This window comes from Lampetra fluviatilis, chromosome 46 (genome assembly GCF_964198595.1).
Source record: "Lampetra fluviatilis chromosome 46, kcLamFluv1.1, whole genome shotgun sequence".
NCBI classification, from domain to species: Eukaryota; Metazoa; Chordata; class Hyperoartia; order Petromyzontiformes; family Petromyzontidae; genus Lampetra; species Lampetra fluviatilis.
Genome location: NC_136320.1, coordinates 5539768 through 5661663, shown reverse-complemented (window position 1 = coordinate 5661663; position 121896 = coordinate 5539768). Strand labels below are relative to the sequence as shown.

At 48.0% G+C, this 121896-nt stretch overlaps 1 protein-coding gene across 1 annotated transcript; it reads left to right on the top strand.

The window, feature by feature from the left end:
• Nucleotides 1-10378: 10378 nt before the first annotated feature.
• LOC144947716 (transitional endoplasmic reticulum ATPase) lies at nucleotides 10379-81855 on the top strand. Its single transcript, XM_078877028.1, has 18 exons — nucleotides 10379-10498; nucleotides 28898-29003; nucleotides 30119-30291; nucleotides 32163-32305; nucleotides 32967-33097; nucleotides 34424-34555; nucleotides 35030-35132; nucleotides 35461-35594; nucleotides 37056-37191; nucleotides 37933-38045; nucleotides 46043-46207; nucleotides 57224-57346; nucleotides 59500-59712; nucleotides 64036-64214; nucleotides 65119-65248; nucleotides 73963-74121; nucleotides 75935-76089; nucleotides 79750-81855. The coding sequence occupies exons 1-18, from the start codon at nucleotides 10485-10487 to the stop codon at nucleotides 79856-79858; spliced, it is 2418 nt and encodes an 805-aa protein (XP_078733154.1). The 5' UTR covers nucleotides 10379-10484; the 3' UTR covers nucleotides 79859-81855.
• Nucleotides 81856-121896: the final 40041 nt, after the last annotated feature.

Sequence of the window (121896 nt, the reverse complement as noted above, 5' to 3'; positions counted from 1 at the left end):
TGGATATAACACGTTTGGCAATGGTGATTTAATCATAGAGTCGGTGCAATGATGTTGGCAGTGATTCACATTATGTACATCATTACTGTGTTATATGGATTATACGATGCCCTGGAGATGTAAGACACCCCCCCAACTATCGATCTTACATACAGGGAGGGGTGCGGTCGTGGTGAGTCTCGATAGATCGCAAGAGGCGGCAGTGGCTTGGGGAGGCTTTGGTCCAGCAGTGGATTGACCATGGCTGATGGCGAGGTCTATAAAGTAGAAATGCTCTTGTGTTTAATAAGCAACTGGAAAACATTGATATGTTTGAGACCACAGTATCGATTGTAAAAAAATCTGCCATTCTCAATCCACTTCTATATAATCCGAGTATTCTGAATCATCTCTGGTTTTTATATATATAGTAGATTGCTAATCTCCCCCTCTCTGCTACTGTCACCCGGTATTGCTGAGTTTTGAAAAAGCGAGCAGTGGGGGGTTTTGGACCAAAAATGTTACGACATTTTCCCCAAAGTCACAATTTACAAGAATTCTTGACTGGGATTCGTATTACTTTGCCCGAAGCCACAGCCAGGCCGTTATTCGACGTTTATTCAATGCACGACGAGTTTACTGATATTTACGTTCAGATAAAGAGCGTGATTTTTGTAGAAGTAGTTGTAGTAATAATAGTATTAATAAAAAACAAACTGAAATTCTGTCTTGATTCAGGCAAGCCTCACAGTGTCTCAAGACCGGTTTCCAGGACGGTGCTCTAGCAGCGTGTAGAATCTAACACAATATCAGCAGACACTCCGTCTCCCTACATGCGTTCCTCCACAAAGACAACCAAAGTACTCCATACGCAGTCCGTCAGCACCACGGCCTTCTGGGAGCAGATCACTTTCACAGCATTGATTCAGTTTTTCGGATATCAGCAGTAAATCATTTTTGTCGAGTGTGGTTTATATGTTTTAAGATTTTCAGCTGAGGTTGAAAGATTTCGTTCACTTTGGCTGCAGGTCAATCCGCAATTGGGTATCACAATAAATATCATGAAAATAGTCCAATGTGAACAAAACTTGAAGATATTGTTTGAAAGTCAGCAAAATAGAGTATAAGGTTGTTCAAAACTTAAAACGCCTTTTCCGTGATAGGAAGTGATTGGATTTCGCATCGCGAATTAAAAACTTCTGAAGACAAACGCATACTGAAAAGCATCGCATAATCCCTGCGTATGCATGGGTTTTCCTAACTTGTTTAAAGTTGGGTTTGTGTTAAAGGAAACCAGAGAAGATGACGGGCTCGTGAAAGGAAAATGTTGATTAAAAGATACTTCACATTTATATTATGATCAGAAGTTAATTTTAGAAAGATGATTCTCTTATAATGAATAACTATATCGATTTGACTGCCATGCGATGAGCATTACCCTGCAGCTGGGTGTGTGGGAAGGTGCATCTCATAGCGTGACGATTAAAATGTCACTTGAAGGGATCTCAGAAACAGCTTGGTGCTTTATCCTGGCTTGCCAAGGATAACACGATACAGCAAAGTGCAGTCCGATATCATCTGTCCCTTCTGTACAGAAGAAGGGAAAGCGTGTTGCCCCCTCACACGCGTGCTCTGGTTTCCTACCACATGTACACGCGCTCTTTCATTGGCTGAAAACGTGTTCATATATATGGGGGACTGCAGAACTTGGGCAATCATTGGCTCTGGCTCCTTGCCGTCTGGCTGCTGCCTTCTCTCTCGTCTGTAGTTCCTCGACGATTGTGAGAGATGCAATGCGCATGAACGACAATGCGATATAAAACTAAGCTAAATATAATGTCCTTCCCCCACACTTCCGATTATCACGGTTGGCTACGTACGGTGCGAAAAAAGTTCAACATGCATACATACAAGTACGTTACATGTTAAATGTATATCCTGTTTGTCAATCGATTGCCAGATGAGGGCCTTTCCCACGCTGCACGCAATGAGGGTTATTTGACGACACTTGCCCTCTACTGCCCACAAGGCCGTCTTCACACGTTGTGGTGGTCGCCCATCCAAGCCACTGTCCAAGCTCAACTCGTTGAGTCCCCGTACGAGGTGCAATGCGATGTGGATTGTGTGCAGTCTACACTCGGCTGCATCTGAAGACACTCGCCACAAAGTAAGACGTGCAGAGAGCACGGGGGAGGGAGCGGAACACGCCCGAGATCTCGTCCACCGCAGAGATGGAGCGGTGAAATCGGCTCCCGTGCAGGAGTGTAGATTTGATTCGATCGATCGCAGGACTCTGAGGGATGAAGAGACGGCACGGGGAGGAGGCTTTAAGCCGGTAGCGGATGTACAATCCATCAAGTACCTGCACCACACAAGGTGATTTCATTGCTCCATCTCTACGCTCAATGTGCTGTTGGGCGCGTTCCATGCCTTAGCTGCCATTCCGTCACTAGCCTTGATCATTGGCTATTCCCCCATATCGCCAAGACCTGTTCTGCCCAATGCCACTTATTTAAAGTTTATCTTCCCATGTTATGGCATGATGTTTGATGCTATGTTTGATTTTCTAACATACGTTGTCAATTAAACCATATATTATTGATAATCCACGTGCTATTTTTTCTGTTTATATGTTAAAATATTTTTTTATAAAACTGGTAAAAATTACTCACCAACTGTTTCCTATATCTCCTCATGAACAAACCAGACCCTGCAGTGGTGTTCATAGCCCCATTGGCTGTGTCTTATATAATAATAACAACAATAATAAGTATTTAGGGAAATATGTCTGAGAAAATTAATTTTGCACGATTGATTTTCATAAACGATTCACCTCGTAAAAATATATGGCAACCGTAATTGACTCTCACTTGGATTACATATGGATACTGAATATATTGGGAATTACATAACTTATTAGAGAACTTGATTAATAAAATTAATCTTTCACCAACTCGCGCTGACCAGCGTGGTTGAAGTATGGTCAAACAACCCCCAAGAACGACACGACGTGGGGAGGCCTTCATCCAGCAGTGGATTGAGATGGTTGTTTTAGAGTATTTGGCGTGACCCTGCGCTCTGCTGGTAGCGGGTGAGCAGTACAGGCTTCGGAAAATCTAGACCGACATGCACATGACACCTTAGCAGGATAATGCAGTAATGCAATGTGTTAATTATTGCTCGATTTATCTAATTATTTAGCAAATGGATAGCATCGCCAATGACGATTTTTATTCCTAAATATAACAGATCATTTCGGGCCGATTTAAACGAGGGGTTAGCATGCGCACATATCACATGGATATCGTGTGGTGGTTCAAACGAGCAATGAACCAACAACTCATCACCACTGGCGATCTCCAACCAGTGCTGGAATTTACACATTCCTATGACTCAGACCAGTTAATCCACTGGACGACCACCATTTACTTCCCACATGGCGGTTACTGATTTTATCTCCCCCTGGAGGGATGATGGACTGACTTGACACCCTGATCAGTGTCAGTGCCACACTATCAATGTCCTTGAGGCACACATCTTCACTATCCCTGTCGATTGGGTCTCGCGTAGCACAGCAACCTCTGTGCGATCCAACACCACCACAGCACCAACATTCCTGGCATGCATCACCACGCCGCCGATGACTCCTGCAGTCGTTTAAGCAGGAAAAGGATCTTCAGGAATGAGGTCCGGAGTGGCATTGACTCAATAGGCCTGAACGTTAAACATCCTGTATATTTCAACTGTCGCGGGAAATATGAGCCATTTGTGAATTCGTGAGTCATGCGGCCAAACATCTGGATTCATTCCTTTTCTTCAAAGTTCCTTCCACCCATTCAAGAATATTCTTTTCAATTCCTACACCAACTGTGGCATGGCATCAAAACGGTGGCGCTTTAGTAGTGGTAAGAAAAACAATCGGCGATTTCCTGCTCCGACAATCAACGGGGCAGGGATAAAGCAAATTTACGACCGCTGTTCAACTTCCACACAGCGGAACTCATTTTAACAATGCCGAAGGGATGATATAATCACTCAAAAACACTGTGACCTTGAAAGGAATAGTATATAAAAGTGTATAATGTTTACAATAGCCAACTTTTCAGGCCATGGCCCTTTTCAACAGCACGTAAAGAGGCCAGAGATAGAATGGGGAATGAGAGTCGGGGACTGCATTATGCACCGTGGGGCCTGATGAAAATTTAATTGTACATTTATTTTCCGGATTAAGTTATTAATCAGCAATTGATTATTTACACAAATACAGTAGACTCTTGAACACATTCCTGCGGAGGGAGCTGGTAGGAACGTTGGGTTGCTTGGTCAATGGCCAGGGTCAACGGCGGCGTGGTGTATTCCGCAAATATGCCCGACTGTGAGGGCGGGCACAAGCCGGCGTGAGTAGGTTAAACGTTGAGTTTTATAAGGGCACCACGGGGTGACCAGCCCCTCCCCACCCAGCCCCACCCCTCCCCTCCCCACCCAGCCCCACCCTCCCCACCCATCCCCTCCCCACCCAGCCCCACCCTCCCCACCCATCCCCTCCCCACCCAGCCCCTCCCTCCCTCCTCACCCAGCCCCTCCCCACCCTCCCCTCTCCACCCAGCCCCACCCCTCTCATTTTTGTATGCACGACGGACGGACACAATAATCCCTTGTGGGCTGGTGTAACCAGGAGGTTCCTACCAGTATTATCCGCTCTGATGACTGGGTTAACAGCTGCGGATAATTCAACATTCTGGATAATCAAAAAATATTTATTTTCCGCGGATCTCTATATATAAAACCACCAATATAGGTATACATTACGTTTAAGTTAAGTTTGTTAATGAGCAAAACTAAAATTTGCAGTAAAGAATCGACCGATCGATGCGCTTGCTCAGAGATAACACTTCCCTGCTCCCGTGCAGAAGACGCGGCCCACGAAGTGGATAACCGTAGAGCCACGCCAATGAACATCAATCTAACTCCGCCCAGTGTTGCAAAGATATGCAATTACGGCATTGCAGGGGCGATCACGTGGACTTTGGAAATAACCGGAGGACATATTGTTGGGTTTAAGCACGTCACTTGTGATGCACATTTCCAAAAACTGTTTTTAGATTATTAATTTGGGCTTAAGGGAAAATCCACGAGTTATTCATTTATGTCAAAATCTCAGGTGTGCGGTTAATCCGCAAATCGGATAAACCGTACGCAGATAATCGAGTCTACGGTAGTAGCCATTGAGTAACAGACAAATAAAAAATATATTACGAAATGAACTTCATTCATATTCGAAGTAAATTTATAAAATGTTTCTGGCACATTGCATTATGGGTTGCCCTGTTGTATTGAGGTCATACTCCACTTAGTGATACATTCCTGTGTATAATTACGAGAAGGCATGAACAGGATAAACTAAACTAAGCTATTTTATTAACCAGGTAACGCCCACTGATCTATTCGCTCTTTTTCAGAGGGGAACTTGCCACACAAGATAGCTCATGGAAGTGGCTTGTGATTACATTTGAGAATGTATAGCAGCAGCCAAATAATCTAAATGCATGTTTGTAAATCTGGAGAGCAAAACCAGAGGATCTGGATTAAAATATATGCCACCACGAGGAGATAGAACACACAGACTCCAAATACTTTCTACAGGCATCGTCAGGGTCGGGATCCAACCCACGGCGCTCCACTCGCTCCTCCGCCCTCCGTTGTTTCTGGAGGGCGACTGCCTCCAACTGCCCAGCAGCAGCAGCGTCCTTCACGAGCCTCCTCCTCCACAGAGGCCGATCTTGACACCGCTGGTACTTCTAGATTTGGTACTAGTCGTCGGCAAGTCCACTCAGCTCCACATCCTCCCGTACCGCATCAGTCCATCTCTTCTCCAGCCCATGCCGTGCCCGTTTAGCCCCCTCTCTGCGGCCAAACAGAAGCTGCTTGGGCATGCGACGACTGGGCATGCGGGCTACGTGACCCAGCCAACGCAGCCTTGCCTGCTGGAAACGCCAAAAACATATTCCTGCGGAGGGAGCTGGTAGGAACGTTGGGTTGCTCGGTCAATGGCTAGGGTCAACGGCGGCGTGGTGTATTCCGCAAATATGCCCGACTGTGAGGGCGGGCACAAGCCGGCGTGAGTAGGTTAAACGTTGAGTTTTATAAGGGCACCACGGGGTGACCAGCCCCTCCCCACCCAGCCCCACCCCACCCAGCCCCTCCCCACCCACCTAGCCCCTCCCCACCCAGCCCATCCCTCCCCACCCAGCCCCTCCCTGTACGACGGACAGAATAATCCCCTGTGGGCTGGTGTAACCAGGAGGTTCCTACCAGTATAAGCCCGATGTCTATAGATGCACAGACATACGCACATACATAGACTATCTACGATTGATTGATAGTGACATTACCACAACAGCTGTACCAGCCTATGTGCACTTTAGAGTCACGCGACAGCCCCGGGTGTTATGGATTTACTGAGGTGACTGGGAGTAGTTGCACCGCCGGTTTTCTCCGCTGTGTCCACGTGCTTGCCATAAGTGTTAAAGCCACAAGGCGCTCTGTGTGCAGTGTGTCACTCCACCGCCACCTATTGTTGTGGAGAGGCAGTTCAGAGGTCTCTTTATAGAGAGCGATCTTTATTGGCACCACTGGTGCCAGTCATTACCAAGTCCAATCAGCTCCCAGTCCTACCAGAGGCAAAACTAAAATAAACTTTCGAAGAGGGAGGGTACTGGAATTTCAAGCCTTTAAAATAAGGCTCTACTTTAAATTGATCTGGTAAATATCAATGAAATACCAATTTTCGGGGTCTCACAGGGCGAGGGGCGATAAACATTGCCACCCGTCCCCCCGGACTCGCCACTGATTCCTTCTGTAATCATATCAGCTCCTCTCTTCTGCAGCCCATGCTGCTGTGCCCGTTTAGCCACCTCTGTCCGGCCAAACAGAAGCTGCTTGGGCATGCGGTGGCTGGGCATGCGGTGGCTGGGCATGCGGTGGCTGGGCATGCGGTGGCTGGGCATGCGGTGGCTGGGCATGCGGTGGCTGGGCATGCGGTGGCTGGGCATGCGGTGGCTGGGCATGCGGTGGCTGGGCATGCGGTGGCTGGGCATGCGGTGGCTGGGCATGCGGTGGCTGGGCATGCGGTGGCTGGGCATGCGGGCTACGTGACCCAGCCAACGCAGCTTCGTCCGCCGGAGCAGCTAACCCATGGGTCTATGTCCAGATCTTTTCAGGATCATTGACCATCACCTCTTTTTCCGTTCTGCTCAAGCCAACTTACTTTTCTTAACAGTTCATGTCTCTAGTTTGCATCTGTTCTCCGATCCCGTGATTGTAATTGAGATCGGTACTGTATAGCATCTGTACCGTCAAAGGACGCCCGTGAAATAGTCTAACAGCTCATTGGACCCTTCCTGCAGAAATCAAAACTAAATCTCAATCCACGCGTTCCTCCGTTTCGCCGTCTAATTCAAGAGTGGACTGTCCCATGCACTCTTCAGATTGTGTTCCAAGTTTGTTTGTGTTTTCTGATTTCATTTGGATTCTGTTCCTATAATTGCCCGAGCTATACGTATTATTTTACGATGTGTTTACCAGGTGTGTTCCTTGAATACGGTATCTTCACTTGTTTCGCTGTTTGTCTTGGCAAGTTTCATGCAATTGTTGTTTGTGCTTGTGTTAGTTTGAACATTTCCCTCCCTGCAATGTATTTTAACTTTCATGACTGCCCACGGGTTTGGGCTGTGGTTGTCCTTATACAAGACCTGCTTAGCTCAGTGGGCCTTACAAGCTCGAATAAAGTCTTGAGTTTAAGTCTTGTATAATTGGCACCATGTGTATTCTAAGCCTTACAGATTGTAAAGTTGTCCGAGGCTTGGGAATTACTTTTGTTGCAATCATTTATTTTGAGCACAAGAAATGAAATACTTCAACCATTTCCTGTAGTTATTTTCCATCAGTTGTTTGGCTTGTCAGCAGCACAATTAGTGGTGAATAATACTGGGTGCTTCAAAATTGTTGACACTTCCGTACAACTATCGTTTTTAATGGAAAAATAACGGATAATACACTGTAACATAACAAATCTATGTTAATATCTTTCAAAAGTCAGTCTCCACTTGTTTGCCATCCTTGTCAACGCATGCCTGGAATCTTCTCCAGGTGGTCTCCAGAGCCCGGAGGAGTATTCATTGTGGTATTGTTGCAAATTCTCAGAAGTGTGAACATTTTTTTGAAGCACCCTGTATTTTCTCCAAATATTTGCATTTCAAAAAAAATCCAATTGAAATCGGCGACATCGTGTTGACTATTCAGGTTAGCAAATGGGCTTGGACATGACCCGAGGGGTGTCCTTTGGGTACGGTGAATGACCGCCCCGGTATTTAGAGTTTGGAGCCGTCGGGGTCCCACAGCGTGGGATTTGCCCCAGGCCCCGTACCCCACTATGGACGGCCCTGGACATAACTTTAATTAGACTGCAGGAGAAATCCGATGAGCTATGAAGCTCTTTTTCATAGATGTCAAGTATGGGCGGGTCAGCAAGTTACAACAGCAAACACTACAAAACACGGCACACAACACGAAATGAGTGCAATAGAGAAAATGGTAAGCAAGTTACGCAATATCAATAAACGATACATCATAGAAGCCATTTATGGAGATTGGATAAGGCAGCAAAAACGAAACAGTCCCAGACCACAGCAAGAGAACACCCAGCGTCGCGAGACGGGATGAAGGCCACAATGGTCGAGGTTGGTTTCAGAATGAGAGCCAAAGGTGGGAATACAACCACAGGCCGTCCACCGCAGTGATGGGGCGATTAAGATCAAACTTAATTTGGAGCTTTCGTGACTGCAGGAATTTCTCTTTGGTTCTTTCGGTAAAGTCACGTATAAAGTGTCTTGGTGGCGGCAGTGACAGATGGCAACGGCTTGGGGAAGCCTTAATCATGCTCAAGAGCATGCTATATGGTACAACCTTGTTTTGACAAATCCGCCCACCCCCACCTTAATACATTAGACCCATGTCTTGTTCAATACTATTTTAAATGTAATCTGATTTAAGTAGTTTATTAAGCTTTGAGACATTTGATTGCCAGTGATCATCAGCAGCCATGGTCAATCTACTGCTGAATAAATGTTTCCCGAAGCCTTCACCGTCTCTCGCAGTCCAACAATGCCACGACCCATCTCACACAAAAAACCATCAACACATTCGTCAACACCGATGCGTGGCCTCAAACCGAAACAAATATACACCAACGACGTTTCGGGCCATGTCCCTTCTCCATAGCACACACACATATAAAGGCCAGAGAAGATAGATGTGTTTGGAGACTTTACACTCAACCCACTGAGCTTTTTAGCTCTTTTTCAGAAGCGACCCGGTCACAGATGATAGCTCAACGCAGTGGCTTATCATGTGGAAATGTACAGCGGCCAAATACTCTCAACACGATGCTAAGTGGAGAGACAACCCGGAAGACCCGGGAATAAATCCACGCGACCACGGGGAGAGAGAAACTCGCGACCACGGGGGGAGAGAAACTCGCGACCACGGGGAGAGAGAAACTCGCGACCACGTGGGGAGAGAAACTCGCGACCACGGGGGGAGAGAAACTCGCGACCACGTGGGGAGAGAAACTCGCGACCACGGGGGGAGAGAAACTCGCGACCACGTGGGGAGAGAAACTCGCGACCACGGGGGGAGAGAAACTCGCAAACTCCACATCCACATCAGCGGCAGCAGGCGTCAGGGTCGGAGCCCACGACCTCCCGTATACCTGGCGAGGTAGTCAACATCTCGCCACCGTGGCGCTCCACCAACAGGGGTGGGATTACATAAAAGATAGTTCTATGATGATCTCATCGCGTTGTCTGATCTCCTCGCTCCATCTCCGCCCTCGGCTGCCATTTCGTGAGCCTCGTCCATCGGCCATTTTCTCGCTCCCGGCCGTGACGTCGCTGGCCGCCGCGTGTGCACCACCCAGCAGCGGATAGACCACGGCCGGCCGTGCCATTGATCACGCACGTAGAATCGATTCGTTATTGATTATAGGAGATGTGGTGGATCGCATCAGCTTAGATTCGCGAATCGATTCTTTGTAGTTTTGAATCGTTAAACAACAATCGTTGGCTCTATCTCCCTCATTGCGTAATGGCGTCAGGGCCAACGTGACGACGTCACGACCGCGCGCGGGTGCCGAGGCGTGACCCGGGTTGACGTTGCGTCGTGACGTCACGCCGCGACGTGCACGTGCTGTGCGACGCGACGTCGTGACGTCACGCCCGCTCGCCCAAGCAATTCCCGGCCGTACGCCGTGACGTCACGGCTCGACGAGGAGACGTAAGGACTCGCGTTTGACGCAGATGGGCGCGGCGCGTCGTTACGTCACACCCCTCGGTGACGTCATCGCGCTTCCCGCCCTCCGCCATCGCCGCCGTCGTCGAGCCTCTCGCAGACGGAGCTCGATTCGTGCGATCCACTTCTTAATCACTCGACGTCTCTTCGTGCTCGTCATGGCCTCGGCAGAGTAAGTGTCTCTCTTTCTATCGGGGTTCTAAGTAAATAGCAACATCGCGCGCTGTCGTTTTTTAAAAATTGCGGGGCCCCGGTTTCGTTGTTGAGGCGAGGCAAAGGGACGAGGGCCCCCTGCGAGGCCTGCGCTCGCCTGGACGTGGTCAGGCCCAGGGCGCGAACCCGGGGCCTTGCGCGGGCCGCGAAGCCTCCCTCCATCCCTCCATCCCTCCCCGTGTTCTCCCCGCGCATGTCTCGTGTCTTGCTCGTTTACGATTTCCTCTTCGACTCTCGTCGTTTTTCTGATAATTTCCGTCGTGTTTTAATCCGCGCCGCCCGTATATTTGCACCAAATACCTGAGCTGCCGACTCGTTGGGCCGCGCGAGTTTTGCCTCGTCATGAGAATTCAGGACCGGGAACCCCCCAGCGAACTGGGAACCCCCCAGGATCGTAAATCCACGGGGTTTAGGAGCCACAATCCCCGGGGCGAGTCCCCGTGGCCCCGTCCCTGAGGCCCCGTGATTTGGGACCCGGTATCCAGATAAATCCCGTTGACCCGGGTCCCCCACTTGTAGGCCCAGGTTTCAAAGCGAAAGCGCGAACCCTAGACACCCATGGAGAGCCCAAGACCCCTCGAGTTTCCCCTTTAATAAGAGTCCAAGAGCTAACCTGGGAGCTGTCACCCCTCCCACCCGGGGTTTAGAGGTCCTCGTTTTATTCGAGTGCAAATGGCGGAAATGGCCGCGCTTTTTGCTCGAACAATAAGTGGAGACGCAGTACTGATCACCGGTTGTCTGTTTAACCGTCGATCGTTCATCTATCTCTTTGTATATACCATATGTATATTACAGGTTATATGGGCATGAATTTAAGATTGAAGCTGTGCAAATAATGTAAACATGGATCAATGTTCCCGTGAATTCTAGTGAAATTGAATGGGTTCTGTTATTAGTCTTGCAGTACTGGAGTTGTAATTTATCTCTGTCCAGCTACATGCAGAGGGATCTTTATAACTGGAGTTGTAATTGATCTCTGTCCAGCTACATGCAGAGGGATCTTTATAACAAAGCCAGAACACATTCGGATAAAAATCTATTTCACGTGTGACTTGGGGGGCATACACTACAGTATTAAATACTCATCACAGTCGTGTTCTAAACGAGTGAGTCCATTTCACTTCATACGGGGCAGTTCTGCCATAAGAGGCCCTCTTGGGCTTTGTAATTGGAGTTTTTTTCCTCGTTTTCCGGATACTCTTGGGCCACGTAGGCAATGCCTGTGTGCCTCTGACCGCCTCCGCAACATTGTTTCTTCCTTGGTTAGCATGTATTGTGTGTGTGCATGCGCGTATAGTACGGTGAGCGTAATTGCGTAGTAAAGTACCTCGAAAAAGTGAAGCATTGTCATATGGAAACTGCGCGGGTTAATGGATTTTTGTGATGGTGGTGTCTGGTGCTTTCCAGTGCACTTGATGCGTTCCTTGGACCCAATATAACTGGTTTTATAGTTTCATTACCAGTTCTGCCTGTACGCTTTTAATCTATGGGGACTCGAATGATGTGCTCATATTTCAGAACATTTCCATAAGGATTTTTTGTTTAGTAAATCTTTATAATTGTTAATATTGTATCTCAGTGGATTTGGATTTCCATACATTAAAGTGCCTGTGAAAACTGTCCAACATATGGAAAAGGGATTGATTCTGATTTGTCATTGAATAAGCTCAACCTTGGAAGTGGTGCATTAGAAGCTATTTTTTGCATTGTGTGTTTTGAGTATTCGTAAGCGTCAAAAACTTGTTTGGAATATTTGTTTTATAATTCGTATTTAGTTTAATATAATAAGATTACTTTGGCTTTGGTTTTTCACCAATAAAGATTAATTGTTACCATTGTCCTTTATCTAAACCATTGAAGACAATTGGTTTGTGGCTTTTTGTTTATGACAACTGCTGTTAATGGTATATATCGGAACCAATGTGTCTGAAACATTGCATTGCATTTATGAGAAACATTTGACACACAATTAAATCTTTACAAACAGCACCACGTGCCCCGGGGTAGCTTCTCTGTTTGCCATTTAATATTGTATAGTTCAATTACCGGGCACTAATGTAATGTCAGTGTTGAGTGATATCCAAATCGGTTTGTGGCCTACCCTTCACCAACCCGCATTGACCAGCGTGATGTGGTGAAGTATGGTCAAAAAAACCTCGACGACCAACACGTTGTGGGGAGGCCTTAATTCAGTTCATGACCGATGAACTATTTTTTTATAGTCGGTTACTTCCTAGATGCATCGTTCCTTTGTATACCAGAGTAAATTTGTAATAATGGGTGATGTTCATGTAATGTTGCAATTGATGAACGTGTTGCAGAAACAATGTTGGCTTTTCTCAATACTGACCCTTTCCTTACAAGCCTCAATTTGATTTGACAGCATGACCTGCACGCCCAGCAACGAGTCCCATACGCCGGGCCGCGTTAAACATTCCAAATGTTGGGATTACTTTACAATGATGGAGGGAAGAAAGCAAGTGCAGTGCAAGACCTGTCTGCTGACGCTCACCTATCACAAGTCTACCACCATGATGAACAAACACCTGAACAGAAAGCATCCCAACATGTTGTCGCTGGAGGACAGCCATCGCGACACTACCGATGTCCGGTAAGAAAGCACTCCTGCACTCACGAGTTCATTATCTTTGATCGTGCGCGTTTTGATACTGCCAACCTCTCTGATGACGCACCTGCCATCTCTGATGATGCACCTGCCAGGGCTCGGGTTTTAGATCGTGTTTTAAAGTGGTCACCACTTGCATAATCAAATTAGGCCTCATGCATTGTTAAATTGTGTTTATCTAATTAAAACCTAGGCATTCAATTTGCAATTCTAATGACTTGAAGTTTAAAACCTGGCTTTAGGCCAACTGAGGCCATCCTCTTTCTGTGAAGTTAACAGTAGTTGTCCTGTCATGAGATTAACCTCTATCATGGGGAATGTAGAATTAATGCGTGGCTTGGGGTTATCAACTGAGATGAGTGGCCCCCGCCATTTGACTTTTTCACTTTTTGTATTTCTGCTACAACATTTTTTTAAAGGTGCTTATTTTTCAGCCATTCTATAACTTTAGCTGAACAGTAACTGTCATTTTAGAGGTTACTGCATTGTTGATCTACTTTTCGGATTTCATGCAGCAGTTTTATCACACTAAATGTGCCTGTAGATCGGAAGTGCAGAATGAGTAACTGTCTTGCCCGCTCTTAATTTCAGGATCAAAAAGGAGATTAAGCTGACCATCCCTAAGGTCCGAAGACGTCGCTGTGCCCAAGACCGGGCCCGGTCCATCACAGGCCTCCTGCTGCAGGTTATCGTGAAGGACCTCCGTCCACTGGATCTCGTGAATGGGGTGGCTTTCAGGGAGTTTCTTTCATTCTTGGAGCCCGGCTACTCTGTCCCCTCCGTGGTCTACTTTGAAAAGATGCTGGAAGAGAAGTATAGCGAGGTGAAGCAGCAGTGCATTGCCGAGCTCAAGAAGGCGTCGGGCTTGTCGCTGAGCTGCGACGTGTGGAACAGCGCTGCAGTTGACGCCTACATGTCCGTTTCGGTGCATTTTATCGACGAGGACTGGCAGCTGCGAAACTTCCTTCTGGAGAGCACCAACGTGCTGGAGAGCCACACACCCATTGTGATCCGCCAGTGGATTGAGGATGCGCTGCAGCGCTTCGAGGTGGAGCCCGCCAAGATCGTGTCGATGGTGCACGACACCGGCGAGAACATGTCAGCCGCCGCCAGGCTGCTGGAGGAGGCGTACAGCTGGAAGCCCGTGCAATGCGCGGCCCACAGCCTGCAGCTCATCGTCAAGGACCACGGCATCTCCAAGCTGCCGGCGCTGGACCGCGCGGTCGACGTAGCACGCCAGCTGGTGGAGTACTTCCGCAAGAGCGAGTTTGCTCTGAGCCAGCTGAGCGTGCGTGAGAAGGAGTACAACATCATTGAGTGCCCGCTGGTGGTGGACACGCCCTCACGCTGGAACACCACCTTCGACATGATTGACCGGCTGCTGGAGCTGCGCGTGCCCATCGCGGCCGTGCTGGGTGACATGGCAGTAATGCCGTCATGGCCGAGCGCGCCCATGGAACTGGTGATGCCCCAGCAGTGGGACATGCTCATGGAGCTGAAGACGCTGCTGGAGCCATTTGTGCACGCCACGGCCTTTCTGGGCTCTGAGACGCACGTGTCCGCCTCCACCGTTCCCGTCCTGGTCAAGGGGCTAATCCGCGCGCTGGAGGCCGTGCACTACACATTGGATGGCGTCGAGGTGGTGGACTCGCCCCACATCCAGCAGCTGAAAGAGCGCGTCAAGTGGCAGCTGGAGGAGCGCTGGAAGTTCCCGACGGCACCCCATGTCGACTTCTTACTGTACGCTGCGGCCCTTGACCCGCGCTTCCGCGGCCTCAAGTTCCTCTCGGGGCCGGACGCGGATGCCGTCAGAAGCCACGTCCTCGCCAAGGCCATTGACTTCAACCGCCAGGATCCGTCCGCCAACCGGGATCCGTCGGTCGTCAAGCCCACCATCATTCATGTGTCAGGCCTCGACCAGCTGTTCGCCGGATTCTCAGATTTCGCCGACGACATGGAGGTGGCGGTGGTGGGATCCAGCGACATCGAAGCGATCGTGTACAAGGAGGCGGAGCAGTACTTCAACGAGAAACAGACGCCGCGCGGGGTGAACCCACTCGTGTGGTGGCGAGACAACCAGAGCCGCCTGCCCTACCTCAGCCGTGTGGCAAAGCAGGTGCTTTGCCTGCCGGCTACGTCTTCACCGGCCGACAAGATTTTCTCGACCGCCGGACTGGACTTCATGCGACTGTGCACAAGCTTGCACCCCTCGCACCTCAACATGGTCATTTATCTGAACCGGAACATGAGGGAGTGCTCTGGACAGGACTGATGCGGTCGCTTGCATGCAGTAGAACCTCCAAACAGTGTGTGCTTTGTTTTTTTTCCAGATCATTGTATTTGTGTAAATAGTAAGTTGGCAAAGGGTTTTTAAGTTTATACCGAGTTTCCTGAATGTGTGTTTCGGGGGCCGGTACGGTAGTTGCAGAGTGGAGAGCAGTTAAATATACGCAGCTCAACAATATTTTTATATTTTAGTTTTTTTTAGGCCTGTGTAGCTTCCAAAGAAGGCATAATTATTGTGTAGATGTCTGAATACCAGTTCACTAATTGTGAATTCTGGCTTCTTCTAATACACTGGGCATTTGAATTGCATTAACTGACACATAACATCTGGGTTGCTGTGTGTTGACCTTTTAAACGGGCTGATCATAATTAAGGTTATGATGACTCAAAAACCACAGCATTGCAATTTAATTAGCATAAGTACTTTCATCCAAAGTGTGGCAACTTAAATTTGCTTCTGTTAATAGGAAACCGCTAATTCCACCCTGAAACAATGTAAAATTGTCTCTTAGATTGAGCACCAACATTTCCGCTTTTAACCTTCCCCATTACGCTGGTGCCCACTGATATAATATCTGCATGGCTCCCACAAGGCGCTGCGCACCATGCCGTGACTTGTAGTGCCAACTCCCAGCTTGCATACCATGTGTTGTGTAGTAAAACGTAAGATTGTCACACTTGAGCGATGTCACGAGAACGCTCTAAATAGTATTGGAAAGTTGCACGATTACAACGTTAAATTCCATTCGTAAAGTTGTTGGACATCTCATAATACACGGCCTAGTTATATATAATTTTAATATGTATAGCCTTAAAATAAATAATATGGTTTGGCAACTCTAATTGTAGAAAGATTCAAGTTGGATTTGTTAAGTGGAAAACATTACAAAATATTTCTGCATTCCCTGCCAAGTACACTTTTTGTATTGAACAATTTTTATTACAAAAAAGATCTGAAACCTCTTGTGAGTTTTAATTGCTAAGGCTGATCTTATTACCGCTTGATTATGTTTTTACGTATATGGTCCATTTCCTCTTACATTTAATGAGTTTGCTTGCGCAACTAGCTGGCTTCTCGGAAGCAACCTAGAAGCTAAAAGCCAGCAAGGGTAATTAGGCTCGTTAACAATAAATAGCTACGTAAAGATGGCATTTAAGAAAGCAACAAAAATTTGCATTCACATGCCAAACTACTTTGTAGCAGAGGTCGCAAACGGGTTTTGATAACTTACCCGTACCCGGCCGCACCAGGGTCGCAAACGGGTACCCGTACCCGGCCGTACCCGTACCCTACCCGTACCCGGCCGGGTACTGGTAGCCGGGTATCGGGTAGGGTACGGTTATCGGGTACCCGGTTGCGACCTCTGCTTTGTAGCATCTTTGGTAGCGATTTCTAGAAAATTGAAGACAAACTCCTAAATGCAAATTGAGTAAGGATTATGTACCTGATATAGTTATTGTAACGAACAGTAGCTCTGAAATGCAGAAAAATGTTGAAAAGCTTAACTAGGGCTCCAAACCAGGACTGAAGATAAATGTGCAAAACATAAGTACAACTGGAAAACAGTGGAATATTAGCATGATAGGTAACATACACTTTAAGTAATAAAGTTTGGGGCAGGACACGTCACTATTAGGATAATGATCAATGGTCTAAAGTAATGGAATGGCAGTCAAAAGAGAACATGCCTGTGACGATGACCTCTGCAGAGATGGAGTTATAAAATTGGCTCTTGTGCGGTTAAATAATTGAAATCTCGGGACCCTTTGAGATGACGACGGAATGGGTACATCCAGAAGTGGATTGATCGTGGCTGATGATGATTTGTAAATAATCCAGCCAGGTGATGCTCTAGTTAGAGGCCTCAACTATTGTTAGGTAATAAACATAATGGCCAAATTCATGGTCGTAACAGCCTGATTAATCATCCGGAATCTGTAAAATAACTGCTGAGGGTATCATGAATAGACTCGCCCCCACTATCAGATGTACCCACTGCGCCACACTCGCTGCGGCTGGAAGACGATATTAATTCTAATTGTTAGATTGTTTTTTATATTGTTGACGAGCTGTGAGAATGGGCTATGCCTGTGCTTTCTCTGGTCTTGCACAGGGCCACCATTTAGCTTTGGATCTTGCCCTATGGAACATGGCAAGTGGAAGCCACTTTATTCCAGGTAGTCACTTGAGAGCTTGTCCACTGGCCAGAGTGTGAGTTTTGTACATTATTTGTCATTTTGAGGTTCTACTATACTCATGTCCGTTGGTAAAAACAAAATACTGCCATCTGCTTTATTTTGAACTTTAAAGTTGCTATAATTTGAAGCTTTATGAATAAATTTCATATCTAGTATTACTAATGTAGCGGTAGGATTTTTAGGTACTAAACGTATTCAAGTGGCTAAGGAACTGTGCATGGTTGTAGTTTATATACTTTGCTTTCCATTTCGCTTTATAATTTTGTCTAATAAAATAGAAAAAAATGTCACGTGTCCTAACATTAAGCACACAATGTAGAGCACGTTGGTTTGTAAGAAAAGCGTACGTCTGCGGCAGGAGGATTAGTAGCACTGAGGTTAACCATGTTTTTCTCTCGACCAACTTCTTGGAAGGTTGTGGATGGATAACGTTTCCCACTCGGCTTTTGCAATCATTCTACCCTGGGTATAAATCACTTATCTTGTGTGGTTCTTCATCTATCTGTTTTTGTCTTGTGATAGACACGGACAGGCCTGAGTGTAATGATGACCAAAGTCACAATTTTTACGTCAACGAAGACAAATGTTGCTGTCTTGCAGATTTGCGGTGGCTGCAGGTGATCTCGCCTCTGTTCTCAGCATTCTTGGTCAGAATGTTGAGTCACAGAGACGGATTCTGTTGGCCTCGTGTTCCATGGTTTTCTTTGTTCTGTCCGAGTTGTTGGCGAGCCACCATACATTTCACACCCTTGTGTGCTTCTCGAGTTTTTATAAAGAAAGTGCGTTACTCGCAATTGGAGATCACGCCTTTGTTGAAGTGGATCAAATTGGCCCATCAGCTCTCCAGGGGCAGGTTAAATTGACTACTACTTTGCGTAATTTCAGAAGTGATCGGAATATTTGTCCTGTATGTATGTTAAACTTTTTTCGCACCGTATGTAGCCAACCATGCTAATCGGAGGTGTGGGTTATGGGATTGTTTAATTTCCATCTGCCTCCATTGCCACCGATGGTAATGAACACCCCATCCTTCCCTCATGAAGTGGGCAGACACCTTAACTATTTTTAACGTCTCTGTGTTTTTAGTTTCTATCGTGAAGCGAAACATTAAGATGTTCAGTTCCTTATAAAGCTGTCAGCTTGCGATGCTAAACAGACATCCATTTCAAACGACACGTGGCACCCCCTGAAAACATTGGAGAGTGATGCAGCATGTTTGCCAGAACCTACACTGTAGTATTACTCTGACGTAAACCGTACGAAGTGCAATGTGCAGAGGTTGGAGGTCAACTGCAACAGCGGCAAAATCCAGCAGAGGGAAGAGCGAGACGGAGCAATGGCAAGGTGTGGTGGTGGTTGCCCTGACAACAATAAGAGAAGCAATTTTAAGAATTTACATTGGAAATTCTAAGAAACACTTTGGGACTGACTGCACTGATACTCTTGGAATGGCATGGGCTGGTAGGGGTATAGTTGGTATTCTAGATGTGTGGTGTGTGTGCTTCGTGTGATGTTGGTAATCGATGGATGTATTGATCACTGGCAAGAGTCACCCACTTGCAATTTGGAGCATTTGATTTCTTGAGATCGATGCGCGTGTTTTTTTTCTCCTCCACCCACCGAAATTCATAGTGGGCAGCTGCTTGAGTTTGACCAGGTTTGTTTTAAGTGTCATTTACGTACGTGCACATTTCACATAACTAAATGGCGTGATTTTTATTCTAGCGTGTGTCATCAAGAAATTACACTAAAAAACATAGCTTTTTATATTGAAGATATGTATATGTGTCATGGGTTCTTCAACATTAACTTGAAGTGTTGTAAATGAAAACATCTTTCAGAGTTAGGTTGTGACACCACTGCATTGATGTATTAGAATAAGGGAGTGAGGCGGTTGTGACGTCAGTTTTTCTCATTTCTGACCCATACAACCCAAACTATAGACCATACTGCTGCCCTGAGGGAGTTCCGCGCTCTCTCCACTGCTGTGGTTGTTGGGGGGCGCCCCCCAACAACCTAGTAGACCATATAGTAAGCCACTGTCGTCTGTGCTCCCTCAATGGAGGAAGAGAAACTACTCCCCCTGAAATCCTCTCGTGGATAGCAGACCTCGACATTTATCTCCTGAGCATATTGCCATATGCAAGACTAGTAGAGTCGTGTTCGCACCGTGATTCTCATTTTCTGTATTTCCAATAATGAAGCTGCAAACTTTATGGATGCAAGATACAAGGGCCACATGTATATATCTGCAAGATAAAAGCTGTTTTCGTTTTGGTTCCATCTTAAATGATCAAAGGCAAATTAAATCTTTCTTGGAATTACCCAATTGAGGCCAACGATTTTCTCCCAGCCAGTACACCATTATTGTAATATATATCAGGAGTGTATATGGTGACATAGGTCAGGGACCATGATTAATACCTTTTGCCTTTTGATGGTGATGAACGTTGAGGCTAAGCACACCATGGATATCTGGTCAAAGAAAGAAGAAACTCATGGTGAGGTTGCTGTGGCAATACAATAGCTGTGATGGCCTCTTGACCTTGACATAACCTTGCATTGAGCGTTAAAGTAAAGTGACTTAATGGCACATTGGTGGTAGTGGTGAGAGTTTAATACAATTGTGCAGCAGCAACCTGTAAACTACTTTTCCAAATTAGTATTGTTTAAACTTTTAGTTAATAGTTCAAATGTATATCAAGCAAACTTGCTTTTTTACAGTATCCCTGGATGTGTTGTGCCTGTTTGTAAGTGTCATTGTGCAAGTGTACTTATGAATGTCCCGTTGCGTGTCCTTGTATCTGAATTTGTGTGTTCATGTTTGTCAGTGGGTGAGTACCACCTGCTTGTGTCAGTTTGTGTACTTGTCCAAACAGTCTAAGGCTATACGAGGGATCTTTGTCTTTTGTTGTCAACATCAGAGAAAAATGCCGCCAGAGTGTGATGCTGGCCAGTACAACCTGCCCTGTGTGCCGTGCTGGCCTTAAGTGCTCACTCACAGCACTTTGGCCCAACATTCTATGCAGGCCATACAGGGAGCTTTGTTGATTTTGTGGGTGTATTTTGAGTGCATGTGAGTGTCGGTCCTTGTGTTGGTGTTGATGTTTGTGTGCGTGCCTGAGCGAGTACCCACACTTCCTCGTTTTGTATGCAAGGCTTGTGCAGATTACAAGTTGCCAATGTTTCCTCATCCTGCCGACCCTCTCACATTTTTGCGGGGAGAAAAAAAATCTATGGCGCAATAACAGCAACGGCAGTTTTACAGTGTTGTACCGGTTTTTTGTAAAACAAAATCTTAGCCCCTTCCTTAAACTCAAAAGCTTTGTGCACGAACACGTGGGATTTTTGATTATCACAACTGATCTGTTGCTCCATATATTTAGCACTCAAAGCTTTGTAACATTGTTTTTTTTTATATGTGTGATTTGGTAGTTTGGAAATTATTGGATTGAGTCCGTTTTTCGCGAGTATTGATACCAATAAAGCTACCAATTTATCATCGGTTTAATGTCAAGTAAATTAATGAAACTGAAGTTCACTGAATGTTCAACTTGGATTTTGTACATGATATCACAGTTCAACTCTCTTCTATTAAACTCCCATAACCAATTTTCTTCTAGGATAAATGTGGAAATGAGTGTCACTTTCCGGTAGGTTTTCTGCGATGCGGTGAAACTAAGATTTATCGTTCGACATTCTGTGATAATCGTAACCTGTCTTGCAAAATATACCCTGAATTACAATGTGAATATAATTCAGTTATTTTAAATATTCTATTCCTGCCGACATACGAATTAAGAAACACAATTTAAGTTATAAATAAATAGCTATTTATCCATAAATAATGATTTTTAGAATGTTTGTGTAGCAATTAACAGCGTAGATTTTTTATGACTTCATACATTTGGTTGTCCTTATTAATAGTTGTGTAAACTGGCAGCATGTTTCTTACAGACAGTAAAGGTTCTAAGACCCCTGGCAGCCTCAATTAAGTGAACTTGTTGCGGACGTTTTACATCTTTATTCATACAAGAAGTGCAGAAAAGCACAACCATAATTTGAAATACAATTGCAAAGTTATTCGAAACTTACTATAATTGCCATCGTGAATTTCGATATCGTATCGCAGCAACCCTACTTCTAGGTGACTCCCCTTATCCACAGATAAGCACGGATAATAGGACGAGTTTTGCACTTCTGGGAGACAGCTGGCAGATGACTTGCCAATGGATAAGGGTTCAGCTATATTTTCCAATGAACCAACGAACGTGTGCTTGTGGGCCATGTAACATGTATATATCTGTACATTAAACTTTCGCATCGTACATAGCCAACCATGCTATTCGGAGGTACGGGGGAATGACAACTAAACAGGGAAGTATTCGGACGTTAGGACTTCAGACCCCAAGTCATGTACACATGTTTCTTATCATTTTGATCTCATTAATTTTTATTTTCTACTGTTCTCGTCTCTCATCTCTCACTAGTCTATCTCTTCATCTTGGTGAGCCACGTCTCTTTGTGGGCCACTGCTGGAGCCTCCGTGGCCACAAATGTGGCGTTTGGGGGGGTTGGGGCGGTGTCAGTCGCAGAACCATTAGATAACAAAAATGCTGCCACTTTCTGGATACTTGGCTTGTCTGGATAATAAGAAGAATTGGTTTGTGAATAGGGATATCTGCAGCTCGATCCTGGGGCAATGATCAATCGGAAGAGTGGATAATAGGGCAAAATGATTTAAACTATATAGTCAAACTATGAATTGTAACAACATTGTTATTCAGTTTAGGGGACCCATTATGCATGTTGCAACACTCGTTAAAAATAAAAAATAAAAATTTCTGTGAGTTAATTACAGGACTAAGCATTAAATACTCTTTGGTTCTTTTGGTAAAGTCACGTAGAAAATCAAATAATAGAATATGACGTTTCGGTTGCAACACAAGCAACCATCATCAGGTAAGAATGAATGATAAAACACACGGAAACAACACAGGCAGACATGCAGAGAGAGACGCAAAGACACCGAGTGGGACACCAAGGAAACGGACACGGAAACAATATCGGCAGAAAACATCCACTCATTTGTCCTCTGCAGTCCTCTCTCTGCCCCGGCCCCTCCTCCATCTCTCTATTTAAGGCACAGAGTCGTTGTCCTGTATGTCTTGGTGTGTCTTTGTGTGTGTCTCTCCGCATGTGTGTCTGCTTGTGGTGTTTCTGTGTCTGTGTTTTATCATTCATTCTTACCTGATGATGGTTGCTTGTGTTGCAACCGAAAAGTCTTATTCTATTATTTTATTTTCTACGTGACTTTACCGAAAGAACCAAAGAAAATGAAAAAAAAACTACGACGTTTCGATCGCAACACAAGCGTTCGTCATCAGGAAGAGAGGGTTAGCTTCTAAAGGCAAACTGCTTAGAAAGGTTTGAAATGGGTGTCGCGATCAAAACGTCATAGTTTTTTTGTTATTTTCTTTGAACCTACATGCGTGACTACCGAAAGACCCAAAGAATAGGACTAAACATTATTGTGAACCCAATTGCCGAGAAAACGTTGATCCGAGAGTAGTAAGCAGTTATTACACTTGAGAAACTGCCAAGTGGAATCATGTGGAGAGACCGTTGTAAGTAACCAGGGATTAGCAGCGAGGATTAGGGAGGGTGATGTGAAGTTCGCTGTGCGGCAGATCGGCAAGGAATAACGATCGGCCATTGCAAGAGGTGGTTGGTGGCTTTCCTCAATTAATTTAAAAAATAATTGATTTGGTAATTGACAGGAGTTGGTTATGGTCTTGTGCAGTTCTGAAGCAATTGTTAATGCACGTGCAGCATTGCGATGCTGCACTACTGTAGGGCGATGGCCATCAGCTAGAGGCACACGGTGAAGACACCAATGACAGTGACGCTTCGAAATGACATCTTACAGGGGAATAGTAAAATTGAACGATTGAAAGTGGACTTCCTGCTTATATAAGCATTGAGGCGCTGCTCTTCCATGTGATGGTTTAATTTTTCATCCCTGACACGCGACATGCAATAACTGCTGTGCTTAACAGTACGCTCGTAATAGTTGGCACCATGGTGGTGAGATGTAAACTACTTTTCAAGGTAAACATGAGACCGGGGGTTCAATCCCAACCCTGACACTTATATATTTGGAGTTTGCGTGTCTCCTTGTGGTGGTGTGGCTTTTTCTCCTGGTCCAGTTTTTACTTACACATTTAAAAACGTGTGTTTTATAGTATTTGGCTACAATAAATTTACACAAGCCACTTTGAGCTATTGTTTTTGGCCATGTTGTTTCTGATACAGCTATATAGCTCAGTGGGCCTTACCTGGTGAAATTAAAATAGTTTAGTTTTTTAATTTCCAGCCCTGAGCTAGTGGTGTAAATTCCACATTCCTATGGCGGGGGTGATTCTATACATGAAACCACTTTACGTCCCCACAGAGGAATGATCGATCTCCAGCAAGGATTTCAACTCGCAACCTTCCGATTGGGAAACTGCTGGCTGTATCGCTGATCCACCTGAACATGTGGGAAAACGTTAAATCGGAAATCATTGACTCTTACGCTTCATTTGGATTTTTTAAAAATTGGATGCTCTGCAGGAAAATGCTCAAATTGGCTGTTACACCGTGGGAATTAACACCACAACCGCAGGGCCACCACCGGAAACGAGCACCACCTTCGTGTTCATCTGTGCAGGGAGGTACTTGAATTTTTGTGAGTTTCATTATGTGGAACCTGGACTTTTAAATACATTTGCAGCGGTCAGAATGTTCTGGTGAAACATTGGCAAGAATCGGGCTGTGTGGCTCGCGGTGTGACCTGTCGAGAGGTGTGGAGCAATTTGAAAGTGACGACCTGATGAGAGTGATAGTTGCTACTATAAAGCTGCTATATAGAAAGGGGGTTTAAGGAAACCCAGAGGGGACATTGGCAGTGACACCATGACTGCAGCCATCCTTGGCTCATAAATCCTCTGATGCCCAGTTGTGTTTGGTTTTTCACCTTTCGCTTTGTTGGATTTAAAACCTCCACAGGCAGCGTACACATAGACATGCATTATAATATGCATACCAAAAGTTCACTCGAACAATGGTGTATTATCCATAGAATTACTTAACGAAAATATGTAATTAACAATATAACGTTTGTAAGTGATCACATTTTGGTTATAGATTGCTCTTCACAGTCATATTGCAATAAATACTATTGTACGATACTGCCCTCCCTTTTGAACAATGTTGCACACTGCATTTATCGACTGTTGCAGGTGTCCTATAACAAAACTGGCTTGTGCCGGAAGCTCGTTTGACACCATTTCATGATGTCATCACTTATATGTGACATAGCATGTGCATGTGACCGCTAATCTTTTGCTTTTTTCCACAGCTCTTGTATGTTTATATCGTCTAGCTCTCATCTACAGCTATCTTTTTTCTCATCTTGCTTTTATCTCACTAATCTGTATTTTTAATCGCATGGTTTACCTCACTAATCTCATCACGTCGCTAGCTATTGTTACCTCTCATCTCACTAATATTTCTCAGTGGGACAATTTGGTTTTAGCCCACCATACTCTTTGGTTCTTTCGGTAAAGTCACGTAAGTAGAAATAAAATAAAATAAACCAAATCACGACGTTTCGATCGTGATTTTACCGAAAGAACCAAAGAGTGGATTCCTGCAGTCACGAAAGCTTCAAATCAAGATTGTGGCCCTCCAGTAGAAGAATCCTCTATGGCAGCGCCTCTCTTCATGATTGCCCACAGCCCCACTATTTCTAGCTACTTATTTAGTTCTCAAAATAACCATTAGCATTTTTGTGAAGAGTAGAAGTAGCAAATTAATAAGCAGGCAATGGTACCTTCGCATATCCGTTTCGTCACTTAATCACAAAGTATTTTTCCGTGATTTCACACCGGTCAAAGTTTTTAACAATGCTGCTGAAATAATGCACTCCCAGAAGGCAATGTGGCTGATGCGTTGTGTAAGAAATATTTAGATTTTCTATGCGGAAAGACGGATACTTGAAGGAGGCCTATTGTCTGCTTGTGTTTGTTTCTTATTAATTTGCTTCGTTTCTGCTTTGTGTTTTAGTTTGTAATTCTTCCCCCCGGACCTCCGATTAGCACGGTTGGCTATGTGTGGCGTGAAATAAGTTCTACATACATACATTTCCATCATGATAAAAGACAAAGATCCCCCGTATAGCGAGTACCTACGAAGGCCGGCACTACACGAGTGGGTGGGTGGCCAGCACCACGCCCGACCATCATGATAACCCTACTATAGACAACTCCACGTGCATTGGATGATGACTTCATGAGAAAAAAAATATACATTTTTACACGTGCAACTCTTATTGCAATCCACTGCTGGATTAAGGGCCTAATCACATACAAATGATTAATGGGTGTTATTTATTACTCTAGATTCTTATGAAGTCATCATATATTTGTGTTTGGTGCTAACATGCAAATTATGACATAATTGATGCTAAGCACTGCAGATATTGCATGTGTACTGTGCTATGAATGCCAAATTAATACGTCACTGATGTGCTTAAGACATGGCAATGCACACATGCCAAAACCAATCATCTCTCAAATATGTCTCTTAAGGGTACACATCCATCTTTGTCAAGCTACTGCTGGATGAGTGCATTGTCCCTCTGTTGCCGATTATATAAGCACACAAAGGCATTAAAAAAAAATACAAGTTATTTTATTTAACATCACATCCTCATAAAAAACAAACTCCTTGTGCAGACAGGCGTGAGGCTGTGCCGTGCATCGGTATCGATCCGCGTGGTCGATGGAGCGATTTTTCTCGAGTCGATCGGCGACTTGGGTTGGTGTAAAACCGATGGTCCGTTTGACGTCACTGGGACTGATTGGAATTGGCCGCTGCTGCTGAGCAATCGATACCAGCTCTTGACGCAATACGACTGCTCCATAATGCGTGCGTTTGTATACAACGGCGCCAGGTGGCTCGGCGGTAGAGCGAGGGGCTCGCAAACGTTCAGTTGCGAGTTCAACTCCTGGTTCGGGGGGTTGGCGCAGCCCATCATCCCTTCAGGGTTGATAAAATCGCTACCGCTTTCTGGGGACGTCAAGAGTGGTGGCCTTGTGGATAGACACGCCCCTGCCATCAGAGATGAGCATCACCTCATTTGAGCAGGATAATGACTGTGATATGTACATGGTGATCCATTCATAGATAGTCCACAAAAATAATAGATGGAAGTAATAGTGAAAACAACAATATTCCAGAGCCTCTAAAATATCTCTCACAATCTCCATCGACTTATCGTGTCCTTTAACGCAGTACTCTATAGGGGAACGGTGGTGCAGTGGTTTGCCCATTGCTTTACAAAAGACATCGACCTGAGGTTGATTCCTGTCCCATGGCTGTCATTGCCAGCAAGTGGAGTCCGAAACCAGTCCTGGGCCTTCCTAAGTTTGAACTATGTGAGAACTCGGTCTAAATTTCAAGTGATTTGTCCTTCATTGAGAGGCTGATTTAGGATTGAAACATTGTTGGGGAGACAAAGGTAGCCAGGTATGTTGCTGGACACACCAATAACACCTTGTCTCAACAACCTATAAAGGCGTGTGCGTGAGTGTATCATACAGAATGTGGGGTATGACCATACCTGTGTTGCGAGTGGTGCTATTAATCGGCCACAGGTCCCTGACAGAAATCTCCAATCAGAACTCACAACATCACAAAGTGCCAACGAATGGCCCCCTGAAGATGACATCGCAAAACTACGAAAGGAATCTGCTTCAGTCGCCTTTCACACACTGGGTTGCTTACCTTTTTATATGTCCTGCTAAGACTTTACTATACGACAGTCAAACCCAACTTGCTCTAGAATGGGCGGTAGGGTGGCACACTGGTAACACTCGTGCCTCGGCAAGAAGGCCCTGGCTTTGATTTCCAACTCGGGCGCCTTTCTGCCAGGAGTTCATTTTTCCCCGTGATCTGCATTAGTGTCATCCATGTTCTCCAGTTCCTTCCCATCGCTAACAAAGCACGCAGTGCAACTGCTATTCGTCAAAACATCCCAATTATGAAAAATGACCTGCAAGTTATTCAATTGGGATTATACACAGCAACATTGCCCCCTCCTGCAAGAACTTGACAGGGCCCTCCTGAAACATCGGCACTTGGGAGACAAGGGTGGCCGGGCGTGATGCTGGCCTCCAATCCCCTTGTGTGCCGTGCTGTCCTTTGTAGGTACTAACAGCACTTGCCTCAACAATATTGTTAAAGGCTACATTGGGAATCTTTATCTTGTGTGAATGTGTGGATATTTGTATGTTAACGATTGAGTGTATGTGATTATGAGTTTGAGCGAGTGCATATGTGTGTGCGAGTTGTGCACGTGTATCTGTAAGAATGTGTCTTTGTGTGCATGATGACACGTGTTTGAGTATATGTATGTGAGAATCTGTGCAAGCTACTGTTAATGTATGACTGTCAGAGGTCGCAAACGGGTTTTGATTCCGTACCCGTACCCGGCCGCACCAGGGTCGCAAATGGGTACGCGGCCGGGTATGGGTACCCGTTCCCTACCCGTACCCTACCCGAAATGAGTGACAAACGGTTACTCACCAGTGACTCACGGCCTACCCGTACCCGGCCGCACCAGGGTCGCATACGGGTACCCGGTAGGGTACGGGTAGCCGGGTATCGGGTAGGGTATGGGTATTGGGTACCCGATTGCGACCTCTGATGACTGTTGACTGAGGGAGCGGTCGTGGAGCGGTCGTGTAGCAATTAGCGCTACGCTGCGCAATAAGCCCAGCGACCCGAGTTCGATTCCTGCTCACGGCCAACACCAGTGATGATCATCTGAACTGGTCCTGAGCCTCCCTTCGGTCAACTTTACTTCAAATGAGTACCTGGTGAAGTGTGTAAACATCGCTACTCGGAAGACAGGCAGCTGGGTGCTGGCCCCACCCCCTGATGTGCCGTGCCGGCCTTCATAGATGTTTGCTAACAGCACTTGCCGCAAATTTCTGCTCAGTCCTTGACTGTGTGAGGTGAGAGTGTATGTTAGTGTATATGCATAAAAATGGTATGTGAGAATATTTAGATGAGTGTAAGAGCTTGAGTGTATGCACGTGTGAGTTTGAGCGTGCGCTTTGTGAGGGAGCGAGTTTTGACGCTGGCCAGTAAATGCGAGTGCAAGTGGCTCACTCTCCTTGCTCATCTACGTCTCCGCAGTCCCAACGATGTGGCGACCGCGATCCTAAAGCAGAAGGCGCGACCCAACCGGCTGGTGGTGGATGAGGCGATCAACGAGGATAACAGCGTGGTGTCTCTCTCCCAGGTGTGTGCGTGCCTGCCTGTTCTCCTGCCATTGCCACCACCAGCACTGCTGACCGTGTCCGTTCAGTGCTCGCTGAGATGCATTGGTTGCTGAACGAATACATTATGAGGTCGCACTCATTACACACAAAGTGCTTGCCACAAATGAAATACGATACCTTGTTGATCTTGTCAAGGAGCATAAACCATCATGCAAATTTCTTGCAGCACTGGCCTTTGGCTGGCCATAAAACAAAGATGGTCACCGCATCGCGCGCTTTCAGATGCGCTGTTGCGGCCGTCTAGAACGCTCTTCCGATATTAATAAGCCACTGGAGCTATGAACTTTTAAATCTAGATTGAAAATTTCTTTAGAACTGCTATTTGTGTTTAGCTGTCCTTCCCCCGCACCTCCGATTAGCACGGTTGGCTACTTACGGTGTAAGTGAAGTTCAACATGCGTATGCATGTACTGGCATCGCCACTTACACCTCCACCACCCTCACTTGTTTTGCATCTGCGAGCCCAGCTCCTGGAGTAGCCTCTAGGGCAAGCACTCGTCGCTTCTGGCCCACTCAGGAAACGTTTGTAATTATTTAGTGCAATATGATTCGTCGCGTGTTGGAGTCGGCAGATTAACCCTTTCCTATTCCGAGATGACTGCAGTTTGAAGGGTGGGTGTCCCGTTGACTGTTGAATCTTGGAACGTGCAAGTGGTTCGGCATTAATTTTATTTAGTTGTACTCACCGCAGAGAACTGTAGCAACACGACCGCACTCTATGATAGCTGGCGCTAAACTGCCTCGCCATCCCGCATGACCTTGTGGGAGCCTCGGTACCGATAAAGTTATTTTATGACATTTTTTCTTCCGGTTCAGTTCTGATGACGTACACGAAATTGTAAGAAAAACTGACATGTACGTCATCGGAACAGGAAAGGTTGCAGTGTTGCAATGAAGCTACATCATGGCTTATCTCAAGTATAAACGTTATTAGCTGTGAATGCTGGACCGATGTGCGTGGTGTGCCTGCCGTGTGGCGCCTCGAGATGGGTTACCGCGTGGGAACCGCGGAATTTATATGAAGCGATTGATGATGTGTGGCGTGCTTGCGTGCTGTGACGTGGTGCAAAACCAGGTGAAGATGGACGAGCTGCAGCTGTTCCGTGGAGACACGGTGATGCTCAAGGGCAAGAAGCGCCGCGAGACGGTGTGCATCGTGCTCTCTGACGACACGTGCTCCGACGAGAAGATCCGCATGAACCGTGTCGTGCGCAACAACCTGCGCGTGCGCCTGGGCGACGTGGTCAGGTGAGTGGGGCGGGAGTGGGGGTGCCTTGCTTGCGTCCTCTTGTTTTACCTCCATTCCCACCGGCACATTTGAGCCAAGCCAGCGCGGGGACCCATCGCATTGTTTGCCGCCGGTCATTTGCGCCTGCAGAGTCATGATGCGTTCAATGCGTGCGATGTCAGTACGCTTGTGAGGACATGGCGTCACCGCGCTAGTTCGTGCGTCTCAGCCCGTCCGTTAAGTTATCGGTGCGGTTCGCTCCTGTAGTTGACAAAACAACCTGGCGACTCCCGAACCGTACCAGGCTGACTCGGCCATGGCCCCGCCACGGCTTAGTTGTACAGTCTAAAATTTTGTTTTTCCTCGTGTGCCGCTGGGCAGGAGTTGATGGACGTGGCTTGGCGGCATTGTTGGCCTGCATCACGCCGGACGTGAATTTGTTGGGGGTTTGCGGCCTTGTGGAGGTCGGAAGTCAGGGTGGCCGGCATTTTTCAAGAACCTTTCGGAGTAATCCATTTACAAAAAGTAGCCGATTTTATAATTTTGAGCTGATTAGTTGACTTGATCGTCTCGGCTCTAATCTCATCATCGTGATTTGTGATCGCTGCTGTTCCTTCCGTGAGGCGGCCACCCCTGGCGATGTGGAGACGGTCTATGCGATATGCACCCATCGCCGTCTGCAAGCGAAGTTATTCTTGTTGGTCACATGAAATCATTCATTGCATCTACAAATTGACTTTGGGCAATTGGCTCAAAGTCAGATTCCTTTTAAAAGTTTAGCCACACACACACACTGCCAGTTTTTTTTCTGCTCCATTTCCGTAGATGCATTAGAGAGTTAATGCGGTAAACTTAACTTCCCGGCACATTATTACAACATCAATCACTGACAGACAAGAGTGTTAAAATGTGCCGAGCAGTCTCTTTGTGTCACTTTTTGTCCGTGATTTTGTATTTTTCTTGGTGGTATTAAGGCAAACTATCTCCATAAGATGACCACTGTTGACTTCTCCCCTGAAAGTGAAACTTTTTTTATCGATGCTGCTGCTGCTACTGGGACTGAATAGCAGCCAAATCCCTGTTTGGAATTGCAATGAAACGCGGAAAGAGGAACACACGAGTCGGAGAACGAACACAAATTAAAGACGTCGTCTTGATGGGCGAGAAAAATGAATGGATTTGGGGCAACACACGTCGTTAGGAGGGGATTACGACCCATGGTCGAGGTTGGTGATTGAATGGCAGCCAAGGGAGCAAACGCAAACAAAAAAACATCACCGTGATGGTGGAGCCGATGGGTTCAGTTCCAAGTGCAGCAGTGAAATGGGATTGTGGTGTTGCAGGATTGCGAGAGGCCTTCATCCAGCAGTGGATAGCCAATTGATTCTGGTGTCCTGCTGGACATTTGTGAAAGAGCTTCATAGCTCATCGGATTCCTCCAGGATAAATAAAGAATCTGATGGAGGAATGATGAGGATTTGAACCCACGACCATTCCACCGAGTTGAGCATTCACTATATACCACAGTGTGTCACCCATTTGGACGAAATGACAAATCTTTCAACATTCAAGAAAAATGTCTTCTCTTTGTGCTAATGCCTCCTTGAACTTCACTCATTGTTTCCTCCACTTGTGTTGAGGACTGTACCACATTGGCTGTTTCTTATAATCTACACGGTATTCGGCCACAACACCTATCGTTCTACTTCATTCCTCGCACAACTCGACGTAAAAGGAAATAAAATGGAGACTCCATTCTCATACTACTATCTCATGGCCTCCTGAGTTGAATCGACAAATGCATGAGTGTAATCGAGCTGCCTTAGTAACTGCTGATGCTGTTTATCCTGCTGCGTTGCCCCGCCTTCCGTCCCCGGTGGTGTGCGTGCAGCATCCAGGCGTGTCCGGATGTGAAGTACGGCAAGCGCGTGCACGTGCTCCCGCTGGACGACACCGTGGAGGGCATCACGGGGAACCTGTTTGAGGTCTACCTCAAGCCGTACTTTCTGGAGGCGTACCGGCCAGTCCGCAAAGGTGCGCGCGGCCATGCTGAGCCGTCCGTCCACTCAACAGCGCCACACTGTGTACTCGCCATGGTTAGATCGGTCTACGAAACTAAACTATTTTTATTTGACCAGATAAGGCCCACTGAGCTATGTCGCTCTCCTTCAGAAGCGACCTGGCTATCACAAATGAAAGCTTAACGGAGTGGCTTATCACGTGGAAATATATAGCAGCCAAATACTCTAAGACGCATGTATCTAAATGGGAAGGAAATTACCAGAGGACCTGGATAAATATCCGCGACTACGGGTAGAGATGCATGCAAACTCCAAATATACAGGCGTCAGGGTCCGGGTCGGGATTGAATCCACGATCTGCCGTATACCAGGCGAGGTAATTAACATCTTGTCACCTTGGCACCCCTGATCGCAATTGTGATTTTTCGAAGCCGAATAACAACTCCTAACTTTTGGATCAGTGTTTCCATGGCAATAAAGTTTACGTTAAACTCTTCCTGCACCACGGCCTATGACAGGTGGAGCACCGCAAACGACGCTCGGCACAACCACACAACAAACACCAGAGAGCTGTACCACCGGGCACAACCGATGAAACCCGCGCGGTGTTCAATTGTTTGTTGTTCGTCGTCATTTGTCGTCGTCGGTTATAACTGCCTTGCGCTTTTGTGCAGGGGACATCTTCCTGGTGCGTGGCGGGATGCGCGCGGTGGAGTTCAAGGTGGTGGAGACCGACCCGAACCCCTTCTGTATCGTAGCGCCAGACACTGTGATCCACTGCGAGGGCGAGCCCATCAAGAGAGAGGTGACACCCCTCCCGCCTCCTCTGAAGTACACTGCTCCCGGTTGTTACCCCGACCTAGCCCGGATGCCCTCGTTCGTTCCCGAATGTTGGGGTGCATCACGCCTGGCTTTATCTGGACTGCAGCAGGCCATTGGAATGGTTGAGTTGAGATGAGATGTGATAGGTGTTTTTAGTTAATGAGGCATGTAAGGTCCTTGTAAATGCAAATCCTTATCTTTACTTGACTGAGTTGAGCTCTGTTTACCTGTGACTGCTGTTTTAGCCAACTCCTCCATACGGAATATCAGTCTGAGTGAATACCTTATACCTGTGTACTCAAACTCCAAACACTGAATTTCATTAAACATTGTCTACGCATACTGCAAATATACTCTCACAGATGGAGCGAATAATATCTGTCTGTGGTCCCAACACTGAATCCAAATGTGAGCTCAGTCTCGGCTGTACCACAAATACAAAATTCTTGACCATTGTGTAAATGCAAAAACGAAAAAGAGAAATAATGTAGAATAAGTAGTTATCTTTTTAATGTGTTCGGGAACATTTATGCGCATGCATTGTTTGTATAAATTGACCCACTTCCACGGAGAGTCACGGCACTCGTATGTCAGCGAGACCCCCTACAGTCGGTACTCGCGCAGTTAAACTAAACTATTGAAACTTTTATTTTACCAGGTGAGGCCCACCTGAGCTATATAGCTTTTTACAGAAGCGACCTGGCCACAAGTGATAGTCCAACGAGAAGTGGCTTATGTGGGCATTTATAGCAGCCAATACTCTAAACGCATGTTGATTCTAAACGTGAAGGGAAAACCCGGAGAGAAAAAAACCACCCCACCACGGGGAGAGAGAGCGAACATGCAAACTCCAGATTTTCAGGCGTCAGGGTCAGGATCGAACCCACGACCTGTATACCAGGTGAGGTAGCCAATATCTCGCCACTGCGGCGCTCCACTAACAAATGGGGGCTTGAAACATTACGCAATGAAATGCATTATTGTACGTTTCATTGTTCTGGAAAGTAGAGACACCACCAGCGTTTAGGCTACAGAGACACTGATCTGTAGTGACACGGCTGTAGCATGTGACAATAGCATTGCAGTGATGTCATCGAGCCAGTGATGGCATTGCAGTGATGTCATCGAGCCAGTGATGACATCACCGCGCGCACGCGTTGCATCTCCTCATCACTGCACAGCCACCCGCCACCCTCACCGCTCTGTCACGTAGCCAGCGGGACACGGTGGTGGCAGCAAGTGGGGGTGTCACTCGCGGGTTCGGAAGAGGCTGACATGCTCTTGTTGCCTGTTTTGCGTGACCAACCAGGACGAGGAGGAGGCATTGAACGAGGTCGGCTACGACGACATCGGCGGGTGCCGCCGCCAGCTCGCCATGATCAAGGAGATGGTGGAGTTGCCCCTGCGTCACCCGGCGCTCTTCAAGGCGATCGGCGTGAAGGTGCGCCCACTGCAAGCTCGGCCAGGCGTGATCTGTCTCGCTGTGTATTAACGCAGGTGCTTGCTAACAGCACTTGCCTCAACAGTCTGATGGAGGCTATACGTGGGATCTTTGTGTTTGTGTGTCACACACATGTCCGCCTAGCGGAGAGTGGTGGTGTTGCGGTCCGCGCGCTGCACTTGGAACCTGGCGACCAGAGTTCGATTCCCGCTCACGGCCAACAACCAGTGACGATTATCTGAATCGGTCCTGGGCCTCCCCTCGGTCGACTCGGCCTCAAATGAGTACCTGTTCCGATGTGTAATCATTGCCACTAGGGAGACGGAGGCGGCTGGGTGTGGTACTGGTCACCCCACCCACTTATGTACTGTGCTGGCCTTCATAGGTGCCTGCTAAAAGCACTTGTCCGAACAGTCTGTTAAAGTGATACCAGGCATCTGTGTCACAAATCTGCGTGTGTGTGTTTGGTAACAGCCCCCGCGTGGCATTCTGCTTTATGGACCCCCTGGCACCGGCAAAACCATGATCGCTCGTGCCGTGGCAAACGAGACTGGCGCCTTCTTCTTCCTCATCAACGGTGAGCACAGCAACTTCGTGACACGGTTAACTATCGATCATCCGTGGGTGGAATGTACCTGGGCTTTGTATTAACTGTGCTTCCCGGGAATTAAAAAAGTATACATTTTAAATTGCACACTGATGGAATTAAAACTGCACCTCACTCGTTGAGGCTCTTAAACGTGGTGCCCACATGATCGCGAATGTCGGCAACTAAATCGATTACTTTAACAAACGATAAATTCAGAGGGTGCAGTCTGCATCGTATCTATTAACTTGTTAATAGTTTCAATTTACAGTTGTCCCCATTTTGCCTTCTCCCCCCCCCCCGCCCATGGTGGCCCCAGGTCCCGAGATCATGAGCAAGCTGGCGGGCGAGTCGGAGAGCAACTTGCGCAAAGCGTTCGAGGAGGCCGAGAAGAACTCCCCGGCCATCATCTTCATCGACGAGCTTGACGCCATCGCACCAAAGAGGGAGAAGGTGAGACGATGGTGGAGTTCAGCGCAACGCGGAATGGGACCCGGTGGGGATCGTCGTTTATTATGGTCAGGGATTTTTTTTTTTTAAACTGGAATTTTCAAATCGTGCCGTTTTAGTGGCAAATCCTTGAAATCGCCGCTTAATTCCCATTGATTTCAGGGTCTGGCAATGACTGAATATGCAAATGACTGGGCGGTGGTGGCTACGCACACCTGCAATTCAGTACTGTGGAGGCAGCAAGGATTGGTGGATTGCCCAAATGTCATCAAATTTCCTTCCCCTGTGGGGGTTTTAGTCGCCACTCTGCCTTGGAGGAGGTGGCAGTACAGCAAGTGGATTAATCTCCCATCTGCTTTTATCTGTATGGGTAGCACGTTTCTGTTTTGCCAGTTAGCTAGATAGTTTTTTTTAGCAAAGGCCCTCCAGCCACGAACAGGAGATTTGTTGTTGGGGTGGAGAGGGATCCCAGCCAGCAGCCAGCCAGAAAACTTAATGCATAGATTATTTTTAATCGCAGTATGATTAAAGCGTCGCAGTTGACACTAAAATAGCGTGAAATTCAGTGGAGATTTATCTTCATTCAAATAACTGGGGATTCTCACGGCATTTCCAATAATTACCACCAGGTGGCAACAACTTTACCCTGTTAGACTACCATTCAAGTGAATGGAGATGTTATCGTGTCGGATTCAGTTGAAAGCTATACGGGGGAAGGGTTGTCTTTGTTGTGCATGCATTGCATCATTGTTAAATACATGTGCCTCTGCTTTGTACACGTGTATGCGCGTGTTTGTGTGCGTGCATGTGGTTGCGTCCATTGTATCGCATTAAAAGCGTCTTATGTTGTGGTTGCTCTACCGCGTGATTGTGTTTCCTGCGGGTGTTTTCATTTTGCTTGCGTTCCGTAAAGCTGAACGTCGTGCCATGTGCGCGTCAAATATCCGCGTTAAACACACAGGCGCATTTATTTTTTGCGTGCTTGCTGTGTTCATTGTGTGTATTGTGCTACGTGCGTGTTCTTATAATTTAATGTTGTGTTTTATGTTGTATGTATGTTGAATTTCTTTCTTTCGCACCGTATATGTAGCCAACCACGCTAATCGTAGGTAAGAGGGAAAGACAACAATCTAAACACAGTAGTTATAAAGAAATCCGTTTTCAATCGACATGATTTTAAAAGTGCATAGCACCAGAGGCTTCCTAATATCGTAAGGAAGAGTGTTCCAGACAGCTATGGAAGCGCATTTGAAAGCGCACGATGCGGTGACCGTCTTTGTTCGATTGTTAGCCAAAAGACGCTGCGTGGATGACCAGAGTTTTGGTGATTGTATATGGTCCTTGCCGCGTAACGTACCGCGCGTCGCTTGGTTAATCTCTACGCCTGCCTGAGCAATCATGCGAACGTTGGCGTTCGTTGCCCTGCCCGTGTATAATCGTGCTCGCGGTGTCGCTTGGCTGCAGACGCACGGCGAGGTGGAGCGCCGCATCGTCTCCCAGCTGCTCACGCTCATGGACGGCCTCAAGCAGCGCACGCACGTCATCGTCATGGCGGCCACCAACCGGCCCAACAGCATCGACCCCGCGCTGCGTCGATTCGGTGAGGAAATTCCCATCCGTCCGCCGTTTGGGGGGGAAATCTCTCAAAATAAACATTGCCAGGTACGGCTCATCGATGCGGGTTGGCAAGGTCCGTACGCTCCAGTGCCAGGTTTTTCTGGTTGCAGGCGACTCACCTGGCATGGGCGATTTGTGGGAAGTGACAGTACGGTGAGTGTATGGAACTGCCCTCCGATCCCAATGTCTGAATTATTTTTTTATGTATGACCTGTATGTGTGGTTGTGTGTGAGTGGAGCGGTGGTGTAGCAGTTAGCGCGCTGCGCTATGAACCCGATGATCCGAATTCAATTCTCGCTCACGGCCAACACCAGGGGCTCCCCGAGGTCAACTTTGTTGTGAAAAAATCGGCACTTGAGTGGGAAAGGCGGCTGGGTGTGGTGCTGGCCAAACCCCCACTCCCTCGAGTGCCGTTCCGGGCTTCATAGGCGCTCACCAACACCACTTGGTCCAACAGTTCGTTAAGGCTATACAGTGGGTCCCTTTGTCTCTTGTGTGAATACATTCGCAGGTATGTGCATGTGTACAATTATACCGACGTTATGAATCCTCTATTCAGAAATTTAAATATAATGGAATGTTATGCGGCCTACATAAAAGGAATGATTCGGGGTTGCCGAGCCTATTAGACTTTACACGGGCTATGGTAGTCACGGTGTGCTGTGCACATTTGTACGTTGGTGTGCGTCGTCTCAACGACTGGCTCCGTGCCCGTGACTCCAGGCCGCTTTGACCGAGAAGTGGACATCGGCATCCCGGACTCGACGGGACGACTGGAGATTCTGCAGATCCACACCAAGAACATGAAGCTCTCGTCGGATGTGGATCTTGAGCAGGTGATGCCTCCCACCTCGCACCTGGGGCCACGGTGGCGTCACCGAGACCCGTGACTCAACCTCAGAGTGATTTTAATGGGAAGCTCTTTGTGCAACCGCTGCGGAGTGAAGGGCTCGCAAACGGCTGGTCGGTCATGACCAGGGGTCGGCAACCCACGGCTCTGGAGCTGCATGTGACTCTTTCAAGAACTGCTTCGTGACGTTTTTTAAGGACCGCCGTATATTCACGTGCATTGCGACTCTTGAAATATTGAGTTTTTTACCGAATTCGAAAAAAATGTATCTTGTTATTTTGGTTGTCGACCCCTGGTGATGGTTGTTTTCACAGATGTCCAACTGGACATCTGTGAAAAAGAGCTTCATAGTTCACCGGGTTTCTCCACGATAAGTAAAGATTTTGTTTAAACCATACTTCACCACACTGATCAAATATATTTTGTGAAGGATGGGGTACACTCCAGAACCAGTTCAGATGTCGCTCCTGACTGGTGGCGTTAGCCATGGCTGGGAATCACATTGGGATCACCGGGCTCATAGCACAGCGCGTGCTACCTGCTGCACCACCGTTCTACCCTCACCGAGTTTTTTTTTCTGATGAAAGAGTTTTATAGCTAATCGGATTCCTCCAGTATGAAAAAACAATCTGATTCTTGCCACATACAAAAGACTGATGTAATGGAATTGGCCAAACAAGCCAATCCAGCACTGTCCTGAAAAGAAGTCTTGATGTTTGTTCTGGAAGGAGTGATTGTGTTGCACATGACAAACTGAAGTTAAGGTTGCTTGGGTGTGTCGCTGACCACCCCCCAACCTCCACCCCCCCCCCCCTTGTAGGTCAAGCTGGTCTTAATAAGCCCTCGCTAACAGCACTTGCCCCAATAGCCTGCTGAAGGCTACATGGGGGATCTTTGTCTTCGTTGTGCCGCATGCCTTGTATCACGTCAGCTTTGTTATGCACGTACGTGTTGCGTCTGTTGTGACCTTTTGTTGTGTTAAGTGCGTGCGTAATGGTGCGTATGTGCGCTCGTGTGTGTACATACGTGCGCTGTGTTGTGCCTGTGAGATGTACTTCATCTTTTCTATCGGCGCTGGACAGCGGAAGGCGTGGGAGGTTTGGTGGCGCCCCTCGGCGGAGTTTGAGTGGTGCCCAGCAGGGGGCAGCAGTTGATCAGCTGGAGTCGAGCGTTTTAACAATTTTTTCGTACCAATTAATGCCCAATGAGCTACGTAGCTCTCTTTTTCAAAAGTGACTTGGCCAAAAATGATAGCTCAACCAAAGTGGCTTATCACGTAGAAATGTATCGCAGCCATATACTCTGAAACGCATGTTGGGAGATTTCTGATCACTTATGAAAGGCAAAAAAACCTGTCAAGTCGTTGGCTGTGATTTGAGTGCAAATATTTTTCTGTACAGGTGTAACCGTCATGGCAGTCCCCCTGCCATCAAAATCCATCATCGTGATACGTGACTTCAAATCGAAATACCTCATCATCGCATCACCTAACTCCCATCAGAATACTTCACTCGCCACCACATCGCCTAATTTACCATCGCATCATGATACCCGACGTACCATCACATCACCTCCCTCATCATCGCATCAATATCACATCAATCCACATCACCTCCCTCGCCACAACATTACCGCACCCTTCCCGCTTCTCACCAGGATTTGTTATTCACGAATATCCACTTAGAAAATGATGTAAAGATGTGTATTGCAACAAACTGCATGGCTAGACTTATTGTTAATTCCACATTGCCAGGGCGGGGCCTAGTCTCACCATACAAACAGCCACTGTTTGCTACAAATTTGTACAAATTGTCTATGACAGGCCAAGTCTAACCGCGACCTGGATTTAAGCTCGCAACCTTGCAATTGTAAGTTGAGCCCTGTAACAGCTGAGATGTATCACAGTGCAAACAAAAAAAAATCAATCGATAATGGCAGACCTAAAAAAGAATTAACGACCGTAGTTGTTTGAGACGATTGTTAGGTAACGAGCGGCAGATATCTGGGACGTTTCCGGAATACCCGTGAATGCCATTACACGCTAGCGGTGCGCCCGTAAAACTGATTAAATTAAACGCCGAAAATGTGCCTTGACAGCTTAAGCGACCGGGGCTAATTGGCGTGTGACCGTGTGGTCCACCCATGTCGTTAACGCCAGCCACAGAACTGCCGTGTCGCTCTCGCGCGCGCGTGCACAATGCGAGGCGTAATTTTCCCGACTGCCTTGTAAAACAGCCTGACGTTTAGGGCCACCGTTAATGCCCAAGAAAATCACGGCCCTAATTTGCAGTGGGGGCCGGCAAGCCCGTCGCGAGGCCCCATCCTGACGCATTGATTACCACGCGATTGCCGTCATTATTGCAGCGTTCGCCGTGTGGCCGTTCTGCCGGTGCAACCATCGGGGGGGGTGGGGGAGGGGTCACTGCCGCTGCGGTATTTTGTCCTCCGCCGTGCAAGCCACCGTGAAGACAAAACGCCACCGCTCGGAGATTTAGTCGGTGTGCAGATAAGTCAGCGATACTCCCCAGCCCACGCTCGGCTGTCTTACGTGTCAAATCAAAGTCCATAAGTGTTTGTCTATTCAAGGGGAGCGATGGGGGCCCGGAATCTGGTCTATAGATTCTTGACACCCTTGCAAAACGACATGTTGCATCTCGGGGGATTTTCCTGGTGAAATATTTTGAGAAATAAATAAAGAAAATACCCCCCCCCTTTTTTTTTTACCATCCACATTTCTACGCTTCTCATTACCGCAGCCGCTATTGGCTTCGGGTAATGTTTGAGTTGACTGATCACACTTTGGTGATGAGATGGTTAAAGCCTGCCAGCCAGATCCGACATTTAGTCACACCAGGTCGGCTAAAATAATAAATTTAAATCGATGCTTTTAAAATAATAAAAAACATGGTAAATAGAAATAAAAAAATGTACATTCTATATACTTTAAAGTACATTATTTATATAAGATAGCATTTATAATAGTTTGTTCTCCCCCCGCACCTCCATTTAGCACGGTAGGCTACGTACACAATACATTGTGTGCAATTTGTAACATTTAGTTTTCTCCGTCTGATAAAGACCGCTTGTGTCGCGATCGAAATGTCGTGGTTTTTTGCTTTTATTTGAAATTTATTTTTAATTTAATTTTAATTTAGATTTTCTGTCTGTGACTTTACCGAAAGAACTAAGAATATGAATATTACTCAATTTGTAGAGGATGTCCTAGAAAAGTGACAGTGGAGGGGCAGTGGTTTAATTCGGAGGTTAGGGGGACCGACAGACATGAATCCAGTTTGTCAGTACACCGCACACAGCATGCTTGGGAGGTTGAGGAGAGTTAGATGAGTGGGAAGAGGTAGGCAGAGGGTGAGGTCAAGGAGGATCTTGAAGGGAGGGCGGGGGGTGCTTTCTTGAACTTGGGAGCTGTCAAACCATTGAGCAGCATATGCATTCACAACTTTCCATTCATGAGTCAAGCGCTGTAACCATAATTACTCCATAAAATCACGACCATGTGAATGTGATTGGAGTTCTCAAACCAGATGGTCGCGAGGTCCGAATGAGAAGGGAGGGGGGGAGGTACATCATAATATTAACCATCAGCGTTAGATTGGATCGGAGAATCCATCTGGTGAAGCCACTCGATGGCATTTGGGGGTTACCAGATAGATTCCATTTGTACCTCCTGTGAAAGTATGTACTGGGCAGTGGTCAGTGATGTAAGTGAATTTTACTTAATTTACAGAGGAAATTCATCGACTCAGACTCGTGCAGCCCATAGACTCGCACAGAATCCCACAGACAGGGATATCCATAGACTTGCAAAGAGACCCACAGACTTGCACAGAATCCCATAAAACTTGCATAGACCTATACATTTAAAGACCCATAGTCTCACAAAATCCTCCAGACTTACACGTGTACCACAGACTTGCACAGTCTATTACTATACGACACAATGCTATGCGAGTGATGGATTGAACTCCACGGCATTCATCGCTCGGCTTGGCTCTTCTCAATTCCCCACGTGTGGAGGAGGTGGGCGTGCCTCCCGTGCACGTAATCCCGACGTGGTTAAGCGCTGTCCAGTGTCTTGGAGGCACGGGATAGCCAGGTGGCTCCTTCATTTTGGCTCTTCAATTAAGCGTCTCGTTAGGGACGTTGCAGGTCGCCCGCATATCTCGGGCACCGGCTGTCGATGTCTTAGGGACCCGCTGTAGGAATGCGGAACTTCTGCCACCGGGCCTCCAAGGCCACGGCGGGCAGGGACGTTTGGCGCCCCAACATTCGTCTTGAGCGGCGAGATGTTTTGACTTTTTTGCGACTGTTGCGCCTTTTTTATTGCGCTATCCGGCAGCAGCACTGATGGCGAGACCTAACATGAACGTGCGCGCAGCCATCGGAGGTGGCCAACCGCGTACCCCTGATAAATGCGTCGGTGCTTGTGGCGCTTAATAGCCTCGAGATAGCAGGGGAGGCTGGGCTCTGTTAATTGCTTGCGAGGGCGGCTGCCCGACGCGGACACCGCGAGGCATTCCGATGCGAGCGGCCGTTTCTGCAAAGACACACGCCTTGCAGACTCGGCACGGTATTAACAGGCTGGATAGATTTATTGAGTCTATTGAACAGAAACAACTGCCCATCGGACAGAAACCAAACTACTGACTGTTTTCAAGAATTTAGCAATTGTCCACACGCGGATAGTTAATAACACGTGTGGTTATGTTACGTGGCTTTTTGGATTATTGCAAAAAGACAATATTACATTAGTGTTAACAGTTGGCTCGTGGAATACGCTCGTTTGCGAATGTGTGGGTTTTGTTGTAATTGTAAGTTTTCGTTTAGTTAGAAAAATTCACGCCACATCAAACGGATTGATTTTTTTTGCAAATAAAATTAATTCACCTTGTCCAGCTTAATTTGAAGAATTACCCAAACACAAGAAATATTGGCCCATGCGAATGTGATTAAGGGAAGACATTGATTTCCTTTATTTGATTTATAGGCCTCGTTAGATGTGGCCACCTTCCCCTTTAAGCGCGAGCTAATACCACGTGAAACGGTTTTGAGTTAGTCCCGCCTAAGATGTCTCCTTAAACAAATTGAATTGCGCAAGCACTCATGATTGCCAAGGGGGGGGAGTCTTGCCCAGCTTGCGTGGCGTTGCAGGCGATATTTTTGTGGCAAGAGATTGCCCTCGGAAATGAAGTGGTACCTATTTTATCACCCTTAGAGGGGATGGTTATGGGGCTGATTCTACCTCCGATTCAAGCGAGCAGACAACCGCTAATGCGGGAAAGTCTCGCCGAGTCTCGAGACTTTCAGGAGGACCGTGGGATTCGACCGAGCGGCCTTGTTTATGCTTTGCTCAGTCGAGGATTTGTGCTTCCTCCATTCACTTTGTGATGAGATTTTGTCTCATTACACCCAAACCTACAATTGTCATTCTCAGGGCTGGTATTAAGGCAAATTCAATAGAAAACCACATTTAACGTGGTTGCTTTTTTGTTGGTACGGTCATTGGTGACCAGGCTGGAATCATCGACTCGTTAAAACTCGACAAAGCGGTTCAATCGGCGGCTGCTTGAAACCAACTCCCCTCACTGTTCAGAGCCAGCCACAGGTGCCGGCTTCGCACTCTGACCTCTGAAGCGGCCGACCACCTCAACGCTATTCTTAACTCGCCCACTTTTTTTTACCTGGGTGGACAGTTGACAGAGTTGGTCAAGGTGGGCTGGGTGTTGCCCGCACCGTGATCGGGACAGCCCGCGCGGTGAGTTGCCTGTCTGGTGGAACGCCGCACCATTTTCTCGGATCGTGGGTGCAGCTCGAACTGCCGCTATCCGTTATGCCAGGTTGGCTGCTTCTTGACAGTAGCACTGTAGAGCGATCTGCTGTGGGCGGGGCGCGCGCGCCCTCTCCTATTTCCGATGATTGTTAATGGTTTATTCTCTCTCCGTCGCGGCTTTAGAACCAATCCCTCATTGCTTTCACCCCCCCCCCTTCCAGCCTGGAAAGGGCACCGCTGTGGACGTGTACCGTTTTCGAGGCCGTTACGTGCTTTGCGGCGGAGATTTCGATTGATTTGATTTTGATGAATGCGTAATTTTCTCCTGTCTGTTTAACGCCACCGTGGTTGTTCAGGAAGCGGTGCGACGTGCATGAAAAACGCTTTCCCTTTGAAATGCTTTCGGTTTTATATCCGTGCTGGTAAACATTGGCACCCGGGCGTGATGTTGGCCGCCCACACCCCTTCGTGTGCTGTGCCGGCCTTTGTCAGTGCTGCTCGCTGAAAGCACTTTCCTCAACAGTCTGTTACGGCTATATGGGGCGTCTTTGTCTTGGTGCCCATTACCGCATGCTCGTCTGTAAGAGTAACAGCACGCTTGCATCTGTCTATACCTATTAGGGTTATCAATCTCGTTTTTATTGTGAAACATAATCGCATGCAAACAAATAATTAGCGGTTTACCGCACGTATCTAAATGTCTAACAAGACGAATGAAAGGTTCAGGCCTGTGCATGAGTGTCTTTGTTTGTGGGGAGCAGTAGTGCAACAGTTAGCACGGTGTGCTACCAAGACGGCTCCCCCAGTTCGATTGCCGATCACGGCCAACACCAGTGACGATTATCTGAACTGGCCCTCCTTTAGGTCAACTCGGCCTCAAATGAGTACCTGGTACAGTGTGTAAACATTGCGACTGGGGAGACAAAGATGGCTGGGTATGGTGTTGACCACCCACTCCCTCGTGCGCCTGTGCTGGCCTAAATAGGTGCTCGCTAACAGCACTTGCCCCAAATCTGTCCAGGCTATGTTGGGGATCTTTGTGTGAATCTACCACGCCGTGACTGGCGAGCCCTGCCGCTGGTGCACTCTGATGGCTGCCGCTGGCCAATTGCTTTGGAACGTGCGGTTCCAACATTCTACCTGCCTATAATATAGGTTTTTGGGTCAGATCGCGTTATTTATAAATGTGTCGTAACCCTCCACCACCCGACACGGCCAAACAGTAAAAAATGTCACGTTTTTCAAAGGACAAAATAATTCACTTCTTTAGCCCACCGGTGTGCTGAAGAGAGAATCGACAGCATTTTGAAATTTGAGTACGACGTTTCGCTGATTATTACAATCAGCTTCATCTTTGAAAAACGTGACACATTTTTTACTGTTTGGCCGTGTCGGGTGGTGGAGGGTTACGACACATTTATAAATAACGTGATCTGACCCAAAAACCTATATTATGAATAATATTGGTTGCAAAAGCCTACGTGTTAAATTCTACCTGCCATTGTCACTAACATTTAACTGTGTTCCATTATCGATTCATTGACTTTTGTAATCTATAATCGACTTTTGAAAACGATAAAAAATAAATCGATTTACAGGTCATTATGCATGAATGTTGTGCCTCAATGTGTAGTGGTTGACCGAGTAGGGGGCATAGCTGGTGCATCTGCTGCCAGTCCTTTCAGTCAGCCAATTCATGGCACCTGGGTCTGTTCCGTGACCTCCTGTCAGCGAGCCTTCGACACTTCAAGTGACCTCGGTGCATCTAGCCCTGGCACAAGGCGCCGTGGTGATGTCACCTTCACTTGGTGGAAAATGGCGGATATTGGTTAGGACACTGCAATGAATCCAGTGATCCAAGTCGGATTCCTGCTTACAGCCAAACATCGGTGATGAATATCTGAAGCGGTCTTTGGTCTCCTCTTGGTCAACTCAGCCTGAAACATCGGGCACTGTTTAAGACGGAGTTGTTGGTCAGCATTAACAGCACTTTCCCCAACAGTCTGTTAAAGGCTTTATGGGGGGAATAAGTTTATCTTTATTTTTTATAATTAACCTTCGTGAGAAGGCATGACCACCACCACACGAGCCTGAGCATTTGCGACGAGCCTGCGTTGGTGTGCCCTGACTGTGTGCCCGTGTCTTTCTGTTGTCCCCGCCCGTGTGCGTGCGTGCGTGCCCGCATGCGTTGCCAGGTTGGGAATGAAACGCACGGCCACGTGGGTGCCGACTTGGCTGCGCTGTGCTCGGAGGCCGCCCTGCAGGCGATCCGCAAGAAGATGGACGTCATCGACCTCGAGGATGAAACCATTGACGCCGAGATCATGAACTCGCTCGCCGTAACCATGGACGACTTCCGGGTACGTGCAAACCCTTCACCCGCCCCCCCCCCCATGGAGTTTCCACTTCTGCCGGCTTGCTGCTGCAGGTGTGAAGATGAGCACTGCCCATCTACATTCGTATCTAGCAGGGAGATGTTTATTGGGTTCAACGTGCACGTTTTCCATAATAAAGGTTTTTGGGTTAGATCGCGTAATGTTCATGCGTGGACTTTGTGGACGCCGCAGATCACCGTCAACCCTCACAACACTGTTTTTGCAGAGCTCCACGCAGGAAAACAAATCTGGCCATTTGTGGAAACAGTCGTGTCTCCATCACTTATGCGGAACCACTTTCCCACGGCCGTATGGGGAGCACCAGTTGTATTGCATTCTCTGTATTATGAGGCACGCTTTGTATTTTTAAGAAAAAGTCTTGGATGCATTATGTATGTTTGTGGAACTCCATTCGCGCACTGTACCTAGCCAACCATGCTAATCGGAGGTACGGGGGAAGGACAACAAACTAAACACAAAAATCGGTTCGAAGAAATGAGTTTTCACTTTTTATTTAGAAGTGTATTACTCCATTGGCTTTCCTAATATTGGAAGGAAGAACGTTTCGAATGGCCGCAGAAGCACATCTGATTGCGTGAGATGTTCGATAGTTAGCCAAAATCAGTTGCAAGGATGACCGGAGTTTGCGTGATGGTTTATGCACCTTGAGATCAGCCAAGGTATTTGCACAACTTGATTAACACCAGGCAGAAATCTGGGGTGAGTGATTTTCCGGAGCGGATTATAATCCAGTGAATACGGTATTTGTATCAATATAAGAATCCCTACAGAGAGGCAAACTTGCTCATGAATTGTAGTGAAATTTTGCTTTTTTAATTGTATTATAAAATTCGCTGGTGATAGGTCTACACAGATAGTTAATGTAATCGACGCTGACAATACGTATCGAAAAAATGGTAAGTTGGGGGGGGGGGACAGTCTTTCCATGGAGTGATCACAGTTGACTTCCCACAATCTGGTGCTCGCTTTATGACCCTGTAAATAGGATGATGGTGGTGATGGTCTTTGACTTGGATCCTTCCAAGTTTCACGCCGGGTTTCTCTGACGGCGGACCAGCCTGGTTATAAGTTGCGCGCAGCTCACTTTTTTTATATTGGTGTGATTGACGGAGTTTTTTTTATATCAAAGCAACATTTTAAATAACAAGCCTAAATTCAAACAAGAAATGCAGCCCAGGACAAATAAACGATTTCTCTGCACGTCTGTTACGTAGCCATTTCATTAGCTTTCCACCTTCACAGGGAAATTTTAATGAGATATCTGCCATAATTTTATTTCACATAAACGTGTTTGAATGTGTTTTGCTAACGCCAAAATAATTCTCAGGAAATGTGTTTCTGGGAATTTGGTGGTTTCTGATATTTATGCATAATGTTGTTTTGTGAGGAGAGGGGGTGTGAGGGGTTTTTAATTCTGTTTCTTAAGCATAAAAAAAAAAGTTTTTACATTTTGTACCATTGCAAGAAAAACGTCGAAGAATCACATTTACGACGTGGAGGCTGTTGGTGCGTGTTTGGCTGCCTGCGTTTTAATCTCTTTACGCAGTCAAATGTTTTGGCATCTGTGCTACTGGCATTGGCGTGTTATCTCCCGTGCCTGCCTCCAAACAGGAATCTGCATTTCATGAAAGATTCATTTCATTGTGCGAACATCTACACCTCCACAGCCCTTTGTCAATCCACTGCTGGATCAGGACTCTTCCCAAGCCCATGTGTGTGGCTCATGGTGGGGGGGCGGAGTTATTTGACCATACATAGCTACATGAAAGTGAGGAGCAAAGACACAGGAGTACAGTACAAACATGTTTCTGCACTACTGTCTGCTGCCCGCAATGTAGCCCAACAAGCCCGTAACACCTGCTATGCACGGTGGTCACCCATCCGAGTATTATGGAGTCTCATCCTTGCTTGGCTTGCGAGATCCGGCGAGATCGAGCACGAGTGGATATCCACTCGCCATGCACGCCGGTCAGAACTCTTGACTCGCCATCGTTACGCAAGTCCAAGTCTCGGTTATGGGTCGGCTCGGCCAATTGTCTCTCTATGGTCGATAAGATAGGTACCCCCGCAGAGCGGGAGGCAACAGCGCATCTCCCATTGAGAGGCCGCCTCCTGCCCTGGCATTGTGGATTATTGAGTCGCGGCTCGGTCGGGCGTTGAGCACGGAAATGAGCGCGACTCCCAATGCTTGTTGGAGCGTGGAGGCAGTTGGCATGAACTCATGCAGGTGCCCCCCAGTTAAGAGCAGTGCGCAATGTGATGCTGCCCCCTGCCTCTTATTGTCGCGCTCTGTTTCTCCGTGTCTCGGTGTGTCGCTGTGTTGTTTCTCTCTCTTTTTCTCTGTTCGTACGCCATCTCCCTTGTCTCTGTGCCTTTGTGCTTTGTGTGCTTTGCTCTCTGTGACTATATTCTATATCCCTGTGTTGAGCTGTCATTCTGCTTCTCTCTCTCAATGTCTGTCTGTCCGTGTCTCGCTATCGAGACGCTTGTCTTGAGGCTCCCTCTACCATTCCTTTCAATCTTCCCAAAATCCCCCCCCCCACGAAAACGATTCATTCAGTCGCCTCGGACACGTGTTCTTGATGTTTTATGTGCAATAAATACGCAACAAAATAAGCAGGAAAGCGCATGTATTACGTTCTGCGTGGCTGCATCGCCCCAAGGGCAGATGTTGCCACCGAGATAAAACGTTCCATCTGCTCATAGGTGGATAGTAAAGCCCTGATGAAGTTCGTTGCAAGAATGGGTCATCACTGTAATTTGAAAGTTATCTTTCAATGTTGCAAATTACCCCTCAACAACGACAGCTTGCAGACGCTTGTGGTTCAAAGGAAATTGTATTTGTCACCACCAAATGACAAAAATTTAAATTTTTATAAGGTGCTATGCGCAGGTGTTCATTTCCTTATTTGTTTATTTAGCAAATATTTAACATCCTGTTAGAAACATTAACACAAGGGGAGAAGGGGTGTGGGGAAAGCTTTTCTTATATTTCAAAGAAACGAGCACAGAATGATTAGAAGTAGAGGAGAAAGACAAACACGAGCTGCCGATCCCATGAAATAATGAGACTCCGGCTTGGAAGAAGAAGGAAACGAGCTGTTTAAAATTGGAATTGTAAAATGAGCCGGTGGATATGGTCACTGATAGCTTTCTTCCTGGGGTTGCAGTCGTTGGTGTATGCCATTCGTTTTACTTTAACATTGAACGCCGCGTGGTTTTGGCAGGAAACGTCACACGAGCTCCGGTCATCCTGGCAGCGGCGGCTTTTGGCTGGCCATCGGAATAAAAGACGGTCACCGCATCGCACACTTATGTGCTTATGCGGCCGTCTAGAATGCTCTTCCTTCTGATATTAGGAAGCCACTGGAGCTATACATTTTAAAATCTGGATTGAAAACTAATTTCTGTAGAATTGCTTCTTGTGTTCGTTTGTGGTCTTTCCCCGCCCCTCCGATTCGCACTGGCTACGTATGGTTCGAAAGATGCTCCTCATATGTACGTTATTTACAGGAGAGCTTTAGAGTTGGCGTTCTGCAGGCCAGCAACGGCCAGTGTTCGCGATCAATGAAAGTGGTAAATGCGGCCGGCTATTGCAAACCGCACGCTATTTACGTAAGTTACATCCGCGCAGTCGCACGTGGACGCTGACCCAGGTTCATGTTTGGCAGCGTTCTGCAACAAGTTTTGGTGCTTTCTTCGGGATCGCGACGTTCATGTATATAAAACAATAACGGTGTCGCAACCCGCTTGTTGGCACGCCGCTAAAAAATAAAAGATTATCCTCTGATGGATTAGACTGATTCCGCGATGTCATGCGCTAGTTCCTCTATCAGGCGATGGTGCACATTGGCCGCACGCCAAGTACTGCCCTCCTAGCGGGATGCTGCCGTGGCAGTGTGTGATGGTTATCACAATGGACTTGCGAGGTCGCCGGTTCTATGCCATCTCCCGGCACGGAAATTGAAACGGTGCCAATGTTTTAGATGGCTCCACCAGTGTCCCCCAGAAGTGTAAATGGGTGCACCACAGTTAGTCGACCGACACGAGGTCGCGTCTTGAGGGGTAACTTGTGGGTACTCTCACCTCTTCCAAGACGTCTGGCAAGCGTGGAAGAGTAGGCCAAATACGTTTCAGATGTAGAGAGGGGCTTTCGAGAGTTTCCTCTATTGGGAATATTGCTTTTGCCTTGTAGCGGAGTCTTCGCCTCTCTCGCAGCGCCCTTGCGCGGATAATACATTCAACACGGAAACCGCTTCGGCAAATTACGGCAAATGTGCTGGCAAGACTGCTGAGCGGCGTTATTCACCGTCCCATAATGGACTTGTCGGTAGAATTTGCCGACCTAAACGCAAGGAAGTTGTGCGGGAAGGGGCGCTGGACCGGACGGGTAAATGCCGCCGAGAACGATGATGGAGTTGGCACTGGCACACCACCTGCCGCCTCGCGCAATAACGCGTTCATTATTGCACGTTATTAATTATTCTCCGAGCCGTTAGAGCGCTGTCGCGGTGTTGTTGGGGTGCGCACGCACACGGGCACACACGCGGCGTGCACACTCGTGCACACACGCGGCGTGCACACTCGTGCACACACGCGGCGTGCACACTCGTGCACACACACTGGCCCCAGTGCTCACTTCTCTTGGGCTGTGTGCATTCGAATGGCGAGCGGGTTGTGTGGAATAACTTATTTGTGGTTGTAATGTATGCCCCCTTTGTCAATCTGCTGCTGGATGAAGGTCTCCCCCACTTCGTTTTCATTCGTGGAGGTTGTTTGACTGCACCTCCGATTAGCCCCACTCCTCCGATTAGCACGCTTGGCTACGTCCAGTGCGAAAGAAGTTCAATGTACATACATGACCGTGCTTCACCACGCTGATCAGTGGGCGTTGATGAAAGCCGTGTCAGGGGAGGGGGTGGGAGGTTTCAGAACCGATTTGCATATAACTCAACACTTATGTTAACCGTGGCCCGTTATCGAATAAGCTACACTAAAACTAGAATTTTTATTTTACCAGGTAAGGCCCAATGATCTATATAGCTCGTTTTCAGAAGAGAGGCGTGCAACGATACGTTGGCTATTTGATCAAAATAAATTCTCACGATACACTCATTGCTTTTGTGTTTTCAGAGTCGATTAGCCATCGTCAGCCAAATTCAATCCACTGCAGGATAGAGGCCTCCCCGTGCTGCTGCCATGACATGTGGTGCTGCGCTGCCACAATCCATCTCACTCTTGGGCATCTCATCGCTGCAACTCTGCAGCGGTCGTCTTCTCAGGCCTATATTCTCCTTTGGTGCGATTCTGTAACTAAGCCCCTTCCATCAGCCATCATCCTTTACGGCAGTGGATCTTAACCTTTACTGCAGCCGTGCGCATGCTTTTTGGTTTTCAATCGTATTTTTTTAAATAATGTTAATAAATACATAGGTTTGATGAAACAAAGTAGTTGTACTTACGTGCCCGTGCTTAATTTGTGTTTCGATGATTTATCTTATGAAAAAATCTGGCATGTTTCGCACCCTCAGAAAAAGGGTATCTCGCACCAGATTAAGAACCACTGCTTGATGGGGATGTATCCTGGCCAAGCCTCTTACTTCCCTCTTTAAACAAAGCACAGAGTGGACTTGCCCATGTACATTACCATTTCTGGCATTTCTTGCCCCCAAATGTCTTTTACGATGTGCTCGTTATTTGTCACTCACTGTTAGACTAAAATGTCGAGCTTGTGTGCACCTGCACCTAACGTTTTCATATTACATCGGCACTTTTTTATTTGTGTGTATTTCGTTTACGGCCGTTAAATACCCCGTTTGCGAGTTCTGCGATAGTCCTCAAGCACCCTGTACCCCTTCTCTACAATACTGTAACTTGTTTGTCTCGCTTTGGTTGCTGCTGTGCTCGCGCGTCACGGATCTCGCTTTTAAAATAGGTGGCCAACTGGCAGCTTTCCTTCACAATAATCAATCATTTATGATTTACTCGCATTAAACAATAAAGTAAAATTTAGGCTAATGCAGCGAACAAAACTGGACGAGATGAGAAGTAGTTGAAACTTGCAAACTGAAGGGTAAAGAAATGGCACAACAGAGCAATTCTTAAATTGCAACACCGTATTGCCAACTGCGATCGTGCCCTCTACAGTACCGCCACTTACAACTTGGCGTAAAGTGGAGCTTGCTTGCCGACCTCGTAGGTACGATGGGCAAGTTAGCCCCATTTTAAGTCTGTGCCCACATCTATGACCCTTTGAGAAAGTACCTTTGGCAGGAGACTCGCATCTCTTCATTGCCTACACACAGATTTTTGCTGGCAGCTGGTGGTGGTTGTTTTGTTCAAAAACGGAAACAAAATTAATTCAGGCTCATTCCCATTTGAGACTATGCCAATGGCCTAATTGTGAGAGTAGTTGCCGTGGAATTATGATCCCACATTAAATGTCATCACATTGATTGTGCGGCCAGTACCGTAGACACAAATCGACAGCGCTTGCCATCTTCGTCGTGAAGACTGCTTCATCACCGTTATCGTCAGCCACAGTTAATCCACTGCCGGATTAAGGTGCGCCTCCTCCCCAAGCCGCCACACCGTCTCTTGCCATCCTGCGATGTCATAATCTCTGCCTCGTCATCATTCACGAAAAAAAAATAGACGCTTTGGCTAACATGTCTCTCCTCTCTCTGCCCTTCTTCAGAGCAAAGAGTAGCCAAAAAGATCGATTCACTTATGTTTAGAGACCACGCTTATCAGTTGGGTGCCCTGAAAAATGTCAGGGTATTAGAAGAAATTTGATGGGCTGATTTGCCATCTTGGCAAAATTTCTAAATCTCTTTGGAAATCTGCCCCGGCGTTGCGAATGGGGACACTTGTTCCAAAACAAAATATCAGGATCATGAGAATGGTAATCCACTGCTGGTGTAGGATTTGGCAGTATGTAGTTTCCGGGTTGAACCGATGTCCAATGTTCTGCTCCACATGCTGCTGGGAGCTTCTTTGGGACTTGAAATCGCAACGAACATCAGTGGCGAGTTTTGTCTGAAGCAGTCCTGGGGCTGCCCTCCCACTTGATTGATCCACGTTGACCAGAGTAGTGAAATATGGTAAAAGATCCCCCATGACTGACACGTTTTGAGGAATCCTTCATCCAGCAGTGGATTGATAAGTAGCTGTGAATTATAACTACTATTATTCCGTTTTAATAATACAAGTAATCAGGATCATGAGAATAGTGTGGACCAATCGGTGTCAAAGACAATGCATATATTATCAGAGTTTTTTTTGTTTGCATTCTGACCACAAGTATTGTGGTTAATACAGACATGATTCCTTGTAGAAGGTTTCAGTTTGGTGTTTTAACATCTTAACACCTGTTTTGTTGCCAGAAAAAAGGGGAAAACCTATTCTCATATTTTGGTACTGGCAAAGGAGGTCCCATGATGTAATCAGGATCCGTCTTTGTCGTCTCTATTTGCTCTGAAGAACGGGGCCACGTTGTACAAAGCGTTAGCCTTTGGCACCGCGGTGGCAATAAGTTAACTATCTGGCCTGGTATACAGGAGGGCGTCGGTTCGATCTGGACCCTGACACCTACTCTATAGTTGGAGTTTGTGCGTCTCTCCCTGTGGTCATGTGGACTTTTTCTCTGGGTCCTCTGGTTTTTCCCTCCACATTCAGAAACATTCGTTTAGAATAATTTGCTTCTGTTAATTTCCACACAAAGCCACTTACTTCATTTTTTTTGGCCAGGCCACTTCTGAAAAAGAGCTATATAGCTCAGGGGGCCTTACTTGGTAAAATAAAACAAGTTTAATAGTTACAAAATATCCTGCCATTTATTTTTCCGACACAAGGCAGTGTTAACTTAGACTGAATAAAGAGCTGAGCGTTTTTGATCTGTGCCGTGCAAAGCCAATGTCTTCATTTAGTATTTGGTGCAGGTGCTGATGGATAATGTGGCGGATTAGGACTGAGATTGCGCTGGTTTATATCACATGCCGGGACACGACTTACTTACATTAAGGCAGCATGAATGTGGCAGTTTCGGCTAAATGTCTTAATTAGTTCATTGTTACTCCCAAGCCCCAATACTCTGAATACAAATTGAGAATTAACTGAATTAAAATTGAGATTATGGGAATCTCTCATGAGTTGCAGTTACCGGGGTATTTAGAAAATTGAAAAAGATTAATTAATTAAGGAGTGTGGCAGTCATTGTGGTTTATGGAGCACAATTTGTACTTGATGCCCTGGAAGATCATTGCAGGTAGAGACGACGGTGTTTGTAATTTATTTCAGGGCGCTACAATAGGTGTTACATTCAGCCTATCTGTGATTTTTTTTAATTTGTATGGGAATATATGACGGAGCTTCTTGTGCGTCAATAATTGGTCCCAACATTGCCGTTTGTTGCCGAAGCCAATCTAGCCGGGCTGTGCTGTTGCAGAGTGCCCTACTTAAAGAGATGTCGGTGATAAGTTCAAATCTCAGTTGGAGGTTGAGCCGTCTTGTTCTCAATCCCGAAGTGAACGGCCCTTTTGTTGAGCCAATGCCATGTGGGGTCATGGGGGCTACTTGACCGCACTTGACACTTGGTTAAGGTGGGGAGTGCAGACGACGCGGGGGCATAGAAGTACAGTTCAACCACAGTTTTCCGCACCACCCTCTGCTGCCCAAAAGTAGCCTGCGATGCGATCGTGGTGGTCGCCCATCCAAGCGCTCGCCAGGCTCAACCTGGCTTCGCTTCCCAGATCTGACGAGATTTAGGGGAGGGAGGGGGGGGGTACATTCCGGGTGATTTGATCGTAGGACCTTCAAGCAACCGGATTCTGCGATCGGATTGCCCTTGCGAATTGTACACCGGTTGATTAGTTTTTTCGATTTAATTTGAAAATGATTCTGTAAAACGGAGCGTGGTCACCACGACGCGGGGTTAATGTGAGGACAGCGGTGGCCATTGCATACAGATGAGGCTGCGCTGCCACACCACCTCAGCGGCGGTGTTGATTTTACTGACGATAATTCGCCGTGATGTACGATAACCTAAAAAAATAAGGTTTTATTTTAAAACAGGCGTTCGATGGTGCACAGCTGTTCACAGTCAGACTTACTGGTGGAAATTCTGCGTTCTGTTTGACATGTTGCAAAGTGTTTCCATAGGACAACCATAGTATAGAAATAAAACAACCGCGTTGGACAAAATGGTTTTAATGATCGCAAATGGACGATTGTGCCGGGTTGACCCTTAACCTGGATATGAACTCGCAACCCTCTGACCACTTTGTTATGCAGCTGCTTTAAAAAAGTCCTGTTAAACAGATTACAACACTTTAAATACCAAACGTAGGAGTAAGTTCTATTACTTAAAAGCCTTACGTTGTCAGTAATCAGAGGCCAATTATTGTTTGGCTAAATTAGACATAGTATCTCAGTGATTCGTTGATTACAAATTAATTTCTATGCTCACGAGATACACGTAAGAATGGATTATTGACAGTTTATGAAAATTGAAAGCAATAAACAGCGTAGTGGCCGAACGTAACACGCACAATCGAGAGACAATACAAAGTGAGACGGTAAAACGTAAAATACATTTTTAAATCAAATCGCGACCTGTAAATTGTGACAATTAATCAAATCGCCGACAGCATGAATCGTTATGTGCCTGGAGGTGGCCTTTATTGATGACCTGCTTACATAAGAGCCACGGAGAGCAGAAGGCTCGTTTTTTCAAGGGAGACATGGGTTTCAATAATTAGAGCAACAACACTGCCAACATAGTGGCTGGGTGGCTCGGAGCTCAGAGACGCTACGTTGGCAAACGCTTAGATCCTGGGTTTGAATCTGGGTGTCGGCTGTCTTGAGGTTATACCAGGTTCTGAAGTGTTTGAGGATTTATGGTCTCCGCCCGATCCCCTGCAACTGTATGAATACAAATATTAAATTAAATTTGGCTCTGCTTGTAAATGTAACTAAATTCCAGGTTTTTAATAAAAAATCGTGTGTCGAACATGACTCTCTCGCTAACGTAGCGAGTGGGAACGTGCTAACCCGTTTCTGTGAATCAGGGGTAAATCTTCTTGGTTCTTTCGGTAAAGTCACGTAGAAGGGAAGTAATAAAATAATAAAAATAAAACATAATAAAACAATTCTCACGACGTTTCGGCCACAACGCAAGCAGCCGTCCTTCGCCTGAGGACGGCTGCTTGCGTTGTGGCCGAAACGTCGTGAGAATTGTTTTATTATGTTTTATTTTTATTATTTTATTACTTCCCTTCTACGTGACTTTACCGAAAGAACCAAGAAGATGAATCCCTGCAGTCACGAAAGCTTTAAATCGAAATCAGGGGTAACTTGAGATCTCGGAGGTAGTTCTTGCGTATCCATTGCTCCGGGCTGTTGTCTACAAATGAAGGGTCGCACTTCTCTGCAGGAGATCCGACTAAATTCTTATTCTTGTGACGAAACGCCAATGGCACAATTGGGATACATTTCTGGAAATATTTTTTTTTACATTGTGGCATAGTGTGCTGAGTGGTCATTTTGTTAACGAAATTAGTGATGAAGGTATTCATAAATGAAATGATTAATTTTGGTAAACGTTGATGACTGAGTCGACAAAAATGTTCAAGCACAACGATGACTGACTACTGTCGACCAAGGACCAAAGCACTACGACGAGACAAAATGAACGAGTCCGATGAAGACACATTCTGAGATAATCTAATAACGTTTCTCGAAGACTGCAGCGCACCGAGCAAGACCAAAACTGGTAATTGGTTGCATGCCTATATAAAAAAGAAAACAGTTATTGATTTGCTGACTTGATAATATTGGATGTAAAAAAAAGGTCGCGTGTCCGTCACGCCAATATTTAATAAGTAAGAGTGGACCCATAGCATTGACTGCTTTAAGTCGACTGGACTAAGATGTTGACCAAGTCGACGCTGGGTGTTATGCGCGCCGTGGGACTCGTTGCAGTGGGCGCTGGGCCAGAGCAACCCGTCGGCGCTGCGCGAGACGGTGGTGGAGGTGCCCAACGTGACGTGGGAGGACATTGGTGGCCTGGAGAGCGTCAAGCGTGAGCTGCAGGAGCTGGTGCAGGTACGGTGACCCGGGCCCCCAGCTGAAGCAGTCTCCGCCTTCGCAACGAAGAAAATAAATACGTTTCTGCGCAACGACTCCTTTCAGAATAAACATCCGCGTTTATGGGGCACGCATTGCTCCTCCAACGCCGCGGCAACTCTTAAGAGCGCGTTACGTCACGATCTCATCTCGGGCTATTTTGTTGCCCTGCCTGCTGCAGTCTAGCCGAGGGGGACACCTGGTGGCAGCTGTCCCTGAGCAGTACAAGGTGACCACGGCACCGGACTGCGAAGTGGGCATTATTGGTCTGGCAGGAGCGGGGCAGTGTTGGCGCCCGCAGGACCCTACCTATTCATAACATGCACGATTCGCCATGGGCACGGGAACTGTAGTGTGGAGAGAGCTTTGCGATGGGCAGAGAGTGCACGCACCTACCACTTGTCACGTCTAGAAGCCTCTACCCAGGATTCACTTCTCTATCTCAGATCGGAGAGCAGGGATGGCATGATTTTTTTATTTTCATAAATTGGCTCTGCGCAATGGTTCTTTCGTCGAGTGCAGGGGGATGGCAACCAAAATAACAATGAGCCATTTTTTTAATTTGGTAAAAAAACCCTCAATATTTCAAGAGCCGCAATGCGCTGTGGTGAACACGAGACGGTCCTTGATAAATAACATCACAAAGCAGTCCTTGCAGAGCTTCATGTGGCGGCTCCGGGGCCACAGACCCCTGCACGAGTCGGCGTTGGCACTCGCTGCGGTTGTTCCGATGCCTTGCGCTAACTAGCGAGTTCCCGTTGGATAGCGTGTGATGGACGAGACTTCTTTTACAGGCACTGAAGTGGCTCCCACCTAATGGGGAGAGAAGAACACTCCACCCGACCAGGTCGCTTCTTCTCTGAAGACTGTAAAAAAATAATAACTTTATCTATCTGCTCATGCCTCAGAGTCTTAAGAATTTTTCAGGAGGTTTCCTACATTGCAACTCTGAGTTCCATTTTAAATAAGGGGGGTGGTATTTTTGGTGCGGGAGGACATGCGATTACCCAGAGGGAACGTCGCAAAGGTCTGCACAGATAGGCTCATATACCCATTCGTTATTCTGCCAACCCCCTGGCCACTTCTCAGCCTCTAATGTCGGGGAGTTTTACAAATGTACGTGATGCACAAATGCATCGTCTCCAAAGTGTCAAAAAGTGCTGTCACCAGGAGGTAGGTTGTTTTGGTCAACATTTTTATGAATAAATGTTTTTATTTATCTAGCTTTCCAACATTTGTGTTAAAACTGGCACTAACCAGTATAATTTGTTGCTTCGAATGAGGGTGTGTGGTAAGTGCAGGGATTGTACAGCAGAGGGCGATGTAGGGTTTACATGAAGCTTTGTTTTAATCTCACGGTTTTATTTATTTATGGGCTCTGCCCGGTAGATTTGTGCTTTCTGTGTAGTTCACAGCCTCATCCTAACACTCTCTCAGTTTTGAACTCGCTCGTCAAACTTCGCAAAGGAGCAGACAACTCTGGCCCCAAATGTGTTGCATTGCTCATCTGGATTGGCAGCCCTTACCAATGTTAAATATTCCACATTTCTATGACGGCCAATCTATTCTACTGACAAATGTTTTTGTTCTCCCCTGCAAAGAGCGTTACCCATTTAGCTGGCTGAGGACGGGGACGATGATGGACAGAGCCGAGCCCAGATGGGGATTTGAACTCATGACCTCATTCCAAACCCAGTGCTTTACCCACAGCACCACCTGAGCTGGCTGCTTAATATTGTTATTGTTCTTGTTTATCCAGGAAAGCCTCTCTTGAACCCCGTGACTCTTTCAGGAGGGTCCTGTGAAGTTTTTTCAGTAGGGGGCGATGATTGCTATGCATTATTCAAATTGAGTAATTTGCAGGGAATGTTTCAGATTTGGCAAAGTTGGACCAAGACGCAGCAACACAATGGCCTACTCTTGCAAATGACGTCACGGGATGTTTAACGTTTGCCGTTAACTGGATGGTGCGAACGTTTACGGTCATTACACTACCGAGAGTATGAATCGGGGCGGCCGCTGGAATGGAGCCGTTTTCTGTGCAACAAGCAGGCAAACGTGCCATCCGCACGGCCGCACCACCGACAGTGACATGACGACGAGTTGTCCCCCACCGTCTGCTTCCCCCACAGTACCCGGTCGAGCACCCGGAGAAGTTCCTCAAGTTCGGCATGACGCCCTCCAAGGGCGTGCTGTTCTACGGGCCGCCGGGCTGCGGCAAGACGCTGCTGGCCAAGGCCATTGCCAACGAGTGCCAGGCCAACTTCATCTCCATCAAGGGGCCCGAGCTGCTCACCATGTGGTTCGGCGAGTCCGAGGCCAACGTGCGCGACGTCTTCGACAAGGTGGGGGTTTCTTTTGACGATGGGGCAGACGCGACGTCGACCACCGGGGTTTTGCCTTGCCATAGTCAACCACCGGGGTCTGCATTCGTGTCGAGCCGATTTCCGATGGGTACCATCTGTATATTGTCTTGCCCTTCTTAACCCCTTCCCGTTGCGAGATGTCTGCAAGTTGCAGGGTGGGTCCCGTTCACCACTGGATCTCGGAATGTGCAAGCGGTTGGCGTTAATTTTATTTAGAGGCAGGAGCGCCTTTGTTTTTAAAGACGTACTCGCTGCAAAGAAGTTTAGCGACACGACCGCACTCTATGATACCTGGCGCCAAACTGCCACGCCCTCCCGCATGGCCTTTTGAGAGCCTGGGTATGTCTGCCGACATGAAGACGCACCGATAAAGTTGTCATTTTTTTTCGGATTCTGTTTCAATTACGTACATGTACGTCATTGGAATGGGAAAGGGTTGAGGGAAATTGGTGGTCGTTGTTGTGAAACCGCCCCACCCCCTACCCCTCCTGTTGCCACCCATCGCTACCTCCTTCTGCTGCACGCACACCTCTACTCCCACTACCCCCACCACTATCCACTCGCCGTGCTGTCTCACTCAAATCAACTCGGCTTTAGTGTCACGGGGGTGGAATCGGGACTATCTTTAAAAAAAATCCTCAAAGCAAGCCCAAGCCTGTATCTGGGGGAAGAGGCGTGGTGTACAGAGCTGCAGGGGAAGGGGCGGCGCTTAAAGAGGAATGGGCGGAGTGTCATTCGGCGGAGGGCCGGGAACCTCCCTAAATCTGCATAGATCGGAGTGCTTCAACCATGGCCTTGCCTCTTGATTTAAGCAAATGAAATCACAGAATCAAATAGCTACAGCGGGCTACAAAATATTTACACTACAGATGTGGCTACAGGCGAACTACTCGGTTTAGAATTTTTTGCAATATCTATAATCGCATGCAACGGATTGATTACCGGTTTACAAACCTTCAACAACATCGTGTCGACCAGAAACAAATCATAATTATTAACCACACCTCGAAGTGTACGCAGCTGTTTTCAGCTTGCTGCTGTGCTGCGTAGTGGGGTTTGCCGTGAACCCTAAAGATGGGGGCTTCAAATAAACAAATAGTTTTAGGAGGATGCTTTATACATTTTTATGTGCTTTGCTTATGAAGAGATCCAGAGAGCATTATTTATTGTGAGTGAGAAACTGGTTGACTAACGAAACCTCTTTAGCGATGTCTCATGACGGAAATGACAAAGCATTACTGTGTTTACGTGCATTTAGAATGTGTTTTTTTAATAATCAGCCAGTTATTCTCCTGACTGATGCGTTTAATATACCGCGAGTGCTACCCAAATCAATGCGGAATCAAAATAAAATAAATGGCTGACGTTTGTGATTTGATTATCATCGGTGGGGAAAAAAGAGCAATGTTGCGATTTTTCTCGGTCCACAATTTGGCAAATTATCACCAATCTGGGTCACGATCCTCTTCAAGAATTTTTTTTTTTGCGTTGTGCATTAATAATTTTATTGTAAACTATTTTTATTTTACCAAGTAAGGCCCACTGAGCTCTACAGAGCTATTTTTCAGAAGCGACCTGACCTCAAATAATAGCTCAACGAAGTGGCTTATCACGTGGACAATTATAGCAGCCAAATACTCAAATGCATGTTTCTAAATGTGGAAGGAAAAACCGGAGGACCCAGAGAAAATTCCATGCGACCACGGGGAGAACATGAAAACTCAAAATATACAGCTTTCAGTGTCTGGATCGAACCCATGACCTCCTTTATACCAGGAGAGGTAATTAACATCGATGTTAAGAACGGTTCACGCGCAAATATAATGACACTGCTTGGGGAGGCCCTCATCTAGCAGTGTGGAATGAACTAGAAGGGCTGCACACACGAATATGGGGAAGCGGTCGCGCAACGATTTTAATTAATTAGTAGTTATTTTAATGCTGGGGCAGAGTGGTTATCATTGTACTGCACTACGGACCCGGTGACCTGTGTGCTAATTTGCTGACTCATGGTTAAGGTTCGTGGTGAGAGACATCTGAACTAATTTTGCCCCTGTGAAATACAATCACAACACCCCCACGGCGAGCTCGGCGTGGCGGGAGCCCCGCATCTAGCAGTGGATTGACAACATTTTAATCGTGCTACGCTGACACAACGAAACCACACTTGGTGGGACCATTTCCAGCAGTGTCACGTCGTTTGCAAGCAGCAACACAATAGGCAGTGCGGTGTGTGGCGAGCGGAGGGGGTGGGTGGGGGGGGTGTCACCCCTCGCGGCGCTTGGCGTTAACTCGGATTTACCCTAACCTGGTTACACAGTTCAGAGTAATTGTTCTCTACGCCATAAATCTCCTGTGTGAAGCGAACTTGTTGGCATGAGCCCTGCTCTTCCCGCCTCCGCACCCACCCCCACCCACCTCCCCCTGCCAGACGTGCACCAGAATGCAATCGGGTGTCCAGATGATGTACTCTCCTGCTGCTGCAAGTCAGAGAATTAATGAAATGTCAGCCCCGACTGGCCGAAGGAGCGCACCGCATTTTTACTCCACTCTCCCCTCCTCCTCCTCCAACTTCCCTGCGTCATGTACCTCCAATGGAAAGTGCCAATCATCGCGCGCGGAGCCGACGCCGCATACGATGTGATGTGCGCGCGGCTTCTGAGAGCGCGGGGCCCGGGTCGTCGATCCGCCCCGCGGTCGGCGCTCCGTTTATTCCCCTGCTCATTCCGCGTGACGCGGCTCGTTACAGACGCTGTGCGTCCGCGCGACTATTTTTGTATCCTCGCTTCAATTTGATCGTATCCCCCTTCCGCCCCTCCACCCCCGCTCCGCCTCCATCTCCTCCCCCCACTCCAACCCGGGGCCCCTAAATCTTGGCGTCAGATTGAGTTTCGTATAGATTTTTGTAACGTTACCTATGGATTTTTCTGCAGTTATCAAGGCTGGGTTATGATGAATCCAAATATAGCCACTTACTGCTGAGTGCTCGTACTTTGCAAGCAAGCATCGCGCGTTTGCATGCGTATGTGCATATTTAAGTGCGTGCATGCGTACATGCATGTGTGTGCGATTTGTATTCGTGCCTGCATGCATGCATGTGTTTTTGTATGTATCCGTACAAACATGTAGAAATGCGTGGGTGTGCTTCTACATGTTTGTGTGTTTATGGGGGCTAAGAGCACGGTATTTAGCATACAGCGCAACATTCCTGCTGACATGTTTGATTCGAGGTCATGCACATTTTGAGTGGCCCGTGATATCAAACACTGTTGTGGGCTTCGCCTAGGTCTTCTCAGCCTTAAATTTAGTACAAGCACAGCCCTTCTGTCAATCGACTGCAAGAGATGGGGGCCCCTCACCACTCTCTGCAGGTCAGGGAGGTATTTGACCATACTTCACGATGCTGGTCAGTGGTTTGGTGAAGATGGGGAGCATAGACACGGTATGATGGAAGTGCAGTACAACAATGGATTTTGCTGCACTGCTCTTGGCTGTCCATAACAGAGCCGAGCAGCGCTGGTTTAATGCTTGGTTGTCACAGACCCAACCACTATCCAGGCTCAAACGTGCTTAGCTGCTGAGGTTTTACAACATCGGGTGCATTCTGGGTAGTTTGGTCATAGGCCACAACACAAATGAAGGCATTTGTGTTGTGGCCTATGTGTTAGCCAATGAGCGTTGCTGGCCACACCGCAACCCTTTGTGCGCCAGGCTTGCTACAGCAGGTGTTTGCAAGAAGCACTCGCCCCATTAGTCTGTCAAGCTCAAATGAGTACCTGATGCGGTGTGTAAACATCGCCACTAGGGAGACAAAGGCGGTCGGGCGTGGTGCTACCCACCCACCCTAATGGGTGTTTGCTAACACCTTGCGTCAAAAGTCTGTTAAGGCTATATGGGGCGGATCTTTGTCTTGCATCCTGAAGTATGTTGAGCTTGAATGAGTACAACCCCACATGCACAACCATTTGTCAGTCGACTGCTGGTTGAGGGGCCTCCCCACGCCGTGCGGGCCATCGGGGGGGAGGTTACGTGCGTTCCATCCCGACCCCTGCATATTTGAAGTTCGCATGTTCTCCTTGTGGTCACATGGATTTTTCTCCGTGTCCTCCAGTTTCTCCCACCACATTTAGAAGTGTGCGTTTACAGGATTTGGCTGCTGTAATGTTTCATCATGATAAGCTATTTTGTTGAGCTATCATTTGTGGCCATGTCACTTCTGAAAAAGAGCTGTACAGCTCAGTTGTCCTTACCTGGTAAAATAAATAAGAGTTAATCTAACCATATTTGACCTTGTGCCCTCAGGCCCGGCAAGCGGCTCCCTGTGTGCTCTTCTTCGACGAGCTGGACTCCATAGCGAAGGCACGCGGGGGCAACGTCGGCGACGGGGGCGGCGCGGCTGACCGCGTCATCAACCAGATCCTCACCGAGATGGACGGCATGGGCACCAAGAAGAACGTCTTCATCATCGGCGCCACCAACCGGTGAGGCCTCTCCCCGGCGCTCGGTCGGCTCGCGGGTTGCGATCCCGGCCGAGGCCTGAGCCGACCCGACCCCAAGGGTTTGTGCAAACTACCGGACATCTGTGAAAAGAGCTTTATAGCTCATCGGATTGTGACCTCCCCACAAGCACCAGGAGCGCTACATGAATGTTCGACAGTCGGTTCAGTTCGTGGGGAAGTCCGCAGCGGGTTTCCTGTCGAGAGTTGGCCCGCGTTGTAGGGGGCATGCGGGCCAGCATTGTGGGCATCGTACGGTGCGAAAAGTTCTACGTACGTACTTACAAGGGTCAGCCGGCCGGTGGTGGTGGCGCATGCCTGCAATTTAGGCAAGCGTTGGTGGATCGCACAAAATGTTGCGAAACGGCCTTTCCGTGGGCGTCAAGGTGTCGTGCGTACCCTGGCTCTTGCCAGGAGAAGGCGGTTGCGCAAAGTGCGAATTAAACTTGTCAGTCCATAGAGAAGGGATAGCGCTGCCCCCACACACACGTCGGTTTTCTCCGAGTGCTCCGTGTACCTCGCACACGTGTAAACACTCGTTAAATTGCTGAAAACATGTTCATATATAGAGGACCACAGATCTTGGGCAATTGTTGATGTCGGCCCGCCACCCGGCTGCTGACGAGATGCAATTGGCATGAACGATGCTCTATTTTTGTTGGAGAGATGAATACGTGTACAGGAGTATAGAGACAATTCTAGTTATTTGTCTCAATAAGATGATAGCCAAGGACGTGCTTTTAAAGCAGAGGACCAGAGAAGACAGCACCAGAGGACCTAATTTTACAGTCAATCGTCAAAGTGTCTTCCTCAACTGAGGTTCTTGTCCAACAGTAACTTGACCAAACAGCTGTACACTTATATGACCGTGCGTTTTTCTCGACTCTAGACCGGACATCATTGACCCTGCCATCCTGCGTCCCGGTCGCCTGGATCAGCTGATCTACATCCCGCTGCCCGACGAGAAATCCCGCAGCGCCATCCTCAAGGCCAACGTGCGCAAGTCTCCCATCGCCAAGGTCAGAAACTCCCCCCCCTCCACGCCTGCTGCTATCGTGGATTCGCTCGCTTACATCATATCATGTATGACCCCAGTGGACTCTGGACCGGGACGCCACGGTGGCGAGATGTTAACTACTTCCGATTCCCGCACCTCCGATTGGCACGGTTGGCTCCTTATGGTGCGAAAGAAGTTCTACATACATACATCCACCACCACCATCGTCGTTGGGCGGAGGCATTCTCGAGCCGTCGCTGGACCATTCCCCTCAGTCCCGTGACGCAAACAATCCACCCCAGCACCTGGAAATGAGCAGATGCGCATCGCCCCGTCACAAATAATAACGAGGGGGGCTCGCCGCCTTCGTAGGTGGTTGAGCGCGCGAACGTTACATACGCGGCGTTATTGCCGGCTCGCATATTCCCCTCTTGTACCATCCTGAATGCGGCCGAAATGCCTCTAGTGATGGATAAGAACGTTATCGGTCACTGCATCGCGCACTTCGAGATGAGCTTCTGCGGCCGTATGGAACGCTCTTGCTCCCGATATTAGGAAGCCACTGGAGCTATGCACGTTGAAATCCTAGATTGAAAACGAATTTCGTTAGAACTGCTTCTTGTGTTTAGTTTGTCCTTCCCCACGCACATCCGATTGGAAGGGTTGGCTTCGTACGGTGCGAATGAAGTTCAACACACGTACATTGGGGTCCTAAGTGGCAGGTTTCCCTGCTGCCTTGCATTGTACACACACAACGCAAGGCAGGGGTTGGGGGGGAGAGTGGTGGTGTAGTGGTTATAGCACACTGCGTGTTGTACCCAGCCGCCTAAACTCAAGCCTGCTCACGGCTAACATCAGTGACGTGCTCTGCTCCCCTGCCCAGCCTCCGCGTTTATCAACCTGCACTGACCAGTGTGGTGAAGTATGGTTTAATAACACCCAGAGCTCACTGGGTGTGGAGAGGCCTTCATCCAGCAATGGACAAAGGGCAGCAAATTATTATTAATTATTTATGCAAGGAGACAACTTAAGGCCATACCTGGGAATCGATATATTTTCCATTATGCTAAACAGATTCCAACGATAAGCCTTGGAAGGGCTTTCACATAACAGATTGAAATGTTCGTGGCATGGCATAGAAGTAGCACTCCAGCCAAAGATGAAAGTTTAGTTACGAGAACTTTTGTCTTTTATAGATGATCAGTAGTTTATTGCTATAATTTTTACATGTTTAAATTGTGTTTATATTTTTATTGAGAAACCTAGACATCTGGTTAATGCAGACACGATTCCTTGTAAAAGGTTTCGGTTTGGTGTAACATCTTAACACAGCTGTTTTTTGGCAGAAAAAAAGGGAAAAACCTATTATCAATGGTTGAAAACTTAAAATTAGAGGACTGCAGAACTTGGAGGGGGGAATCATTGTGTAGCTACCACCTTCCTGCTTGTCTGGGTCCCCCTTGCGCCTCTGAGACGTTCTCTCTCTTCAAGAATGAGCCAGCACTGTGCTGCGTGTTACAACTTGAAATAAAAAAAAGTTATTCAAAAACCGTCGGATGCTAACAAAGAGAATAGAACACGAGCTGCAGCATGCACAGAAAAGCATGGAGAGAGGTGCTACCTTGACGAGAGGACATTCATGAATGGAGAACGTGCACGAGTTAGACGTCGTATCGACCAGTGAGAAAAGTGGGATTGGGCAGAGATGATGGACAGTGGTCAAGACTCGCACCTGAATGGACATTTACCATGGAGATGGAGCGATGAAATCGGCTCGTGTGCACGGAAGCTGTATTAATCGTTGCATTGCAAGACTTTATAAGATGGTGGCGGTTTGGGGAGACCATCCAGGCAGGGATCGATTATGGCTGATGATGATGAAGGATTCGCATAGTAAATCAAAGGGTTGTCACTGTCGATGCCATTAATTGCATCAAACCTCCATCTCTTTATTCCTTCTGTGAGAGCCAACAATATGTTGTTGAGTTTGCTTCCCAACCTTGAAAGTTTGGGGTAGTTTAGTTCTCACCCCATTTGGCTTTTGGCCAAATTCAATATCTGGAGTTTGTACCGAGTTCAAGATTAGCCCAAAAAAGCTCGTCAAAATTGGTCATAATTAGTCCCCAAAGTTATATCTGAACCAAATTGCTTGTAATTACGGACATTTAGACAATGACTTTTTTGTTCTGGAAACGGTGAGCTCAAATATTTAGATTCAAATTACCTGTGCTCTGTTGCCTTTTATGAGACACTTAAATTCTGGACTTGCCGCTTGGTATATACTATTTCATATATTTTTATACTGCAGCTTGAATGACATTGTTCAGAGGCTTGGGCAGGATATTTCGGCTGACTGGGGGATTGTGGACGATTGTCAAGAAGAATGGTGGCAGCCAGGGAGGGAACGCATGTGAGAGCCCGTCCGCTGCTGGAGATGGAGCATTGAAATCGGTTTGTGTGCAGGTGCTGCGTGGATTATTACATCGCAGACTTGTGGGCGGGGGGAGGTGATGGCAACGGCTTTGGGAGGCAGTCGGCCAGCAGTGGATTGTCAATTGGGTGATGGTGACGATGTAGATTAGTTTTGTATGGCAAGTCAATAATGGACAGTCTCCACTTGGAACTAAATATATATTTTTGTCATACGCATGCTTTGGCCGTGTGCGAGGCAGGCAGGAATCCAGGCAACATTTTTTTGTAGCCTGGTGATTATATGTGGAGAGACGGACGTTTTGTGTGTTCTTGGTATATCACGGTCCTTGACGATAGCTCAGAACGAGTTTCATTTAGTCATGTCTGGCTCTGCTATGTAAGTGTGTATATTGAACCTCTTTCGCACTGTACCTATCCAACTGTGCTAATTGGAAGTGTGGGGGAAAGACAACAAACTAAATACAGAAAGCAGTTCTAAAGAAATGAGTTTTCAATCTAGAAATGCTGCGGTGTGTAATAGCGCCCTGTCACAACCCCCAGATGCTGATGTGGTTCTTTTCTCCAATTATGCAACCTATCAAATTTAGAGACTTATATTCTAAAGCTCTCATTGCCTTGTCCAAATTGGTATGCGGTGTTTTAACAATCATTGTGGGGTACGGTTGCACAATGGTTAGTGCATTCTGCTATGAACCCACTAGTAACGAATTGGCTTGTTCTGTTTATGCGACAAACCTTACTAATTGGCTGTCGCGGGTGGTGGTGGGTTTAATGACACCTTTATATATTTACGCGATCTAAACCAAAAAACCTGCACTGACCAGCACGGTGAGGTATGGTGCATACAACCCCTGTAACCGACACCGTGTCAGGAAGCCTTCATCTAACAGTGGATTGACCAAAGAGCTTTACATTTTGGTAATTTCCTTGACATTGGATATGTTCAGGATCATCGTGCATGATACCAAACCTCCTGGTCTGCGAAGTTGGCAGTATATATTAGTACAGCAAGTAGATTGTTCCCCGTACTCGTGGTTCGGTTTTCTTCCTCCGTCTACGGCAACATTTTCTGCCCCCGCCCCCCCCCCCCCGAAACGGTCATTCCGGCGTCCGCCAAACATCCCGACGTAGGAGAGCCCTCCTCAAAACGACGCTTGAGACTCGGCGAGGCTCTTCCAGGGAAGTTACTTTGTTGTTGCCTGGCATTCTCATCGGTCACGCGGACAGCCGCGTGACATGATATCGACACACTTGTCTCACCGTGGATCTCGGCCCCCTCTCGCGACGTCTCCCGCCCCTCACCCCCTGCCGTGCTCTCTTCCTCCTTTGCTTCCTGAGAGGAAAAGAGGGCTCCATTTTTAAATGTGCTTAATGGCTTCGATTAGGAGATATGCAAAAGGGCGGCTTCCGCCTCGGAGACTAAATATAGGCGTGAGGCCGCCGTGAAGTGCCGAGCCATTGTTTTCCCGTTCCGCGTGCGCCGCCGTCCCGCGCCGCCGTTCCTGCTTGGGGCACTCGATTTCGCTCCCCCCCCCCCCCTGCCAAGAGCACAGCCCAGGAGGGCGGAGGGCGTTGTTGCTCGTTGTCGTTATTCACGGCGGTAAGCTGCCACCGGTGGGTGTTGTAGTGGTTAGCAGCACGCCCGACCGTCGATCCAGCGGTCGACGGTTCGATTGGATTTCCTGGCGCGGCAGTTTGAAACGATCGCGAACGTTTCATGAATCCCCCCAGCCCTGCACGGCCTCGGTCTACCCAGCCATATATGTGGGTTTGGCACAGTTTATTTGATTTAGCAGGTGGCACCTTCGATTAACCCGGTTGTCTACATACGGTGCAAAGGAAGTTAAATAATTATAGACACAAAGTGTGTTGGAACTCACCTCTTCCAAGACATTGGCCAACATAGCAGGGTAGGTCAAATACTTCCTTGAGGGCATCTCTCGAGCTCCCCCTTGTAATTGCAGGGCTGCTCCTTTACCTTAAAAATGTGTATCTCTTTGTCAATACACCGCTGGACAAATGCTTCCTTATTTTGGCTTAGTCGTGGCGGTTGTTTGACTGACCAACTCGGTGAAGTACGGTGTGGGTTGAAGGAATGGGAATTGCCCAGGTTCATTTCAGATATCACTCTCCACTGATGATCGCCATGGCTGGGGATTGATCTTGGGTCGCCAGGTTCATCGCGCAATGTGCTAACCTTGTTCCATGGCTGTGTGTGTGCACCTCGTATCTGGCGATGCCACTGCATTCGCTGTCAGCCGCCTCCCGTCTCGCCTCCGCCAAATCAACCTTTAGGACCATCAATAATATATTTATTTGTCAAGACTCACACCGCTCTACCCCCACCGCCGGAAAAACAAATGCCACTCGCCGCACTTTGCTCGTTGACGCGCGGTTGTTTTAAGAGGTTGGAAGATCCGTAGCCCCGTTCACCGCTGTGAAGATTTGACCTTGATGCTGATTGCAAAGTCCTCGGCTGTGGCAGCGCGATCAATATCCATTAACGTGTTCGGGCCCGAATCGCCAGTTTGTTGTGATGGTTGGGATTTCGGGTGGAGAGAGATGACCCGGCAATGACGCTTATTGACACGAGGAAATGGCAAGGGAAATTGAATTGATACATTTAAAAACAATAATACATAATTGGCGGTGAGGGGTTTTCATCTCCTCTAACCTACAGTCGTCGTCCTCCTCGCCTTGCTCAGGAATAACAATAAGAGCAGCATATGGATGTAGAACGGGGTGGGATGGAGAAGCAGTTTTTATGTGGCCCCATTTTTGTCCGGCAACGCTTTGGCGGTGCGCCCATCCTCGCGATTGGAGGGAGTTGCGAGCCTGTGTCCCGCTTAGTGTCGTCCCTGTCCCATATATTATGGGATATCATCATCTTCATATGGATAGAATGGTTTCTGCAAGAGGGAATGTGGATTTGATGTGGCATTTGCACGGTTGGCTCAAGGCCCAGAGTGGGGATCAGCATTCTCTGTCCCCCCCCCCCCCCCATTGCCTTTGTGTGCAAGGAGACGCTTGCGGGGCTGTGAGTCGCGTCTTGGCGGAGGGGACATTTAATCCCGGCGGATCGTCGCTCCGTCTTAGCCGCAGCTAATGGAGAAACTCTTGGAGCAAGCTCTTTGGCAGGATTATACTGCTCATTTTCTGGCATGGTTTTTTTTATATAAACTATTTGTATTCCACATCCTCCCTCACATCATACGTTGACGAGAATAGATCAACATTATGACCTTTTGGGCGGCAGTTCCAAGGGCATCGGCGGTATGAGGCACGTCAGACTCATCAGAGCAGGAGAGGGGAGAGGGGTAGGGGTCGAGGGAGGAGGGGGTTTGCAGGGGGGTTTTAGCCGGTCGTTACCTTTCTGGGTTCAGGTGTGTAAGACTGGTCTAAGGTTCAGGTGTGTAAGACTGGTCTAAGGTTCAGGTGTGTAAGACTGGTCTAAGGTTCAGGTGTGTCAGACTGGTCTAAGGTTCAGGTGTGTCAGACTGGTCTAAGGCTCAGGTGTGTCAGACCGGTCTTAGCTTTGGCGATGGACCCCATGCTCGTATCTTCTTCCTTGTCTCTAAGCTTAGCTCATATGCTCCAGGGCTGATATTGGGCCTCATGAATTCAGCCGTTGAGTATGAGAGTGGGGGGAGAGAGGGGTTGGTGATTCTTCCTCCATACTCAATATGGTTTTCCTGCATCCTCCAGCGTTTTGCCGGCGCCGTTTTTTTATCTCCCTCAACGTTAATTTTCTCCGTCAGAAAGAATGGAGGCTAGCTGTCGCTGTGACGCGTTGTCCGTGTTCTGCTTCATCGCTCTGGTACGCTATTTCCGTTTCCAGAGCGAGGAACGACAGGAATTTTGAGAACCTGTGCGGCCGACGAGTTTTGTTTCCCCCCGATACAATCTTGAGGCGCTGGAAACCCGCCACGGCGTCGACATGCGGTAACCTTGGGATTGGAAGGTTGCGTGGCCCCACACGAGCCATGGAAAGCGTTTCCAAATTCACCCAAAATTGAATCATTTCTCAGCATTTGTATTGGCCGACTCGGTGGTTAAGTTGTATTGCATTTAATAAAGGGGAGTTTCAAGCTGTGAGAGCCTGCATGCACGCACACACGGGCGTACAGCACCCACACGGACGCGACACGCATACGTGCACAGATGCAGCATCCATGGCACGCACACACACACAGACAATAGCACAAAAACACTTAGACAAAGATCCCCTGTGTAGCGTTTCCAGACTGTTGGGGAACGTGCTCTTAGCGAGTAGCACCTATGAAGGCCGGCACGGCACACGAGGGGGGGTGGGTAGCCAACACCACGCCTGGCCGCCTTTGTCTCCCCAGTGGTGATGTTTACACACCTCACCAGGTACTCATTTGAGGTTGATTCCCAGAACCGGTTCAGATAATTTTCACTGGCGTTGGACATTTGGGAATCGAACTCTGGTCGCTGGGTTCATAACGCAGCATGCTAACCGCTACACTACCGCTCCCTATGCACACACACACACATGCATAAACGCATGCATGCACATGAAGACAAAGATCTCCCCCATATAGCATTAACAGACTGTTGGGGTAAGCACTGTTAGCGAGCACCTTAGAAGGCCGGCACAGCACACGAGCAGGTGAGTGGCCGTAACACCACGCCCTCCTCGGTACCGATGTTTACGCACCACACCAGGTACTCCTTTGAGGCTGAGTTAACCCAGGGGAGACCCAGGACTGGTTCAGATATTCGTATTACAGTGCGCTAAACACTGCCCCCCCACCCCTCCCCACTGACACCCCCACATAGACGCTGAAAACAAGATCACCACACACACAATCCACACAGACACCACACACATACGCATACTCCATACATAGCCAAGCGCACAACACACACACGCACCAAACATATGTACAAACACGCATTATATACGCATAAGAAGCATGCACACGCAGGCACACAAACTTAACGCACGCCCTGCACGCAAGCAGACACAGATGCATCATTACACAATGCGCACGCGGTAGCACTAATTAGAGAGGTACTTCGAGGCGGAACTTGAAAATAGCTATGAAAGGAAAAACGCAACTCGAGAAATAAATTAGAAGTGGTAGATACCAAGGCTCTGTGAAGCATTGCTAATGAGACAAAAATACTTTACAGCTATTTTCAGACAATGTCAAATAATATAACTTAACTAACGTACACTTTTTAGTCGGCTTCTCCCTGCGCTTAAGCAACAGCCATGCTCCGTCTACTGCTGGATTGAGGGTAACACCAGCGTAAGCGCAGGCCGTCTTTCGCTCCTTTCATTCTGTCCTCTCATATTTCTTCAACGCTTGTTTAGCCAGCCACTTGGTTGCTTTTTCAGTTTTGGGAAAGGCTGCAAGGCTTTATTGTCTGCTCGGCTTTATTGTCTGCTCCGCTTTATTGTCTGCTCCGTTTTCACCGTTCATAAAGCAAACAAGATGGCCGCCTAATGTTTTTTGTGTGGGAAAATTGCGTGGATGTATCTGGTTAGATGTAATTTGTAGTTTTCCAGTTGACTTGTTTGGTCATAATTGCTGTTTAACTGAATAAAACTAAGTTTTGCAGAAGTTATGGGATGGTTAAAAAGTTAATGTTAATAAAAACTATCCTAATTCCTTAATTTTATAAATGATTCCAATTAATGTGTCTTAGTTGTGACGTTGGCTCGTGTTGGTCCACACAAATGGTCCCACTCTGAATAATGTTTAAAGTCTAAATCTGTTTCTGGTTGATTAATATGTAATTAGTAACTTGCATCGCTTTGTCAATCCACTGCTGGATGAAGGCTTGTCCGTGCCATGTTAGGCATGGAGTTGTCTGGCCATGCTTTGCCAGACAGTCATTGCTGGTCAGAGAATGGGGAAGGGGTGGGGCAGAATCGGATGTTACTCGCCGCTGATCAGCCTTGACTGAGAATCGATTGAGCTCGCTAACCACTGTGGGGAAAGACAAATTATGGTAAAATATTCACTTGACCAAACATTCCAATGCTTCACCCTCCTGATAAATGATTGTGTGAACGGAGAAGCTTTCCTGGCTTTATTATCGACATCTATATTATTAAATCCATTATTATATTGAAGCCTTCATTCATAAATCCATGCGGTGAGTAGACTTTCAGAGCAGAGTGCCACAAACGCACACGTGTAACCGCGCATCGGGTGCCGCACGAGGTCTGTATGCCGCGTAACTCTAGACGGTCCGTCCGTCTCCAGTGGAGCTTACCAGGTCGCTCACCGCCATCCCCCCCTCCCCTGCGTGGTCCCTCCCTTACAGGACGTGGACCTCGAGTACTTGGCCAAGACCACCAATGGCTTCTCGGGCGCCGACCTCACGGAGATCTGCCAGCGCGCCTGCAAGCTGGCGATCCGCGAGAGCATCGAGTCAGAGATCCGGCGCGAGCGCGAACGCCAGAGCAACCCGGACGGTGCCATGGTCAGTGATCAGACTGTGGGACAAGTGTGGTTAGCGAGCACCTATGAAGGCCGGCACTGCACACGATGGGGTGGTGTGGCCAGCACCAATCCTTTGTATCCTTAGTAGCGATGTTTACACATCGCACCAGGTACTCGGGTTCAGATATTCGTCACAGGTGTTGACAGCGAGAATCGAACTCGTGTCACCGGGTTTGTCGCGCAGTGTGCTAACTGCTCCACTCCCCAGTGCACACATACACACACACACTCGCGCGCATATCTCTTGTTCCACGTGCATATCCGAGCTGTGCTGGGGCTGTACCGAGTCGGCGCGGGGTCAGGAAGCACAACTTGCTTTTCCACTACGTTCAGCTGCTTGTCTATCGCCCAACCATCACCAAATCACGCACTCCTTTCCAAGTCCATACGTGATTGAGTTCCATTGGTGCTTGGTTCCTCCTGAAGAAAGCCAGTTGTGACTGACATTGTTGAGACTTTCCTCTTAATGACCGTAAGCTTATTATTTAATATAAATATATCCGTACCACTAGTGTTTCCGAATTTTGGTAGTTGGTACCCTTACCTCCTCTGCCTCATGCACGTTTGTGAGTGACGGTGTCGAGGGCCAAACGAGTAAGGCTGCGATTCTGTCACGGTCATCTTTAGTCAAAATCATGGCCGAAGATCGGGGGAATTTTTTGTCACCGAGTAAGGTGGGGCGGTATTCTCCATCAACCTGCTAAATGGTATTTTTGAGAAGCTATAAAAGAGCGCCTTAGGCTGTTTCTATATCCATACCCAAGATGGCACGGTGTCTGTGACCACGGTGACGAACTCGGAGCCTTACCGTTTAAATGTCTCGCAGATTTTGAGGATGCACCGCCCATCACCACCAGCAGGAGACACTGTGACCCACAAGGTGCAGAGCAGAGACAACATGGTGGCAGAGTCATCCGAGCCAGTTTGACAAGATGGCCGCCCTCCATTGAGTGGCAAAAGTCCCTTCTTTAGGGTTGCCACCTCTTACTCTGCAGACCAAACGTGACCATATTTCTCAGTCGGCCTAGGTCTGTGTCAAAACTGTGCAGTCTCGTAATAAAGTTAAACACAGTACCGGTACCAGATGTCGGTACAAATTAAGTGCTGCCACCCGAACACAGATGCCAATGATCGCACGGTTTGTGCCTTCCATGATACACAAGTGTGGGAGCTGGTACTCGACGATCTGTATGCTGCACATTTGGAATTGTGGGCCATATTCAGATGGTGGTTTTCCAGCATTCCTCAACTTAAGTTGCATAAAATTCAACATGTTCGTCAATAACGCTGCCCTAAAATTATATCATAGACCACAAATGTGCTCCGAAGATGGGCTAAGAAGGGCTATTGCCCCAAACGTCGCCTATTATAAACTTTGACTGTTTAAGACTGTTTTTGATGGACACGTTCCATTGTCACCACTGCCAACAGAGCAGCAGCATTTCAAAATATTTCAAATTCAAGCGTGTGCAAGCTTTCATGCCTGTATGATCGAAAGCACAAATTTTTCACATATCAACTGTGCCCTTTAGCCCCATATACTATCATTACATTTTGTAGTGATGCGGTGTGCTGCCTAGCTAGTGTGGTGATGGTGTGCTGCCTAGCGTGGTGACGATGGTACTGCCTTGTCTGGTGGCACTGCCTTGTGATGTGCTGCTCGCTTGGTGGTGACTTGATTGCTGGGTGAGGTGCTCGTCCCGTGATGTGCGGTGGTGGTGGTGACGGCGACGTGATCACGATGACGATGCGCCGCTCTGCGTGGGCCGTGCTGTTGCGCTTTGTCACCGCAGGACGTGGAAGACGAAGACGCGGTGCCCGAGATCCGCCGCGACCACTTTGAAGAGGCCATGCGCTTCGCCCGACGCTCCGTCAGCGACAACGACATCCGCAAATACGAGATGTTCGCTCAGACGCTGCAGCAGAGCCGCGGCTTTGGCAGCTTCCGGTGAGAGACCGTCCGTCCAACTGTCCATCGGTCCACCGGGCACTCCCCTGACACATCATCGCACGTTGACATTTGCGGAGTGCGAGGCGCTCTCCACGGTGATGCAAAAGTCGGAGGGGGGAGGGGCGGCCCGGGTTCACGTTGCTTGTTCGCTACGGAGACATCGGCCACACACTAACTAGACATCGGTGTCGCCGGCACGCCTGTTTAACCGAACGTTGACGTAACTTGTCATACGTTGGTCACCGACGCGATCCGATTCATCGGTTCCTAAACCGGGGCGATCTGTACCCTGTGACCAACCAGAATATCAACTTGCCACTTTGCAATTGTGAGTTCGAGGGCTCTAACCACACAGCAGCGCACCCACCTTAGATTGTATACATTCTGCAGATGCTTTAAATAATAACGCCCTTTTATTCAGCAAAGTTGAACCCCAGCATTGCCACGCATCACCAATTCCCTTTTTAATGAGCGTATTGCTCATGGGAAGAAAACGGGAGTGCCTTGAGCGAAAGCACTCAAAATCTGTACAGACAGGTCAAGAAACCCGCTTGCTGTACTGCAATCTGGCCACCTTGTGGTTCGGCTGGTTTAGAATTCCACAGCAATATAATTATCCTCGTACGATCCACCAACCCCCCCACTCAATTGCGTGGCAGTCCTCTCCTTTTGGTTGGTCTGAGCCAGTTGTGGAAATTCCATATTCCTATGACCGGGGGGACCAGTGGCTCAACTCGACACGCAAACTGGCGCCGTCGAAACGGAAATCGGCGCTCCACTTAGACGCGTCCCTAAGTGCGGCTCGTTAAGGACACGGGAGCAGCGGTATAAAACCTCTATGGATTAATGTTTCTGTGCTCGCCGCACAATTACGGCGGCGCCTACTTCGTATTGCTCGTGACGGGCGCGCTGGCGCTCGCTGGCTTCTCTCACTCGTTCGTCTGCTTTTATTCAAGCTTCCTAATTTGGTGCTTTGTGTGTGTGTTCTCGCGCTCTAATTGGCAACGGGCGTGCGAAAGTCTGAAACGTAAATTAGGCCAACGCGAACTGCAAGGAAACTCGCCATGAGGCCCTTTGTGCTTCTGATGGTGATTTGTGTGGTTAAGGAAAGTATGCTGCTGCTAGGAAGGGAAAAGCACTGTAAACAAACTTTGTTATGTTGGCAAAAAAAAAGTAATAACACGTGTGAAATTCTGTCCTTGCACAGATTAAGTTGGCCTGTGACCAATTTGCCTGCCATGCACCACCAAATCTCTTAATCACATCTCAGAAGCTCAGCAGGTTTGAGGCTTGGACAGTGCTTGAATAGGCAACCACCATGTGGTTAAGCAGGCTTTTACAGGCTGCTTTGGTACTACGTTGTGGGCATCTGCGAACATTGCAGCAATATCTAAGCTCACCAACCAACACTGACAAGTATGCTGAAGTATGGTAAAATTAACCCAAGCAGGACAGATAGATACACTGACATATAACGAATTAACACTGTAAACCGTAGTTGGAAAGTGTGAAAAAATATTCGACTCGCTTGAGGACTTCCTCGGCATAGAAGATGATTGTCGTATATTGAGGTTGTAATTACTCCAACCTTTCCACGTACTCCAAATGCCGCCACTTTTCTTACATATCACGTTAACGTCCGCTGCGTCTGAGTTGGTTGCTTGAAGTATGTGTGTATGCCACGGTGGCGAGACGTTAACTACCTCGCCTGGTATACAGGAGATCGGGGATTCGATCCTGACCCTGACTCCTGTATATTTGGAGTTTGCATGTCTCTCCCCGTGGTTGCATAGGTTTTGCCCTCCATGTTTAGAAACATGCGTTTAGAGTATTTGGCTGCTATATATTTCCACATGATGAGCCACTTCGTTGAACTATCATTTGTGTCCAGGTCACTTCTGTAAAAGAGCCACGTAGCTCAGTGGGCCTTACCTGGTAAAATAAAAATAGTAAATATTTGCGTGTGTTTTTGTGTTTCTCGTTCACGACCAATAACAGGCGACATTTAACTGGGCCTGGGCCTTCCTTATGTCGGTTCCGCCTTAAATCACTTACTGGTGCAGTGTGTAAACATTAATACTGGGGAGACAGGCGGCCAGGAGTTAGGGGGTGGGGATCTTTGTTTATGATGTTTGCGCGTCTCTCCGTGTGGAGGGCCGTGACTTCGTTGTTTGAAGCACTGCGCTACGATCCTGGCGAACAGACCGATTCCCTGCCATGGCTTGCATACTTGGCCGGCGGTATCTGAACTTACTCTGAGGCCTCCTCTCGGTCGACCCAGCCTGACACGAGTAACTTGTATAGCGTGTGTATATTAGCATTGGGGAATCAAAGGTGCCCGAGCGTGGCGGGATTGACCACATCCGTCTTCTGCAGCATGCTGTCCTTAATTGGTACTCGCCAACAGCACTTGCCCCAACAATCTGTCGAAGGCTATACGGGGGAGCTTTGTTTTTGTGAGTGATTGGGTGAGTGTTTGAGTAGGTGAGTGAATGGGCTGATGGGTGAGTGCGTGAGTGGATGAGATGCTAGATCAGCCACGCTTCCGCGCATTCACTCTTTTGTTGCCGACTGCTGTTTGAAACTAAACTAAATGTTTTTGCTAGCTAAGCCCACTAAGCTATATAGAACTTTTTCAGAAGCGACCTGGTCACAAATGATAGCTCAATAAAGCAGGCGTGGGTTTTGGGATCAAACCCACAAACTCTTGTATGCCAGGTGAGGGAGTTAACATCTCACCACCGCAGCACCCTAATTCAGGCGAATAAAGCATCAGCAGGTCTCCCGCCTGATTCTGTTGCTGTATGACGACACGGGGAAGGGGGGGGCTGTGCAAGTCCTTGGCTGCAGTTTCCACTGGTTCACGGAAACCGCCTCGGTAGCGTTTGCACACCGCGGAGGAGGGAGCTGGCGGCGTGCGCCCATAGTTTGTCAGCGAGCGCTTCCACGCATCCTCCACGTGCCGCCACGGCAACGCTGCGATCGAGGCGGCTCGAGGAAAGGTCCCTCCTGGCAGCCGCTGCCACAAAGTGCGCCTGTGTGTGAAACTTATTGTCGCCTTTTTATATTTTAGTTTTTTTCGCTGCCGATTTCTAATTGTCCCCTCGGCTTTGTCGTCACGGGAAGATGGCGGCGTTCCCCCTTCCTGTCGTCAGATGCGCGTTTGCGTCATGCCGCGCGTGCCATTCGCCGTCAAATCCGTCACGTTTCGCCGCATGTGTCATCACCATCCAGCAGTGGATTGATCATGGCCGGTGAGGATTTATCAATCCGGCCAGGTGACGTAGATTCTGCAGATGGAGCCCTCGACTCTCAATCATTGAGGTCCTTGACTCGGGCCCCATGAACCATCCAGGACCTATACAATGAATAGTCCAAGTCTTTAGAGGGGTGTCCTACGAGTGGTGGACTACACCGGCTCCCACCTTGGCGATGTGGAATATCCGCCAATGGCGCCGGCGGAGGTGTGCGTTTCGGAGCCAATATTGTAATGGATGATTGCCGGCCCGTCGGCGAGATGCGTCGTAATCATGTGTCGTCCTCTCCCACCCACCCCTCGCCCACCACCCCCACCCCTCGCCCACTACCACCACCTCTCCCACCCACCCCTCGCCCACCACCACCTCCACCCCCCCCCACCCCCTTTGTGCGTTGCAGGTTCCCGGGGGCATCTCAGGGTGGCACGGCCCCCAACCAGGGCCCCAGCGGGAGCGGTGGCAGCGGCAATCTGTACCACGAGGATGCGGACGATGACCTCTACGGCTAGGACTACAAACAACGCGCCCTACCCCCGGACCACAGGCAACCCCCACCGCCCCCACACAGCCCAGGGCTTTAGTCGCATCATCCACATGGAACTATGCACTCGTCCAGATCCCCCCCCCCTATTGTCAACTGCAGCACACGCTCCCATCCAGCTACACATTCCCGAGACTAACTGCCCTTAGCGGAGGGAGTGGCTCCCTCGGCCGTGCGTGTCTTGTCTTGCCCCCCCCCCTTCTACCCCACGGCTGTCGTTAACCCCCAATGCCGGTAACTGAATTCCTAGGGGTCGACGAGTCCGTCCCTCGCCCCGCCACCCAGTGCCAAGCGTTGAGACGGTGTGGCGGTGGCGTCGTCCCTTGAGTTCTTTCCTTGCGGACCAAAACACCGACATCAGCCGGGGACCGTGCTCGTGTTGCACGCACGCAGGGTTCCGTGGACACGCGCGCAGTGCACGCTGCGTGGAACTGAGGGTGGCCGAGGGCACTTGGTCCCTGACTCCTGAGGTGAAGCCAATTGTCACGTAATTGGTATCCGCTTTTCCCCGAATGCGTTCTATTAGACTGGCCATCCACATTGAAGATCAACAGCGCACATTATATTTGGACTGGTATAGGTAAAGATGTTGTATGCTGGGGCTGATACAGATGTGGTGGTGGTGGTGGCGATTGTTGCCCAACGTTCTTGACCGCCCCGTAACCCCGCTCTCTTTTGATTGGTTACAGACCGCTCCCCCCATCCCTCAAGTTCCAACGTCGTCTCGCTAATCCAGCTTCCCAGCGTGCACCGCGTGCCCGCCTACACACTTGGCACGCATCAGACGCGTCGCTTGAATTGACATCGCGGGATCCACCCCGGCAGTCGCCTACGAAATTAATAAAAATCCAGCGGCGCCCTTGACTAATGGATGCAACAGGCAGGGCATTGGTCCCATAATGACGGTTGGAAAGGTCAGAGCAGGGGGCTCTCCTTAGACCGTAATAACACTTCCCCTCCCCCACCCTCCCCCTCTGTAAAACGCTGTGCGCCGGTTCCATAGGTAAGATATCACTCATCCCTCGCTTCCCTCTCCCCCTCCCCGAGCAGTTGTCATTTCTCAGCCAAGGCATCACTCACGTTGGGCCCTGCAGCCCCCCCGGGGGGGGGGGGGGGGCGGCCTCACGCATCACAGAGCGTCAGTGCCGTCACTTCTTCTCCCCGCTGACACTACACTGACACTGGGTCCCCGGGTTCGATCTGGCCACGGGATTTACTTTTGACAGCATCTTCATTTTCCGCGTAGAGTAGAAGTAGCAGCGTTCACTAGAGCGCATCGCCGCACTTTGTGTGGGTATGTTTATTTTTTAACAATGTTACTCGCCGTTCTCGCTCTTCTTTTGGGGTGGGGGGAGGGGTGGGGGACGAAGCGCCGCAACCATTTATCGCTTGATGTATGTGATTCCTTGCAAGGGTTTAATTGAGGTTGGTCCTTCGAGTGAGAGGTTGTTCGATTCAAGTTTTGCAATTTCATATTATTATTTGCCATGCGTGAGGTTCCTTCTTTAAATTGACCTGGTTGATTGCTCTTAGGCAAAAAAAAAGTCACTTTTGTAGGTCAATGGTAACTTGAAATTCTTGCGCTTTAACGAGTCTGGCAACGGGACGAACGTGGCACTCGGCAAAGCCTGAACTGTCGCAATCATCCGCACAGACACACGGGCGAGTGGGCGTCATTGTAGTCTCGCCCGGAGCCTCCCGTGTTTGTTAATTGCTCGCCCTTTCTGTGTATTGGGCGCACACTGTGGTTTGACAAAAAAATTAAAGTGACGGCGATTATTTCTATAAATGCTGTTCCAAGCACTGGGTTGGGGTGGGAGGCTACTGCTGTTTTTTGAAAGGACCAGTAAAGGAGAAGTCTGTTTGTGGTTGTTTTTTTGCGGTGGAATCTTTTGTTGCATCTTCTGAACCAGAAGTAAACCACGTCTGCTGTGCCTCTGGTGAAAATAAAATAATGAATCCTCATTTTTCTCCTGTTGTCCTGATCAGACACTCATTAAACACTCACCACTGTTCCCCGCGTAACAAAAACTTTGCCTTAAAGGAGCACCTGCTGTTTTCTCCCATTTCATTGTCGTATTCCAACAAAGTTTGAAGTATTTTGCTTAGCAGCAGGGGTGGCCCTTTAAGCAATAAATGCAGATTAATGATGTGCCGTCGCATAAAACGCAAGTGCAGTATGCAATGATTTCCCTGGGGGTTTTGTGGCGAGGGGATTATATTTTCACCACACACATGACTTGTGTAAGGTTGCAAAGTCATTCATTTACATTAATTGCAATTATGTGATACCACGTATTTAATTTTAGAGATCTGTTAAAGAACACAAGCATGCACACACAGCCGGCGTTTGTAAAGGAAACCTGTTTGGGCAGTGCTGAATAGACAACCTATGGTGATGGCATGAGGCTGCAGAAATTATGCTGAACAGACGGCTGACATGTCTGAACCGAGTTCCTGAAGATGCTTCCAGCACTCTGAGTGAAACGTTGGACATTGTACAGAACAACACGCAGCAACAACCTACTCGGTCGTAATGTCCGTGTTATTACGGGTTAGAGAGATGGACTTTTCCCAAGCAACTAGGAAAAACATTCTTCCTGCCTTTGAGTACAGGAGCATGCATAAAAGTAGAAATGTTGCATTAAGAATGTGGCAGGATGTAATCTGGGAGAGGTTTGTGAAGGGTGGGGGGCGTGTGCAGAATGTGGGAGGGCAGGTAACCGAGACGGCCATTGCGAGTAGCACCCAGAGAATGCCGACCAGGGGAGTAGACTTAAGGCCAGATGGTGGGAAATTGCGAGGGGCAGACCCTTCAGTGTTGGGTGTCAACTCTTCAGCAGTTGCGGGATTCGGCAGAGAGGAGGTGGTGACGGTGGCCATGGTGACCTCTTGATCTTTATAAGTATTATTTCATCACGCGGTCTACTGCGCCTCAGCCCGCTTTAGTAGGACCTGAAATTAAACTAATTAACCGAGCGACGCAGATTTATAAGCGTACTCGATCATCGGATTGTCTACCGCAGGCATGGAGGGCATACACAAGCACTGCGCTGTGTACGTGTGTCGCGGCTTTAGCGAGCTGATTGACTGGATCTTCGGGTTTAATAGCCTTGCCCGGGAGCTGTGGTAACATGAGGCCACTTTCTCAGCATCAGTGGCTCGAAGCTCGGTATAAGGGCACTGATTTTCAAATCTCTGTGATTTTAAAAGGATTTTTTAAAATAACTTTTTGTTTCCCCGCCCCCCCCCCCCGTTTCACGTTTAATTTCATCCACATCGTGTTGTAGGTTATCACGTCGTGAGACGAACAATCCATTCGGATCTCGAGCAGCGCAGGTCCCCGTGCGTGACAATGTGTCGTGAAAGTGGATATTGCAGAATAGCATCTGACGTTCCTTCGATTGACTTCTGATGCATTCAGGAGGGGGCAGCTCTTTGTCACCAGCTCTCTTGTCACACAGTCATGGTCATTGCGGGGCAAACCGCTATGCATAAGCTTTAAGAGGTGGCAGTTTTCTCAAGTTAAGTCCAGGTGTGGCATGGCCTAGCGGAAACAAATTGGCCGATTGTTGTAGAGGTTCACAGTTCGATTCCAGTGACCGCCCTGGTTAATACTGCAGATGCAACAAACCATAAAATTGAAGCCATCTGCCTCATAGCAGACGTCACATTTCGTGACATAATTTGCAAGAGGAGGCCTTTGTGTGCTGGCATCATGATTCAGATTTGAAAAAACAACAACTGCAATGACTAAATTGGGGTTAGACAAAGCAATAATCGTACCCCCCCCCCCACTGCGAAAACGTGACAGGAGCCTCCTGAAGAGTTGCAAGACTCGGTAAGACTGATGGGTGAAGCAAGATGAATAGTGAATCCTCTTAATGTTATGTTCTAAAAACTCTCCTGCCTGGCCCAGTCTCACCGACGAATTTGTACCACTGCACTCCAGTAGTATCTTCATTACATACTGTACTGTTAAATATTACATACTGTACTGTTAAATCACGTAACAATCCCCGGTGTATATTCAAGGCGAAGCAATCGGATTATGAATTGCTTAATTTTTTCGCAATTTACATCGCAATCGACTCCTAATTTATTTATTTTTGGTCGGGTAATGATCTCATTCAATTTTATGTCATTAAGCGCCACCCCCCTTCCACCCGCACATCGGATTAGCACGGTTGGCTGCGTACGGTGCGAAAGAAGTTCAAGGTACATAACTCGTCGCGCGTGTGACGGCGTTTAATAACGCGCCGATTGTAATTGTTCAGTTAACCTGCAAGTTGCGGAACAAATTATTACAACCTCAACATATAGCAATTTGGAGGACTCTCCTTCAGGGTATGGGTCAGCTGTACGCTGGCGAACATTTCATCTTTGCAGTGGAAACAGCCGCTGAAGGAACAGCGCCGAGGGCCACGCGACTGGACGCGTGGCGAGCGGGGAGCTCGGCACCAGCGTCGCGGGCGCCACGACGGACATCGACGGAGTTTCGGAACGCGCGACCGCCGAGAAGGACGACGACCCCCGCTCCCAGCTGCTTGGGGACACTCGCCATTCGCCTTCAAGCGGCAGTCGGCAGCAAAGAAGGGGGTGGGGGTGAACGCGCTGATCAGAATCCACAGAATATACTGCAGGAGGAATCCGATGAGCAACAAAGCTCTTTCAGATGTCCAAGTCGGGGCGGGTCGAAATGTTGCAACAAACAACCCACAGACACGATAGGAGTGCAAAGTCTAGTAAAGGTAAACATCACGTAAAATATACAAATGAAACTTAAACTTGTATATTTAATCTTACCAGGTAAAGCCCCCACTGAGCACATAAGCGACCTGGCTACAAATGATAGCTCAGAAAAGTGGTTTATCATGTGGACTTTTATAGCAGCCAAATCATCTAAATACATGTTTCTGAATACATCCCATCCACTCACACCCATTCACTCACCTACCCACACGCCCAATCACTCACAAAGACAAATATCCCCCGTTATAGCCTTCGACAGACTTGGGGCAAGTGCTGTTAGCGAGCACCTATGAAGGCTGGCACGGCACACACGAGGGATTGGGTGGCCAGAACCACTCCCGGCCGCCTTTGTCTCCCTAAATGGCGATATTTACACACTGCACCAGGTACTCATTTGAGGCTGAGTCGACCTAGGGTGAGGCCCAGAACCAGTTCAGATAATCGTCACGTGTTGGCCGTGAACGGGTCTCAAACAACCACCCACCCACTCGCACGTGAACTTGGAATGGAAGTGGGCAGCTCACAAGTCTGGAGGTGGGGCTCCTCCAGTGGCACTGACGCACGTGTGGACTTGCTGTGAGGAGACAGATCATGGAGCGCCTGTCGGGTCTGTCGGCTCCTGCAGAGCCGTGCACCATGCAGGACCTCGCCAGGGCTGCAGACCGGGCCACGTCACCATGAGGCCGATCATGGCGACATACATCACTTTGTTTGCAGGACACGAGAAGAGGGCACGAGAAGAGGGCATTCGGGTCTGTATGGGGGGGGGGGGGGGGTTGAGGAGCTTCTTCAGTGGGTGGAACGTTCTGGAACTGTCATTGCACCACAGCAACCAACAAGCTAAACACGAGGACCATGCTCTGTTCTATGATTACACTACGTAACACATTTGTTGTTCCTGGGTAGTGTTATTTCATAATTGCTTATGCCTAAAAAGTATAGAAAATGGCTATTATTGCCCACAAACTTTGCTTTCGTGACTAGGACAGTGATATTTTGAACTTTACCTATTTTCAATGAGAAAACGGGCGAATTTGTGTATTTTCGTTCACAAAGTCAGCAAAAAACAACATACGAATCAACTAACATGTATTTATACTAAAGTAATACAAAAAATACGACAAAATATTTAGAATTGAGTAGTTTTTTGAGATTTACGATTATACTGTAAATCACTTTCACGAATCAGCCCCCAAATGTCGTTTCCCATCATGTTCTCGTAATACTGTCCTTGGTTAGCGGCCTTCAAAGTCCAGTACATCCTGGTGGAAGCGCTCGCCTTGCTCCTCCGAGTGCACTCCCATGTTCTTGAATTTATCAAGATGAGCATCAAGGATATGGACTTTGAGGGACATCCTACAGCCCATTGTGCCGTAGTTCTTAACAAGTCTCAACCAGCTCCCCATAGTTTTCGACCTTGTGATTGCCCAGGAAGCCAGGAACCACTGCGACAAAGCCGTTCCAAGCCACTTTCTCCTAGTGAGCTTCTTGGGGAATTCATTGCACTCCAGCATCTTCTTTATCTGTGGTCCGACGAAAACACCGGGTGTAGGGAGCCCCCTACCCCCAACTCGTAGCCAAAGCTACTCGTAGCCAAAGCTACGAGTTGGGGCCCTACTGACAACCACCATGAGATGACTTCAACGACAGAGTAAAAGGACAACAAATTTAGTACACGTGGCGCCCCTACAGCGTGAAGTGTTCGAGGCAGTGAACGGCACGAGTGGCGCTATTCGGCTCTGTCACATCCTGGATGCGACCATGCGAGACAAATCAGATATTGGGGCCCCACCTGAGCTGACAATGTCGTTACTGCGCCACGGCATTGCAGGGCTGCACCTTTACCCTTGCGTGAATCCCGGTGACAGTGTGGGGACGAGTGCGGTCAGTCTCATGGCAGGGCGGCTGCATTTGGAGGAATAATCTCCCGTGAGCCACACAGAGAATCTCCCCAATTCAGTCCTCACACCCTTTTAGCTACAGACATTGTCACCAACTGTGCAAACATTTAAACAGTGTCTGCGTGGGAGCTTTTATATATTTTCTCCACCAATTACAAACCTCCCCCAAATTTAATGAGGGTGACATTATTTTTTAAATGTTTTTTTTCAATCTTATTATTTTTTTCCCCCTCCCGTGGAATCCCTTGTGAAGTATCGGGGCGAACGCGCCGGCTAAGATTAATGTCCCCTTCAAAACAGCGCACGCTCCGCAAATTTGTCCGCTCGCCGGTTACATAAAGCACCTCGCACTAAGAGTAACTCTCGGCGCACGCTGATCAAGATTGAGAACGAACGGACAACACAACCTACGGTCATTTAACACGCGGCGCGTTCGCCACCAATGCGATTCACGATGACGTTCCACCCACCCCCTCCCCCCCGGGGGTATAGATCGTGTCGATGTAAATGGGACGTGGACCCACGCGGCAACAGCCGAGGTTGTGTCACGTGAACAGAGCGTGCCAGTTAGTTCGGACTGTGCTTCAGCGCAGCCGAGTGTTGGAGCGTGAACCCGCAGCATTTACACGGAGCACTCCGTCTCGCTGGTGATTGCAACCAGCTTCATCAGGCCATTGCCAGGGATTATGAAGAGGCCGTGGTCTTAATAGGGTATGGTGATGTCATTACTGTGCACCGACAGGCGAGAAGGACCCAGGCAGAGGAGGGGGGGGGGTGTCAATGACTTAATAAAATAAAAAATTGATTGTTGATATGAAATTATTTATTCCTGTTACCAGTTAGGTTACTCCGATTGTAAACGTCGTGAGATTGCTCTCTAACACACAACCGGTGTGCTGAAGTCGTAGCAAACTGGCACGCTTTTGTTCAGGTGACAAACCTCGCTAATTGTATGTGTCGGGTGGAGGTGGATGTACGACACATTCACATTTACGCGACCCCTAACCCACGAGACGCTTTATCGTGGACAACCTGCCTTGCTCCATGGAACTGGCCACAGCGGTTGCAGCTCACGATTCGATCTGCTCGAGGCCCAGGGAACGCGCGGTGGTGGTGGTGGTGGCGGCGTGCAGCAGTGACGCGACACTTGGGATGGATGTCAGGGTTGGTGGATCACGCAAAGAAACCCCGCTGGGCTGCAAGGTGGCCAGGAGATGTCAGCACAGCCCGTGGTCCCTTGCGTGGGTTGGGCTTCCCGCCGGTACAGCGCCCCCCCGTCTCCACTCCGCTCGCAAAGGAACCCTCCAAAAGGAATTGACTCAACGTCCTAATGCAGGACCCTCCTGAAAAGAAGTCTTGAGACTGACGGAGTTTTTTTTTTCTTTCCTGGATCCATAAATGCCGTTGGGGGAGGGCTTGGTTTATGCTATTTTGGAAATTGCTTCACAAATGACAGCATTTGTACGACTTTTAGGGTTGTTGTTGTTTTTCCTGCCCTGGTCGGGACAGAGAGAGATGTGGACCGGAGACGCTTGGCAGAGCGGCGTCAACTGAAACCTCCTGCGCGGAGCGGCCGCGTGTTCGCCGCTTGGTAAAGCCGGTTCGCGGTTCTAACCTGACAGGCCGCCGCCCCGGTCAATACCGCGGGTGTGAAAATAACTATAAAACACGTGACACCTGCTTCGTGGTGGAAATACAAATTCCCATGACGTCATTCGAGCAAGACATCGTGTGCCGATGTCATGGTCCAAATTGGCCAAATTTTCTAAAATCGCAAATTGGAAAATGAATAAATTGGGAAACACATAGCAGAAGCGGTCGTCGATGCCAAATACTGCGGACAACTTGGAAGGTCGCTCCTAAACAAGAGTCTTGGCATTCCGTGAGGCTCCGCTGGGTAAACGAGTGACATAATAATTATACATGATTGATAATGGGTTGAATAATGACATGATTGGTACTGTTACACGGGCTATTAGTGTGCATGTGTTTCCAATGGACAGTTCTTTAGCTGTGCCAGCCAGCTAGGGGGCTCGGTTATATTCTCCGCATTCGAACATCGGCACTTCCTAATGAGTTCGTATTGCATAATTGAGTGATTTTAAGTCTCCATTAATCGATTGCTGTTTTCTTGCTAATTACCCAACGCTAATTAACAGCGGGCTTCTGCAAACGAGGTCGTTTGCGGCCTCTTCCTTTTGCTGGCACCACGGCAAGGCGCGCGATTGTAAATTTCGCTCAAAGTGGCGACGCGTCCACGAATCCGAGGGCCCATTAATCCGCAGCGACAGCAAATTTGTAATTCCTCACCGCCGCCGTCGAATGCAACGCGAGAAGACGACGCCTAATTATTCGTATTTGTCAAAATGCGTAATTGCCTGCTGACATTGCGCTGAATTATTATTGCTACTACCAATAGTTTTTGTCATTTTCAAAAAGGTTGTTGTTGTTGTTGTTTGCCGTGACTCGAGCACACGGAGTGGTCACCAGCGTGCGGTGACAGAAGAGCGCCTTGCGTGTCGAAGCAGGCGACATGTTACTTAACCCTCTCATCCTTGGACGCGTTATGTCCTCCGCCTTGCTTGTAACCGAGCTAGATTTAATGCTTAATTAGCAGGAGTTAAGCTCACGAATCAGCCGATCGGTCCAACAATCGCGAATCGGTCTGCGAGCAAAGACAAAGAAAAAAAAAGATCCCCCGTGTAGCCTTAACAGACTGTTGGGAAAGTGATGTTAGCGAGCACCTATTAAGAAGAACAATACTGCACTCGAGGGGAGTGGGTGGTGGCAGAACCGCGCCCGGCCACCTTTGTCTCCCCCATTGCTGACCGTTTACATACCGCACCAGGTGCGTGCTCAGTTAAGGCTGAGTCGACCTAGGGGGCGAGGCCCCATCTGTGACGCGTCCGATAATTCGTCACCGCTTGATGGCCGTGAGCGGGAATCCAACTCGGGTTCGTCACCGCCGCGCCACTGCTCACTTCCCCACACTGAGTTAACAAGACAAAGATCACCCGTGTAGCCCCTAAAGACTTTTGGGGCAAGTCGATGTTCGTGAGCAATTATGGAAATCGGAACGGCACGCGAAGGGTCCTGGGTGGTCTGCAACACGCTCGGCCGCCTTTGTATCCCGAGTGGCGATGTCCACACCGCACCAGGTACTCATTGACTCTCAGTCGGACCTAGGGGAGGTCGAGGACCGGTTCAATGAATCGTCACTGGGTGTTGGTGGCCCTGAGCCGAAATCGAACTCTGGTCCTCTTGTTTCTGAGCTCGGCGCGCTAACCGCTGCACCACCGCTCCCCCGCCGCGAGTTAACGAGCACACAGCCGCGTGTGCTTCCTCGCGCGTGGCCGTCTGCGGTAAACTCACACGTGTCCAATATAAGGGCCGCCGATGATAACATTTTTTTTTAAAGCCGAGGTGCAGCTTCCTCAATTACCTCCTGAATGCGGCTCGCCTCCGCTGACCCCAATACGGCGCGGGGCGGCGTGTGTCAACATATCTGTCACATAAAGGGGGCATTAGATGCCCCCATTTACCGCAGTAAACCCGTCCGCGGTGGATGTGGCTCAGGCTGGAGCAGCGCCTCTCTCGCGCCCAGAGGCGGCTGCGAGTTCAAAGCCCGATTTGTGAGTTGCCACAGCGCTGTCATGAACACCAAAGACAAAGACCCCCCCCCCCCCGGTGTAGCCGTCGACAGACTGCTGGGGCAAGTGCTGTTAGCGAGCACCGATGAAGGCCGGCACGTCGCACGAGGGGGTGGGTGGCCACCACCACGCCCGGCCGCCTTTGTCTCCCCAATGGCGATGTTTACTACACACCGCACCAGGTACTTATTTAAAGCTGAGTCTACCTAGGGGAGGCTCAGGACCAGTTCATAAAATTGTCACTGGTGTGATGACGCTGCGCGCCGCCTGTTGCGCCGTGAACGTTAAAGATCTGGCGTCATGAACAAGAGTGGGCCACTGTGCTGGCGTCAGGGTCCAGATTTGCCAAACATGAAAATGACACGGCACTTTACTCAATTGCGATGACTGTAAACACATCGATAATCGCCCCCTGTTGGCAGATTACAATTCTTCATTGCAGGCCAGGTGCCCACAGGGACGGCTGCCACTGGGGCTTTCCTTTCAGAACAGACGCGTTGAGATGACATGCGACGTGAAGCACTCCCAATGTGTAGGAGAGCGGTCTATCAAAACACATAATTCTCGTGACCGAGAACGCTTTTTTGCCACGTCCCAAACTCCCAAGTTGCTGAAATGAAATTTCTGAAAAATTTCTAGCATCCTCCCCATGCACCAAATATGAAAAGGGCAGAAGCATCTTCTCTGGTGAGACTCCCCAATGCCATCATCATCATCATGATCCACTGCTGGATGAAGGCTTTGTCAAAATATCCTGCCGGCATGCAAGAGTGGGTTACATACCCTCGAGAGAGGCTCTCTTTGGAGCCCCCTCTCGTGGAGGCCCGTCCGCTGGCAGGGCTATGAACAGGACATTGCCGGCCTGCGACCTTTGCCTGCACCACCACTGAGTTTCCACCCACGTGCAAAAAAAAACCACTCACTAATTATCCCATCGCAGACCCCCTGGGAAACATTCTTGACACTCAATGGGACTTTCCTGGCTAAATGCAGTGAATAAAATAATTCTCACGCCGTCCCCGCACCGACGTGCTACTTGTGACAACCCTTGGCATTCGAGCGCTGTGCAGTGACTCATCCACATCTCGCCGTATCGCCTCCTTGTCATACCGCGGCAGTGTGCGTGTCGAGGGGTGTGAAAACTCACGTACGACAACATTGAGGTTCGATGACTAACGCAGGCTCGGTCTTCGTCGCCGCGTCTCCTGTCCAACCCTCTACATCGGTCTTTGCCCAATATTGTGCACAAGCCATCGCTTCTGGTATTGGCATTGCCACATCTTGAGGAGTGCATTGTGGTGCTGCAGGGCATCTCAGGAGATGGCCCATGGGTTGCTTCTCCTGACAAGCACACATTGGTCGGTTGTTGTGTAGAAGCCTCCCCCCCCCCATGATTTCACGATAGAGTTGCATCTGCCGAAATCCACTCTCTTCAGTCGGGTTAGGCTCCACCAGGTAATCCTTTTGGAATTGGTGCCAGATGCGAGCTTCTCACTGGGGGTGATTCTTCGCCGGCTCCAGGCGCGGTCGTGAAAGGCGACACCCTCGCACTCCCAGTGCCTCTGTGTTGGTGTTGCTCTCGAGACCGCGTTGACGGCATTCGTCGCCATTTCTCACTTCACAGCATGGGCCGCGTGAAGGCTGCCACGTGGCACTCCTGGTGGCCGTGCCTTGCGCCGATACTAATGAGATGTTAACTACCTCGCCTGGTTTACAGGAGGTCATGGGTTCGAACCCGACCCCGACGATGTTCTCCCCGTGGTCGCGTGGATTTTTGTCCAGGTCCTCCGTTTTTTCCCGCCACATTTAGAAACGCACGCTCGGAGTATTTGGCTGCTCTACATTTCCACACGATAAGCCACTTTCGCTGCGCTATAGTTTATAACCATATCAGGTGAGACATTACACCGTGAGCTCACTCACGTGTGGCCTCTAAGTGCCGTAACCGAGTGGTGTTGGTGGCTATTCACGTGGCCTGTAATAATCCAGCAGTGCGTAGGCAGCAGCGAGGCTTGGTAAACGACACAGATGTTGCAAATTCCCCTTCCCCTGGGCGTCTAGGAGGTGCCGTACCCTGGCTCGCCAGGAGCGCGCAGTAGACCAAATGTGGACTCCACCTGTTCCGTCTGGATGGGATACAGCGTTTCCCCCTCGCACACGTGCGTTTTCTCCAGATACTCCGGTTTCCTCCCAGATGTAAACATTCATTGATTGGCCGGCAGCACCTTAATGCACTAGAGCAGGGGTCGGCAACCAAAAGAACAAGAGCCTTTTTTCGAATTCGGTAAAAAACAAACATCAAAATTTTAATGCACTGTGGTGGTGAATACGAGACCGTGGTCCCCAATAAATAACGTCACGAAGCAGCCCTTGAAGAGACGCAGGTTGTCGACCCCTCATATAGAGGAGCCCAGAGCTTGGACAATTGTTGGCTGTGCCGGCTCAACACGTGGCTGCCTTTCCGTCCGTCTGTGGCTCCTCCTTGCACCTCCGAGTCGCCCTCTCTATCTCTCCCTATCTCTCTCTCTCTATCTCTCTATCTCTCTCTCCCTATCTCTCTCTACCTCTCCCTATCTCTCTCTACCTCTCCCTATCTCTCTCTGCGAGAGCGAGCTGACACTGTGCAGTGGCGGCGCAGCCGGCCACGTGAAACACGACGACCGGGTGCTCCAGAATGGGACTGGAGGTCAATGACGAAAGTTGACCCGGGTGCTCCGCACTGGTAGTCGGCACAACCTCCTCGATGCGTTCCGCTTTCACCCGAGGCCACCAATGAATGCAATGCCGAGACAACGGCGTCCCCGACGCATTCTCACTTCCAACGCTCAACCTCCTCTAAATGAGAATAATCCCGAAAATGTGTTACCTCTCCGTGTCTTTGCGGCGCTGCGGGTTTAAAACTCACGAGCCGCTCTCGATTGCACTCGCCGAATGCATCAAGCAGAGCGCTTGTTTTTCCTAACCTGCGGCCGGAGCCCGGGGACAAAGGTGGTTTAATTAACAGCGACTGCTTCCAATTGCGCGTGTTTCACGCAGCGCCTAATGAAAATAAACTCGACGGTGAGCCCCCTGGATTCTTTCATTTGGTGCGGGGGGGAAAAATGCGCGCAATAATATCGCGGGTGGGCTGAGACTCGATTATCAAGAGCAGCAGCTGCAGCTGCTGCTGCTGCTGCAGCAGCGATGTTATCCGAGGGATACGGCAGTCAGTCGCGCAGCAATAGCAGGCGAGGCCCTCTGCTGTGAATGAAAGTGTTCGATCAATGGGCAGCGCTGTCGTGTGCGCGCATAAACTCAACTCTTGAATACTCATTTCTTTACAACTGCTTTTGACGTGTAGCTTGTTGGCATGGTTGCCTACGTACGGTGCGAAAGAAGTTTAACATACATGCACACAACTCGGGAAGGGATGCGAGTTCACCTCCTGGTCCTGGGATTTCCCGAGTGTCCGCGAACTGATTTGAGTTCGTGACGCTGCCGCCACTCTCGCCGCCGCACGATGTCCGCTCGCTCGCAAAGAGGTCGGACGACTCGGAGGCACGAGGAGGAACCAAGGCGAGTGGGAACGCAGCAGCAGCAGCAGCCAAGTGGTGAGCGGGCGCCAACAACAATTGCCCAAGCTCTGTGGTTCTCTACATAATGAGATGTTTCAGCCAATTCATGAGTCCTGTATACACGTGGCGGGAAACCGGAGCACCTGTGGAACAATTACTCACGCATGAGAGAGGGCAACACTCGGATTAGATTCGTCCACATATTGCTACCCACGGCAGCCTTCTAAACGAAACTCTTTTTAATGTTACCAGGAGGCTGCCACCCACAACTGTACTGACTAAAGACTGTGCGCGGTTTGTCCACTAGGGGCGCTGCCCCTCCAAGCACCTGGAGATGAACAATAATATTTCTTCTTTGGTTCTTTTCGGTTAAGTCACGTCTAAAATAAAATAATAAATTAAAATAACATATTACGACGTTTCGATTGCAACACAAGCAATCATCATCAGGTATAAAAGAAATAGCAACACAAATCTAACTGGAAAACTATAGACAGACATACAAGCAGACAGACATCACAACGGCACACAGAGAGAGGACACAAATCGGCACAAAGAGAGGGGTCGTTTCTGTGACGGTCCCTTAAATATAGAGAGGGGGGCGGGGACGGAGAGAGGGAGGGGGCAGAGAGAATTAGCATATCAATGAGTGTACGGCAACGTACTGCTGTGCAAGTAAGATGACAATGTGGAACGGGCAACGCAAAATTGAAAACGGGCACGCAAAATTGAAAATTAGGAGACAGGCACACGAAAATTAAATAACCTAGCAAAATATCGAAATGTGATGTAATACAACACAGAGAGTCGGTTAACAAACAATTAACGCATAGCCTGGTTGATTACGTGTTTCAAAATTTGCTAAGTTAGAATTTTAAGTGTGAAAATTCCAAAGAGAGGACACAGGCAGAGAGAACAAATAGCCAGAAAGAAAAAGGATAAGCTTAAAACTTCCCCGTAGAAGTGGTTCAATCTTAATTTAGGAGCTTTCGTGACTGCAGGAATTATTCTTTGGTTCTTTTCGGTTAAGTCACGTCTAAAAATAAAATAATAAATTAAAATAACATATTACGACGTTTCGATTGCAACACAAGCAATCATCATCAGGTTTACAAGAAATAGCAACAAAAATCTAACTGGAAAACTATAGACAGACATACAAGCAGACAGACATCACAACGGCACACAGAGAGAGGACACCAATCGGCACTCATCAACAATCACAAACTCATCAACAATTACCAACTCATCAACAATCACAAACTCATCAACAATCACAAACTCATCAACAATTACCAACTCATCAACAATCACAAACTTCTACGACCGACCGAACGAACCAAACGAGCCACTTTGGGATTCGATGAAACAAATAAATGTGATGAAATAAAATAAGAAGATGTGTCACCCTTTCTGGTAATAAAACACGAGGGGTCAAGATGTTCAAACACCAAATAGACACATTTTGCAATACATCACGTCTGCGCTAACCACACGCACTTGTGGCAACACACGCGAACAAGCATGCTCCGATGATTCTCGATATGTGCATTGTGTTTTAAATTGATTGGCCCGATCGGCTGATTTGCCCGATCGCCCAATTGAATCTCGCAAACAGGTCCCATAGATAATTTATTTCACAGTGAATGTGAACTTTAGCGGGTTAACGAGTGTTTACTTGCACTTACAGGCTAAAGCAACTATTTTATTCTGTTGCTTTCAGTTCTCCAAATCGGCTTCTCCATGTCTCGTTAGAGTTCGTCATTCTCTTGGGACAATGCCATTTCTGTTGCGTTACTTACAGCACCTTCAGTGCAAAGGCGCCGAATGTGTGCACGTTGAACTTCTGTCGCACCGTACGTAGGCAACTAATCGGAGGTGCGGGGAAAGGCCAACAAACTAATAAATGCAACGCGTTATCAATGCAAAAGATTCCGACGCAAAGGTGAATTTGGATTCCGTGCCGACTTAAAGCTCCCTCGCAAGTCGCTCCGCTGCAAGGGGCACATCTCCGGTGACTTATTGACGGGATGACGACGCGCTGGTTGGAGCTGCTGCGGTGGCAGATCGCTCCCACGAGTCGCTCCCACGAGTCGCTCCCACGAGTCGCTCCCACGAGTCGCTCCCACGAGTCGCTCCCACGAGTCGCTCCCACGAGTCGCTCCCACGAGTCGCTCCCACGAGTCGCTCCCACGAGTCGCTCCCACGAGTCGCTCCCACGAGTCGCTCCCACGAGTCGCTCCCACGAGTCGCTCCCACGAGTCGCTCCCACGAGTCGCTCCCACGAGTCGCTCCCACGAGTCGCTCCCACGAGTCGCTCCCACGAGTCGCTCCCACGAGTCGCTCCCACGAGTCGCTCCCACGAGTCGCTCCCACGAGTCGCTCCCACGAGTCGCTCCCACGAGTCGCTCCCACGAGTCGCTCCCACGAGTCGCTCCCACGAGTCGCTCCCACGAGTCGCTCCCACGAGTCGCTCCCACGAGTCGCTCCCACGAGTCGCTCCCACGAGTCGCTCCCACGAGTCGCTCCCACGAGTCGCTCCCACGAGTCGCTCCCACGAGTCGCTCTCCCCGAGTCGCTCTCCCCGAGTCGCTCCCCCCCCCCCTCACCCCCACCGCGTCTCCGGCCAAAGAGACGAGCGAGGTGAGCGAGATGGATGGCGACGTTCGCTTCGAGCACAAACAGCGGCGCTGTTTGGAGGGGTCGTTCTTGTTGAAGTCGTGCGGCCGCAGGTTTTTGGTGCACTGCCCTCTACTGCTCCCAATGGCGACTGCACGGCTCCCCTGTGCATGATGGTTGCCCATCCCAGGCACTATGCAGGTGTAGTAAGTATTCAGGAGGCTTGACGACGGGATCGGAGGCACACTTATTTATTAACACCAACTTGTGTACAGTAGCGGGTACACACAGTACTTAAGGGGTTAACGTCCCCTTTACTCAGCTAACAGGGAGACACAACATCTAACCCCGCTAACCTAAGCCCAAGTCCTCCACTACGGAGCTAGGGGAGGCTACCTATCCCAGCCCTGGTCAAGCTGGGATCCCGGCACCCTGAGTCTCCAGACCGGCTCTTATAAGAACGTCAGTCTGGGCTCTCGGGGCCACGCCACCGGCTTGCCCTGGTCGGCCCTGACAAGGACAGCGAGCCAGGGGAGCCCCGGGGCCTATGCTAGCTGGTCTTCAGTCTTCGCTGGTTAAAGCTGATACTCCGACCTCGAGCACTCCGGCTCACCACCTTTTATAGTACTCGGCCCCCGGGAGGGGCCCGTGGGGGATGCAGGTGCGGACGTCGGTGTGAGCACCTCCTCTGTGTACGGCCCTAACCACGCCCCTTGTGTTTGTTAGCCATCCGCGCCCATACACAATTACACCTCTACACCGGCACACCGCTGGTGACTTCCGAGGCCGATGGGATTCGGTGGCGTTGTGCGCGATTTGGCCATTGGCCTCTATGGAGCAACCACTGGCAGCGACAAATGTGTCCAACGTGTGTCACCTGTGCTCTGTACCACACTGCAAAGTCTATTTTCTGAACAAAATATTGGATTACATTTTTTTGTACCAATCATAAGTGACCGGGCCGAAACCATCAACTGGCCGTGCTTTAGAGACCCGGTTTCAATCACGGGGGGGGGGGGGGGGGTCACGGCTGGAACCCAGAGTCAACCCAGGGTTTCAGCGGTGCCGGCTTGTTGGCTCTGACGTTGTATTTTCACCCCTTGCTCCACCTTGGCCTCATGCGTCTCCTACCCTACACGTTCAAGAAGGCGCCCTTCACGAGAACTCTCAGAGGTCAGAAGCCCCCAACGAATGCGTCCTTGTGAGCTGTGCAGCGGTAGAAACTCGAGTCGCGTTGCTTCGGTCCACTGCTCGACGTTTCACTTACCAGGTCTTATGTTTCGATTTGAAGCTTCTTTCGTGACTGCAGAGATTCATCTTCTTGGTTCTTTCGGTAAAGTCACGTAGAAGGTGAATAATAAAATAATAATATTTTTTTATTTAAAGCTTTCGTGACTGCAGAGATTCATCTTCTTGGTTCTTTCGGTAAAGTGACGTAGAAGGGAAATAATAAAATAATAATATTTTTTTATTTAAAGCTTTCGTGACTGCAGAGATTCATCTTCTTGGTTCTTTCGGTAAAGTCACGTAGAAGGGAAATAATAAAATAATAATATTTTTTTATTTAAAGCTTTCGTGACTGCAGAGATTCATCTTCTTGGTTCTTTCGGTAAAGTCACGTAGAAGGGAAATAATAAAATAATAATATTTTTTTATTTAAAGCTTTCGTGACTGCAGAGATTCATCTTCTTGGTTCTTTCGGTAAAGTCACGTAGAAGGGAAATAATAAAATAATAATATTTTTTTATTTAAAGCTTTCGTGATTGTAGAGATTCATCTTCTTGGTTCTTTCGGTAAAGTCACGTAGAAGGGAAATAATAAAATAATAATATTTTTTTATTTAAAGCTTTCGTGACTGCAGAGATTCATCTTCTTGGTTCTTTCGGTAAAGTCACGTAGGAGGGAAATAATAAAATAATAATATTTTTTTATTTAAAGCTTTCGTGACTGCAGAGATTCATCTTCTTGGTTCTTTCGGTAAAGTCACGTAGGAGGGAAATAATAAAATAATAATATTTTTTTATTCAAAGTTTTCGTGACTGCAGAGATTCATCTTCTTGGTTCTTTCGGTAAAGTCACGTAGAAGGGAAATAATAAAATAATAATATTTTTTTATTTAAAGCTTTCGTGACTGCAGGGATTCATCTTCTTGGTTCTTTCGGTAAAGTCACGTAGAAGTGAAATAATAAAATAATAATATTTTTTCTTTAAAGCTTTCGTGACTGCAGAGATTCATCTTCTTGGTTCTTTCGGTAAAGTCACGTAGGAGGGAAATAATAAAATACTAAAAATAGAACATGATAAAATAATTCTCACGACGTTTCGGCCACAACGCAAGCAGCCGTCCTCATGTGAAGAATGAAACTCCACCAAGCTTGGAGGGTATATTTAAGCTGGGTTGGAGGGGGAAGAAGCGCTCTTCTTCTCAGCTTAAATATACGCTCCAAGCTTGGTGGTGTTTCATTCTTCACCTGAGGACGGCTGCTTGCGTTTTAGCCGAAACGTCGTGAGAATTATTTTATTATGTTTTATTATTATTATTTTATTATTTCCCTTTTACGTGATGACTTTACCGAAAGAACCAAGAAGAAGGTCTTATGTTGTCTTCCTCGCTCCTTGCTGTCTTCTCGAGGCTGCTGCTGCTGCTTCTGGGCATCACGGTGCGAGATGTTAACTATCTCGCCTGGTATACAGAAGGTTGTGGGTTCATTTGATTTTTTCCCCAGATAAATTCTAGTTTGTGTTATAATGAAGGTCCATTTCCCGAAACGTCAGCAATTATATATATTTTTTTCCTTTTAAGGCCGTAGTGTTATTAAAGATCGTTATCGATGTTTTCTTTTACCCAGCTTAAATGTTGGGTCATTATCCCCACAGAGCACAGTGATGATTTAAAACCTGTTCAAGAGTTACAACTTCTTTGGTTTGCACGGAAATGTTTGCACGTGTAGAAAAAAAAAGGTGCAAATGTTCGATGTAACCTGGCAACGGTGAGTGGTTTTTCTGTTCATGCTCGGACCACATTTTTCAGACAAAATCCTCAGGAGGGCAAATTTGCCGTGGCAGTCTGCACTTTTGTGCAGTTGGTTTTTTACAAATGGGCGTGCATTCATCACACAGAGGTTGTGGCCCCATTTGGAGAAATTGCTCCCAACTGTACGTTAATTTGTATTGTCATGCGCTCGCATTTAAACACGGAATTCCGTGGCTGAATGGGGGATGCTGCCCCAGAGGTGTAACGGTTAGCACGCCGGACTTGCAATCCAGAATCCAGACGTCGCAGGTTCAATTTCATCTCCGGGTGCGGAAGTTTCAATAACGGTGCAAGTTGCTTAAATCTTTCCCACCACCGCCGTCCAGCCAGCAGTGTCAATGGGTTCGCCACATTTGGTCCATCAGCAGGTCGTTTGTGGTGGGGTGAAGTGTAACGTGATCCCACCACTTCCAAGACATCTGGCCAGCGTGAAAGAGCAGGCCAAAGAAATACAAATTACACCTTTCGTGCGAAGCTTTGAATCCCTCTTTTTTTTACATAAATGAAGCCCTTCTGCCAAGCAGTGGCATGGGCAAGAAATTGCAGGGATGCACCTTTATCCTTTACTGTGCTGAATAGCACCTTGTGGTGTCGCTGTGGTTCGCTCCCGTGATCCAACGCTTCGGAGCAAGGGTTGGTGGATCACGCAGAGAATGGTGAAATTCCCTCAAACCACGGGTCTGCTGGCTGGCTGAGAGTTTGCGGGCAGGAGGTGGGTTTCCAGACACGAAGCTGTGTGGAGATTTGTATGTGTATTGAACTTTTTTCGCACCGTACGTAAGCAGCCACGCTAATCGAAGGTACGGGGGAAGGACAGCAAACTAAACACAAACAGCAGTTCTAAAGAAATTAGTTTTCAATCTATATTTAAAAGTGGATAGCTCCAGTGGCTTCCTAATATCGTGAGGAAGAGCGTTCCAGACTGGCCACAGAAGTGCACCTAAGAATTGAGCACGATGCCCTGGTACGTGCGGATTTTATTGCACGTTCTGCAACAAAACCAAGCTCAAGTTACGAGTCTATGTGCCCTACGCAATCGCTGACAATTGTCCGTTCCAGTACAATGATTAGGAGAAAACGTGCTGATGTGGCACGCTATAATTAATAGGGAAAATCGGCGGTTCCTGCCTTTTGAGACCGGAAATCGATTTAGAAATCAGACACCGCTTTTACCAATGCTTGTTTAAGCACCCTAAATCGATACATTACCCTTTTTTCATTCTCAAAATTAGCGATTCCAAAAAACAATGGCAACCTACTCTCCATTCCATTTTCTCTGTTTCAACTCGTTTGCGTTAACGGTCCGCCATTGCTAACTCTTTCTCCTTGTTCTGTAGACGCAGAGCAACAACTACAACTGCGTCAAGAGCACCGGAGCGTATCGCCGTGATGTCTCCTTCGTATTTGTCAATCGGACATTGCGTCGTTATACGTTGTATGGCCTGTTCTGGATGAACACAGTTTTTAATTTTCCATTTGTCCATTAGGTATCCGCATCTGCCATAGCTCGTGCAATGTATGGTGATCGCTCATACACTGCCATGTTGACCTGTTGTCTGCTGTCCCGACAGACATCTCCCATTACTTTAGCGAACTTGTTGTACGCGACGTATAGTTCGCACCTCTGATTAGCATGGTTTGGCTACGTACGGTGCGAAAGAAGGTCGACATACGTACATGCATAGTTCGTTATTGAAGGAGTAAAATAGACACAACTGAGCGCTAAGTTCTTTTCGAAGAGATGTACACCTGGAGGTGTCGCGGCTTGGCTCACGCGGTGCGTTAATGGGAACGGAGCGCTCCGATTGCGCCGTGGTTTCACAAACTCGAAGGCACGCAGGGGAATTAGGGCACACAAAGAGTGGCACTTTTTTGCGCCACAAGTAAAACTGTCAGCAATTAGCACGCGGTGCCGTATTGCTGCGGCTGATTTGAACAGGGCTCATCGACAGAATAACATTTCGCCAAACTCTTCCAAATTAGTGGCTTTTTTACCTTTATTTTTTACTTTCTACACCCAATTTATTCCGGGTATGATATCGGCGTTATCGCACGAGAGGAAGAATCAGAAGAAGAGTTAATCCGGAGATCTCAGACATCAGCGCACCCCATGTGTATGAGAGTAACTGCTGAAGAAATGTTGGACAGGACTTCGCCAAACAAATCCTTTAAGCCGCCACTTCATCCTTCACACGGTAGAGGGCGCACTTTCCCACACTCTGCTTTAAGATTGCTTGTTTGATGCATGACAGTCAAACTAATATTTTGTTTAATTCTCCAAGTTGGAATTTAGTCAAATCAAACTGTGAAAGAAATTTGAATGTGGTGGCATTTTGGGTATTTGAACACTCTCCCAACTTCCCTGTCACTGAAAGCAATGTTCATCCTATGACAGTCAACCAATTATTTTGACTTCTGAGAGCTGCGGTTTAGCCAAATCGAGTGCTAAAATCACATTTCATGTTTTAATCGTGTGGTCGTTGATGACTGGGCTGAGACACAAATAACTTTTCTCGGCTTGAGAACCCGGAATCCAACCCCAGGATCAAATCCCGGTTCTCAAGTGGAGCACGGTGATGGTGGTCTCAGCCCAGTCACCAATGACTGCACAAGAGACATTCTCATTAGGCTGCTGCAAGCCCAACTGCAAAGCCGGATCGCCCACACGCACAGAGACTGTTGGGCTGAGCAAACTTCTTCTCACGAATAAACTTCTGGGAGGAAATCCCACCCACGGTTTTTTTCCAGACCCCTGTGTCTGGACAAAACTGTGAGTGACTGCGCAGACGAGCGTTCGTGGCAGGGCGCTCCCCTCTGCACACACAACCTGGAGGACACTTCTCATCCGCTGATAATGCGGTGCTCAAGCTGGTAGACTTTGTAATGAGAAGGCAGTGAGAGTCGCAGCCCTGTGCACGTCCTGCACACGCCAGTGCTGGTGGAGGGAACTCCACTCGAGGGAGATCAAGAGAGCCCATCTCGAGGATATCGAGGTCTACACACCACCCCTGTTACCACGTATTGCTCTCTCACACTTGTGGAGGGTGTTTGGTCGACTCTTTCACACTGGCCAGACGACTTGGGTTATCGACGTTTGGATGGTCGTTACAACCAGCAGCACCAGCATCATCATCATCAGGCGGTTGTCAGAGATTCCATTCAAACGCGACCACGTCTGCGAGTGCTTCAGCAACACCGCCAGTGTGGCTCTTGCACGGGCACCGACGTTTCGCTGGAGATTCCACCGAGCATCGTCAGGTTGTTAACAGGAGCTCAACTCTCGAGTGAGATTTTGCTCACGCGGTCTGACCCCAACAATATATTATACATCACAATATTGTGGAGACGAAAGCCAACCTATGCGTATTAAATGCGTGTTGTAGTTAACGGCGCTTGTGCGCCACCGCCAATGCAGCAGCAGCAGCAGCAGCAGCGTCGCTGTGTCGCTCGCGTGACGCTGCAGTTGTGGTGCGCTCGCCGACCGCCGCAAGTGAACGCCCTTCGCCGGCGACCTCGCAAAGCGTCCCTCTGTCCGGCCGCTCGGCAACTCCGCGGCCAAGCGCGTTCTGCAGCGGGAACGGCCGCGACGTGTCTCCCGAGGCATTGCCAGCGGCGACTCCTCCACGTGGCGCGCGCCGAGTGTACGGCGGCTGTTTAGCGACTTGCGCCGCGCCCTTCCCATTTTTAAATCATTTATATTAAGTTCACTTGCTTGCTTGCTTGCGCGCTTACGACCGTGCAAATCTTTCGGTCGTTTTTTAACCCAATTCACGTGATCCAATCGAGCTGACATTTTGCACACAGACTCGTTGTGCGTGACAATTTATTTTCGTGAAAATGTTTTTCCCAAAATGTTACACTTTTTAGGATTTTTTTTATATTTAATTACCAATTGCTTAATGGTGGCAGGCAATCATTTGACCCATAGGTGGCATCCATCTCAAGCAAGAGGACGAGAGGACTCTAGCCGCCACGCATATAAAGGATTTATAGTGAAAAACTTTGTTTTTACGGGTTAATTTTTTCTTTATCTCAAAGCGCTCGCCATCGCTCTCGCGCGTGCTCGCGCGTGCTCTCCCCTTTGCTCTTCCAAACGCAGAGACCGGAGGACAGAAGGTGATGTTCGTAATCAGAACGAATGGGACACAATCGTGCGGCTCCCATGCACGGACATCCCATAAGCACGCGGATAAATAAATAAGTGTGCACGGCCGATCGATCGTGCGTGATCAAAAAGGGCAACGGGTACAATAATCCCTTAAGTTAAATTTTATTACATTTTTAAATGCACGGATGCTGCCGTGGTGTTAAGGTTCAGCGCACTGGTACTTGCAGCGCAGAGTTCGTTGGTTCCATTCGATTCGATCTCGCGGCGCGGCGTTTAAAACGAACTGGGGCGTGAGCTTGTTCAATGTGTCCGCCTTGGTGCACCAGGCCGTATGGATGGGTGGGGTAAAGTGTGGTGGGGTATAGTGTGGGCACTCCCGCCTCTTCCAAGACGTCTGGTCAGCTTGGAATAAGCTCTGGAGATGCTAAGGCTCTGGAGAGCTCCGTCGAGGGAAGGCCCTTCTGCCAGCAGTGGTGCGAGTAAACAATTGCAGGGCTGCTCCTTTATCTTCCACATTTATTTTTAACAGAGCAAGAGATGCATTTTCCAGGGGATCTCAGCGGCAGCTCTGCGGTATCTACTTCTGCGAGCCGTTCTCTAAGAAGAAGAAGGAAAAGGGGTTGAGGTTTCCGATTTTATTCTTAATTTCGTGAGGTGCCGCCAAAAGCCACAATTGGGATACAATTTGCAGAAGAATTGTCCACTTCAGCATTTTTTCTTGCTGTGGTTGTGCCACCTGATGAGGATTGCTTGTGTTGAGATTTAAACGTCATGATTTGTTTTATTTTATTTTATTTCTACCTACGTGACTTTACCGAAACAACCAAAGAGTATGGATTCCTGCAGTCACGAAAGCTTCAAATCAAGATTGAAAAAACCCCATTTAATTACAGGAAGTGTTTGCGCAAATTAAGATGTTTCTGTGGAAAGTGGTGTAACAAGAGGTAAAGCCGTGAGCAGAAAAAATACTTCATGGAAAATAGTCCTCGGTGTAAATGTTATTAGTATCACGGCACTTTCCTCGAAAAGCAACAAACACTCATTCTAGCTATATTACTGTACGAAAATTAGATTTTTTTAAAGTTCTAGAGTAAGATGTGCTAAATTCGGCGTTAGCCCATCGAGCAACTCTGAGAATAATACGCATCTCGTGGCATAATGGATTTTAAAGTCGTTTAAATCTCAAGGCGCTTACAGTTTAAAAAAAAACACTCTTCGCTTATTGCGCCGGTTTGTAATGATACGTTATAATGTAGCGATTTAAAAGTGCATCAGCGCATTATGAAACTATTAAAATGTGTTGATTATTTTATGGAAATGAGCGCAAAACAAAACATTGTTTATGTAGAAATTAAGTGTAACTGAATCTGGGAATGTGCGAAATTAATAAATTAAACATGCATCATTACCGAGTCTCTCTGCTTTGCAACGTACTGACTTTGCCATCCATACACACAGTCAGTTAAATAACAGGTGAAGGTGCGGCCCTGCAATTGCTAGCGAACGAAACTGCTGGCAGAAGGGGCCTCTACTAGAATGCACTCTAAAGGGCATTTGGCCTACTCTACCACATTCGTCTTTCGTATGACTGCTGATGTAGATACAGAACTACAATTTCACATTGAGGTGGTCAAGCCAGACAACCGTGTCAGGAGCAGTAGCGGAGTGTATCGCTGTGATGTCTCCGTTGTATTTGTGGATCGTGGCATTGCGTCGATATACGTTGTACGGTCAATTTTGAATGACCACCACAGTCGTACACTCCTGGAGAGTTTTTAATTTTCCATTTGTGCATCATGTATCCGCACCCACTGCCATGGTTTGTTTAGGGTGGACCATGAGCTACACATTGATCAGACGCCTTCGAACAGGTGGTAGTGCCCACACTCTTTGTGCCACCGATCGTAGACTTCACTGTGGCTGTGCCCATTGATACTGCTGCTGGGTGGACGGAAGCAGTGGGTAGGAGATTTACGAAAGAGGCACTGTCGTGTCAACTGCTTCGCCAGACGATGGCATCAAACTGGAGACCAGTGGATTGCATGTCCAGTGCGCTGCTAACCATTACACCACTGACAGCATCTTCGTGATAAGAGTTCCGATATATTAATGTAATCAATGCACAAAATAAAAGTGTACCATACCGCATTTAGTGGGTCACTTCTGATGCCACGTTAACGACCACCCCGATCTTGCACCCTCGCCCTAAACGACAGACGCTCTCAACCCAATAACTGACAAGTGAAGCGGCGAGCACGTAAACTTTGACGGCACACACAAAACAACCCACGACACCGTGCCCAGGGCTTTGAGTCAGCAGGTGGGCAGGATGTTTGTGGAGGGAGATCAGAGGGGCTGGGACGACGGCGGGCAAGAGAAAAGGAAGTTCCGGATGTGGGAAGGAATTAAGAAAGGAAGCCGTGGTAAGTGGCTGTGGATGCTTAATGAGAGTGATTGTGATGGTGGCCTTTATTTGAATTCTGACCCAGCGCCAATCAGATGTGACACTCAAGCCCCCCAAGTGTTCCTCACTAAACAAACAACAGTCGGGATTTTGATTTTTTTCTTCTTCACGTCGAGGCCGCGAGACAGCCCAGCACAACACAACGGTAACGCACAGGAGACCTCTGAATGTCATGGGGGTTACGTTCTTGGAAAAGTGCCGCAAAAGCCAAAACTGCGATATTCAATACTTAAGCCTTAATACCGAAATAAAGGGGCTCGGTCAAAGGCAACCAACAATAGACAACATCAACATTTAAAAAAGTACTGTACTGTATGCCAAATAAACTACAACAAAAGAATTGAAATAAACATGTAAAAGAACAATACAAAAACCATTTCTAAACAATGCATAATATAACTACTGAATAAATACTGTACTTACTGATGATGACGATGATCCCAAGTTTGTGTGTGTTCGTCGGCGAGTGACGAGCGGTTGTGTAGTGGCGAGTGCACTACGAACCCGGCGACTCGAGTTCGATTTCCACACACGGCCAACACCAGTGGCGATTGTCTGGACCAGTCATGGGCCTCCCCTAGGTCAACTCAGCCTTAAATGAGTACCTGGTGCGATGTGTAAATGTCGCAATGAGGGAGACAAGGCGGCCGGACGTGGTGCTGGCCACCCACTCCCTGGTGTGCCGTTCCGGCCTTCATAGGTGCTCGCTAACAGCACTTGAGCCAACAGTCTGTTCATAGGCTCTGTGGGGGATATTTTAATACAGAAAAGTGGAGGCGAGGGTTGGTGGACCGGGCAAATTACAAGTGCTTCTAAACGCCCTTCCCGTGGGCATTGAGGTGGTGCCATACGGTGGTGCCATCCTATCGAAGTGGTGCCATACCGTGGTTGGCACGTTCGCAGGTGTTTGTTGCGTTGCAGCAATGTGTGAGAGTTCTAGATTTGAAGCTTTCGTGACTGCAAGGATTCATACTCTTAGTTCTTTCGGTAAAGTCACGTAGGTAAAAAATGAAATTAAAATTAATAAAAATAATAATAAAAAATGAAATAAAAATCACGACGTTTCGGAGGAAACACAAGTCTCCGTCATCAGGTGGGACCGTCACAGCCATTTTTTAACCTACGTGACTTTACCGAAAGAACTAAGAGTATGAATGTGTGAGAGATAGCGACGGCTCGGGGAGGCCTTCATCCAGCATCATGGACACTGTAAAATGTCTCACTCCATGGGAGGTGAAATACATGGTCCACTGATGGTGGGGAAAATAAAAAATGTAATGTTCATCATGAGATGTATCCAAGCAACTTTGGCGACATTCTCCCGCTTACGTGCTTATTATGATCCTGCTTCTGTGGCATTTCAAAAATCATGACACGCGGCGGAGTATTTTCCCCTTCCAGGATTAGCGCCCTAAGTGTCAGGCCTTCCGAGGTCTATCGTAAAGCTCTCCGCTTGACAAACAGACCATGTTTGACTTCAGGATTTGTATGAATATAAGACTTCCAGAAAGTGGCAGTGATTTATTTTTTTGCATCGCCCGTTGAGTGTTTTCTGTAGGGCTTATGGAAATTTAATGAGATTTCCATGTTCGTAGTTCATGCACACAATCTCTTGTGTGTTTTGTATGTCTGTGTGTGTCTCACTTTAGTTTCATTGTTTTTTTGTTCTGCCTCCACCCCAAAACCCAAATTTTATCTGAATCGCATCATCGGCGTCATGAGACAAAAACATTTATCGCTCTTGCATAGCAGCGCAATCACCTCGTGTTAGCCAACGGTCCATGGAAGGAGACAATGCAGAACTGCTTCTGAATTCCCTGCGAGTGACCGCTTTTCCACACTAGGGGGCGGAACTCACCCATCCAAACATTGCTACAGAGAGTAAAGTTCGTCGCACAACAGTCAAATTAATATTTATTTTAATTCTCACCGCTTGAAATTAAGCTAGATTGAGTGCGCAACCAAATAAAATCTGATCTTAATCGCGTGCGGGATCCGAATTGAGTTGATCGATTAACCGTGCAAAAAAAGTCAGCCGCTCATTTCAGTTCCTGAAGAAGCTCCCAGTACGCAGTGCGAAACGTTGGACATCGCGCCAAACAAAAGGTGGTATTGACCCGAATATCCATTTGAGAGCCACAGTTTTATTATTATTATTGTCGGTCGGCCAGCGATAACGTTGTCCCTTGCTGCAGGGACCAAAACTCTTGCAAAGAGTTCTCGCTTCTTTTTCTCTTTGACTTTTTTTCTTTTTGTATTTACACTTCATTTTCTCGATCTCACCGTGACTACACGTTTTTTTGGAAAACTTCTCCGATGTGCCTTTGAGGATTGTCGGATTTGTGTTTTGAAGCCATTAGGGGGCTGCGCGCACACCTTCGTGTTTGTTTTTTTCTTCCAAAAGCCAGGCACTTCCGCTCCTTTTTTCCATTCCATTTTTGGATTGCGGGCAGAAACGCTTCCCAAACATTCTCTTTTCTCTTTTGCGACTGGAAATACCCACAGGTGCCAGTCTGATTCACATCACGTTCCATGGGTTACTTCTTGAAACGTTCATGACTCGGGACTCGTGAAGGGGCTCTAAGAGTCTGCGCCGGGGCACCGCGCCCACGCCTCTTCGCTGCACTTCACGGCGGACTCGCTCTGAGGGAGTCACTCTCTCGGCCCTGGTCTACGGTGGACTCGCTCTGAGGGAGTCACTCTCTCGGCCCTGGTCCACGGTGGACTCGCTCTGAGGGAGTCGCTCTCTCGGCCCTGGTCCACGGTGGACTCGCTCTGAGGGAGTCGCTCTCTCGGCCCTGGTTTACGGTGGACTCGCTCTGAGGGAGTCACTCTCTCGGCCCTGGTCTACGGTGGACTCGCTCTGAGGGAGTCACTCTCTCGGCCCTGTCTACGGTGGACTCGCTCTGAGGGAGTCACTCTCTCGGCCCTGGTTCATGGTGGAGTCGCTCTGAGGGAGTCACTCTCTCGGCCCTGGTCCACGGTGGAGTCGCTCTGAGGGAGTCACTCTCTCGGCCCTGGTCCACGGTGGACTCGCTCTGAGGGAGTCACTCTCTCGGCCCTGGTCCACGGTGGACTCGCTCTGAGGGAGTCGCTCTCTCGGCCCTGGTCCACGGTGGACTCGCTCTGAGGGAGTCACTCTCTCGGCCCTGGTCCACAGTGGACTCGCTCTGAGGGAGTCACTCTCTCGGCCCTGGTCCACGGTGGACTCGCTCTGAGGGAGTCACTCTCTCGGCCCTGGTCCACGGTGGAGTCGCTCTGAGAGTCGCTCTCTCGGCCCTGGTCCACGGTGGACTCGCTCTGAGGGAGTCACTCTCTCGGCCCTGGTCCACGATGGACTCGCTCTGAGGGAGTCACTCTCTCGGCCCTGGTCCACGGTGGAGTCGCTCTGAGGGGCTCCGCTCTCGCCGCACTGTGCAAGCGAGGCCGGAGCAGGGCTCACGTCTCTTTATTAATGATACTCTAATTTGATCTCACCGATGGTTTGTTGTCCAGTTAACATCACAAAGTCTTTAATTGGGCTGAAAACATCTTCACATGAAACGTAAAAAAGAAATGATACGATTCAGGACCCTTCTGAAAAAGTCTTTGGACTGAACGTCGCTTCCTGGGTAAATAAATAAATAAGCTCGTTGCATGACCATCAATATAATAACTGAAATTCTTCTTCTTCTTGGTTCTTTCGGTAAAGAACCAAGAAGATGAATCCCTGCAGTCACGAAAGCTTTAAATCGAAATTTAACTATAATTATTGTAATTATGTATAAACTAATTATTAATAATAACCTTCCATAATAATTATACTGATTATAATTGTTATTCTAATTATAATTATTATATACGTAGGAAACTTTTTTTTCATATTACAACTCACGCTTGATGATGAATACATTCAACTTTTGAGTAGAACGGCGGTGGTGGAAGCGTTTAGCGCGGTGCAACATGAACCCTACAACCTGAGTGTGATTCTCAATGAGTGATGACATCGGTGGCGAGTGATAATTGCTGTTGTTGCTGCTGTTGTTGTTGATGTTGTTGATGTTATTGTTGCTGGTACGCCTCGCTGAGTGGGTGGGGAAATCGAGTCAAGGTGTCTCGAGCAGTGCGACCGTCATGGGCGAAGGGCGGTGAAATGGCCCGTTAAGCCATCTCCATATGGCAGACACGCGGGGAGCCCTTCATCAGTGAGTTGACGAAGGACTCCCCATTATTATTATGATCACAGCTGGGAGTATGAGTCCATTACATTGATTCTTCGACTAAAATTATAACCAAACGCTTCCTTTTTTGAGGTCCATTAACTTCGCCTCCATTTAAAAATGGTGGCCGCCCCAGCACCCTGCCAGCCGAAACTCCCGAAAAGCCACGCCCAGCGTGACGCGGCAGATCATGAAGATGACGTCACCAACACCTGCCCATCACCTCCCGTCCAGCGGCACACGTGTGAAATTAGGTGTGACTCCCCCCCAGAACTGTTTGGGCCCCATCCGATTAGTCCAGTAACGATATATATTTTTTATAAATCGGTACAGCCAATGATTACTTAAATAACCAGATTACGGCCCCGATCTAATTATGTTTTGTTATCAGCCAGCAGTTGCTGGTTCTCCGCAATGTCATATCAAGCATAGAGATCCAATATGTATATTATTGTACAAAATTACCTACATTTTGTACAATATGTATATTCTTTGGCCACATCTGGCCAGGATTGACGCGTTACGAACACGGGGCACAGGAAACTGTGACACGATGTGTTTGTCGTGTCGGGGGTTGTCCTGCCCGCGATTACGCGACCTCGCCGGCAGCCCGGCCGCCTCGTATTGAACACGCAGTAATATTACAGCGATGTTCATACTCAGCTTTACCCCGTCTCTATCGTCTTTCTGGAGGAGATGGGAGGGCATCTGGCATTTTCAGCGGGGATTTGCGTGATCCCTGGATATATCCGCAGCCGTGCAATTGATTTTGTTTCTCTCTCTCTCTGAAGTCACTCCGCTACATGCACCCGTGGCTCGTACAGTGCTCTTTCCACTGATTACCACCAAGAGGGAATACAAAGCAACAACCGATACAACGCGTACAGTTCTCGCCGGCGTGCAAAGCGCTTCGTTTGTCGCCGGCGCAGGGAATATTTATCGATTCGTTTCCTGCCGGCACGTGCTTTTCACGGTGCGTCTCTGTGATTACAAATATTCGTCATCGTCAGCTTTGATCAGCCCGCTGCTGCATGAAAGCCTCCCCAAGCCGTTGCTACCTCTCATGATCCTGCGATGGAATGAATCCACCTCGCCTCTGCACACGAGAGGATTTCTCCTCGGATGCGTTCCATCCCTTGGCTGCCAGACCCCGCCACGGTGGCTAGGAGATGTTAACTACCTCGCCTGATACACAGGAGGTCGTGGGTTCAATCCCGACCCCGACGATGTCTGCTGTATATTTGGAGTTGACATGTTCTCCCCGGGTTTTCCCTCCACATTTAAAATCAACGTCACGCGTTTAGACTATTTGGCTGCTATACATTTCCACGTGACAAGCCACTGCGTTGAGTTATAATTTGTGCCCAGGTCGCTTCTGAAAAACCGCAAGAAAGCTCAGTGAGTCTTACCGAGTACAATAAAAAATAGTCAATAGTCACATTTTCCTGCCCAAGCCAAATGACATAAATCACCTGCGCATGTCCTCCAATCCAAATGATCCTCTCTCAATCTTTCACTGCTGCCACCTCTCTGGGTGGCAGTTCCCATACATCGGCCACATTTATTAATCACGTGACAACTGTATTTGTTGGCTGTCGGGTGGAGGAGGGTTGTACGACACGCCGTGTTACTCGCGCGATCCGAACCTGAGAATAAATGTTGATTTCAGCATTGTCAAATGTGGGTGCTTAGTTTAACGATTGCGTTTTTAACTCCCCCCCCCCAAAAAATATTATTTTGAAATTTTCTCTGATGGAGTGTGTTCGCAATGACTGCAGCTGTGCCTTCCTCGAATAACAACAACAACAAGAAATGTTTACAGGGCCCAATACTTCATCATTCAGCCTCTTAATTGCTTTCAAAGCTGTTGTCTTTAAACATTATTAATGTTAAAGATGTGGCGAGAGAGGAAAAAAACCCTCCAACAATCTGCCGCATTGCAAATGATATTTCTTTTCAGAATGTAACTATTTTAATGTAGTTATAAAGCCATTACAGAAATGAAATCGACTGTAGAATTGCTAATGAGCAGTCTAATACTTTTTCAGACACGGCCTCTCTGCTGTCTAACTGGATTGTCGCGATGTCGTTCCGTACGACGCGATACGATAGCACGTTTTGCATCACGACGATTATCGTCATTATATGTTAACATGTTTCACATGACGATTTAAAAACTGGTCATCAGAAAGTATTTTTTACCTTTAATTCTCATAAGAATAGGTCTCCCCCTTTTTTCTGGCAACAAAACAGGTGTTAAGATGTTAAAACACCAAACTGAAACATTTTACAAGCAGTCATGTCTGCATTAACCACAATGCTTGTGGTAAAAATACAAAAAAAATTCCTGACAGTATGTGTGCATTGTCTTTGAAACGGATTGGTCCACACCAGAGACAGCTTTCTTTAGAGCCTAGTCTCAAACAGTGTTAGACCACACAAGTGCAGTCTCCAACTTCTTGTTATACACTCGATTTCTCTCCTGGCATCTCTTACGTGTGTGCTGTGAAGGAGGGCCAATGGCCGCAACGTTGCCTTATATATTTGTTTCTATGAAGGCCACACAATGTGCTTTCTGAACCAATCGAGTTGCTGTTGTTTTGTGCTTGTGCACCACTGCCAAACCCAGCAGTATCATCATCATCATCATCACGCACGTATGTAAGTATGTTGAACTTCTTTCGCACCGTACGTAGCCAACCGTGCTAATCGGAGGTACTTGGTCATTGTAACGTTACGGTTGTATCGCCACATTTGTTATGCTTCGGTGTACGAATAAAAGTGAGAATTTCTTCAGCTGCAGTTCACTCAACATGACCCCTGCCTCTAGAAGTCTCCTTGAATGATTGCAACTTTTCAATCTCTCACGTTTACAATGCTGCTCTCCAATTTGATATCTTTTGTGTTTCTAATTTAATAGGAAAGCCTACGACCAGATCACCCGCGATGCAGCAACTTGCATTGCTTCGGAATCTAAGCAGAGTTGACGTTGGAATTCATGAAAGATAACGAATAAACAATAATAACACACAAGCAGAATTATCAACACGTTGAATTAGATTAAGCAATCCAAAAGAGCATTATGCCTCACACTTGCATTACAGTAGGCATGCAATGATCCTTAAATGACAAAATTTTTTCACACATTTGTCAATAACATTACAAATAAAAGTGTATCATAGGAGACATTCTTTGGTTCTTTTCGGTTAAGAAAAGAACCAAAGAATAATTCCTGCAGTCACGAAAGCTCCTAAATTAAGATCATAGGAGACGTTTCAGGCAATGTCCCTTGTCCATAGCACATAGAGAGGCGAGAGAGAGAGATTAGAGAATGATGGTTGACGACTGCACATGACACCATGTGGCCTGATGAAAATAAAAATGTTAAAATGTTTCCCAACGAACAGTTTTTAAATTGGAATATGAATACAGGAATGACACTATTAGCAGCCACTAAGTATAATATAATACATTCAATAATAATGTTCAAACGTGCATTACTAAAGAATATGACTTCAATTTGTGAGTTAAAGTGTATTCGTTTTAGCACTTTCCAAATCAATGTTGAAAGCATTAATGCATCAGCTTCGTTTTTAGATTATTTGGCTGCTATGAAATGTCCACATGATAAGCCACTTTAGTTGAGCTATCATTTATGGCTAGGTCACTTCTGAAAAATAAGCCAATAACTCAGTGAGGTAGTTAACATTTCACCACCGCGGGCTCTGGGCAATGTATGGCCTCCAGCCAATCGCCTCCGATTAGCAGAGTTCGAGACGTACGGTGCAAAAGAAGTTCAACATACGTACGCACAATCAGAACACGCGCTCGCCGGGGCGTGGCCAGCCAGCCAGCCAGACAGCCATCAAAACATGTTTCTAATATTGTACGGGATAGAAGTAGAAATGTATTGGCCTTCTTCTCCATCATTTTTTCCCGTTGTGGTATTGGCATCATGCCACGAGTCAAAGAATCCATTGGGAAATCTCAGAGAGGAGTGTAGCTCCCGTGTGTCAGCACAAGAGAGTGTCGTAAAACTTCTGAAAACCCCTCCAGTGGATTTTTTATGTTTACACAACGAGGTACTTGAATTGAGCCAATTAAGGGAACATTGTTTTTTCTTCTTCATATGGGCAGTCATCGGTGACCGGTCTTAGGCCATCACCATCAACTCATCACACTTGAGAAACCAGGCTTATTCACAAGGGGCTGATATGCATATTTGAGATAAAGGCCTCAGTGCTGCTGCTGCTGCTCCTGCCTCTGAGCCACCACGGTCACTTCGAACATTGATTAAACAAATTATTTGGCGATGCTTCGTTGGCAGTGGTGCTTAAGCACAAAATAATAAAACACTCAACACGTTCGTCAATAGCACCGTGGCCTTGAAAGGAAAGGTATATATAAAATACTGCACATCTGTGAAAAATAGTTTTTAGCTCATCGGATTCCTGCAGTATAAATAAATATTCTGATTCTGAATGGGTGACGTTTCGGGTGGCGTTGTGGGATGCAATCAGCATAAATGACGCTTTCTAAAATGAAATTATTATTATTTTGATTGCTATTCTCACGGTCCCAACGGTACAAGAATTCATATATATTGTAAAGGTACAAGTTGCCGTATATCATTTGTTAACACGACGCCTGGACGCAGGGCACAGTCTCTATATTGCTGGTTGTGCACGCACGGCAGTGGTCTCCAGCTGGAGATGCGCGACCGAGCGCGTTGAGAGGGCCGGGTGTGCGGGCTGACGGCTGCCTCCTGCCGCACTGCGCCTCGACCAATCGACAGAGGAAGGTGGTGGGCGGGATTGCTGGATCGACCACTGAACGGCACGGAGAGTTCGTCTGTCCTCGCTTGCGAACCGTCAGGTTCTTATTCTTAGGTTTTTTCGGTAAAGTCACGTAGATTAAACATCAAAATTAATGAAAATAAAATAAAAACAAAAATTACGACGTTTCGGAGGCAACACAAGTCTCCGTCATCAGGTGGGACCGTCACAGCCGAATTAGCTGCATTCCCTGTAAAGTAATACCCCGATATACGTCTCCCCGTTTTACGACGTTTCACAAACACGTCGTCCATGTATTATTAACACCGCTACTCGCTGACGATTTGCGTCGCCTCAACCCCACGCTTACGTCGCTGATTGCATTGTCCGTCCTTTCTCGTGACTCGTCGCCTCTCAGACTCCGCCTCTGCCACCGAGGCTGTGCAAATCGCTTCGATTGACGTCGTCTCAATATTCGTCGTCACACCTTTCAGGAACGCATCGCCGACGTAAACCGGGATATCGCTGCGACTCAGAAACGACCGCTGAACCGCTGCGACTGGCGCGGCACGCCGCCTCTGAGACTGGACGTGCAGATGTGGCTGCGTGTGTCGGAGGTCATCCCTTGAGATCCTGGGTTTGAATCCCGGGTTTAGCCACCTGTGATACAAACCGTGGTCTCAAACGCAGTGAGTGGCTGGCCTTAGACTGGTCACGAGTGACAGCACAAAAACCCCCAACATTACATTTAGTTCTGCATTTAATATGAATAAATGCCAGCGCTGAGAATTAAAAATATTGGTTTGACTATCATGCGACAGCCATTACTTAGTAGTCGGCAGTGCGGGTGGGACAATTCTGGCCTCTACTGTATGGAATAGAGGTCACTTCGAAGGGTTCTCAGAAGCAGTTCTGTAATATCCACTCCTGCGGGCCCTTCCATAACATGGGTGGGGGAGGTTGCAGTGTGCTCAGCGAGAGTCCAACTGCATTCATGTCACGGCGTGGCGGCGATATCACCAAAAATGGGAAGCGAAAAAACACAAAAACAATAAAAAAAATAAGCGATCCTTGAATTGAATCGTGACGAGGCTCGGCTCCAGCTCCTTTCGGATGGTGGCCCCAGCAGAGCTGTTGCTGCTGCGTGAGGGGCTACCGTCAACAGTGATTAAATCGCTAAGGGCAGTGAACCCGGGTGGGCCAAAGAGTAATTTTGAGGGGTGCAGAGCCCAGTCCAGATCTCACCGAGTGTCAGCCCATGATGGCGACCCTGAATCACAAAGCATCGTCAGATTCCAGGGGAGGCGAATCGTTCCGTAGCTACATGAATCGCCATGGCCCCACGCCCCCTAACTGCCTGCCCACATCTTCGGTGACCTCACGCCATGGCTAGGTAATCTCACCGGACACTCTCGCCTCTTTAACCCATCTGCCAACGGTGAGCGGCACACGCGTGTAAAGTGCGTGGGACACGCACTCTGCCCTGGTTATTCTTCATGGCACACTTACTGCTACTTTTTTGTTTTAATTTGACCAGGTAAGGCCCACTGAGCTGTATAGCTCTTTTTCAGAAGAGACCTGGACACAAATGATAGCTCAGCGAAGTGGCTCATCACGTGGAAATGTACAGCAGCCAAATATTCTAAACGCATGACGTTGATTCTAAATGTGGAGGGAAAAACCGGAGGACCCGGAGAAAAATCCACGCGACCACTCCAAATGTACAGCAGGTGTCAGGGTTGGGATTAAACGCACGACCTCATTGATGCCATGCGAGGTATTTAACATCTCGCCAGCAGTGGCATGAGCAAGACTGTCCGGAGGCATCTTCATTGACTTGTTTGACACTGACACTGGCCACCTATTTGCGCTGGATACACGGCCGGGGTGAGGGCGCCGTGACGCCACCGCCGCGTTTCTTACCCGCCAGCACACCAGACAGCAAACCTTTAAATAAATAGAATCAAAATGTTTTACTTATCGGGACAAATCTGACCCTCATAGTGGTGAACTGGTTTGGCGTATTGCTAATCTGTGCTCGCCTCTTGTCCCGTGGACATCCATAATCAGAATCTCTATTCACACTCGAGGAATCCGATGAGCTATGAATCTCTTTAATCACCTGCCATCGGTGGCGAGCCTCTCTGATGTACAATGAACGACTCCACACACGGTGTGCTGCCCCCCCCCCTCTCTCTTCACGGCTCGGACTACGCAAAGAAAAGACCGCAAAGAGCCAGCGTCTAATTGTGAGCGCGCACGGAAATGTATCGCACCGTCGGCGATCATTACCACTGTAAATTTACGCGTGCTGAACTTCTTTCGCACCGTACGTACACCAAACGTGTTAACCGGAGCTGCGGTTTAAATTACATCAGAATAGTGCAGTAAATTAGATTTTCCAGCATGTTGTGTGGAGTTTGTCTGGTGCCAGGATGTAGAGTGGAGTTTGTCTGGTGCCAGGATGTAGAGTGGAGTTTGTCTGGTGCCAGGATGTAGAGTGGAGTTTGTCTAGTGCCAGGATGTAGAGTGGAGTTTGTCTGGTGCCAGGATGTAGAGTGGAGTTTGTCTAGTGCCAGGATGTAGAGTGGAGTTTGTCTGGTGCCAGGATGTAGAGTGGAGTTTGTCTAGTGCCAGGATGTAGAGTGGAGTTTGTCTGGTGCCAAGATGTAGAGTGGAGTTTGTCTGGTGCCAGGATGTAGAGTGGAGTTTGTCTGGTGCCAGGATGTAGAGTGGAGTTTGTCTGGTGCCAGGATGGAGAGTGGAGTTTGTCTGGTGCCAGGATGTTGAGTGGAGTTTGTCTGGTGCCAGGATGTAGAATGGAGTTTGTCTGGTGCCAGGATGTAGAGTGGAGTTTGTCTAGTGCCAGGATGTAGAGTGGAGTTTGTCTGGTGCCAGGATGTAGAGTGGAGTTTGTCTAGTGCCAGGATGTAGAGTGGAGTTTGTCTGGTGCCAGGATGTAGAGTGGAGTTTGTCTAGTGCCAGGATGTAGAGTGGAGTTTGTCTGGTGCCAGGATGTAGAGTGGAGTTTGTCTGGTGCCAGGATGTAGAGTGGAGTTTGTCTGGTGCCAGGATGGAGAGTGGAGTTTGTCTGGTGCCAGGATGTTGAGTGGAGTTTGTCTGGTGCCAGGATGTAGAATGGAGTTTGTCTGGTGCCAGGATGTAGAGTGGAGTTTGTCTGGTGCCAGGATGTAGAGTGGAGTTTGTCTGGTGCCAGAATGTAGAGTGGAGTTTGTCTGGTGCCAGGATGTAGAGTGGAGTTTGTCTGGTGCCAGGATGTAGAGTAGAGTTTGTCTGGTGCCAGAATGTAGAGTGGAGTTTGTCTGGTGCCAGGATGTAGAGTGGAGTTTGTCTGGTGCCAGGATGTAGAGTGGAGTTTGTCTGGTGCCAGGATGTAGAGTAGAGTTTGTCTGGTGCCAGGATGTAGAGTGGAGTTTGTCTGGTGCCAGGATGTAGAGTGGAGTTTGTCTCGTGCCAGGATGTAGAGTGGAGTTTGTCTGGTGCCAGGATGTAGAGTGGAGTTTGTCTGGTGCCAGGATGTAGAGTGGAGTTTGTCTGGTGCCAGGATGTAGAGTGGAGTTTGTCTGGTGCCAGGATGTAGAGTGGAGTTTGTCTGGTGCCAGGATGTAGAGTGGAGTTTGTCTGGTGCCAGGATGTTGAGTGGAGTTTGTCTGGTGCCAGGATGTAGAGTGGAGTTTGTCTGGTGCCAGGATGTAGAGTGGAGTTTGTCTGGTGCCAGGATGTAGAGTCGAGTTTGTCTGGTGCCAGGATGTAGAGTGGAGTTTGTCTGGTGCCAGGATGTAGAGTGGAGTTTGTCTGGTGCCAGGATGTTGAGTGGAGTTTGTCTGGTGCCAGGATGTAGAGTGGAGTTTGTCTGGTGCCAGGATGTAGAGTAGAGTTTGTCTGGTGCCAGGATGTAGAGTGGAGTTTGTCTGGTGCCAGGATGTAGAGTGGAGTTTGTCTGTTGCCAGGATGTTGTGTGGAGTTTGTCTGGTGCCAGGATGTAGAGTGGAGTTTGTCTGGTGCCAGGATGTAGAGTGGAGTTTGTCTGGTGCCAGGATGTAGAGTGGAGTTTGTCTGTTGCCAGGATGTAGTGCGGAGTTTGTCTGGTGCCAGGATGTTGTGTGGAGTTTGTCTGGTGCCAGGATGTAGAGTGGAGTTTGTCTGTTGCCAGGATGTAGAGTGGAGTTTGTCTGGTGCCAGGATGTAGAGTGGAGTTTGTCTGTTGCCAGGATGTAGTGTGGAGTTTGTCTGTTGCCAGGATGTTGTGTGGAGTTTGTCTGGTGCCAGGATGTAGAGTGGAGTTTGTCTGTTGCCAGGATGTAGTGTGGAGTTTGTCTGTTGCCAGGATGTAGTGTGGAGTTTGTCTGTTGCCAGGATGTAGAGTGGAGTTTGTCTGGTGCCAGGATGTAGAGTGGAGTTTGTCTGGTGCCAGGATGTAGAGTGGAGTTTGTCTGGTGCCAGGATGTAGAGTGGAGTTTGTCTGGTGCCAGGATGTAGAGTGGAGTTTGTCTGGTGCCAGGATGTCGAGTGGAGTTTGTCTGGTGCCAGGATGTAGAGTGGAGTTTGTCTGGTGCCAGGATGTAGAGTGGAGTTTGTCTGGTGCCAGGATGTAGAGTGGAGTTTGTCTGGTGCCAGGATGTAGAGTGGAGTTTGTCTGGTGCCAGGATGTCGAGTGGAGTTTGTCTGGTGCCAGGATGTAGAGTGGAGTTTGTCTGGAATTTTAAATGCAGATGTCAATATATTAAAGCATATCTATATTAATAGTACTGTATTAGTACCTCCCTGCCTGCAGGGGAACTCAATAAATGTTTGGCACCTGCATAACACCCGAGAATAATTGTACGTGTTCATACATATAACAACCAACAATACTTTTGGATTTTGGATTATTTCGAGTGACACCGTGGGAGAGTCGTAGCTGAGTGGACCTATGAAACCACCTGAGTTGAATTCCCGGCCATGGTCACACGTCGCTGGGATGTGATGTCCTGAGCCCTGCACGCTGACCAGCGTGGTGATGATCGAACACCCCCCAACCCCGCCATGATCAATACAGCACGGGAAAGTCTTCATCCAGCAGTGGGTTGACAAACGGCTGTAAACCGTTATTATGAGTAACAATGACATGAACGTCCCGTGCGTTAACTGTGTGTTGTAAGCGTGACATTGTGTCTTGTGCAGGCTGCAGTTGAGGCTCAGTGGTTATCGTACTCTGTGCGGTGAACCCAGTGACCTGAGTTTAATTCCCTCTGGGCATCTGCTAACACCAGTGGCAAGTGCTATCTGGACTGGTTGGAGCCTACCTCCTTCACGAAGCCCGCACTGACCAGCGCGCTGAAGTCACAACGCCCATCACCGCATTGGGATCCTAGGATGGAATGCGCTTTATAAATTGTAATTATTGTTATGACCGACATGGGAACACCTTCATCCAATCGTGGATTGACAACGGGCTCTCATTTTTTATTATTAATTCTTAGTATTGTTGTGTGATTCTGCAGTGACCAATATTCTGATTCGTAATATATATTTTTGGATTAGATCGCGTAATTAGAACCGTAATGAACGTTTAATGTGTGAATGTTGAACTTCCTTCGCACCGTACGCAGACAACGGCGCTAATCGGAGGCGTGAGAGAAGGACACCAAACACAGAAAAGCAGTTCTCAAGAAAAGAGTTTTACATTTAGATTTAAAAGTGCATAGCTTCAGTGGCTTCCTAATATCGAAAGGAAGAGCGTTCCAGACGGCCTCAGAAGTGCGGTCGCCCGTGAGATTGCGACGACTGGACACGGCGTTGCGCTCGAAACCGTGACCGCGGAGAGAGGCGGCGAGCAGCGTGGTTCGTGATGGATATTTAGAACGTGCCAATGTCAAGCGTGGAGAGCGTAGGGAAGTGGCTGGCGCAGGGGGAGGGGGTGAGGGCTGCATCAGCATTCGCTAATTGTTTAAAGACAAACAGTGAATGAACGCAGGGGCACCGAGCACAGACCCTGCCTTGCAAAACACACAACCCCTCACTCGCCGCGTCAGCATTTCCTAATCAATGATCTAATTAACTGAGGTTTACACGGGTTCTTTTGAAAAAGTCAGCACTTACGGCAGTTAGCAAATTGTGGAATTTGTCTCTCATTAATTTGTGGAATTGTGCGTAATTTAATGGATAAAATACTGAACTTTATTCTCGCCCCTGCCGTACAATGTCTCTCGCTAGTTAACGAGCAAAACTGGATTAATGAACCGTGCTTAAAAATGCCATTTGAACAAGGCACAAACTTGCTCCGCTAGCGGTACTTAAGAACCCCAGAGTGCACAGGCAAGATGCAATTGTGTGGATGTGATTTTATTTGTGCCCCTTCCTTCGGTCTCACTCGCGACACTCTCCTGCCCCGTGCCATCAAGCCCAGCGGTAGCGAGTTCGCCACTTGTTGCAGAAGTTCACCGTTTGGTTCCAGTGGCAGCTCTGGTTAATACTGCGGTGTGTGTGTGTGAAGCGTAATCATTACCCAGTGGCTTGTGTTTCACAGTGGATGCTGAAGAGCGCGTGGTGACATTCGCAAGAGGGGGCCATTGTGTGCCGGCATCAGGGTCCAGATTTTCCAAAATAATATGACAATTAACTACAAATTACTGAATTGGGATATACCCAGTAATCATCGCCCCCTAATGGCAGAGGTAACGCCCCAGGCCACTCTTGTAAATGAGAGCCATCCTGGTCTCTTTGAGTTCTCACCTGGTTAAACAAATTAGCTTGCAACTTGAATTCATTTAAAGTTATAATGGTGTCTTCATGTCTTTGTATATTTGAAAATAATGTTCCCATGCAAAAACAGTTGGGTGCAGTGGTGGCACGGTGCTCGACACAATAAACTATGAATCTGGTGACATCAGTGATAAGTGGTATCGAACTAGTCCGGGACCATACCTTCACCAATATGCATTGGTCTA

Bases quoted from the DNA above. Each gene is read 5' to 3' on its own strand.
- LOC144947716 (XM_078877028.1), top strand. The intron at 34,556-35,029 runs GTGCGCCCACTG...GTTTGGTAACAG, and splicing joins TCAAGGCGATCGGCGTGAAG to CCCCCGCGTGGCATTCTGCT. The intron at 76,090-79,749 runs GTGAGAGACCGT...TGTGCGTTGCAG, and splicing joins CGCGGCTTTGGCAGCTTCCG to GTTCCCGGGGGCATCTCAGG.